The 119,954-nt window shown below is 40.6% G+C and overlaps 2 protein-coding genes and 1 non-coding gene across 8 annotated transcripts; 1 reads left to right on the top strand and 2 right to left on the bottom strand.

Moving 5' to 3' along the window:
- The first annotated feature begins 25,220 nt into the window (after window positions 1-25,220).
- On the top strand, window positions 25,221-34,669 carry LOC131234508 (uncharacterized). Of its 5 annotated transcripts, none has more exons than XM_058231444.1 (7): window positions 25,221-25,450; window positions 25,580-28,454; window positions 30,094-31,542; window positions 32,125-32,199; window positions 32,289-33,002; window positions 33,414-33,536; window positions 34,452-34,669. In XM_058231444.1, exons 1-6 carry the CDS (start codon window positions 25,316-25,318, stop codon window positions 33,485-33,487), a joined length of 5,322 nt encoding a protein of 1,773 aa, XP_058087427.1. In that variant the 5' UTR covers window positions 25,221-25,315; the 3' UTR covers window positions 33,488-33,536; window positions 34,452-34,669. The 5 variants fall into 5 exon arrangements, with proteins under 5 accessions (XP_058087427.1, XP_058087426.1, XP_058087428.1 ...); XM_058231443.1 differs by lacking the exon at window positions 34,452-34,669 and adding an exon at window positions 33,647-33,953; XM_058231445.1 differs by lacking the exon at window positions 34,452-34,669 and having other exon boundaries at window positions 25,592-28,454; window positions 33,414-33,637.
- A 4,141-nt stretch (window positions 34,670-38,810) lies between these two features.
- LOC131235709 (cellulose synthase A catalytic subunit 2 [UDP-forming]-like) lies at window positions 38,811-90,518 on the bottom strand. Of its 2 annotated transcripts, XM_058233017.1 has the most exons (14): window positions 89,779-90,517; window positions 88,795-88,990; window positions 88,326-88,567; window positions 88,126-88,228; window positions 87,453-87,633; window positions 71,242-71,508; window positions 70,561-70,906; window positions 69,705-69,842; window positions 59,061-59,186; window positions 58,730-58,942; window positions 58,373-58,640; window positions 56,972-57,171; window positions 56,501-56,851; window positions 38,811-39,466 (listed from the first exon to the last, which is right to left on the bottom strand). In XM_058233017.1, the coding sequence occupies exons 1-14, from the start codon at window positions 89,857-89,859 to the stop codon at window positions 38,879-38,881; spliced, it is 3,300 nt and encodes a 1,099-aa protein (XP_058089000.1). In that variant the 5' UTR covers window positions 89,860-90,517; the 3' UTR covers window positions 38,811-38,878. The 2 variants fall into 2 exon arrangements, with proteins under 2 accessions (XP_058089000.1, XP_058089001.1); XM_058233018.1 differs by lacking the exon at window positions 69,705-69,842 and having other exon boundaries at window positions 89,779-90,518.
- LOC131235826 (small nucleolar RNA R71) lies at window positions 75,578-75,684 on the bottom strand. The gene has a single exon (XR_009166346.1). It is a non-coding gene; the product is annotated as a small nucleolar RNA R71 (small nucleolar RNA).
- Window positions 90,519-119,954: the final 29,436 nt, after the last annotated feature.

Below are 119,954 nucleotides of genomic sequence, written 5' to 3'. Positions count from 1 at the left end.
TACTGGTTTACGGCCCTCATGTGCTCATATATATCTACTCGGTCCAAATGTTGGGGCGTCTCCTGGCCACGGAAGTTTATAAATTTTCACCCAAGGACATTTATGGGGTCCGTATGTTGGAACCAAATATTTTCGATGTCCCATTTGGCCATCCACGATATACATGTAGATACGGCCCTGATATCGCTAGCGCGTATAGTAATCATGTTACAAAATGCGTGATGCATGAGTCATACGATCTAGTCATACATCAATCCTATGCATACCGTGTGCTCATGTGGGACAACTCTGTATATTAGGGAGTCTCATAAACAACCTGCCATATGGCATATGCAATGGTCAACCACATCTCATAACAAACATGCAGATGATGCGTATGGGCATGTATCATGATAATATGTTGTCATGTGCTCATAATCGGTATCGACAACCGGCGCTGATAATCGGAATCGGCAATCGGCCTAACAAATGACCTAAAGGAAGGTCACAATGTGGACATTTAACCATTATCGCCCATCAATATGGACATTGAACCAACATTGCTCCCAAGGAGTGGCCCACATAGAGCTAAACGTATACTGGACCCATGGCCTCACACAAAGGCCTAATATACATCACCATGAGCCTCGCTTAAGGGCCTTATATAATCACAATGGGCCACATACAATCTCAATAGACCTTACACAAGGGTCTCATACATCAAGTGGGCCGGAAATATATCACATTGGACCACATTCATGGGCCTTGAATACATCACAATGGGCCGCACCACCTAAGCCTTGAATGCGTCACAATGGGTCATAACTCATGGGCCTCGAATACATCACAATGGGTTATAACCCATAGGCCTCAATACATCACAATAGGCCTCATCACATGGGCTTCAAATACACAGCATGTGGGCACTACACATGGGTCTCAAATACATCACACCAAGCCTTGCCGTATGGGCCATAAATACACAACAATGGGCCTCATCACATGGACTTCAAATACACAACAGGTGGGTACTACACATGGGTCTCAAATACATCACATCAGGCCTTGCCGTATGGGCCATAAATACAAAACAATGAGCCTTACCAAATGAGCCACAAATACACAACAGGTGGGCACTACATATGGACCTCAAATACATCACATGGGGCATAACCCATGAGCCTAATGCACATCATAATGGGCCTCACTAAATGGGCTACAAAAACATCACAACAGGCTGTATCACATGGGCCTTACACATCGCAATGGGTCGCGTCTTATGGGCCTAATACATATCACAATGGGCCGCACCACCTAGGCCTTACACATCAAGTGGGCCGCATTGCATGGGCCACACCAATGGGCCTTATATACATTAAATGGGCCGCATCAACGGGCCGCACCAATGGGCTCTATAAACATCAAGTGGGCCACATCAACGGGTCGCACCAATGGGCCTCATATACATCAAGTGGGCCGCATCAATGGGCCTCATATACATCAAATGGGCACATCAACAGGCCGCCCCAATGGGCCTCATATACATCAAGCGGGCTGCATCAACGAGCCTCACAATGGGCCTCATATACATCAAATGAGCCGCATCAACGGGCCGTACCAATGGGCCTCACCATCAACACCATTCATCTACTTTTAGAGCATTTCCAAATAAATCATATCGAAAGATCATTTGGACCATACCACAAATAACAGTGGTGATAGTGATTTCCATCGTTAAAATTATTGGGGCCCACCATAATAATTATTTTCCATCCGATCTATTCATAAGGTCACGAAGACCTGAATTAAGTGGAAAAACAAATTTCATACCGATCCCAAACTTCCGTGACTAAAATGGTTTCAATGGTAGACGTTCAATCCCTGCTGTTCTTGGCAGTGTGGTCCACTTGATAACTAAATTTGTCTTATTTTTAGTCTCAGGCTATAAGACGAGCTTGCCAATTGGATGGACGGTTTGGATGCAACACATGCATCAGCGGACCCCATAGAGATGGATGGCATAGATAAAGCACATACCTCATGGTGGGGTCCACATGTGTGGCCCACCAGACAAAATGGACAGACGGTTTGGATTTCACACGTCCAAGACAAAGGTCCCACCGTCCAGAGCACATGGACGATGAGGATACAGGTTACATACAGCAAGGTGGGTTCCCACGTGGGGCCCACCATCACATATATGTATTGTGTGTGTGTGTATATATATATAATATATTATATTATATCCTCCTTTTCTTTTTCTTTTTTACCAACGTCCAGCATTCAGGCCTGGACGAACGGCCTGGATGTAAAACACATATATTAAGGTGGTCCCCACCATCCAGACCATGGACGGTGTGGATATACATCACGTGTGGGTCTCACATGGATGAACAGTCTAGATTTCATGCACAAGGCTTGTGGGCCCCACTGTCGCTGACCAGCGTGGGTAAAACACATACATCAAACAGTCCCTCCACCGTCCAAGGCATGGACGGTGGAGACGTAAGGAACATACATCAGATGGGTCCCATTGTGGGCAGCAAGGTGGCTGCCACTAATGGACAGTTTGGATAGAGATGCATGCATCATGGTGGACCACAAACAAGAGAGAGAGAGAGAGAGAGAGAGAGAGAGAGAGAGAGAGAGAGAGACGGCATATTGGAGGGACCCCGCCATTATGGGCCCCTCTTGGATACAACACAAACATCAAAATGGGTCCCATCACAAGTGGGCCTTATATAAAAAATCAAGATCTTATACTACGATCACCCACCGTTGGATCTCCTCTTCCTTCTTCCGCCAATGCATGCTAGAGCTCCAATGGAACATGATTCAACGGTTGAGATTGATCATGGAGGGTTGGATTGGGTGGTAGGAAGGTAGGCCACACACAAAGCTCTCTCTCATGAAAGCTCTCTTGCTAGGACGGTTGCTTGGGAGAATGGATGGAGAAATGAGAGAGAGGGTTGTAAGAGATGGGTGTGATGGGTGAGGGATGGGTGAAAGGTGGTGGATGTACTTGATATATAAGAGATGTGTAAGAGGGACAGTTGATTTTGGGGATGTGTATTTTACTTGGGGATGGGTGTGAGTGATAGGATGTGTACTTGACGTTTGATGCGATAGATTCTCGGTGTTTTCCTCGAACCGAACGTGGGCGTACATCTCCTGGCCCAAGTATCTCCTCAGCGCGCGAGACGCGACAAGCGCGGTCACAAGGATACAAGTATCAGGTCGAGCCGACTATGGAATACGGGATACGACTCAGGGTCGCGCGCAACTGCTATTTACGTGTTGCGGGTTGCCAGAATTCGACCGAAAGGACCGCGGAAGCCTATGGAACTGTACGGTGTAGGATATGGGCCTTACAGTATGTATCCCTGATATTGAAATCTTATAACCCTTTGATACATGTACTTCAATAACTACATCGAATGTAGACCACTAGTTTGGTTTTTACTCTTCACTTTGTCTTCGTGGGTGACAATACCAGAGAGCAAATCTTTAAATTCTGGAGATCTATGGGCAACATACATCCATGGTGAGGCCCATCACATCAACGGTTTGGATTATCAACAAATGGCCTAACATGCGCCAAATTTAACTCATCAACAAACTGAATTTGATGCATGTGGACGAAAAAGAGAGATGAGGCGAAAGTGAGTTTGGCATACGTGGCTAAACAGTATCAACCATCCACCATACATGTGGCATGCACGTTCATCGATCAAAACCAGTTATATTGTGGGTTTCACTACAGGGGGATGGAGCATAAGTCCATAGGCTAAAAAATGACACTGATAGGAGATTTTTACTATCTGATAATGGCCACCGAATTTAGAACGCTAACCATCCTTTTAATCGCCACCCATCGGATGGTTAGGATCATCCAATCAGTGTCACTTACGGGATATTCTCAATCCAAAATGGGCCAGCAATCTTGTTTGGTATCTTATGATTCCTTCTAGAATCTTTCAAGAGCGAATTTCTTACTTCGGCCATGCATGATACGCAGGCATTAAAAAATTGCACACGTATCAAATGGGAGTGGATTATGCCAAAAATGAAGTAAATCTAATAATTAGGTGGACCATACCATAGGAAACAGAGACCGAAAAGTTGACTTATAGCTAGTTAAAGGCAAAATAGTAAACTTTTAGCCTTGGTTCCTATGCAATTGAGGCTAAAAAGTTGATTTATAGCTTCACTTTCCCAGTGACTGAGGCTAAAAACTGAACTTTTAACTTCCATTTCTTATTAACCGAGGCAAAATAGTGACTTTTAACCTTGGTTCGTATGTAACTAAGGCTAAAAGGTAGACTTTTGGCATCGGTTCATATGTAACCGAGGCTAAAAGGTAGACTTTTGGATTTGGTTCGTATGCAACTGAGGCTAAAAAGTGGACTTTTGGCCTCGGTTCCTATGCAACTGAGGTAAAAGGTGGATTTTCGCCTTGATTCCTATGCAACTGAGGCTAAAAGGTAGACTTTTCGCCTCGGTTCCTATGCAACTGAGGCTAAAAAGTAGACTTTTGGCATTGGTTCCTATGCAACTAAGGCTAAAAAGTAGACTTTGGCCTCGGTTTCTATGCAACTGAGGCTAAAAAGTAGATTTTTCGCCTCGGTTCCTATGCAATGGATGCTAAAAAGTAGACTTTTCGCCTCAGTTCCTATATAATTGAGGTTAAAAAGTAAAGTTTTCGCCTAGGTTCCTATGCAACTGAGACTAAAAAGTAGACTTTTAGCTCTGTTTCTATGCAACTAAGGCTAAGAGGTAGACTTTTGGCCTCGGTTTCTATGCAATTTAGGTTAAAAATTAGACTTTTGGCCTCTATTCCTATGCAACTGAGGCTAAAAAGTAGACTTTTCACCTTGGTTCCTATGCAACTGAAGCTAAAAATTAAACTTTTAGCCTCAGTTCCTTAGCAAGTGAGGCGAAAAATGAACTTTTAGACTCAGTTCCTTAACAACCAAGGCTAAAAAAGACATTTAGCCTCCATTTTTTCAACTGAGGCTAAAAAATTGTTGCTAAAGGCCTATTTTCTTATAGTGACATCTCAATGTATGGGATGTGCGTGATGTACTTAAGGTGATTTCTAAAGATGTTATTTTCTATATTTGTTTCTCTTTTGTTGCTCGCTTAGATCTGTTCATCTACTGCTATCTCTAATTAGTTGTTGGGCTGGACCTGATTAGTTGTTTGGCTGGAATTTGGGTTGAGGCTTAGCTTATGGGCCAGATTTCAACTTAAGTCCATATAGGGCAAACTATTCTCCAATGTTGATTTTAATATCTCCCCATGATCAAATTATCCAACTGCATAAAAGATATTTGGATTGTAGGCCATGTGAATATCAATAGTGTGGAGATAGTTCGAATCAAACAAGGCCCGCATCACTTAAGGCATAACTAGAGAGCTTAGACTGTCCCAATTTGACCTAGATGTGTTTAGCCAATACGTGTGAAAAATAATGGTCCTGCTGGCATTACCAGGCCCATACTCTCACACAAACACACAGACTCTTCCACATGCGTGCACACACCATAGCAACGTAAATGGAAAAAAAAAAAAAAAGAATGGAAAAAAAAACAAACATGTGCATGCAGCAGCGTTGCTGCTAGCAATAAAAAAGAAAAGAAAAGGATAAGGATGTGGGGCCACTGCAGGCCCCACCGTGATGTGTTTCATCCATGCCGTCTACTAATTCTATTGTATCATCTTAAGGTATGAGCTCAGGGATTGGGCAAATCCAAATCGCCAGTGGACCTCAAATAATTAATGGTGGTGATTGAACACCTAACATTGAAAACCTTTCAGGCCCACTAAAGTCTCTTTTGAGAGCCAATCCATTTCCAACACAAGAGTGTGTGTGTGTGTGTGGGAAATGGTTCTATGCGGTCAACCTCATGGGAACTTCCCATGAGGTCGAGCTGTGTGGGCTCATCGTGATGTGTATCGAACATCTATCCCATCAGTCAGATGCACCATTTCATGGTGAGCCTCAATCTTAAAAATCAAGTCAATCCATGACTTGTCTGGGCCACACCACATACAAAAGTTGAGAGGGATTATCCTCCCATTAAAACATTCATAATCATATGTTGCGCCCACCGAGATGTGGTTCACAAATCCAACCCATCCATTATGTGTGTCCAACTTGGATGAGGGGTCAGACCAAGTTTCAGATGCATCCAAATTTCAGGTGAGCCCCACCAAGTGATTTTATATGTTTTAGACATGTCTTCACATGATTTTAGATGGTATGGCCTACCTTAGTTCCTTATACGGCTGATTTTTAGCATATCCCATAATTTAAAGAGGACCCATCAAATGCACAGTGTTGATTTTAGACACACATCATGGTGGGGCCCACACAGGTCGACCTCATGGGAAGTTCCAAGATGGCATAGAACCATTGCATTGCCCACCCACGCCCCCCCCACACACACACCCTGAATTTTTGCTATTTTGAATTACAAAAAATCCTTTTAAAATTAAAAAGAAATTTAATAACTAGCCACGTCATCACTTATTGACCCTTGACACTCGAGATGAGTTTATACGCAGCTAGTACCAATAAAGAACCGTATAAATAAGATTGATCAACCGTAGAAAACCAATGAACCCAACCGATCACTAAAACATCAAGTTTATCCCCATGATTTGTTCACATAGGGCCCAAATCTAACCAACCTACTACTGATTAATCAAGACAATCGTAACTAAATTAAAAGATATACCCAAAGCTAAGTTAGATAAGGCCCGGATCTTGATTAATGGACCAAATCAACCCACTTACTCTTTTAGCCTAAAATCGACGGTTTAGAGTGATCATGACCAACTCTCCACTTTCACTAATTTCGAATAGGCCATACCGTGAACTTAGTTAATCCATACCTCAACAACTGCGCCCAAGAAATCCCCCTACCCAATTTATGACATAAATGCTCTGATTACCCGAACAAGCTCTAGACCGCTCGTTAGTGGGCCACTAGTTCTGAAATTGTAGAGTAATGTCCATCTCACTGGGCTTGTGGTCCGTCGTAGACGACAGACTCAGACAACGCCCAGAAATAGATGATTCACGCTGTCAAGTCAGCACTTGTAAAGTGCAACTTGCCCTAGCATTGGCCAAAAGTTTGAATTTTAAAACAAATGGCCCCACCACTTAGGACAATATATTAGGACATCTCAGCCGTCGGATTCCACCCAAATTTGCACCATAAGTTGAAGATATTTCCCAGCATACTAATAATTCAGTACTCGAGTTGATATTAAAAATAATCAACTCCACCATATTTTAAAAAGTGTTATAATCATTAGTATAACATACATCCAACAACATTCGAAATCCTGGCATAAGAATTTGAAATCTTAATCACAACATTTAGAGTCTCAACCACAATACCCGACTTTTCCACAACCATACAAAGTATCACGGTAATTAAAAGTGCCAGCAACCTTCACCATATTGTCATCATCATAACCATATCAAGGACAACCCTGACGACTTCGGCAACTACTTTAACTACATCAGCATGCACTACTATTAAGACCTAAAAGACTCGACGTCAGCAACAATAACATTAGAAATTTTTGCCGCCCTTGAAACATCGTCAGATAACTCAAGGATACGTCGTTACACCATAAGAAGAGAAGCAAGCTTCAATACCCAAGTATGCAAGTTGACACATGAAGAATAGCCTTCGCAAGAGAAAGTGCAAATGCAACACCATGCATCCATCCAATTTGAGTTTAGTTATACATGTAATAAATTTTAGGGAAATTTTTTTTGTTAAGGGGGGGTAGAATGTAACGACCCAATTTTTTTAAAGGTGGGTATTCCAAGTTCTATTGTTTTCTTCAGTGTGGCCGATTCGAACTTTGGATCAGCCTCATTTCTTTGCCCATGCCCTAACATGGGTGGACCAAAGTGATGGATGGTGTGGATTTGTCACACCATTCCTATGGGCCCACCCTAAAAAAAAAAAAAGAAAAAAAGAAAAGTGACGTGCTGGTGCACGATCAACTGAGAAATCCAACCCACCTTTCCACTAATCTCTCTCTCCTCCTTTCTCTCCTCCATTTGCCATAAGATGCCAACCACAAACTCTTTTTACAAGATGGATTCCAGAATATAAACTTTGAAAAATCTCATTGACGCCAATGCGAGAGATCTAAAGAGAAAGAAAGAAAGAAAGTGAGAGAAGAAATTGATTCGAGAAAGGGAGAGAGAATCATTAGCAAGTTAGTGACTCGTTGCTTCGAGGTGCCTGTCCACACCCCTTTGCTGATTTACCGCTAGAAGGAAGAATTAGAGGAGAAAGATCTAAAAAAGAGAAGAAGACACAAAAGAAGAAGAATGAAGAAGTTAAGTACTGAGTTGACTCAGTGAGTTGACCCGACGACCCGCTAATTCCACCATTTGAGCGGATTTTCAGGATTGATTTGAGCCGCATTTTCCATCCATCGGAAACTTTATCAATCGTGTCAAAAACCATCGTAGAGTCATATCTAGTTGCGTTGCGATTAGGTGTTGACTACTCCAAGCATAGCTATAGAGTCGGATCTACATCAGATTATCATCCTCCTATTACATTTTTTATTCACGACAAGTAGGTGATCTTCCCGAATGAAAAAACTACATTGGTATACATTTTGATTTCATTGATTATTTATTTCGTATTGCTGATTTGAGTTATTTGATTTTAGTTTTACGTAATGTAGAATACATTTATTTGATTTTTGATATGTGAAATAAATTCATTTGATTATTGTTAACTTTTTAAAAATATATTTAAATGATGGGTGCTCTGCCCTGAAAGGATTATCATGTTATTTTGTTATGGGTGCTCTTCCCTGAAAGGATTATCATGTTATTTTTTTTTTAGCAATTGTAGACATTCGACCCCTGCCCCGTGTTTCAGGATGTGTCGTATCTAAATATTTGATCATTGGCCCATGTCCCAGGATGAAAGTCATATTTTCTTTTATTTAAGATTAAGTGAATGTACACGTGGGTGCTCTGCCCGGACTTCCTAAAATGTTAGATGCACAGTGCCCTGCCCTGAGAGGTTTAAAACGGTCACGGTGCTCTGCCTTGGGTTAATCCCTAAAATGGATGCACAGGTGCTCTGCCTTGGTAAAGTCCAAGAATGAATCAGAAATTATTTTATTTTATTTTACTTTATTAGCAGAATTTTAGTGGTTATTATATATTGGAATGTTAATGTTCTATTATATTTGGGTTGTGAATGCGTAAATACAGATTTAATGTACACATTCGTGGGCCACGATCCCTAATAGGTATGAGACTATTCAGGATTTGGAGTCTATCATCTTGGAATCACTTTACACGTTAGGTATGGGACTAACATGAGTTGTGGCCTGTTAAGACTCAAATATTGCATAATTTTCCTCATTTATATCTTGGTTTCATGTACATGAATCAGCTTAATATTCTATTTTACTCATGTATGTGTTGTAAGGTGAATTTAAGAGCTTGAATTGAAAAGAGGTGCTAAAAAACATGAATTTAATGCTCGAAAATCACCAAGGCAATGGATGGATCTTAGGAGACCTAGATTGAAGAATTCACATGCCAAAGATCCAAGAAAACCAAGTAAAGAATGAAGAAAATTAAAGATTTGAAGTGAAGAATCCTGAAATCGTCTTGAAAAAGTGTATTCCAAAGCTCTAAGGTCTATTTTGGAAAACTGTGCAGCAGGATATCTATTTTAAACAAACTGTACAGCGATAAATCTATTTTGGGAAACTGCGTATATTTGAGGCGGTTTGTAGGGTTTTTCAACTTTGTACGAAAATTGGAGTTCCTTACTTATAAATAGAGCTTCTTAGGGCATTCCTAAGCATCATTGAAGGTATCTCAAAACAAGAATTAAGGTTTTTAAAGAGTTTTTAATTTTATTAGAGTTTTATAAGTTATTTTTTTAGATATTTTCTATTTGCATTTATTTCTTTCTTCTTATTTTTTCTTTCTTATTTTAATTATGCTTTTCTAAGTTCCTTCTAGCCCAAGCTATAAGGGAAGCACATGGGTTTAATAATTCTTTAAGATTATGATGATTGATTATTTTAATGATAAAAAGAACAGTGTATGCATGTTATCTATTATTTAGGTTTTGTTTTTTATCCTCTTGTAAAATTCATATGTTTCCATCATATGAGATCCACATTGATGGATAGGCTTACCCTATATCAATCAGATTTCCTATATAGGAGAGGTTCTCAACCTGTTATATTTCTTTAATTTTCATTATCTCATTGATATTGAATTCTTAAAATCACTGACGCTTGAGAATATATATCAATGGTGCAAATCCATGATTTTTTAATATTTTATATCACTTATTAAAATATTTAAACTGTTTTATTTTTCGATTAGGCTGACCATAGTGCTCAGATCCTAGTTTTGTTATCCAAGTCATCATGATTTTGGAACATTAACCTATGTGTGAAACTTTGAAGCTTGGGTGTTATTTTATTCAGTTGAATTACATCCATTCAAAAATCCCAAAATCGAATCATCGGTTTAGTTTTTATTACTTAGTTTGTTTTGCATTTGATTTTTTCCTTCTCACAATTCATCTCCCTCTGGGATCGACCCTGTATTCACGGGATACTACTTACGAACCTTTGCACTTTAAGGTAAGCAATCAAAGCCCTTAGTGCGAGGCCCCTACCGGCTTGCGATACTACGCACTATGAATCGACCTTTCATTATGTATTTATTGTTACATGCTGATGTAGAAGTTTTAATTTTGGGAATGATGTGACCTTATGAGCCTTCGTGCTCACACCCATATAGATTTTTGCAGGGTTTATGTATGAAGAACCAATTGAGCAAGATCAAAGACCTTTCCTTTTGTTTCTTTAAATATTAATTAAAATTCAATGCATTTTGTTATTATTTATTTTTGAATATTAATGTAAGTAAAATTTCAATGATTGATTAGTGGACATTATTTAATGACAATAAATGTAACACTCCATCTTTTTAAACAGTGGGTTCCACCATTACATATGGTGTGGCTCACATGAGCTTTGGATGATCCTCATTTTTGGGCACATGCCCTAACCTTGTCGGGCAAAACTGATGAACGGTGTAGATTTGTCACATCATTCCTGTGGGACTCGTTCACTAAAAAATAATAATAATAACAAACTGAACACCCTCTCCTCCACGACTCTCTCTCCTTCATTGTTCTCCGCGGTACAGTTGCGCACATGAACCCATTTGACCATGCATGCCATCATCATGGTGGGACCCACTCCTTGATCTAAACCGTCCAATGAATTCGAACCCTTGATTAACCTTAACTATTGAAATCTTTTGTCTAAAAACATTTTACATGGCTTACCTTGAAGCTTGATTTAAACTAACTTTTTAGCACTATGACCTGTGGAACCTGATTAATGGCCTGATTTCTCTCAGCCATTATGGTAGACTTTACATCACTACCCACTTCTCATGGTTACAACAACCGAAAGCAAAAATCCGCCTTGCGCATGAAGTCATGCTCTCACGTTCCTTCCTCTCTTAGACTCCTTCATATTCAAATCTCCTCTCTTATAATCGTGGAGATTCTCTTACGTAGCTGCACCTTCCAACTTCTGAATTAACCAACAAAATCAATCCGAAGATTCAATCTGTGGAGCCTACAAGCTTTATATGGCCCGTAAGAACCATCCACAGTTGTCAATGTTGCAAAATGCATCAATCCAGATTCTGACATGATCGTCTTCTTTATCTACACAGCCACCGTCTGATATATGTATACCAGCATTACGGTAAGTAAATCCTTCCATGAGGCCTATTAAAGATAGATTTGACCATTAATTAATATTCAGGATCTTAGTATGTATATTTACATCCTGAAATAGGTAAATTGTTTCCTAGATAATTAATTTCAGAGCAATATATAGTTGTAATATACGCCAACTCACCAAGTCAATTAGCTGGTAATTATTCATTTATTTTCATAAGTTTTTGTACAAATAAAAACCTTAATTATGAGAATTGTATTGGAACCATAGGTAAATCTTATCTGATCGGACCAATTCTAAAATACAAATCCAATTTTGTTTGTGATCATTACATTGAATCAGAATTGTAGCAGACTTTGTTATCCAGAGAATAATTCTACGAAAATTCATATCTATATCAGAGTGTTTTATCATCACAACAGGTAGGTGATCATTCCCTATTGAAAATTTCATAAGCAATTGCCTTATGTGATCTAGACATTGAGATATTATTTATTTGAATGAACCAATGCAAATATATATATATATATATATATATATATATATATATATATATATATTCCATTTAATATTATCTAGTGGTGATAATGGATATTAATTATGTGAACATAGACATTATATCTGTCATATTTCCTTGTAAGTCTGAGTTAAATGCATTTTATGTGAACTATTTCAATTAATGTAATATTTAATAATTCTTATGGGTGTTCTGCCCAGGGTCATTCCTGAAATGATTGGCACGACACGGGTACTCTGCTTGGGTTTATTCCCAAAAGGATTGGCCCGGGTGCTGTACCCGTGGGTGATTCCCTAAAAGGATCGGTACACATGGGTGCACTGCCTTGGGCTTTTATCCCTAAAAGGTTATACCGGTGCTTTGCCAAGTCATACCCTAAAAGGATCAACATCGGTGCTTTGTCGTGAGTCATCTCCTAAAAGGATCAGTACATATGAATGTTTTGTCCACTCCAAATCTTATTAATTTTAAAAAAGCTATGTTAAACAATTTATTCATTTCATATTCACAAGTGTCAAATTATTAATTGTGATTTTAAATCCAATATTCGCCTTATTTTAATTAATATGTCGAGGTTAAATTTGATAATATTTATGAGGCTTTCAACTTAGGATTGATGTGATCCTATTGATTTGTTAACTCATTATGTTTTAACCATTTCAGGTTATGAATATTTTGAAGATGCAAGATACTACTATTAGTAGTAGAGCATTTAATGTGGTTGGATGCACGTGGCATGTCATTCTACATAGGATTAATTTTTATTTTATTTTAGAACTATGAGTGTAGTAAAGTTTGACTTGATTTTCTTACTTCAAGTTAAGTGAAATAATTATGCATCAATGTAGTAATAGATTATGCAATTAATTATCCTAACATGTGTTTGCATTTTAAAATTGTGGACTATGGTGAGAGAAAATAAAATGCATATTTAATTGTCATACTTTAAATTTTTATTTTTATTTTTTTCATAGGTTACGGGTTTGGAATTTGGGTCCTGAACAGCCTATCTGGGTACCTGAATTTTTGGACATGACAAAGTAATTATCATGCCCCGAAATTCGGTACTCGAGTTGGCCGGGCCCGAACCCAAATTCCAGGACTGTGAGTTGTACTTAAGCAAAATATACATCGCAACTCACATTATTTTCATGCATTTCCAAGGCAATCAGAGCAACTAAAAATAATCAAAATAATTATCATTAAATAACATTCACAAATCAATCATTGAATATTTAGTTACATTGATATTAAAAAATAATTAATAACAACATACATTGATCTTTAATTAACTTCTAAATAAATAAGGGAAAAAGTCTTCAATCTTGCTCAACTGATTCTTCATATACAAACCCTACAAAGTAATCTATACGGGTGTGAGCGCGATAGCTCGTAGGGCTACATCCTTCCCAAAACTGAAAATTCTACTTTAACACAAATAAAACTCAATAATACAAATATGATTAATTACGAGTTTTGAATCGTCATTTTACATGACAACAATAATAATTTATCTTTTTCATAACAACAAAATAAGACAATGCAGTCATTTAAAATTCTTTTTGGTTCAATCCAAGGCAGAGTATCGTGTGTGTTGATCCTTTTAGGAAATGACCATTGACAGAGCACTGACGTTAATCCTTTTAGGGAATGACCGTCGGCAGAGCACCTGGTGAATAAACTTTTAGGATAAATACCCAGGGCAAAGCACCCATGTGTGTTGATCCTTTTAGGGAATCTCCCATGGCAGAGCACCCCGTGCCAATCCTTTCGGGAATAACCCTAGGCAAAGCACCCGTACTATGCCGATCCTTTCGGGAATGATCCTGGGCAGAGCACCTATAAAAATAACATGGTGATCCTTTTAGGGCAGAGCACTCATAAATTGAAATACATTCTTTATCATGTAATAATAAATAAATAATTGTAATTTAAGCACGCCACGATAATAAAATAAAGTCGATCAATTAATAACTCAAATAAATTATCTCTATAATATGTAACCAAGAAATAAAATAAAATAATATGCAACTAATGACAGTAATCAAATAAATTTAATACATAATAAATAATCAAATAAATTTATATGTTAAACTAAAATTTCCAAAAGGGAAGATCACCTACCTGGTGTGTTGAGTGGAGGTTGAATGACATAGTTTGGACGTGGCATAGTTTGGACGTTGTAGATTAGAGATGGATCCAATGGATAGTCGAGATTTCTCGATTTATAGGTTGGCTCGAAAACAGAAAGCCACCTCACGACGAGTCACTCGCCGCGATCTTGCTGAACCCAACTTGAATCATCTGCCTCGTCCTCGGTGGCATGCTCATGTTCTTCAACATCTGGATCTTCATATGCGTTATCAGTACTATCATCATTGATGGTGAGGTTCGCCACTTTTCGCTGGGGACGAGTATTTGATAGGTGGCCTGGTTGGCCAAAACGATAGACAGTAATCTCAACTCACACTACCATTGATCAAGATTATATAACTAATTTAAGGAATTTCAAAGAAGCATTAAACCTGATAATGCCCTAAGTAGACCATGGGACTGGTTTGTTGATTATTTTACTAATTTTTGCATGTGTGATGAGAACATGGATTCAGGCAGATAACTACCTAAGTACAGGCTGCTACAATCTTAGGTGTGTTGGTTTTGTGCAAACAAGTAATGAGATAGCTCTTGGCACCGTTGTAATACCTATTTCCATCTATGGTGGGAAGCAATTCTCCATATCCATTCACATATACAGTTGTTAAGGTCCAACCTGTGGACAACTTCCAACCTTTCATGTATATATGACATCCGACAAATCTAATAGGTTGGCCCAATCATAAGTCACCTTTTGAAAAATTCAGTTTTATCCCCAATTTTACCATTGGAGATGTTTGATTGTTGGGGTATTGATTTTATGAGCCCATTTTCATCTTCTTTTGGATTTCTTTATATATTGGTTAGTGTGGACTATGTTTCAAAGTGGATTGAGACAGTTTCGAGTAAGACCAATGACAATAAAGTGGTCATACGATTCCTCAAGGAAAATATTTTTTATAGATTTGGAACTCCAAAGGCTATCATTACTGATGACGGGTCTCACTTTTGCAATAGGACATTTGAAGCTTTGATGAAGAAATATGGCATCAAGTATAAAGTGAGCACCCCATACCACCGACAAATGAGTGGGCAAGCTGAGATTTCTAATCGGGAAATTAAACACATTTTAGAGAAAACTATAAGGCCAAATAGGAAGGATTGGTCCCTTAGACTATCCGACGCTTTATGGGCTTATAGGACTGCTTATAAGATCCTGATTGGAATGTCTCCATACAGATTGGTGTATGGGAAGGCTTGCCACTTGCCTGTGGAATTGGAACATAGAGTCTACTGGGCAATAAAAAAATTAAACTTTGACATGGACCAAGCAAGTGAACAAAGGAAATTAGAGTTGAATGAATTAGAGGAGTTGAGGGGAGACTCCTATGAAAATTCTAAAATTTACAAAGAGAGGATCAAACTTTTCATGACAAAAACATCATGAGGAGGAATTTTGAACCTCAGCAAAAAGTCCTATTGTACAATTCCCATCTACAGTTCTTTCCGGGAAAGTTATGATCAAGATGGACAGGGCCCTTCACTGTGAAGAATGTTTATATTCGTGGGGCTGTTGAAGTTGAGAATGCACATAATGGTAATGTGTACAATGTCAATGGTCAGAGATTGAAGCCTTATGTGAAAAACTTTCATTTGTGAGAGGAGTCCATCCCTTTTCATGAGCCAGAATATTCAGATTGATGCTCCTAGTCTGACGAAGCATTTATGTAGGATTTGTATCACATTTAATTTTTTTTAGTGTCACATAGCAAGTGAGTTCTTCATGGTAGGTACTATCCACTATTTCTTTTATTTTTATTGTTATCTACATTATATTATCATTACATTGAGAACAATGTAGATTTTAGGTTGGGGGGTATGGATAGTCATCCATGTAAGGTTTTTTTTTTTTTTTTTTTAAAGTTTATAGGGAAATTTTTTTTTCAACATTTTCAAAATAATATATATATATATATATATATATATATATATATATATATATATATATATATATATATATACAGGAATATGAACATGATATTATGCGAATTCTAAAGGCAAAGTTAATACTTAGTCCAGGTCAATAGTAGTCATAATTCCGATAACTGAAAATTATAGACTGAGTTCAATTATCTAATCACCAGTTTAAAGTGAGTTGTAATTTGATGTATTGAATTCACAATACACTCTAGCTAACTAAGTGAGGAATATGATATGTGAATTAGAATAACAAATTTTGATTCAAATAAAGCTGAATGAATTAGTACCATTGATACATGCTTAAAAGAGAGAATATTGAAGAAAAAAAAGTGATGGAAAAATAAAGTTTTATTATAGAGTGACCATAACAATCGTGTCAGTAATCCGAAGTAAGGATACCTAAGTATCCATTACTGTTACCCCCACTGTTTCCAGTCTTATGGCCCACCTAAATTCCAAATCAGCCTTACCTTTAGAATCATGTATTATTACGACCCGGCAAAGTAGCTAAACGGAATGAATTTCTCACAAACATCTCGTTGGACCCACATAGCTTCCGTTGCAGTAAGGGATCTAGAAGGCTTTCATAATGCAATCTATGCAGATTGAAACCTCCCCGATTTTTCCTCCTTGATGGATTCCCTTTAGGTTATGGGATATCCCAAAATTCAGCCGTATACGAAACTTAGGTGGGCCATATCATCTAAAACTATGTGAAGACGTGCCTAAAACATATAAAAGCATTGACGTCCGCGGAAGATAACTCCAGTAATGTTTTTTTTTTTTATAAATGTCGTGGCCCACCGTGTAGGTACATGATATGTTAGATCCACCGTCCATCCGTTAATCCATAATATTTTAGTGCATGGGCCCAAAAATGGGCTTGATCCCAAACTCAATAGACCACACAGTTGGGATTGAATGGCTACCGTTGAAAACTTCTTAGGAGTGGAACCACCTTGTATGTGTCCTTCCTGTCCAACATATAAGGAAAAAATAAATAAATAAAGAAAAAAATAATATATAATATTAAAAAATACTGCACTAGGGAGAGGAAGTTAGGGGTGTACATCAAGTCGAACCGAGTCGAGTTGGCCTCAGCTCGGCTCGGCTCGACTCGGCCACCAGGCACACCCAGCTCGAACTCGGCTTGGCTCGGTGACTGAGCCAACATCTCTAACTTGACTTGGCTCGGTTAGCAATCAGGCTAGTTCAAGCCAGGTTCGAGCTGAGTTGAGGCCAGAGTATATGATGGGCACACCTAAATCCTAATGAACAATCTAGATCTTGTACAAATAAAAAATAGATGGCCAGAAAACCCATAAAATTTTAAAACAAAGATAGAGTTGCGGCTTACCAGCGACCAGACAGGGCAGCGGCACTAGCACAGTCGAGCAGGGGGCACCGAACAGTCGAACAAGCGACTGAATAGGGACAGGAGAGCTCAGGGGTCGGGGCCTCGGACATGCTGAGAGAGGGTGAGGGAGAGAGGGAGAGGGGGAGAGCTCGGGTCAAGTGAGGTGAGCCGTGAGCGGTGCTGGACATGGGTTGATAGAGGAAGGAGACTAGAAGAGGGAGAGGGTTGAGACTTGAGAGAGGAGGGAGAGACTAGAGGGAGAGAAAGGAAGATTAGAAAGGACTAGGGTTTGTTCGGGTAAGGGGTGTCGGGCATAGGTTCGGGAAAGGAATAACTGAGTAAGGGAGGGAATATGGTTTATTTAAAAAGGGCTTATATATACCCTGCACCGAGTTGAGCCGATTCAAACCAAGTTGAGCCAAGTTCGAGCTGGATTCGATCCAAGTCGAGTTGAGCTGGGGCAAGCTCAAACTCGGCTCGAACTCATTTTCGAGTTCAAAAAAATGGACTCTTCCGAGTTGAGTTGAGTCGAGCGAGCTAACCGAGGTAGCTCGGTTCGTTACGCCTCTACAGGACGTCCAGCGAAGGACGCCTACTCCTGGCTGTGGCAAGAAGACTGTGGGACCCACCGTGGGTCATACGATGATGTATGCGTCTCATCCAAATCTTACATCCTATATTTCAGGTCATTTTAGTACACAGGCCCAAAATCGAGGTTCGATTTGAGGCCTAGGTGGGCCACACTAATAGAAACAGTGGTAATTGAATCTATACTGTTCAAACCTTCCCAGGGCCTAATGTAATACTGTTTGCCACTAAACTTGATTCTGGGCCCATCATGGCACCACCAGGATGTATGTGTTTCATCCAAACCGTCCATCTGTTACCCCAGAAAATTCTAGTGCATCAGCCCAAAAATGGTCCCAATCCAAAGCCCAATGGATCACATATTTGGGATTAAATACTTACCGTTAAAAACTTCCAAGGGCTCACAATGATGGTAGTTTGCCCCAATAAGACATTACAGGAAAAAAATAATAAAATATTAAACCACCATCCCGAGCTGTGGGGCCCACCATGAACACCCACTATGATGTACCTATTAATCCACACCGTTCATCAGTATTTCCAACTCATCTTAAACCATAGGTCCAAAAATGAGGCAAATTCGAAGTTTAGGTGGGCCACAGCACAAGTAACAGTAGAGATGAGGCTAGAACCGTTGAAACCTCACAGGGGCCACCATGGCATGGTCTGTGCACCTAATGCCCGTAATATCCAACCACACTGCTTTTATTTTATATTAGCTACTACAGACCTCTGGTGGGAATGAAATGCTGACCGTTGACACCTTCATGACCGTAGAGGCAGATACAAGTCTCAAATGGGCCACACCCAAGCGTGGACGGAATTATCCACCGTTGAAACCTTGCTAGGCTCCATAGCAATTAATGTATGTGTTTCACATGTGCCCACATGATGTACGTGTTAGATCCATGACGTCCAACCTATTTACCACCTCAATTTAGGTAGGCCATCCCTGAAAATCAAGCAAGTCCAAATGCCAGGTGGGCCACATTCTAGGAACCGTTGACATTAAATACCTACTATTGAAAACTTCCCAGTACCTATCATGATTTAATACACCGGATCCACACCGTGGATCATGTCCTCCAGCTCTCTGTATGCTACGATTTCCAAAATCAGGCAGATTCAAATCTCAATCAGACCACACGAACAAAAATAGAATGGCCACCATTGAAAATTCCTAGTGACTGTTGCGGAGCCTATCATGCTGCGTGTATAACCTCTGGCCATCTGGTGGTGGCTCACAGGGGTGCCCATGACAGATCTGCACCGTCCATCAGTTCTGTCAGCTCATATTACGTTAAGAACCCAAAATTGAAATAGATCCAAATCTCCTCACGGCAGAAAGCAGTTCGGAGTGATCGTCACCTTTAGAAAATATTCAAAGACCCACTGTAATATTTCCTTGCCATCCAAACCTCTCAGATCGTGGGGCCCACTATGGTACGTACCTTAATGTATATGTTGTATATCTACACCGTTCAACCCTTTCATCAACCAAGCAGTCCCGATCCTATGTGGACCTCAGCTCAACGTATGCCTTGTATATCTATACTATTCATCATTTAACCACCCTGATACATGTGAGTTACCTACTCCGTCCATTTATTGTAGACCCACCGTAATGTTTATGTGTGAAAGTGGGTCCCACCGCATTGTACGAATTATACCTATGTTGTCCACCACAACCTACCTTGACGTGGAAACGGATTGGCTACTCCCCCGCCACCAGATCCGTGGCTGGTGGTCGGTGCTCTGTGGGACCCACCATGATGTATGTGTTTCATCCATTCCGTTAGTCCATTTTTACAGATCATTTTATGGGTTGAACCCAAAAATGAGAGGGATATATATCTCAGATGGACCACACCACATGAAAACAATAGCGATTGGATATCCACCATTAAAATCCTCCTAAGGTCTACTATACTGTTTATTTGACATCCAATCTGTTGATTAGGTCATACAGGCCCAGATGAAGAGAAAAGGCAAAGATCAGCTTGATCCAAAACTTTTATGGCCCCCAAAATGCTTTTAATGGTCGACCCTCATTCAACACTTTTTCCTGTAATGTGGTCCACTTGAGATTTGGATATATCTCATTTTGGACTAATACCATAAAATGATGTGTAAAAATAGATGGACGGCCTGGATGAAACACATACATCATGGTGGGGACCACATGACACCGACCACCAGCTATTGGCTGGTGTCAGGGGGAGTAACCAATCCGTCTTCCCTTGATGTATGCCTTGTAAATCTAAGCCATTCATCTTAGGGCTTTCTGTAATGTATGAGTGTTACCCACGCCGTCCAAACAATTGCAGACCATCTGTGATGGTTATTTGCAATCCAACCTATTGGCGTCCCACTTTGGAGTGGCGCCCACTGGATTGTAGAAGTTTTATCAAATCCGTCTATCATGTAGGGACCATCTTAATGTATGTGTGCAATGTCCGTCCATTTTGTCGGCCCATAATAGGGGCTCAAGCCAAATAATGAGATAGATCCAAAGCTCATTGGGCTCATAACATGAAACATGTTCGGTTTAAGTTGGGCTTAAATTTACATGGGTGTTGGGCTGAATGTTGGGCCCACTTAATCTAAGACTCAGTTGATTTGTAAACTCCACCAATGAGCCCACTTAGGCATTAGACTAGCGGGCCTAATAGCTATAAGGCTCATCTAGAGTAAAACCTTGTGGGCCCAATAGTAGAAACATCAAAGCCGCTTATGGAATATCTACCGCTTATGGAATATCTATCTTGTGATGAATGATGTGTGATTGTGAATGAAAATAGTATATGTAATTGTGATAGTTATAGATGATGGTTATGGTTTAATAAAGGTATGTGACGTATGCCTTGATTAAGGTTGTTCTACTCTCTAGCTCGTTAATTTATTCATTTAAACATGTCAGTGTTGACTAGTGAATGATATTCAACGGCCGCCACTCTCAAGATGCAATTGCTTGCCAATTTCCAACCTCTGGAAAGCTCGGTTGGCAATATAGTGTTGGAGATTTCTCATTTATGCAATTGTTTATTTGACTGGACCCTAAACTGTTTGCATTGTTTACGGAGATCACAACTGTATGTATGGGATGTGGGTGATGTACATAAGGTGATTTCTAAAGATGTTATTTTCTTGTATTTGTTTCTCTTTGTTGATGGCTTAGATCTGTTCATCTACTGCCATCTCTGATTAGTTGTTGGGTTGGACTTGATTAATTGTTGGGCTGAATTTGGGTTGAAGCCCAGCTTATGGGCCAGATTTCAACTTAAGTCCATCTAGGGCAAACTAATCTCCATTGTTGATTTTTGCAGCGCCTATGATCCAATTGCCCAACTACGAGAAGACCTTTTGATTGCTGGATGTATGAATATCAATAGTGGAGATAGTTAGGCCCAGACGAGGCTTACATCACTTAGGGCATAACTAGAGAGCTTGGACTATTCCAATTTGACCTAGACACATTTGGCCAATATGCATGAAAAATAATGGTCCCACTGGCATCACCAGGCCCATACTCACACACACTCCTCCACATGCGCATGCACACCACAGCAACACAAATCTAAAAAATAATAATAATAATAATAATCGCATAAAAAAACAGCTATTGGCAATAAATAAAAAATAAAATAAAAAATAAAAAAGATAAAGATGCAGGGCCACAGCAAACCCCACCGTGATGTATGTGTTTCGTCCATGCCGTCCACCAATGATACATACCGTTGAAAACTTTCCAACACTAAAGTCTCTTTTGAGAGCCAGTCCGCTTCCAACACCATAGAATATATATATATATATATATATATATATATATATATATATATATAGAGAGAGAGAGAGAGAGAGAGAGAGAGAGAGAGAGAGAGAGAGAGAGAGAGAGAGAGAGAGAGATGAATGAGCACCCGTGTGCATCTTTGCACATGTATCATAGGCATAAAATCTAAATGGTCAACGTGATGCGCACCCTTTGAAACCTCGCAAGCCCAACTTTCAGCCCGATACAAAACTTTGGTGGGCTGTGGCAAAAGGAAACAATTTCCTCCCTTGGTTTGCATTTCTCTTTGCCATGGCCTACTAGAGTTTTGTATCGGGTTGAAAGTTAGGCCTATAAGGTTTTAAGGGATTCCGCATCACGTGGACTATTCAAATTTGTGCCCATGACACGCATGCAAAGGTGCGCACGGTGCTCACGTAAGAAGGTATAAAGGTGAGCACACGCACACACACACACACATATAGGGAAGATGTCTTCTTTAGACGTTTAGAGAAGAGACATTCAGTAATGCTGTTTTTTATTTTTTTTATTTTTTTTATTTTTTTTATTTTTAATAATGTTGTAGCCCACCATTGCAACTAGTCAGTTAGTTTGTTTCTATAGTTGGTTAGACCTTATAAAAATGTTGAGAGAGAGGATCCGAAGATTTTCAACCCTGAGGTGATTCAGTTAGTTTGTGACAAGAGATTCTTAGTAAGGAACCGTAATCACAGAGAGTAAAGGTGTTAAACATCCACTTTGCTCGTATTAATATATGGTCAGTACTTCAAAAAATCTTACCATTATTGAGGGTTAGGATTCAATTCTTGCATACAAATGATATATGATATGTATTGAATGTAATGCTTCTGATAAGTGTAAGCTAATTGGCAAGGTTTTTGAAGGGCAAGATCCGATTATATCAGTAAGTTGCAGAGCATACTTCTAAGTCGAATTGGTGCAAAGCTGTGTTGAATGAATGATACGAGTGTCGCAAGATGCAAATGCTTGGATTAGACAAACCTTGATTGTAAATCAAACAGTTGGATGAATGATAGTGTCGCAAGGGTTTGATTAAAATCTTGATTAATTGCTAAGGAGGTTACAATTGGACTGACTGAGCTTGACCTAAGTTGGACTCTTTCCTACAATTCTTTTCTCTCCTTGGTGAGGGATGAAGTAACTAAGGCTTAAGGAGGTGAGGAAGGCTTGAAATGGAAGTGGATGAGTGAGAGGGGGGTGAATTGAAATATATAGTGATGGGGGTATTTATAGCCCCCAACCTGATTTTTTTTTTTTTTTTTTGTAATTCTTGTAAAGCTTAAGAATAAAAACAGTTTAGATGATTGAGATTTGAGATTACCATGTAGCAAGATCTCATATGTTGGATTTAAGGGCATAAAGTGTAATTTTGGCCTAAAAGATGTATATTGAGGTAACTTAAAGACTTTTACACATGCATGAGATTTGCAAGGTAACCAGTTGTGTGTGTATGAATAAGAATAACCGGCTAAAGTCCAGCCTATGCCACATGGTGAACAACACCCTGGACGCCACTCATACTTTACCATAGCGTAAGCTTTGAGGGGGAGCTCTCCCACACATGTGAAGAGGCTTGGCTAGCCATGGTTGTTTTGTTCTCTTCCTTTGTATTCTAATTTAGGCTTTTGAAAGTAAACTTGGGTGGTTAAGTTTTGAGCCTAGTTGGAGAAGCTGAGTTGACTGAATAAGCTAACTAGGTGGGTTGACTCGATGGATTGACTCAATATGCTAATTGATTAGTTTTCGATTTTGGATTTCGGTTGAGCTTGTTTGATTGGATCAACTGAGTTTATAGTTAATTCATAGGATTCGGGCTTTTAGGGTGTGTTTGGGCAGTGAGATTAGAAGGGATTACGTGGGATGGGATTCATCTAGTCCTGTGCCAATTCCACTCCATGCTTGGGAAAAATGGAAAAGCTTGGAATTTGATAGATGGAATTGCATTGGTCCCATGCCAATTTCACTCAATGTTAGCAAGTTGTGTAGGTCCTACCATGATGTGTGGGCTATATCCACACTGTCCACCCATATTTTGAGATTATTTTAGAGCATGGGCTAAAAAATCAGGTAAATCTAAAGCTCAAGTGGGCCCCACCATAGAAAGCAATGTGGATTGAATACTTACCATTGAAAACTTCTTTGGGGACACATAAGTTTTGGATCTACCTCAATTTTTAAGCCCATGCTATAAAATGAGGTTACAAAACAAATGAATAATTTAGATATAATACGTGTATTATTCTCAGTAATTTCAGATGGTGGTGGGTATATCCATTCAATGTACCACCGCATTACCAACAAAGCATGATGTTAATCTTATCCCATGGCAACGGGGACAATTCCTGCCATTGGTAATAATTATGTTTTTTGAATCATATCCCACCTAATCCCTTCTAATCCCACCGCCCAAACACGCCCTTAGGGTTTAGAATTTAGTTGAGATTAGAGCTTGAATTGGTTTAAATCCTAGATTACGATTTATGGTACGGATAAGATTTGAATTAGGGTTTCATTCAATCGCAATTAGCTTATCAACATGAGATGGGGGTGTATACAAACACCTGTGAATTCGGTTCGAACCAACCTACATCCTACTTCAGCACATCGGCCCACAATCACGACAAAATTATCCTAATAATGGATTGGATCTAATATAAACATGCCACGTGTAAGACACGTGGCGCGTACGCTAGCTGTCCTGTACTCGCGTTCAAAGCTTTCCTAATCTTAGTTTCGAACCGCTCTACCGTAAACGCGCTACAGCACGTGGTTTAGCTTCGACAAACCGCTAGCCACGTGTATGGGACTTTTACAAGATCCACACGGACAACTGCAACGGCTGTGATCATTAGACCCAAACAAAAATCATCTTAATCTAAAAGAAAACATTTGGGATGGATTACCACCGTTTGATTTGTGTAGGGTCCACCGTCTTATTTATTTTCCATCTGATCCATCCATATGATGTGTTATAGTGGTCAAAACAAGATGTGGTGTAACTGATCAACGGCGTGGATTTAATGGAAGTTGAAAAAAGTTGTTTCCGAAAATTAGAAAAATGAACCATGGTAGCCCTAGGCTAGAAGGCGATGTACGCAAGCGTTTACTTTTTCTGATGGTTTTTGCAGTTTTCCCCCATTTCTTCAGAAGAGGGATGTCTGGTGTGTTGTGAAACTCTTTCTTTCTCTCTCTCAGAGTCATGGAAAAGGATTTTTCAGAGATGGATTTCCATAGCATGAAAAGGAAAGAGCTTCAATCACTCTGCAAGAAGCACAACCTCCCTTCAACTTCCACAAATCAGGCCATGGTTTTCGCACTTTCATCCCTTCTCAAGGTACCCTCTTTTTCTCGATTCTTTTCTCCTTTCTTGCCTCAATTGTCTTAGAATTTCTTTTGATTGTAGTTTCTTCCCAAAAATATATATGTATAGAGAGATATGGGTTTTCTTCTTTAAATTGAACAGATGGATGGGAAGGTCAAAACAGGAGGTTCATCTCGCTTGAAGCGTTCTCCCAAAGCTGCGGTGGCAATCCCTAATTATATTAAGCTTAAGAAAGTCAGATTTGAAGCTTCACCCAGAAACCGAATTGGTAGAAATTCTCCCAGGAGCAGAGATACGGCCAGAAGAGCATCAACAATCAAGCCTGCAGCTGAGGTAAATGATATGAAGAGTAAAGGTAGTGGAATTACCGATGAGATTGGGGCAGTTACGGTTCGGACTACAAGGTCTCGTGCTGGACAATCGTCAGAATCTGCGAGGGTAGCTATATCCCCTCTTGTTAAGAAGAAGACCTTAAAACGGGCGAAAGCTGAAATTGATGTGGTTGAGACTGTTAGGAATGTTGACGTGATAGTTACTGGAGATAGAGTTCCCGTCACCAGATCTCTGAGATCTAGGAAGGTTTTTGTTGTGGAAGAAAACCCCAAATCAAAAAATCCTGTGGGGCTTGATCAGAAGAGTCCGATTAAGACAAGGAAGAGGGCTGCCAGTGAAGATGGTTTTCCAAACAATTTGGTGCAAACGAGATCACGGAAACAGGGAAATGACAATCCTGTTCATGGTGAAAAAATCATGACTGAAACACGAGCTGGCAAAAAGGGTTCGATACAATCCAAGCAGAATGCTCCAGCACGCAATGAAATGGTTACGGAGAAGAGCCCTGAATTGAAAAGTTCAGGAGGGCGTGATGTTGATAGCCGTAAATATATTAAGAGTCCACGAAAGACAAGGAGCATGGTGGGTAGTGAAAGCTTGAAAAGGTCACGGGGGCTTGATGTCAGTGACCGTAAATATGATAAGAGCCCAAGAAAGACAAGGAGTACAGTAGTTATTGAAAGCTTGAAGAAGGATGAGGAGGTTGGTGGAGAAGTTGGTCCCCCGAAGAACTCAATACGGACAAGATCAAAGAAGCAGATAAGTTCACAGGGGCTTGATGTTAACGTCCAGGGATATTATAAGAGTCCGAGAAAGACGAGGGGTACATCTGTGAGTGAAAGCTTGAAGACTGATGGGGAGGTTGTCAGAGAAGTTGGTCCCTCAAAGAAATCAAGGTGGACAAGATCACTGAAGCGGGAAAATGATAACAAGACGGAGAGTGGGAAGGGCATTCTGGTCTCTGATGAAATTCACGGTCGACGTCGCAAAATGATCAGTACGCTAAAGGAAGCTGATGATAAGGTTGCGACAAGGTCGAAACGCAAAGCCCCGAAACTGGATGGAATGGTTGGAACAGTGGATAGGCCTTCGAAACGATCATCAAAGAAACGGGTTTTGGCTGAAGTAGCTCCAGTTTATGATGACAGAAATGGAATGCAAACTGGTGCTGCTGATGTTCCAAATAAAAAAATAAAGGTCTCCCATTCTGAAGAACCTCCAAGGAGGCAATCGGGACGCAATACTTCTAAACGAAAGATCTCTCCTCGTAGCAGCTCGAAGACTGGGATGGATGAAACTACTGGAATGAGTGGGCGCCGGAAGCGATCTAGAGATCCAGTTATGGAGGAATTGGCATCAGTTTATGAGGACAGAACTAGACTCAAGTCAGGATTTAAAGAATATTCGAGGAAATCAAGGCGAGGTACTGCCAGACATGCAGTTCGTGCACCCAATGATGACAAGAAGACAACTACTGATGAAATTGTAGGGAAGAAAATGACAAACAAGGTCCGAAGGAGAGGTGAATTTGGGAAGGCGGTGATCCATAAAGGTTCAAAGACATCCAAGACCCCCACTTCTAAAATCTCTTTGGGACGAAAGAGTAGGAAGGTTGCAGGTAAGCCGCCAGTTCCTGTATGTGAAAATGTTGCTGAAGTTGAAACAGAATTAGTTCCACCCGATGCTGAGCTATCGGCAGCAGAGCCAGTAGAATGCAATGTCAAAGCAGTTCCAAGCCTTTCAAGACAGACCCCCGACTTTGCGAAAGAGAAGACAAGAGCATCTGGGAGGAAATCTAGTAGAAAAGACCGATCTGGCCATGCTTATAAGGAAAGGAGGTCAGATGAGCCAAGCAGGGAGGTTGCGACTATACCATCTGATTTAACTAAAATTGATGAGCTCCCAGAGTGTAATGTGGTGGTTTCAATGTGTGAAAATCAGTTAGCTGATGATACAAATAAAGAAATGAAGGATGCTCTCGGTGACTTGCCTATTGCCAAAGAGATGGCAGATAAACAATTTGGAGGGGAACAAGTGTCTGAAGCTGGGAAATCGATATCACCCCATGTAACCCCGGTCATAACTCTGGGTGATGGGTTCGGTCATCATGAGAATGAAAATGAGATATTGTCTGAGGAGATATTGCAGGCTGTCAAGGATGATCTGGCTTCTGGATCTCACAAAAAAGGACAAAATTCATTTGGGCTAAAGAATATGGTATCAGTAGCAAATGAAATGGCTATTTCTAAGGTAATCGAAGTGACGGATGAAACTGCAGAAACTGCTAAAGGACTCGACTGTGGGGTTGCGGAAGTTGTAGTGGTAAAAGGAACTACTGAAGGTGTTCTAGTGTGCCATGAGGCATCCAGTAATCAAGGAGTTGATGTTGGGGCTGTAGCTGTAACGGTTTCAGATGTCACTGAAGCAGCAAGGGGAACCACTGGAACTGTTCCATTAGATCTGGTGCCAGTTGATGCTGTAGAAATCATAGATGTGAAGGTAAGCAAGTGTGATGTGGGCACAGAAGGATTTACACCAGCAAGAGATGCCAGCAATATCATACAAATCAATTGTGAAGGAATTCCTGAACCAGCAGAGACTCCAGAGGTTAATGAAATGGTGACAGCTGACAGGACTTCTTGTGCCAAAGGTCTCCCACCCATTCAAGCAATGGGATATAAGGGTAAGTGAAATATTTATTTTTGGGTTACTAACAACAATAGCTGCTGCAGTCTATTCCTAACACAATTGCTAATGACGTTTGCTCCCTGGTCAGCCCACCCAATAGTGAAAATCTCACTCAAGATATCAGAGCATGTATTGGCCAGTTTCAAAACTGATTTGTATTGTTATTCATCGGCCAAAATGCATTACATGCATTGCCTATATCGGTGTGAATTGTGACTGGCTTTGTCCTCTATTGGCAATGCATATGAAAGCTGCATTGTATCGGCCTTTCAAATATACCAATACTCGTTGTCTGGTAGATGTGTATTAGTGGATGTGTTGAACCATGGATTTGAGATCATGTTCATGCAAAGATGAATCAGAAATTGCTTTTTTGAACCATTGTTTCCACCGGTGTTCAAACTATCGGTATCACATTACGTATCGTATCCTTAGGATACAGATATGTATTGGTTATCGCACAGGATATATCGTTTGTATTGGGCAATTTATCACAGTTTTTGGAAAACATGGGGAAACATTGGGAAAATGGTTGAAATTTTCAATGAAACTTCAGGGATTGTTAAAAAAGACCTTAATCCACACTTTTAAATCATAACATCTCAAAAAAAAAGTGCATATAATAGATTTCTTTTGTATAGGGTCCTAAGCTATGCGTTGTCTGACTGAACTAATGCAACTATATTCAAATTGAATGCATAACATTTAGAGTGTATGTGATGATCATTTCATCTAACACTCTTAAATACTTTGAAATTAGTCTCAATTGACAGTTGGTTGACGGGAAATTTCGAAAAAAAAATAAAATTTTTTAATTAAAAATGATTTTTATTTTCCAAAAATTGACAAGGACTTAAAAAATCAGTAGATCAGCCCTCATACATGCTTGATTTCATGTTTGCAGGGCAGTAGCAATTTGGGAGAAATTGGGGAAATTTCAAAATTTCCCAAAAATTCCCAAATCGGACCACTTACACTCAAATTTTGAAATTACATTGTGTGATGATCATTTAATCAAATAATCCTAAATACTTCGAAATTAGTCTCAATTGATAGCTGGTTGAAGGAAATTTTCGAAAAAAAAGGTGGTGGACATGAAGAACCAATGGATATCAAAATCAAAGCTCCAACTCCATGATTTTAAATGCAAAACATGAAGAACCAATGGATTTATAACCATTTGACATTGATTTAACATAACTCAAACAAAAAAATGGATTGGAAATTAAAAATGCTCACTGGATCGAACACGTGGGATATATCGGCACTACCTGTGCATTTCGTATCACGCAGGTGGGATACAAGATATATCGTGGGATATATCGGCCGATATCATCTATATTTAAAACATTGGTTTCCACATCAACTTTTATGGAGATGAGATATTTGATGAGTGTTATTACTGCCATGTGGCCAGTCTGATTCTACAGTGAGCTTTCTAAATGAACTGTTTTGGATCATTTACTTGCTGGGGCAGCATGGCGAGCCTCCTCAACTTTTATCTTCCCACAATAGTTAATGCAGTCTTGAGTCTTGACTATTTACCAGAAAAACCAGTTTTTTTATTTTTATTTTTATTTTTTATTTTTATTTTTTTATAAATTTCTCGGATGTGTTGGTCTGTTGTTGAACAGATGAAGAGCCGTCATCAACTCAGCTGGTTGATTCAGAAGATTTTGATTTGACAAAGACCCTGACTGTTCCTAAAGAGGGTGGTGTTGAAAATCAGGAAGGTTCCAATCACAAGTATCCTGAACAATTTGTGGGGGCTGATGGATGTGCTGAAACAGTTACTCACAAGCATGTACTCGATGAAGACACAGAAATTTTTGAGAAAAACGGAGTCACTCAGACTCATTCAGAGCAAATTGACACGGAAGATGTTGACAGAAATGAAACCAAAAATAAAAACATTGAAGCTGCCTCAGAAGAACTTGAAGAGAGAGTTACTCACGAGCATGTACTCGATGAGGACAAAGAAATTTCTGAGAAAAACGGAGTCGCTCAGACTCATTCAGAACAAATTGACGTGGAAGATGTTGACAGAAATGAAGCCAAAAATAAAAATATTGAAGCTGCTTCAGAAAAACTTGAAGAGAGAGTTACACTTGAACTTGGTTTTGAGGACCACGATGAACGTTCTCATGGAAATGGAATCACTAAAACCATTTCAGAGGAGCATGATACCAATTGCTCTGAAGAAAGATTGGGTGCAAATGAAATCGGCAATGTTGCTTTACAAGAGTCCAAAGAAGCCGCTGAGACTTCTGTGAAAGATCCAGCAGACCAGGACTCTCAAGGTGTGGAGCCGAAGGGTAATAGTGAAGAAAATGCTGAGGATAGAAATATAGAGACTATCGAAAAGCCTGTTGGTCATGGAGATGGTGACGAACCTGTGGATGAGAAAGAAAATCCAGGGATGTTGGTGGATAAGTATCATAGTGAATTTGAGCAAGTTGTTGCTACCTGTATGGAATCTGGTGGGCCCTTAGAGTTGGGCGAAGCTGTTGAAATGGGTGTAGAAACCATTGACAATGAAGATGTTGGAGGGAATGATGTCTCAAACAAAAACATTGAAGATGCTTCAGAAAAACTTGAGGAAAGAGTTATGCTTGAACTTGGTTCTGAGGTTCATGATGAACTTTCTTATGCAAATGGAATTGCTAAAACCATTTCAGAGGAAGGTGATCCCATTGGCTCTGAAGAAAGATTGGATGCTGATGAAATCAGCAATGTTGTTTTAGAAGAGTCCAAGGTAGCTGCTGAAACTATTGTGAAAGATCCAGAAGCAGATTGTGAAGGAGTGGAGCTGAATGGTAGCAGTAAACAAAATGCCGAGGAGGAGAGCAACATGGAGACTATGGAAGAGGCTGTTGGTCATGGCGATGACATCAAACCCGTGGATGAGAAAGGAAATCCAGGGATCTTGATGGATAAGTATGAAAGTGAATTTGAACAATCTGTTGCTGCTGCTCAAATGGAATCTGAAGAGCCCTCGTTACAGCAAACTGTTGAAATGGGTATAGAAAGTGTTGCTTCTGGTCCAAGTGCTCCTTTGCCTATTGATGCACTGGACTCCAAAGGTGAATGATGAAAGTCACAGTATTTATTTGAAGAGAAATTATGGTTTCCTGCTCATCTGTGAACTTATAGTTTCTTGACGTGCTGGAATCTGTAGATATGGGATCCATGGTTCTGTGATCCAAGCCATTGATCTTATGGGCCAGAATGAAGGTTGGAATGCTCCAAAAATCTGCTACAATGGAATAACCCATCCCTTCAATATTTTGCCTCTCAATATGGGCTGGAATGAAGGTGGGAATGCTCCAAAAATCTCCTGGAATGGAGTATCCCTGCCCTTCAATATTTTGCCTTTCAATATGGGCTGGAACGAAGGTAGGAATGCTGTCTTTTTTCTCTTGACTTTCTACTAGTAACCACCCTATCAAATCCAATCTGTGAGATTTTTGGGTATTCCCTTGTCCATGGCAGGCCCACCAGATAAATGGTCTGGATCACTGAACCATGCGCCCCATATGTATGGCATCCTGTCGGTCAGCAAACTATGTATTTTTCTGATGAGCAAGACCCTATTAATTCCTCTTATTTGGATCTGATTTTCAACTCTTAAGCTATTTCCGGAACTAATAGTCAAGTATTTGCAGATTCCCCTCCAAGAAATGATAAAGATTTCGATTCCTCGATTGAACAGGTTACCTCGGCAGAAAGGCAGGAAGAAGGTGAGTAGCTGATTTCTTTTCTGCCATGGTTAAATTGCTTAGATCGCCTGGTGTGGGAAGCTTACACTTCACTCCCATTTAATGTGCAGGAATAAATCCGGAAGTAAATGTTGGCGTAGCAGCTGAAAAAATAGCCAGCATAGAGAGTAATCTCTTCTGTGGTCACAATGTAGACATGGACACAAGAAACTCTATGTATGAAACCATGATTGAGGCTGATGTTGGTGTGGATGCAAGCAACACAATCGGTGAAACTGCAAATGATTCTGAATTTGTGGGAGAAGAGTTTCATGTCAGCGGTGCTGCAGCAACGACTCTAGCGGTTGCACGGGAAAATGAAGTTGAGTCTCTCTTGGAAGAATATGGGGAAGCTTCATATTTGGTGAAAACCCTTGAAGGAGAGGCAGAAGCACCAGACAGGTATGTTTGGGAGGAGTTTGATGGCGAAGCTTGGGAAGAAATCTCTGAGGGGAGAGGATATGATGAATCCATTCAACAAGTGGCCAGTGGTGTTGGCTCTGAAGAAAATGTAGTGAAGCACATGGTGAAGTTCGATTACGAATGTAATACCAAGGAACTGATAGGGGTGGAAGAGGAGACTTATTTTGACCTACAGGTAGAGATTGATCAGAACCAAAATGCAAAGACCCTGGAAGAGAGATTAAATTCTGAAGTTTGTGAAGAAGCTGAGGCGAAAGAAACTGCTGATGCCAGGACAGAGAAATCTAATTGCCAGGAACGTGTGGAACAAGCGCCCGTGAAATCTGAGGAACCCTCAGCAGCGCGAGAAGTTAAAGAAACAGGTACAGTTATCTCATTTCGCCACCACTCATCCAACGGATGTTGATGCTTAGGAGTGTCAAGTTGATTGGCTAAAGTGTATGAAGTTCAATGCTGTTTCTTAAATATTAGGTCGTGTTTAGGAAAACCATTGTTGAAATCGCGTCTCGGCTCAGTTCTGGCAGCCCCACATTTATTTAGATTGGGTGCAATGTGGGAATTTTGGAAGTTGGATAGGGCGGTGTGCCAGTGACCTGTACTTTCAAACAAGTACCTAATTGCGATTGAGCTTGGCTCTTGTCAGATGAGAACAGACGGCATGTGGAATGGTAATTGGGAATACCAATAGACACCGTTGAGCATCTGAAAGGCCTAATCTCTGTCCTTTTTTGTTGATTTCATTTATTACTAGGCTGATTTTCTGTTTGTTGCAGCTTCTGGCATGAGTTTTGAGGAAGAGTCCACCTTTGAGGAGAAACTTTCATATGACAAGCATGAAGAAGGCTAGCATCATATCCACATTTGTAGCATACAATAACTCAAGACTGTAAACTCAGGTAGTGTTTTGAGAAATATGTGAATTACGTTTTCCGAGCAATTTCCATTGCACCATGTTCGAACTGAAATTTCTAAACACACCCTCAATAGTTTGCTTCTCTCCAATTAGTAAACAGACGAATGCAGTGCACGTGCACCCACGCTCAAAAGCAAGAACTGTGGTCAGGTGACTGAGGATGCATGGCACACATGCCAACACGACACACATACGTGGGATGAGTGTTTGCATGCATTGGCCCAAGATTTAGATTGACCTAGGTTACCTAGACCATGGGTCGCTCCCATACATAGTACGGGAACGGGTATGTTCCTCCGATGTGTGAACTGGTATATACAGTAGTGTTGTGTGCAAGTTGGTATTGTAACTTGTATATGAAATGATGAATATTCTTAATGTAGGTCATGCATGCATAATACATATATATACAATATATGTGTGTGTGTGTGTGTGGGCTCGTGCGTGTGCTGGTGCATAAATCAGAGAATAATTTTTGGATTGGTAAAAGCAGCATGGATTGCAAATGCAGGATTCATGAGGGGTTGGGTTTGGCAATTTAGGTAGACCACTCATAAGGTGGGCAACGCTGTTATGAGAAAATTGATGGTTAAAAAAAGAAGAAGAAGAGGTCAAAAGGGTATGGTATTCAAAATACATATTTTGTGTAAAACCTATGAGTGAATACAATGCGCCTTACCTAATGAATAGTGTGGAATGTACATGTATGCTGAGTGAGAATGCTTTCCTCCCTACCACTAGCGAAATTGAATAAGGTTTATGGCTCCAGCTCATAGCAAATGCTGATTTGGAAATACACATTTCCTGTCCATAGTCTGCTGATCCAAATTGCTTCATCGTGGATGGAAAGATTTGAAGCTGCTGATATTATTATTATTATTTTTAATTCTCTTTGTAGGTTATCATATTAAAGGGCGCGGATGATCCTATCTGAATAAGAATTTGAGGGTGCCTCCGCTTGGGACAGTGCCTGTGTTGGTTTGGGTCACTGCTACCAAACACCCTTCTTCATGTAAAGCAGCGTCCTCACAAAGAAGAAGGCTTTATACTGTTTTGTTGCCGCTAGAAATTGCAGTGAACTCATTTTCTAGAAAACAAGATTCTCCCATTGTGACACACTTGAATATGGGATCTCAAGCTGGTTTAGATCTTGCTTTCAAATGTGTGCACCATTAAAATGCATTTGAATTAGAAATAAGGTGGTATCCAAACAAGCCCTGATAGTTGGGAGAAAACCCAAGTTGGTGGAAAAATGACAACACTACCTAAAAAACAAAAACCCCACCTCAGCAAATGTTTATATTATTCCAGAAGATGAATCAAAAAGAGGAAACGGGCAGGTTCTGAGGTTCAGCTTCATCCCACGATGCTGCTTGCCTTTGCTTCGCCCACTGACAGCCTTACACAAAAAGGACTTGGATTTGCAAACATATTAGAATGCCTTCACTGGCCCCCACACAATGTATAATAAGGTTTTTAACGGTGGACATCCAATCTTAACTGGTCCCTGTCATGTGGCCCACCTTATGATCAATCAGCCTTTTTCTTTTTACTCTTTAAAAAAAAAAAAAAAAAAATTAGTGCAGGAAAGGAACAAGACACGGTAGACTGATTGGATGTATTGTACATGTTATGATTGGCTGGACGCAGCTTACGCATGTATTCACCAGAAGCGGATTGGTGGGTACGATCGCTGACGCTCCTCAGAGTTCCAATTCAAAGGAGATCAAAGTTACATGGGCCCCACAATTATGTATTTACTATATCCGTTCATCCATTTGGAGAGATCATTTTAGAGCATGAGCCCAAAAATGAATGATATCCAATCTCAACTGGACCACACCACAAATAGCAGTGGGGACAATGATTCTCACCGTTAAAACATTCTTAGGGCCTATAATAACTTTTATTTTCCATCCAATCCGTTCATCAGGTCACAAGGAGCTGGATGAAGGGGAAAAACAAATATCATATTGATCCAAAACTTCTGTGACCCCCAAGTGGGCTTCAATGGTAGACGTTCAATTCCTCACTGTTTTTTGCAGTGTGGTCCACTTGATTCTTGGATCTGTCTTATTTTTCGGCTCCAGACTTACGACGAGCTCGCCAAATGGATGGACGGTTTGGATATAACAATAACTCATGATGGGACCCATAGAACTTGGTGACGTCGACAGTGTGTGGTACACCCGCCATTCCGCTTCCGTATTCGCCAACGTGCTCTGCTATGCAAAGTGTCGTTTTAGTCTTTTCAGCTATAATATGAAAGGAGTGGGCAGATTCGAATCGCTGAAGCGGATAGCGTACCCACTAAACTCTGTGGGGCACACCACCGTAATGCGTCTTATAAAGCGGATTAGGTGAGACCCCGGACTCACCAAAGACGGTGCGGCCCTTACTGTTGGGCGCACCGTATTCTGTATCCATGCCGTCCATCCGTTTTTTCAGATCATTTTAGGACATTATCCAAAAAAATAAAGCAGATTCAACTATCAAGTGGACCATACCATACGAAACAGTGGTGATTGACCATTGATGGGTCACAAAAGTTTTGGATCAAGCTGATATTTATTTTTTCACTGTGACCCTATCAACAGATTGGATGGCGAATAAACACTACGTAAATATTAAGATTCTCCCTATGAAGTTTTTAATGGTTTGGCGTTCAATCACCACGGTTTCCTATGGTATGGTCCACCTGATTATTGGATCAACTTCATTTTTATTTTTTTGGATAATTCCCTAAAATGATATGGAAAAGTGGATGGATGGCATAGATACAGTATACATACATCAAGGTGGGCCTCACGGTAATGGCTGCACCTAGGGATGTACATCGAGCCGAACCGAGTCGAGCTGGCCTCAGCTCGACTTGGCTCGGCTACTAGCTGACCTCAGCTCGAACTCGGATCGGCTCGGTCCTCAAGCCTGATTGGCCAGCTTAGCTCAGCTCCGTCAGCAGCTCGGGCTTGCTCGGGCCGAGTTCGAGCCAAGATCGAGCCGAGTTTTTCTGTGCGGCATTTCCACAAACACCTGGTGAGCAACTTCAAAATCCCATTGTCCGTAAAACAGCAGCAATGGTTGTTCAGGTATTTTATCAAATACCTTTCAAGCAATATAAAAATCCAAAAAAAGAGGGTATTTGTTTCATATACATACCTTCCTTGCCATCAGCCACACTTCGTTGAGTCATTTCATCAAACACTTGGTGAGCAACATCAATATCAAAGTAACCGAGTCACCGAACTGGTTCGATTCGAGCTGGGTTCGATCTGAGTCGAGTCGAGCTAGGGCTAGCTCGAACTCATTTTTGAGCTAAAAAAATCAGCTCGACTCGGCTCGAACTCAACTTTGAACTGAGTTGAATCGAGCTTTTTCGAGTTGAGTCGAGCGAGCTAATCGAGCTAGCTCGGTTTGTGTACACCCCTAGCTGCACCTTCTTGGGTCTCACCTGTCTTATCCATGAGGTCCGTATATTTTTCCTGCTCATTTTAGTAGGGCTGAAAGTTGGGTGGGTTGAACCCAACCAACCCGTGACCGACCCGACATTGGGTTGGGCTTGGGCAGGATGTGTTGAGTCCGATCTCAGGCTTGGGTTATACAAACACCAACCCGATAAAACTTGGGTTAGGCTCGGGTTGAGGTCTTGGGTTGCTCGACCCAACCCGAACCCGATCAATATATAAGTTACTTGTAAATTATAATTGAGTGTGAATCGTATGTGTTGAAGACAGGAAATTCCAGTGCTGTCAGGTCTCATTGGTCCACATCATTTCTGATGACTCAAGCTAACAAGAAATGCTGGATTTCTCTCTCCCAAATAGATTGTGTGCTACACAACACGACTTTTAAATGAGTAGTTGTCCTATATTTTAGCTTGTTTGTTTAGAATAAATGAAGTTCTTTACTATAAATAACTATGTATATAATTAATAAAATCATTGATATAAAAAATAAGACGTGTATTAAAATATAATAAACTAATGCAATCATTAAAATATTAGCATGTATCCACCCGATCAACCCGACTGAACCCGCTTGGGTTGAGAATTCCCAACCCGAGGTTGGGTTGGGTTGGGTTAGGGTTGAGGTACAAGAACCTTGGGTTGGGCTAGGGTTGAGCACCAACCCGACCCAACCTGCCGGACTTTCAGCCCTACATTTTAGGGCATGAACTCAAATTGAAAGCATATCCAAACTTCAAGTGAACCACCACAGGAAACATTTTAGGGCATGAGCTCAAAATTGAAGCACATCGAAGCTTAAAGTGGACCACACCACAGGAAACGGTAGGAATTGAAAGCCTACTGTTGAACACTTGGGGGCCACAGAAGTTTGGATCTAGCAGATATTTGTGTTTTCCCATCCATGTCTGTATGACCTTTAAGAACAGATTGATGGAAAATAAACATCGCTGTGTGGGCCCCAGGAAGGTTTCAATGGTAGATGTCATTATCCCCATGTTTCCTGTGGTGGACTTGAGCTTTGGATATGCTTCAATGTTAAGATCATGCCCTAAAATGAGCTGGAAAACAATTTAAGAGCAAATTTTGCCATCCAAAGACCAACTTGTAAAATGTTTACCTCTCTCCATAAACCTTTTACAACTTGAGATTTTGCAAGCATCCAAAATGGCCCATTAGTGAACTTTACAACGTTAAAATCCAATCATTTCACTCAGAAAAAGAAGAGAGAGAGAGAGAGAGAGAGAGAGAGTAAATATAAGCAACAGCTGTGGAGATACACCTATATTTCATCCAAGCCCTTGTTGAGAAGGGAAGGGACCAGTATTAAGTCCAAAAAAAAAAAACAACCCATATTTTGCCATCCAAAACCAACTTATAAAATGTTTACCTCTCTATTTACCTTTTACAACTTGAGATTTTGCAGGCATCCAAAATGGCCCATTAGTGAACTTTACAATGTTAAAATCCAACCATTTCACTCAGAAAAAGAAGAGACCGAGAGAGAGAGAGAGAGAGAAACAGAACAAATAAATATAAGCAACAGTTGTGGAGATACACCTATATTTCATCCAAGCCCTTGTTGAGAAGGGAAGGGACCAGTATTATGTCCATAAAAAAAACCCATATCTATGCAATAAAAAAGAATTAAATAAAAACCTTTGTAAATCAAATATCAATGTGTCAGATTCCAGCCCTTTGTATCTACAGAAACCTGGCAACCCTTCATCCCTTTTGTCCTTTGTCATCATTCATTCTGTTCATGCGAAATACCTGACGCTCTGTGAATGGAATTTTCCGGCAGGCTCATCCCGACAAAACAACTCTCTCTCCACATAGAACCTGTATAGATCTCACCATCTTAATCACAATCCAATCCACAAACTTCCAATATAGGCCCATTTGATTTTGCTAGGAATGGGTTGATCCGCACCCACAAGAGCGAGAAGATGGATGCCAGAAGAATAGACCAGACCACGATAATGGTGGGTACTTTATCCTGTTTCCCCATCAATCCTTTAAGGAATGGATAGAGGTGAACGATGACCCAGAGGGCAAAGAATAGCTTTCCAAACAGTGGGCCCCATGACTCATACCCATTATTTATGGCATTTGAAACTCCTGCCACCACCCCAATGATGTTGATAATCAGCAATGTCAGTGGAGGAATCAACAGCGACGTCCACTTGAAGAGGTAAAGCTCGGCAAACCCTCCATCATCATCTCCTCCTTTGGATGTGACAGTGAAGTTGGTATTGACTCCCGCAAAAACCTTGAGAAGACCCTGGAAGAGAGCAAAGAGATGCGAGGAGACGCCACCAATCACCCAAAACTGCTCGTTTCTCCACCAGTCATCTATCCCAACACCTCCCCACTGCATCTCTAGAATACCAGTCGCAGCAATGGACATGAAGAGTGCCATGAAGATGATGCTCGCATAGTTGCTAATCTGTGCAAAAAGAGCAGCAGTTTCATAAGAGCTAGAGGTTAATGTGAATCTGCGGACACCATGTGTAAACTATTCTTATCAAAATTTCATTCAATGTTCACCATTTCACCCTCTTTTCTCAAATCAAAGTACACTTACTCAAGAAGAGAAAAGTATTCACTGCTCAATGCTAACATCTATGTTGGTTATAAAACATTTCATCTCCGCATACGTGCCACAGAAGTATGAAATCAGGATGTTCAATCTATTGTTCCCTAACATGGATAGGCCATTCACAAATGACACCAATGAGATGATCCTGACCATCTGTTCAAGGATTTTTGCCCACTCAGTGCTCGACCATTGGTTGGACTTTTCCCTGACCACCTATTTGTAATCCTCAAGGGTCCTCCAATAAGTGGCTAGGATCACTACTAGACAGGTGTGGTGTTTAGGGTACAAAATCCAAAACAGGACTCAACAGATCAAAAGTCTGGATCTCATACATACTGAATTCGTGATAACTAGCTTATATGATATTGATAGCATCAGATACTCCCTAGCTTAAGAAAACCCCCAAGATATTTCTGATCTTGCTGTCATCCCGAAACTCCTGAATTTAAAAGCCCACATGGGCATTGTTTGCTTTAATGGAATTTAAAGTAATCTTGGGACGAAGCAGAGGCAGAGTTCACTCTGACCTGCCTAGGAGAGCCTTCAAGCAACACCGGGATGCCTAAGGCTTCAGAAGAGTCTCCATGGGTTCAGAGAAATCTTGACCGGCTTGCCAATATATCAGGGGTCAGCGTAGTCGGTGAAGAAGAAAAATTCACGTCATCCTTGAGCAAATAGAAGAGAATAGCCAACAGGGAGTAAAACATCAGGAAAGAGTTTGAAAGAAACAGAAAGGGAAGAGGAACTTCAACATCCAGTATCCAACTTCAATTACAACAGCAGAGAATCATCCTGAAATTGTTCCAAGGTGATTAGTGTCATGGAATGTTTGCAGGATGGGAAGTGAAGCAAGAAGGCTCGCAATCAAAGATTTTTAGCACGCAGCAATTAAGTTGATGTTCTTACGCTTAGGAGACTAAGGAGGAATAATCTGGGCCAAGGTCAAAGGTGCTTAAGGGAATGCCCAATTTGGTTGGGATTACATCAAAACCATTGGCAGGTCTAGTGGAATCCTTGTTGGATGGAATTCAGTGTTTTGTTGAAGGTTGATTCATTAGCAGGAAGTCTGTCGCTGTTGATGTTGTTCAGATCAACACCACAGGGTATTTGTTGGTGTTTGAAGATAATGTATGGCCCAAACAATCCTAGCTAAAGACCAGAGTTCCGGGCAGACTCGGATATGATAGTATTCCACGGTGATGGGATGTTCTTCTTTTGGTGCATCGGAGGTGACTTCAACGTCATCGGATATACTCAAGAAAAAGAGGGCCTGTGCACCACGTCGAGTACAAGGGGTTTTGCCAAATTCATAGACGGATGAGAGCTGATAGATCTTTCCCCTGGTGGTGCCAACTTTACCTGGTCAAACAACCAGGACAATCCTTATAAGGGTAATTTGTACAGATTTTTTAATCAATGGTCACTAGAAAGATGATTTGCCAGAGGTGAACCAGAAAGCATTGCCAAAAACCAGCAAACTGATCTCTCTTCCTCAGTTTCCTAGGCCTTTCCACGTTGAAAATTAACACCCAGAATTCTCAATCTAATAAAAAGTCAGTAGGCAGAGCAGGGAAAAGGATTTTTTATTTTTTTTTGAAGACACAAGGTGTCCCCACCTCTTTTGAAGTGAGACTAATCCCTACGGATACACGCAATCACCCACAACAATGTGTATCGGGTGATGCCAAGGAGGGGAATTGAACCCACACCTATAGGGAGCAAACCGGTAAAAGGATTTTGTACAAAGCTTAAATTGCTTTAAGGCAAGCTGAGGACCTGGAACCAATGTTTTAAATATCGATGATTCCCAAGTGGGGGTGGCTAACAGTGAAGTGTGAACTGACAGTGTTGTGTACTAACAAGCTAACAGAAAAAAAATAAAAATAAAATAAAATATCGACGATATCGGCTGATATATCCCACAATATAACTTGTATCACACAGGTAGTGCCGATATAACCCAAATGTTCAATCCGGTGAGCATTTTCAATTTCCGATCCCTTTCTTTGTTGAAATTATGTTAAACTAGTGTCAAATGGTTACAAATCCATTGGTTCTTCATGTTTTCCATTTTTTTCAAAATTTTCCTTCAACCAACTGTCAATTGTGACTAATTTCGAAGTATTTAGGAGTATTTGTTGAAACGATCATCACATACACTCTAATTTCGAAATTTGGGTGTAGGTGGTCTGATTTGGGGAAAATTCAAAATTTTTCCCAATTTCTCCTGAATTGCTTGCAATGTTGCACTCCAAACATGAAATCAAGCATGTATGAGGGCTGATCTACTGATTTGTTAAGTCCTTGTCAATTTTTGAAAAATAAAAATCATTTTTAATTAAAAGAATTATTATTTTTTAAAAAATTTCCCTTCAACCATGAACTAGCTGTCAATTTTTGAAAGTTCCCTTCATCACATACACTCTAAATGTTATGCATTCAATTTGAATATAGTTGCATTAATTTAGTCAAACAACACATAGCTTAGGGCCGTATACAAAGGAAGCCTATTATGTGCACTTCTTTTTTGAAATGTTATGATTTAAAAGTGTATATTAAGGTCTTTTTTAACAATTCCTAAAGTTTCATTGAAAAATTTAACCATTTTCCCATGTTTCCCAAAAGGTGTGATAAATTACCCTATATAAACGATATATCATGTGCGATTAGAGTTGTACACGAACCGAGCCAAACCGAGTTTGACCCAAGTTTGGTTTGGCTTGTTTATATGACACCCCCTACTCGACCTTTACACGAGCCGAGCTTCGAGCCTATCCCTACTGTTTGAGCTTGGTTTGGTCCGGATTATACAAGCTTGAACTTGGCTTGGTTTGGTCCAAATATTCGAGCTGAGCTGAGCCAAACCAAGCGAAGTTAACTTTTTTTTAATATTATGTATATTGTTTGGTTTGGTTTGGTCCAAAGTTCAAGTGGACCAAGCCACAGGAACAGTGTGCATTCATGTATATGTATTACGTATTATCCACGTTGTCATGTATATGTATTATCCACCCCGTCCATCCGTTTTTACATATCATTTTATGACATGATCCCAAAATTGAATGATATCCAAAGCTCAAGTGGATCACACCACAGGAAACAGTGTGCATACAATCTGCGAGCTGAATCAAGCCAAATCAAATTGAGCTGAATCAAGCCGAGCCGATTTGGTACTGCCCTGGTTTGAGCTTGGTTTGTTTTTTAAAACAAGCTTGAATCTGAGGCTTGGTTTGGTTTGAACTTCTATTCGAACCAATCCTAGCCGAGCTTTCGAGCTGGCTTAGTTTGTGTCCAGCTCTACGTGTGATAACGGATACATATTTGTATTCCAAGGATGTGATACGTAACGCGATGCTGATATTTCGAACACTGCCTGGAACAAAGAAATATTTCGCAACATTAGATTATACAAGGAGCAGCTCAAACTGGAGATTGCTGAGACTAATGGATCAAAGGAAAGTTCTCCATCTTCTGAAGCTTATGCAAAACAAGAAGAGATGACAGATGCTTCCGAAGAAATTTCAAAAAAGGAAAAAAGGATATTGGAGACAAAAGTCTTGAGCTAAATGGATCAAGGTGACAAAAATGATCTGATTATTTCCACAGAAGTGATTTTTTTTTATAGGAGTGCGACAGGCCTGTGCTAGTGCAACCCATGGGCGACGCTTGAGGGTTGCAACAGAAAGTTACTGCGGTGGGCCCTCCCACACAAGAAATTAATTTAATATTGATGCAGGACATGGAAAATTAAATATGATATGCAAGATTTCAGGCTTAGATCCTACCAATTCAGAAACACACAGGCTAGGACTAGACTAATAAAAATTATATACCAAACGATGTCAAAGGGAAATAAAATCAACTACTCATGCATAAAAATCAATCCCTAATCCAAGGGATTCCCTAATTTCAATTCAAGGAACCCTAAGGTGATAAAAAGGGGCAAATCAATTAGGGATCATGTAATCTAGGGTTAGGATTCATGAAAAATGGCTATGAGAGGATAAAAACTTGAGCTAAAAGATGATCCCGCGTGTGGACATCAACAATGGCTTAGATGGACGTGCGTGTGATCCCGGCCGCACGTGTGTAGGGCCCACTATTCAGAAAAAGGCCACCTTGGCCCTGGTCGGCCAGGGATGGATTCCAAAACTCCCAAATCTCAGCTCGATCCGATGTACGGTTTGTGTGTGGTGCTCCGCCGAAACCTGCTGTAATGAAGAAATCTAATGCAACAAAAGGACAAATTCGAAGTACGGATGGTGGGGGAAGATGGAAAAAAAAAGATGATGGAAGATGGGGGTGAATTGGGATCGATGTGGCTTCGCACCACGGTAGTCCCTTCGAAAAGGGAGGGCTTCGCACCCACTTTTGAATCCTTCCACAACTCACGAAGAGAGCAGAACTCGCACTATGTGCGACACCTATTACTTGGCGATGAAGTAAACTAAAATTAAAACCAAACAAGGAAATATAAAGCATTCACGATGTTCTAAATAATAATAATAAGCAAAACCTAAAATATAAAACCAATCCGACGAGTGGGCCACGATCATGAGATCCCATGGTGGGCTTTCGTCGTCATCGAGTCAGATCGATGGTGGGGTCCTCCTACGTACGTACGTGCGTAGGGGGGGCGGCGTGAGTCCGCGTGATGTCCCCATCAAATATCATGTGACCCAATCGACCACGTATCAGATATTAAACTAAAAGGAACAGATAGTAAATGAAAATGCATGCAGAAGAGCCAATCATATTGCATCTATACTCGAAGGGATTAGGGAATTACTACCTAACAGATGAGAATAACATTTGCCAATCCATTGGTAACCACTTCCAGAACGTGTTCGCAGGAAGAGCTCCCAATCAGATCTTAGGTGGTTCGCATTTTGATTCTCTGTCTTCAGAGGCAGTGAGAGTTGAGGAAAGGTTCACAAAGGAAGAAATCAAGCAGGGCATTTTTGAGTAAAAAGGAGATCACACTCTAGGGCCAGATGGATTCTCACTGGCATTCTACCAATTCTGCTGGGACCTAATCCTTGGGATTATAGATGTGTGTGATGAATTCTATGACGGTGCTCCTATCAGTAGATAGATGAATTCTTTTTTATTGCTTTAATTCCAGAGGAGCAAATGGAAGAGACACATTAACCTAGTTGGCAACTTCTCATGAGGTCCTCGCTTTGAGAATTCACATGCTGTTGCCAGCAGTATTCATTTGTCATAAAATGGTAGATGAGTTCCATGAGAAGGGTTAAAAAGGCATTCTTCTAAAACTTGATAATGAAAGGTACATGACTGTAAATTGGAATTCTCTAGATTATCTACTTGGGTGGATGGGTTTTGGGAAAAGCCAGGCTGGATTAGGGTTTGCATTTCTTCAGCATGGTTTTCAATTCCAATTAATGGCACTCCTAAGGGATTTCTTTTCCTTTTCAAGTGGCACCGATGAATTTGGCATGAGAACCCTGTCCCTTTTTCATTCACTATTGTTGCTAAATCTCTAAGAAAAGTTATAGAGAAAAGCATCAGCTGCTGGCCTGACTTGGGGTATGAGAATTGATAGTGACGAGTTTCTGTAACTCATAACCAGTACATCAACGATACCTTTCTATTTGGGGATGGTTTTCATACAAAGGCTCAAAGTTACAAGGATATTTGCTGATGTTGCGAGGTGGTTTCACGCAATGTTTTAAATATCGTTGTCGCATAAAGTATCGCACCCTTGGGATATGGATAAACATCAGTTATCGCATGGGATATATCGGTTGTATTGCGTAATGTATTGTTGTTGTTGGGAAACATGAGAACATTGGGAAATTGATCAAATTTTTCAATGAAACTTCAGGGATTGTTGAAAAAGTGATGGGGACATTACACGCACACGCGCACTCACGCCGCCCCCCCTACGCACGTACCTACGTAGAAGGAGGACCCCACCATCGATCTGGCTCGATGACGACGTCCAGGGAGGGCCTCCTAGCTAGAAGTCAAGTTTTTGTTCAGAAAAGTGGCCCGATAGTCAAGAAAAGCCTACCATGGAATCTCATGATCGTGGCCCACTCGTCGGATTGGTTTTATATTTTAGGTTTTGCTTATTGTTATTATTTAGAACATCATGAACGCTCTAGATTTCCTTGTTTGATTTTTATTTTAGTTTACTTCATCACCAAGTAATAGGTGTCGCACATGGTGCGAGTTTTTGGGTATAGGGTTCTCCCTATAAATAGGCACGGTATAGGGTTTTTATTTTAGTTTACTTCATCATTGAAGTTAATAAAAAATTCCTGCTTTATTTTTCTGCTCTCTTCGTGAGTTGTGGAAGAATTCAAAAGTGGGTGCGAAGCCCTCCCTTTTCGAAGGGCCAACTACCGTGGTGCGAAGCCACATCGATCCCAATTCACCCCCATCTTCCATTACCTTTTTTTTCATCTTCCCCCACCATCCGTACTTTGAATTTGTCCTTTTGTTGCATTAAATTTCTTCATTACAGCAGGTTTCCAGATTTCGGCCCATAGGCGAGCTGAAACTTCGGCGGAGCACCACGCACAAACCGTTCACTGGATCGAGCTGAGATTTGGGAGTTTTGGAGTCCATCCCTGTCCGACCAGGGCCAAGGTGGCCTTTTTCTGAATAGTGGACCCCACACACGTGCGGCCAGGATCACACGCACGTCTGTCTGGGCCATTGTTGCTGTCCACACACGGCATCATCTTTTGAATAGTGGACCCCACACACGTGCGGCCAGGATCACACGCACGTCTGTCTGGGCCATTGTTGCTGTCCACACACGGCATCATCTTTTGGCTCAGGTTTTTATCCTCTTTTATCCTCTCATAGCCGTTTTTCATGAATCCTAACCCTAGATTACATGATCCCTAATTGATTTGCCCCTTTTTATCACCTTAGGGTTTTTTGAATTGAAATTAGGGAATCCCTTGGATTAGGGACTGATTTTTATGCATGAGTAGTTGATTTTATTTCCCATTGACATCGTTTGGTTTATAATTTTTATTCGTCCAGTCCTAGCCTGTGTTGGCTTGGACCCGCATAGATTCCCCTTTTTTTAATTGTATGTTTGGATTTTCATGTGGGACGTGGAATTTGTGTGATTGTTTCTGAATTAATAGGATCTAAGCCTGAAATCTTGCATATCATATTTAATTTTCCATGTCCTGCATCAAAAAGATATCAATACACACTTAGAAATCAAAACATTACCCAAAAAAAAGAAAAAAAAAGTACACATAATAGGGGTTTCCTTTGTATGGGGTCCTAATATGTGCTTTCCAACTGAATTGATGCAAGTATATTCAAAGTCTATTCATATAATTTATAAACATAAGAAGACATGCATGAGAACACAAGCAATACATTCAAAAGCAAAAGAAGAATCACTAGATCAGGTTACATACATGTCTAATTTTGTGTTTGGATACAAAGATCGCAATTGATTTGTGAGAAATTGAGAAATTTCTCAATTTACAACTTGACCCATCTCCCACAAATCTCGAAATCGAAGTTCCAAATCCATGATTTTTCATGGAAAACATGAAGAATCATGTATTTGTAACCATTTGATACTAGTTTAACATGATTTACAACAAAAATATGCATTGAAAATTGAAAATGCTCACTGGATCGAATAGGTGGGATGTATCAGCACTACATGTGCATTTTGTATCACACAGGTGGGAATGGGATACAACATATTCGTGGGATATATTGGCTGACATCGTCGATATTTAAAACACTGGTTTCAGGCGACTCTTGAGTATCTGTCTGGAAAGAAATAATTGGATTTTCAAGGGAAACGTGATCTGTGACCATTTTATCTAAGAAACTCTTTGGGCTGATAGTAGATTGGAGTAATGCCAATAAGAGGATGAAAGGAACCCCTTCATCTTTGCTGTGGTCGAACTAGGAAAACATGAGCATGTGCAATCGGATTAAAGAGAATATTAAAGAAAATGGTGCAGTCCCCATAAGGGTGCTACAAGTTGAACCTCGATGCTAGCTCATTCAGAAACCCATGTACAGCTGGAGTAGGAAGACTTGTTAGGAACCATCATGGTGATATTCTGGTAGTTCTTCAGCCTTGGGGAGTGTGCAACTGCAATTATGCAGAAGCAGCTGCTCTTCTCCAAGCATTAGACTGGTAGTCGATTGTAATCTTAACCAGATTAATATATATGGGGACTCCGGTAATGCAATCAGATGGCTTAAAACAGACAGCTGCCATGGAGTATTGCTAACTTAATCAAGGAGGCTATTGATATGTGCCTGTATAAACGTGTTGTTCTCTCATGTGCATTGTTCTGTCTGTTTTCTTTCTTTTTTTATGTTTTTCTTTAAAACTCCAATCTATTCATTAAAGAAAAAGGTAATGTTGGGACAATTCATAATCTTCTTCAGTATTTCGGGCACTATTCACAAATAAATTATGACTAATTGGTGACTAACCAAGTCTCCTGAAGCTTAATTAATTCCCAAAGGTCGAAGAAACAACAGAAATAAAAGATTTTTTGGCCAATGAGCCTTATTGGTAGTCTTCTTTTCTTCTCAGCCTTTCTCATAGCAATTTAGGAGCAGTGTTTAAATGGTAGATTGGAAAAAGTCATATGATCTATTGTCGATCTGACATCAACCTTTCCTCCCTAACTCTAGAACCACCCACAGCAGAGCCTCACATTGACACCATATTGCGTAGAGATTTGGTTAACTTGCCACTTTTGGGCTAGTGGGTGTGGAGGTTTTCTAAAGAGAAAGTTTGCCCTATGGAGATCCCTAGTTGCTGCAAAATATGATCTTTCCCGAATGGGATGGTGGACCAAACCCTCTTCTATCTAATCATCATCCTATATTTGGAAAGGCATAAATTGGGTGGTTGCTTCTGTCTCCCAAGGCTTGGAATTCTTGGTGGGCAATGGTAGAAGAGTGAGGCTTTGGTTGGACCCTTGGCTGGGGGAGCAGCATCTTATATTTGAGTTTCCAGACCTGGCCTCTGTTTGCACAGATGTCAACATCCCAGTGGCCCTGTGCTTCTCAGGGAGAGGCACAGAAGACCTTTGGTTACCTCCATTTGGGAGGAACCTGAGGGACAATGAGATTGTCAGCCTATCTTACTTGGGGCCCATTCGGATGCAACCAAATAAGTAACTTTCCCTGTTGATGGCAGTAGTTACTTATCTAGGGTAAGTAAGTTTGGTTAACAAATAATCATCAGTTACATATTTGCTGAAATTTGTTTTAGTATTTCAGTGATTTTATTTTATTTTATTTTTTTGCTTTTTTACTTTTTTTCCAGGAGAAACGAAGCACAGGATCCAAATCGATCCAAATCTAGAAACGAAGCACAGGATCCAAATCTACTACAAATGGTGATAGTTCACCACCATTCCAACATGGTGGTGACTCCAACTGCACACCTGGCACAGTTTGGCTGGGTGGGCCTTTAATCACCACTGCTCCCTGGCGTGGGGTCCACTGGAGCTTGTGGACGAAGCTGATACTTGTATTCCCTTCATCAAGGTCTGTGTGACCCGATCAACTGGTTAGATAGCAAATAAACGGTAGGGTGGGGCCCAGGAAGGTTTCAACGGTAGACATTCAGTCACCGCTGTTTCATGGGGGGTGGGGCCCACTTGAACTTTGAATCTGCTTCCTTTCTGTGGCCAGGCCACAACCAGGCCCGAGTGACCTTACGGTCAATTAGATGGCAAATAAACATCATGGTGGGCCCCCAAGGAAGATTTAACGGTGGGTGCTCCATCTATACTATTTCTTGTGGTGGATGTTCCATCAACACTGTTTCTTGGGGTGGGCCCACAGAGGTTTTGGATCAAGCTGATGGTTGTGTTGTCCCTTCTCCCAGGTTTGTGTGACCATAACAACAGGTGGGAGGGCACATCATCATCACTGTGGGCCCCACAAGGAGATTCAACGGTGGGAGTTAATCACCATAATTGCCTATGGTGGGGTCCATTTAAGCTTAGATCAAGCTGACATTTATGTCTTCCCTTCCTCCAGGTCTGAGTTTTTTTTTTTTTTTTTTTAAAGCATGGTGGGCACTAAAGAAGGGTTTCAATGGTGGACAGAAAACCACCATAGATCCTGTGGTGGGGCCCATCACGTTTTGGATCTGCCCCATCTGGGGACCTGCCCCCACATCCAGGTCCAGGTGACTGTATGGACAGGTTCGATGACAGACAGACATCACAGTGGACCCCACAAAAAGGGTTTCAACAGTGGAAAACCCAGCACCATTTTCTGTGGTATGATCCACCTGAAATTTGAAAGTCTTGATTTTGAGCCCGTAACCTGAAGTGAACTGGTACAAATGGCTGGATGGTGTGTGTAAAACCCATGCATCAAGGTGGGGCCCCCAATGTGAAAGAAAGTGGACCCAGGACGATTTCAACAGTAAGAGAACAATCACCATCATTTTCTATGGTGTGGGGCCCACAAAGCTTTTAGATCAAGCTGACATTTATGTTTTCACTTCAACCAGGCCTAAGTGACCTTAATCAACAGCTTTGTTAGCAAAAAAAAGCATCACGGTGGGCCCTAGGGAATGTTCAACGGTCGAAATTCATCCACCATTGATACATGAGATGGGGCCCACTTGAGCCTTGCAACAAGTTGATATTTGTGTTTTGGCTGTATCCAGACCCCACGTGGCCATACCCACAGGTTGGGTGTCAAAGAAACAGCATGGTGGGCCCCACAGAAAATCTAAGGATAGGGATCATACCTCACTGTTTTATGCGCTGCAGTCCACTTGAACTTTGGATCTGCCTCATATCTGCACCCATGCCCTGAAGTGGGCTACAAAGTTGGATGGACGGTGTGTTTCCAACATGAGCCATAGTGGGCCCAAGGAAGGTTTAAACGGCAGGTGCTCAATCACCATGGTTTTCAGTGGTGCGGCCCACTTTAAGCCTTGGGTCTACCATGCGGTCTGCCACGCCTTAGGGCCCAAGCCCTGAAATGCTTTGGAAAACATGGATGGACGGCTGTGATGAGACAAATAAATCAGGTGGGTCCCACCGCTGGATGGTCCACATCAAAGGTTGGCCTCACATGATGGAGAGTGGAAGTAATTCATAATCATCCGGTTAGGATCGATCTAAACCAGCCCATTCTGTATGTGATTCAGCATTCCAACTATTAAACAACTTATTAGAAACACAAGTCAGCCAATCAGAAATGTCACGAAATCCCCAGCTCTTCGAGGATGTCCTCAATGTCGAGGAACATGTACTAGGATGTATGTGCGACTCGTTCAGATCATGAGCTAGAACAAATGAGACGATTTTTCCATTATCAATGACCAGTACCAATGAATGTGATAAAATGGAAGGACTCCATTCACTATCTAAAAATAAAGATCTATCATATACCTCTATTGTGTATGGAATTTATGGTTTCCATTGGTGCAAATCCAATCACCTCGATTTAAGATGAAATGGAAGGGGACCAAGCATACTTGAATGATGGAGAGTGGATGTAAGGGGGGACCACGCATACTTGAGGGATAAATACCTATGATGTTGGAAACCAAACATACTTATCATCCAATAAGTAGATAAGTAAAAAACAAGATAAGTTCCTTAGAGGCATAAGTAGCTTATCTTAAGTAACTTACAATCCAAACGGGCCCTTACTGTCCCTCTAACAAGGAACCTATCTCTTCGGATGAGGACTCCTTGGTATGGAAGCCAAAAGCATTGGGTACCTTCTCAGTTCAATCCTTCTACAAGTTACTCTCCAAGCCGGAGATCCTAAATCATCCTAGTCCATCCAGATTCGTATGGTCGTATGGGGCTCCTCCAAAAATCACTATCAACAACCGTCGAAAGCAGGGAATGGTCCTTCCGAATATGTGTCTCTTATGCGAACAAGATGCAGAGACCATTGATCATCTCTTTCTCCACTGTTCTTTCTCGACAGTCATTTGGTCCAAGGTGCCATCTCTAGCTAATGTCTCATGGACCATGCCTACTTCCATCGGTGATTTTCTGTTCATCTAGCATGCAACGGACGGAGGGACGCTAGGCAGAAAGAGATGGAAATTGATCCTGCTTACAGCTTTCTGGGCTATTCGGGGAGAGAGAAACAATCGATGTTTTCACAATAGGAGTCTTTTGGCCACGGGCATGTTTAACAGAGTGATCCTTTTATTGCAGGCCTAAGCCCGCTGAGATGTGTTGTTTAGTGCATCTTAGAGCCTTTTTTGGGTTCTCATGTGGCTTGGGGGCTGTTGTTGTTGTATTCTATTTTTTATTTTCGTAGTTTAGGTTTCTTTTTTCTTTCTTTTTTCCTTTTCCTAATAAAATTGCACCTTTCGACAAAAAAGAAGAAGAAGCATGGTCCCAACTGCTACTAAATCCAAGCCCAACTAATACCGATGGGGCATCGGAGGAGCTACTCGGATGTACCAGAGACAAAGACGACTACCCACATCAGCGCAGCTATCTTTGTGGATGAGAGACGAGTTTCAGATGGGGTCCGCCGAGCCATTTTGAAGACCTTACATGCATTGGACGTGCATCAGACCCCACCTTGGAATGATGCATGTGGGCTGCTTAGGAGATCGTTTTAGTCATAGGATTGATATTCCGTGTCGATCCGACCGTTGGATCTTGTCGATCAGGCCATCGGGCCACCATATCTTTTAGATCTGGGCTCCCTGGACTCTGATCTTGCTCTCTTTATGTTTTTTGTTATTTTTAGGATTAATTTGATGGTTGAGATTAATAATAAATGTTTTAGTTTTCTTATTTTGGACGATGGGCTACTTCACTTAAGTGAATGACATAGTTGTAATTATGCTGAATTTTTAATTCCGAATTTTTAATAATAAAAGCACAAGGGGGTGAAGATCCAACCCTCATTGGATTTTGTGATTTTTTTTAAAAAAAAGAGAAAAGCTCTTGCTTTATTCTTTCATCTTCATGCGATTTGAAGATACTTCCATGCGATTTGGAAGGAAGATTGGTGTGGGGCTAATCTTCATTAACGGAGGTGCGAAGTCTCCATCCATCCCCACACCATCTTCTTTTTTCTCCCTCATCTAGGTATTTTCTTTAGGTTCTTCATTCTCTCTATCCTAGATCTTCGTCTTCTCCCAAACCCTACTTTCCCATACCCATCCACAATCCAAACCCTAACCGACCTAAACTCATCCTCCCACGCCACACGTGTGACCGTACGGCCACACATGTGAATCCCACCCGCCCCTTTTGGTTTCCTACTATCATTATATCAAAACCTCTTTCTTCCATTCCCGAAACCCTAACCTTAAACCTAAAATCCCTAACTTTCCTAGATTTTCCCCAATTTCTAAAAAAACCCTAATTCCAAAACTCTCAATTCCCATGAATCATAATTATTCAAATTTCAGATTTTCCCCTTCCTAACTCTAATCATAAAACCTACAAATCTATCCCTTGAGTGTAGAACGTGTCTATGCTAAATTGGAAGTTCTATCCTTCCATCGAGCTTAATTTTAATTGATTTATGTGATTTCTTAACATGCGGGCATGTGATTTAGGTTAAATCATATTTTATTTCATATTATTTACTCTTAATTACTTGGTGGATTATGCGATTTCTTAGCATGTAGCCATGTGATTTAGGTTAAATTAGATTTTATTTCCTATTATTTACTCTTAATTACTTGGTGGATTAACATCTTTTTTTAATTGAATTACTTTATGGACTCTTTCATAATCTCCATGTTGCAACTTGCATGTCAGCATTAAATCATGTGTCTTGCATCAAATACCCATGCCCCCAAATGGTAACAAGCAGCGATCATGGACAAACAGCTGCTTGACGTATCATAAAGTGCAAGGCAATTGTAAAATTGGAGTTCCCTCATATCATGTAAAAATAAAATAAAAAATTATCCTCAAGGTGTTAACTACCATCTTTGAAAGGTCATGTCACTCACTATTTTTCCTATTGGAGCTTTTGTGTTGGGACGGCAATTCCTGAAAGGGTGTTTATCCTAAATGAATGCATCTATTCAAGGAAAATGGGTGAGGAACAAGTGATTCTAAATTGATATGGGGAAGGCGTTGTTCTCTACTCTCAGTACTGTGATTCTAATGGGGTTTCATTTGATCATGATATAGAACAAGGGAATCCCCTTTCTCATTCTTATTTACAATAGTGGTGGAATGTTTATGCCAACTTTTCTCAAAAGGGAAGGAGTATATAGTCACATTTCGCATGATTTGCAAATCGCACTTGACTTTTGCAACTTGTTAATTGTAAATAATCAACTTATGTAATAGATTATTAGATAGAGCTTGATTGTGATCAACCTATGTAATAGTCTTTCTACTCTCATTGCCTATCCCTAGCCTAGATAATGGAGGGTTGCCTCAAGTTGGCAGACAGCATCAAACTTACGCATAACTTTCATCACTTGACTCTTGCAATGACTTGGAAGAGCAAATTAGAAACTCGTGTTGTGGCACAACTGCACATATGTGCTTTGAGGCGGTCTCTTTGGCTGAAAATTAATCCTAGAAAAAGCATTCTTATTAAGTATGATATGGAGGAGAGCCTGATAAATTCCTAGCCCAAACTTTGGTTGCAAGTGCAGTAGCAATCCTTTGTTGTATTTGGCCCATCCTTTTAGGGCTAAAGGAAACTCTCGCAATTTGAGACTTGGTTATTGAACTCTTGGAAAGAAAGCTTGTGAAGAGGAAGAGATGCTACCACACCTTTGAGGGTAGGATAACACTCGTCAAGGCTTTTCTCTCCAACTTTCTAGTTCATTCTATTTGTTTCAACAATCCCAATGGAGGTTGTGAAGAAGTCAGAGAAACTTCAACATGACTTCCTTTGTGAGGTCAGTACAACATTACCACTTAATCGAGTAGAAGGTTGGGATCAGAAATTACAAAACCACAAACTGCTCTCTCTTCAGTAGATGGTGGTGGGTGTTTGGCTAAGAGCCAAATGGCTCGTGGAGAAAGGTTGTTGCTAACTAGAATGGGAGACAAAATAGAGACTGGATCCCAATAATGTCAGTAGGGGTGAAGGCCTCGATGTATGTGAGTCCATTTGTTGTGTAGGAGATAATACCAAGTGGATGAGCAAATGTCCTAAAAAAAAGGGAAGGTACAGGTTAGGATTGGGGTAGAACAAATTTTTGGGAGGAGTTTGGGTGGGATCGGAGAGTTCTAAGTCAATGTTCCTGTCCTTCACTAGGTAGCATCTTGTACAAAAGTGCTAATTAAAGACTGTTATAAGTTCCTAGTGGGAGTTGGTTTGGACATAAGGTTGAGATGTGACCTCAAAGACAGGGAAATCAACCCTTTGGAATAGTTACTTAATGTCTTAAGGAGGTGTGTATGCGCGTGCGCATCTATGTATGTAGTAAGGGGATGTGAGGATCTGGTTGAGTAGTTCCCAAGGTTCTTCCTCTTCAAGTCCTCCATTAATGTGCTCAACTAGGTCCGGTGGAGAGACTAGCCCTTGCATCCATTTGGAGAAAAGTGGCCCCTTAGAGACTGGAGACGTTCTATTTGACAATAGTGGCTAACAAGGTCCTTAAGGTTTATAATTTGAAGAGCCGGACGCATTAGATGGCAAGTAGGTGCATTATGTGTAGAAAGGAGGACACCAGAGCCCATTTATTGTGTCATTACAGTGCAGTTTGAAGAATACATGAATATTTCTACTCCCTCTATTGGGTGAGTTCGGTTCCTTTTCTTCTTTTTTTTCTTTTTGGAATTTCTTTCTAAGAAACCTAATCCAAAAGTGTTAAGATGCACCAAATATCCACGCCAATCTGGCTGAGATTTTTGCTAGTTCGGGAAGTGGCCCCTTCTTTGGTGTTAAGTCCCATTCAAGATCCTTCAGCAGTTTGTAAGGAGAGAAATGGAAGGAAAATCATTAGGAGGAAGTGCCAATTAGTCATGTTATTGATAGAATCCAACTTCCAACCGTCCATCATGAACTGGGCCCTTTCAAGGAATATGTTCATCAGTGTATCTTCATTGAATTTCATCAGATATGGGTGCTGATCTTTAGTGAGGTGACAAGGGTTAAGTCTAAAGCTAAGGGAATTGCAGGACTTCTAGCAGTCCAGCAGGCATCAGAGGTTTGAACAAGGTGGAGAGTAAGGAAAGGTCTTAGGAGTTAGGATCTTCTCATCTTAGTTTTCCAGTAGTATAGCTAACCAAGGGACATGAAGGGAAAAAAATAAAATAGAATGGGTGTCTAAGGTTGATTCAAAACAGTGGAAGCTAATGTTATATTGAATAATAGCCAAAGCCACTCTTTAGAATTAAACATTTGATCCTTTGAAAGAATAAATAAATAAATAAACATTTGTAGATACACTTACTAAAGGAGCACTGAAATTGGTTCTTTGTATTGAAGATTCCTGGCCATGCATTTGATGTAGCCTTTTCTTTCTTTCTTTTTATTAATATAATTTGCTAAATAATAATAAAAAGACACTAATCGATTTTATAACTTCCAGAATTAGCCTGTAAAATGAGGACTAGTGGAAACCCCTCCCCAATATTAACAATAATAATGGAAAGTACAGTTCACAAAATATAACACGTTAAAATTGTATGGAGTGAAATCCCCAAGAAAATTTGCATAGAGGATAGCCGGGCTCCACAGCTCTTCATAAGCAAAACATTATGTATTTTTGCAGGGCGCTTGCAGAAAGGACAAGTTGCCTCTGACATGACTACATGGGCCATTGACTGTCCCCCAAGAAAATTTTCTCAAGGATTTTGGTCCAAATGAGGCCTAAAAGGAAAATCACCATGTCAATGAACATTTAGATTTTGACTTTCATGTCGCAGTATATAAATATTTCATGACACAAGTGAAGCTGCGTACCTCTGGGATGATAAACTTCCCAGTAAGAAGGCAGAATGCTGGCAAGGTACAGTATACAATCAGGGGAATGGATGTCCAAGGATACACCACTGAATTTATGTAGGAAAGACGTTCCAACCATTTCAAGCCACATCCATAGCCATACCAGATAGGGCAGTGTTTGCTCAAGAAAATCTCAACAGACCCAAGGGCCCAACGAAGGACCTGGTGAAGGCGGTCCGAGAGGTTGATGGGAGCAGATCCCTTAAATGCTGGCCTTTTGGGTATGCAGTACACAGACCGCCAGCCATGGCAATGCATTTTGAAGCCTGTCAGAATATCCTCTGTGACAGAGCCATATATCCAGCCGACCTGATTGAAGTCGAACATGACAAATTTAGAGGGCGGCAAACAGAAAGAAACTGCAAGTATATCCTATCAGATTAACGACATGCATAGCCAGGTGAAGGCACTAAAGCAATTGTCACTTACCTCCTTTCCCCATTCTGTTTTATTCTCATAACCACAGCTGATGACATGTATGCTTTCCTTCAAAAGTGAAGCAGAACTGGCCCCTGGAGTTACTACATTTTCTTGAAGTGTAGACGCTACAAATACTGGAGACTGCCCAAACTTTTTCACCAATTTTCTCTGGGACATCAGGGATGATTTCTCATTGTCTATTCCTGCAGCTGTAATATGGGTGTGCTTGTTAATAGATGGATAGAAATACACATGAGCGCACACAGAGTCCAGTGCGCATGTAGCACTGCAAGTACAGTTCTGGTTTCTCTCTCTCTCTCTCTCTCTCTCTCTCTCTCTCTCTCTCTCTCTCTCTCTCTCTCTCTCTCTCAATATGTTTATAGTGCTTTCAACTGCATTTGGAGACGTGGACAACCCAATCAATTTATCTGGACCTTTCATTAGGCGAGCCCACACTTCATTGGCCATCATGCATAAAATGCATCGATCTGATGACCCTCTTCATCTAAATGCACCCTTTCTTTTTATAGCCGTTGCTTTTTTAAAGTACAGGTCCGATGGTGAGGATCATCTGATTTAAGTGATTGATAATTGGACCTATTTTCTACAAAGATCATTACAATCCATTTTGTAGACTATTGACCAGAAGGCCAGAATCACAAGGTCAGAATGATGTTTGCTTAATGGCCAATGAAGTATTGGCTGAATTACTGCTAGAGAGAGAGAGAAGGCTATCCTATGTCGCATAGACACAGATCCAAGTGTTGGAATCCAATACTGACATGCAGTACTGATCGCCAGGCCCCGAAAGAGAAGTTTCATGCACTTGCAGCACACTTTAGTTTATTTAAAAAAAGAATTAATAAATAATAAAATAATGAAGAAGACAATAAACCTCTACCAAACATTTGAAAGTTTTAGACATATACTACCAAAGAGATGGAAGAGCAAAACAAACCTTAACAATTTTATCTTTTGTATAAGTGATTTCACTTTTCTTTCTTCCTTTCCTTTTTGGGAATGGCAGAGTCATTTTACTTTTCTACGAGTTATTACATAAAAAGAAACTTGTTTTACATTCTAAAGTGGTTTTACCTTTCAATGTATTTTTCTTCAATATGAGGAATGCAGTTAACATGTATATGGTAAGTCAATGACATTGTGTTTTAGGTGTCTAAACAATTGGGTTCAAGAAGTTCAACAGATTGAAGAATTTGGCATGTTGCCCAAGAATCCAAATTCATGTCAATGTCAGACTCTTCCAACACATGTCTCCTACATAGAAGAATCCAAGAAACATAGGCTGAATAAAATTCTATGTCAGTTGACTGGGCTTTCCACGTCCCAAATGAATCTCAGAGCACTAAAACTTGTGAATTTCACAGGACCCCAGTGCCACATGCAACTCACCCACAGATCCAATATTTTCCAGTGCATGTATCTGTGTGGATGCCTCTATGTGCTTCTTCTTCCTCTTATTCTGCTTTGGCTTCTCTTTCATGTTCTTCCTTCTGGATCCGCAACACAAGCAGCACCATTTCGGCCAACAATTACAGGTCTTCCTTGGGGGCTTCTCATTGGTAGGAGCATCATATCCATATAAAGCTTTCCTTCTGAAAACACACCCAGTTCCAACATAGATGGGTCCCTGGATTCCATCGAGTCCTTTCATGTTGATCTGTATTGGGGAAAGAAGCATATTAATGTTTTCAAACAAGAATAAAGCATACACTCAATCACCCAAAAACCTCCACAAGTATTACATACATCAAAAAATACAATATTGCGGTTTGAATATCTGTCATGTTGATCAATCCCATCAAATCTTTGGGGAAACTGCACATAGCAAATTTTCTTGCCTGACGTAGGATCCATCATGAAGCACATGGCTTCTCTTAGGGCTTTGCTGTTGTTTATATAATGATCGCAGTCAACATTCAGAAGGTAAGGAGAATTGGAGAGGATCGCTGAAACCCGCACCTTCAATCAGCCAAACAAGCAAGCAACATAAGGGATCAATGAAACCAGCTTCATAATCTCAGATTGCAATCCATATTAAAAGAAGTATCCAGTCTTCAGATCAAAATGTTAATCTCACCAGACCATTCATGGCACCAGCTTTTTTGTGGTGGTCGAAGCCCGGTCTTTTCTCACGAGAAACATACACCAGACGGGGTAACTCATTTCCTTCAATATCACGGACACCATTGCAGCCCAGGAAAACCTGCCAGGCCATGCAAATGAAGGGGATTAGGAAAGGCTACAAGAGAATGCTTCATTGCATAGAAACGTAAATGAAACCTAAAGACTACACCCCATAATAGTTACTGGTACTTCCAGAGATGGGCATCAAAATTGCAAGCAGATAGGCAATTGAAGTCTTTTGATTTGTTTTTCTTTTTTCTTTTCTTTTTTCGTACTTGTATATAAATTGCAAGACTATTGGAGTTTAGAGTAGCACCAATACACCCATGTCTGCAATTGTATGACCACAATGTGGGGAGGAGCATAGAGGGACCCAGGCATGAGATGGAGGAAGACATGGCTTAGGCATATGGAAGCAGATCCACAAGATAGGGGAACCACAAAGTCTTGGAGGCTAGACCCTCTGGGAGGGCATGAGGTTCAAAGTAAAAAAATGGGGGCAAGCTAGATTCTGGGAATATCTGGGTATGCAACAAAACTCTTGCATCTAAATTCCTCTCTGGGTGGCAGCTTCAAAAGAAGCAATAAGAAAGGAGTTCTATGATCAAGTGGGGGCCTATATCTCTTCTGGAACATCATTCTTAGAAGAATCAGTTGCCATGCTTAGAAGGAATCAGACTGAGGAGGAATGGAATCATTTGTTCTTATGGATCGCTGAATAGTATTTTTCCTGTGGGGTAAGGAATGAACAAGCACATAGCATACAAACATATCAGGCAATTAATCTAGTTTAACTTAATATAGGGGAAACGCATCCAGATCACTCACCTTGGTTCAATGGAGATGATTCCATAAAGCAATCTGTTTGATTTGAATTAGAATTTCCTAAAACAGAGAAATGAAATTATTGACGGATCCTAATAGTTCTTATAGTGGGGCCCACCTTTGATTGATCTAGATTCCGCAGCAGAGTCCACATAAAGTGTCATTTACTGTTGAATTAAATCCATTTTTAGACCCAACCCTTAACAATAGGGTTTTAATCATCATAAGTCGATGTGGGGCCCACTCGATCAATTAAAAGTGGTTGACAACAACAGCTTGGGACAGTCGTCTGTTGAAAGTACAGTGGAAGATCTTGTCAAAGATGCTTTCAATGGCATTATGTTGGGAAGCGTGGAAGGAAAGAAATAGGTGGATTTATGAAGACACGAAAGCTTCCTTATTGGAAATAGCTGACAGAACAAAAAACAGCATTGTTTGTTGGGTTCTCACATGGATAGTGTTTTGGGTGTTGTCTGCCTCAAAGTTAATTATGCTTGGTTGGCAATAATACAACCTCTCAGAAGGAAAGTGGTTCCCATGTGGCCGGATCCCCCCTCGTGATCAAGGAAGCTGAACTTTGATGGATCCTCTATTGGTAATCCAGGTACAAGCAGAATTTGGTGGTTTGTCAGAGGCAATAAGGGCTCGATCACTTTTCCATTCTCCAGCCCAGCTGGTGTTGGTGATGTAACTGGAGCCGAGGCATTGACCCTGAGAGAAGGGCTCTGTGTTTTTGCAAAGTTATCCAGTCAGGTCCTTGTCGAAAAGGACTCCAACGTTATCTCTTGGGCTCATACTAACTGAAATGAACCAGAGGATCTTTATTTTGTGTTTGAGGAGATCCTCCATATTGCATTGTGATCCTCCGAATGGCAATTCAATAGGGAGGTTCTCTCCTCCAGCATACATTTCACTGGTAGCAACTTGAAATCAAACATACGAGTTGTGATTGTATCATTGATCAATTGCTGCGGAGTATGTGTTCCTATTGCAAACACTTCTTGTTATGGTTGTTATTTTTTCCTTTTTCCTTTTTCCTTTTTCCTTTTTTCTTTTCTTTTCTTTTTTTTTTAAATTGAGAAACAGGCCAAAAGGCCCAAAAAGAATACAAACAAAAGCTACAAGCCTAAGAATGCGAGAGGCACGTAGGCCTCAATAGAATGGAAGCCTGAAACCCAATCAACAACAAAGGTCATAGCCTTACGAATGACAGCAAATTTGATTCCTCCTTGTTCTTCAAAAAACGACGATTGTGCTAGCCCCAGATGGCCCATAGAACAGCCATAAGTATAACAGCTAGCCGCCAAACGACCTTCCCTTCTTTCTGAAGCGCACATCCATGCCAAGAGGCCAAAAAGGCCAAGAATGAGGACAGCATAACCAAAACACATTAAGAGAAGAGAGAAAGCCATCCCAAATCTTTCTGGCAAAGCTGCAATGGAGGAAAAGATGATTCATAGATTCAGCATTCCGCATGCATAATAAGCATACATTAGGAAGCACCAAACTCCTTTTTCACAAGTTGTCCACCGTAAGAATCATGTTTCTTTCCATCAACCAAAAAAAAAAAGCAGCCACCTTTGTCGGAGCACCATATTTCCAAAAGTGATAATTATGGCTCAAGGACAATGAGGAGATAAACTTGAAAAAGGAACGGACCGAAAAACCATCCAAACGAGGACCTTTCCAGATCAGCACATCCTCCTCCCCCACATCAATCTCAATGCTATCAAGTCTCTCCAAGATGACTATAAGCGAATCAACTTCATCATCTGACAACTCTCTGCAACAAGGAGGCATCCACACTACCTCCTCTCCAATTTTAGAGAAGCACCTAGCCACCTATCCAAGGAGATACTCTTATCTGGATCCAACTAAGCCAAACTTGGAAACATATCCTTTAGCAACCCATCCCCTAACCATAAGTCCTCCCAAAACCGAATGTGAGAGCCGATCCCTACCTTGAAAGAAATGGCTTCTTTAAACTTTGGGACCACCATGTAAATGGCTTTCCAAATACCTGACGCTTTGTATCTAGAAGAGTCTTTAGGCCACCAACCTCCTGGGCCAGTTCCATACTTAGCAGATAAAACCTGTCTCCATAGTTTGTTATACTCCGTCGCAAACCGCCATAGCCGCTTGCCCAAAAGGGCATTGTTCATTGTCTCCAAGGCCCTCAACCCGGCTCCCCCTTCCGAACAAGGCTTGCAAACCTCTTCCCAATTGATCAAGTGAAATACACCCAGATCCAGAGCTCAAGTGGTAGACTGAGTGAAAAATACCTCGTTTCAACACTGAGGTCTTGGTATCAATTCCCTAGCGGGGGTGGCTAACAGTAAGTGTGAACTGACAATGGGTGTACTAACAAGCTAACAAAAAAAATGATCAAGTGAAAATTTTTAACATTGGCTTTCCCGCTTCAAAGGAAATCGCGTCTAAGTTTTTCAAGCTTATCCAACACTGACATGGGGCATTTGAAGATAGACATGAAGTAGATATTAGAGAAGGCCGCTTTGATCAAGACAAGGTGACCTCCCAAGGATAGTTAGCGACTTTTCCAGGCCAAAAGCTTTCTTTCTATTCTTTTGATCACCAAATCCCAAAGATATTTTGGAAGCTTTCCTATGCACAAAGGCAAACCAGTGGATGACGAGGAGAAGGATCCAATTCAGCACCCGCAAACATCCGCAAAACGCCTCACCTCCTCCTCCGATAAGTGGATAGCAAGCATTTCACATTTCAAGGAATTTACCTTCAAACTCGAGACTACTTCAAAACATTTGATAGTTTTCCTCTAATTATCAATTATCAATTCGTCCGCTTCACAAAATAATATGGTGTCACCTCCCAAAGATGTTTTGGAAGCTTTCCTATGCACAAAGGCAAACCAATGTATGACAAGGGGAAGGATCCAGTTCGGCACCCGAAAACATCCGCAAACCACCGCACCTCCTCCTCCAATAAGTGGATACCAAGCATTTCACATTTCAAGGAATTTATCCTCAAACTCGAGACTACTTCAAAACACTTGATAGTTTTCCTCTAATTATAAATCATCAATTCGTCCCCTTAACAAAATAGTATGGTGTCACCCGCAAACTGAAGATGGGTGACCGAAGGCCCAGATTCTGAAACCTTAAAGCCACGAAACAAACCCAATTCCTGACCTCTCAAGAGCATCCTCCCAGGTGCTTTAATGACGACTACAAACAGAAAAGGGGACAACAGATCACCCTGACGCAAACCCCTAAAGCACTTAAAATAGCCTTTTGGGGAACCATTAACCAGCACCAAGAAGGAAGCAGATGAAACACATTCCTGGATCCAAGATCTCCAAATCTGGCCACAACCAAACCTTCCCAACACAGTCTAAAAAACTCCAATCCACGCGATCATAAGCTTTCTCAAGATCTGGCTCACAAACAATTCCTGCCTTGCCCGCTCTATGTTTGGAGTTGATGCATTTGTGCACCACCAAAGCGCTATCCAAAATCTAACGCCCTTCCACAAACGCACTTTGATTCTCAGAGATAATGGAAGAAATCACGAAAGCACTTATTGGAACTTGGAGGCGAGGATTTTCACCACAATCTTATAAGCGCTATTGAGCAGACTAGTGGGCCTGAAGTCTTTTAATTTTTCAGCCCCTCGATCTTCAAGATAATAATTATGGACGTGGCCCCCATCTCTTTAGATAATCTACCCCTATCAAAAAATTCTTTCACAAAGACCAGAACATCCTTCTCAACAACGCTCCAAAAAACTTGACAGAAAGCCAACGGGAATCCATCAGGACCCGGAGCCTTATCTTGGCCTAAGGAATCCACAGCCAACACCACTTCCTCTTCAGACATTGGCTTTTCTATAGCACGAGCTTCAGAATTCGAGGAAAAATTAAAGTTATCGAGGAGAGGATGCTTACCATTGTCAGCAATTAGCAAGGATCTTAAGAAGTCAACAATGTGGTCAGAAATCTTGCCTTTTCCATTATCCAGCTATCGCTAACCATCAAGTTGCCTGTGTGATTGTATTGTGCTCTTGCACTCGCTATGTTGTGGAAGAATATGGCATATTGTCTCCATCTTGAAGCCAAATTGCACAAGACCTTCGTCTCCATTTAATCTCTTCTTCCTTGGATCTTTTAGCAAACTGAAGGGCCAAGTCTGATCTTCTCTTCTCCTCTTCTGACAGCAAACCTCCCTCCTCTTTCGAGTCTAGGATCTGAATTTCAAAGAGAATGCAATTAGATTCTTCCTCTCTACTTCTATAGGAGTCTTTCTTCCAAGAAATCAACTTTTTTTTTTCCAGCAAGCACAACATTTGGGTGAGGATAAAGCCTGCGTAGCCATCTACTTCAAAGGATGCCGACCAGTCCTTGATTAATTGGTGGAAGCCCTCCACTTCTAACCACGACAGCTCAACGGAACAAACAAGGACCTCAATTCCCTTCATCAGCATCAAGGAGAATCGGTCTATGATCAGACAAAGGCCTAGGCAGACCCACTTGCCTGGAGATAGGGAAATTTTCAATCTACTCTGTAGAGACCAGGAATATGTCTATACAAGACATGGCAAGATTATTTTCCCCATTCAACCAGGTGAACAACACACCTTCCAACAGCAAATCCACCATCTCATTTCGTAGTACCCAACTCGAAAAATCCCTCATGCTAGTAGTAACCTTATTATTTCTCAATCTTTTGAAAGAAAATCAAGTAACGTTAAAGTCCACACCCACACACCATGGGTAAGACCATTTCGCCTTGATCAAATCAAGCTCATCCCCAAAAAGAGGCCTTTGGGCAGCCACACATGCTGTAGACCAACGTAAAAACCCATATAAACCCAAATAAAACCATAAGCAATATCCTTGAGGAGCATTGAGACGAAATATATCCCTACCCACGAATCCAGCTTGCACCATCTTGACTTATTTCGAGCCACCATGATCCCTCCCACAGACCCATTAACGTCAAGAACCGCCCAATCTTTTTGGTTTTCTCCCCACACAGAGTTCAGACTTCTATCGTCGAAGGATTATAGCTTCATTTCCTGCAAAGCCAACACCTGAACCTTAGCCTTCCTAGAAACCTCCCGGATCTGTGATCTCTTGGGCTTATAGCCAAAACCCCAAACATTCCATGAAATAATCTTCATGGCGCAACCTTTTTGCCCCCTATCCCTCTCTTCGAAATAGTTACCCTTCTACATGAATCATAACTGATTGTACATCCCAAACTTTGTAGTTCCCTCCATCCCTTGGGAGATCCTAGGTTTAGCAATCGACTGAAGATGCATGGTCTCTTGCCCTTTTGCCCCTACGAATTGCATAAATTCCTTAATGTGATCATCAGATCCTTATAACCTTCCCACTCGACCCAAAGTGTCTTTCATACATTTTTTGTCCCGTGCTGATGGCTCCTTATCTCCAGGAACCTGATCTAAAGGTCGACAATGCCGCGGACAAAAAGTTGCCTCCACGTCAGACGAGGATGATTGAACAATCAGGACTCCAATGGGTTTAGACGACTATAAGAGAGTAACCTTTACGATTTCCTCATCTGCAGCAGGACCTTGATATCTGATAAACTCTCAAAAACAAGCAGTGAAGAAGAAACAAGACTTCGGCCTCGAGCTCCCTACAAACCATCCTCTGGCATGGAGGAGAGGGAGGAGAGATCCCCGATTTGATGTTCTTGACTTACCCCTTCTTGCATAGACATTGAAGGGATTTTGAAATCCGATTACACCAAATTGTTTTGATTAAGAGAAAGAGGCGCACAGGTGAAATTTGCAAAAGCTTGGGTGAGGTTGGGAGAAGCACGTGCCAGAGATGACACAATCACAGGCGAGTTAACTCCTTGAACACGTGGCACGATACCCCCCCTCCAATACATACCTCTTCATCTTTCTCTAACAACATCAACTCAAAATTTGGCTCCAAATCGCCCTCCAACCCAACCCTAGCTGACATGTCCACATCGGAGCCTAGCATTGCTAGTGAGTCCAACTCTAGATCGAGCATGAGGCCACCTGTCCATACCCAAGCCTCTAGCAAAACCGAGGTTGAAAGCTCAGCTTGCATGACTTCAATGCACTAAGGCATCGCCTTTCCAAGTGTCTCAATCTCCTCTTCGTTGATGTCGGCATCCCAGTCGGACAAATTATCACCCATACACGTGTCTTCGCCATAGCCTGCTAGAGAGATTGCTTCGTTTCAAGATTCTTGCTAGCCAGAAGCTGCCACATGGGAGGGAACAACACATCTCTGCTACAATCCCCGCTCACACGCTCAACACGTGAGCTCCCATCGGGCAAGGAGTCGTACATTTGGAATGTAGACAGAGCAGAAGCCTTCATCATCGCCGTCCACACTCCCCCTACACCACGTGGCCTCACCGATCGACCTTTACCCATCCCATAGCACTGCTCTCCAACAGTCTGTCAAACAACCATTTACTCTAAAAGCTTAAGCTGTCAGAGACTATTGACGAAGTGGAGGGACCTGATTTTCCTGACCCCCCGTGGGAGAATAATATATTAGCGAGGCATATTTGCTGCTCTTGAGATTCGAACATAGGACCTTCCGCTTTGATACCATGTCAAACAACCATTTACTCTAAAAGCTTAAGCGGTCAGAGTGTGGTGTATCAATGTATATCAAGGGACTTTATCACTTCAACACAGTCATCTGTCACGTAAACACTCGTTGATTTGGAATCTCATCGAAACACCAAAAATCTACTCCTTCCCCCTGACTCTCCCCAATGCTATGGCTTGCTTTCTCCCTGCTCTTCCATATGCCACCACATCTCAAGGAGTGCCCTGGAACCTCCTTTTCCATCGTTATTGAAATGGAAAGTTGCCCCACCTTGACTAACACTTAAAGACAGATTTGTGCCATTAATGTGTCTAAGTGATTGAGTTGCCCCTACACCTCTTTCTTTTTACGGTTAACCTCATTGCAAAGGGGCAGGCATGCAGAAGATTCTACAGGGCCCACCTTTATCTATGTGTGTGATCGACTTTATCCATCCACTTCGCGATTTCATTTTACATCATGAGCCCAAAAATGAGCCAGATTTGATGTGCAAGTGAACCCCACCACAGCAAACGCCGGTAGAATGCTTACCATTAAAACCGGGTTGGGGCCATAGAAATTTGGATCAAGCTGATTTGTCTTTCCTTCATCCATGTCTATGTGGCCTTATCAATAGGTTGAATAGCCTTGATAAACATTAGAGTGTGCCCTAGGAAGTTTCCGGCAATAGGTGTAACACATGCCAGGGCCATAGAAGTCCGAGTCAAGCTGATGTTGGAGGACAACTTGGTTGTGACCCCAGAACCAGCGATGTGGGTGCAACCCTGACAGTAGGGCCCACCTCAGTGTATGAAATGTATATCCACGTTGTCCATCCATTTTCCTAGCTTATTTTAGGGCACTGTCAAAAAAATGAAGCAAATACGAATTTCAGGTGGACCACACCACATGAAACAGAGGTTATTGACCATTAAAAACCTTTTTCGAGATGCAAAAGTTTTGGATCAAACTGATATTTCATTTTACCTATGATGCGATCCACGTCAGCTTTGGATCTGCCTTGTTTTTGAGCTCATATCCTAGTAGGATGATCTGAAAAAATGGATGGACAATGTGGATCTAAGAAATGCATCATCGTAGGGCCCACACAAATTTTACACGTCAAGAAATTCCATTGCTTGTTGTGTGGTGCAACACAAGAGAGAAGAAAACCTAAAGGGTTGATGTGTGGAACTTTCGTGGGCCCCATTATGATGTATTTGTCGGATCCACACCATCCATCCATTTTCTCATATCATTTTAGGGCATGAGACAAAAAACGAGACAGATCCAAGGCTCAAGTGGGCCACAATAGAGGAAACCATGGGAATTGGATGCATACCGTTGAAAATTTCTTGGGGCCATGGAAGGCTCTGATCAAGCTGATATTTGTGATTTCCCTTCGTCCAAGTCTGTGTGACCTTATGAAGAGGTTAGATGGCAAATAAATCTCATGGTAGACCCTAGGAAGGTTTCCATGGTAGTTGTTCAATCCATGCTTCTTTCTGAGGTGTGGTCCTCTTGAGCTTTAGATGTGCCTCATTTTCGAGCTCATGCTCTAGAATGATTTGGAAAAATTTATGGACAGTGTGGATCTAAGACAAATCATGGTGTCGCCCAGAGAAGTTCCACGCGTTAAAAGTTGTGTTGTGTAGTACACAATCCATTATGTAAATGGAAAATCAGTGTATTTTGTGAGCTGCTGTCAATGTTGTCAAATCGCATACGCCATAACTTTTTAAAAGGAAAAAATCGAAAAAAAAAAAAGTCGCCTAATTAGTACACATGATTGGATTGGGTTATTTTACTTATTTCATTGTAGTTTGAGTGTTTCATTAAGTTATATATTTAATTACTTATATTATATTTACATAAATTTTAACAAAACAATCAACGAGCTACACTAAGAGAAAATTAATTATTAAAAACTTCGAATGTAGTAATTTTATTGATAAATGCATAACTTGAAACTACTCACAACTTACAACTTACAACTTAATTTACAAAAAACAAGCATAACTTACAAAATATAGAAATAAACATACTTGAAATAGTTGTAAAGATATTAGAGTAAGAGAGAGAGGTGTAGGAGAGAGAGTGGGAGATTTAGAGATTTGGAGTAAAGAATAGTGAAAATCAAGGGGATATGAGTGCCTACTTATAGACAAAAGTGCACCAAAGTGAAAAAATAAATAAATAAATTGACTATATGGGATGGCATACTTGCCAGATCACATATGCCATAATGGCATATGCGATCTGATCCACAGAATGTGCATGTGCAATTGCATTTGACAACAATGGCTAGTGTCATCAGCAATGACACGGACCAATGAGAAGCGACGGCACAGAATTTTCCTATGCCTTCAACATAGACGATCCATACTCACGCACTAATATTGTATCTTCCCTTTGTGTCTCCGTGGCCTTATCAATAAATTGGATCGCCCTGATAAACATCAAGGTGGGCCCTACGAAGTTGCCAATGATGGGTGTCAATCTCCCCACTTTAGTTTGGTGCGGTCCACTTGCGGGCTGTGGATCTTTCTTACTAGAGGAAACAGAGAGAACAGGGGAGGGAAGAGATGCAGAATGAGAGAGGAAAGATGATCCGTTAGGGTTTTACCAGAGGAGAGGGCTTGATCGATCGAGAGAGAATGAAAGCAGTTTTGTCATTTTGAAAAATACAGTTCATAAGCCATATAACCCTAACGGTATATGACAGCAGGCGACTGGATGTCTAACAGTGCAAACCTCAAGAGTTTTGCTTTAAATATTTTGAATGCGTGTGTTTATTTAGGAATAGCCTAAAGGGTAGGGAGTTACATGGGAAAATCCCTGTAACTACCAACTAAATAAATAAAAGAATAAATCTCTTAATTGTAAATAAAATTTTGCACTAACTTAATCAACAATAAGACTGAAGACCAAAGCCTCAGATCATTAAAAATAGATATCTTGATTGCAAATGACCCATAGATCGCTCGATCTAGAATGGAAAACATGGGGTATTCCATGTTTTAGGTGACATTACGATCAACTTTATCCAAGACCTCTGGCATCAATAGAAATTATTGCATTGAAATGAATAGATGGGTTAGCAAAATATTTTTCAAATAGGAAAAATATAATGCAAGCTCAGACTCGGAAATGCAACCTTATATCTCCTGAGATATACAAAGATGTACTCACCTGGATCATTCCAGGATGGTCTCGGACATTGTTTCCAGGCCATGGAGTTCCATCCTGCATGGTCCAACCATCCTCAGGAACCTTTTGTGCCATGGCAACCAGGCCATTGATGTGAACCTTGAATTCTTCATATTCTCTCTGCAAAACATGGTTAACACAATCACTATCATATGACCTTCATCTCGATACAGATGCCAGATCATAACGAGGGTATAGTTCAGGATTGGCGGTTATGGTCAACAGATCAAGAAATCTTTTCTGGCCCTGCACTTACTTTCACAAAGAGAATACATGTCAACCTGGATTGTTCCACATCCAAGCCGTGGATAAGGTGGACCCACATTGCAGACAGCCTAACACAAACGATCAAGTCATTCCTATCATGGTGCAGCCCACCATTTCCTGTAAACATGGATGGTTTGAAGGAAACTTTCTAGCTGTCCACATTCCATGTATATATGTGGCCATCCTGATGAATGGACCATGCTACTTTTTCACCAGGTCATCTCAAGGTGAGGTCTACCTTATGCACGGCTAAGATGTCTGGGTCCCAAGTGCACATCAGGTTGGGATGTGTTCTGCCAATCAAGGTGCATCTGAAAAGGGTTAATGCAGAGTTAGCAAACCTCCAAAAGCAAAAAAAAGGAACTTTTTATCAGCTGTCTGGCAAACCTCAATATTAGGAGGCATTCATGATGGAGAAAAATAAAGCACAAATCTATGGATCGCATATCCAGTCTGTAAGATACTGGCCACATGACATTGGTAATGACTAATGACAAAACGGAGCATGGCAAACACAATTTTTTTTTATAAGCACAAAGACAACAATCAAACATGCAGGAAATCATCAAACCTTCATAGCACGTCGCTCTCTCACAAAAGCCGGATCAACTTTGTCTTTCAAATAGTCAATCTTTTGAGCAAAATACCATTCTGGAGCACGAGGCTCGATATTGAACTTTTTGCAGAAAGGAACCCATTTCCTCGCAAATTCAGATGTTTCAGAGAGCGCTTCAAAAGTGAGCATGGCAGCACCATCATCCGAGACATAGCATGCAACCTTATCGACAGGGTAGTCCACAGCAAGAATGGATAAAACAGTATTTGCAGTGATGAGCGGAGGTTCTTTCAGAGGATCGACCGTACTTACAAAGACATCAATATCAGCTAACTCAGAAGGTTTCCCTTCTTTTTCGTACCTGCAAAAAAAAATGTTGCCCACACAAGCTGTAAGGTGAAATGAATCTGGACCGTGCAACAGACTTAGGATATGAAGCTGCGTATGGAAGGCCCAATTTTTTCAAGTGAGCACCATTCTATCCAATCCAACTTTAAATAAATTTAAAGTCAGTCCTGAAACATTCCCATACTGATATGAAGAGGGGTAAAAGGGAACCAGATACATGGTTCCTGTTTTCCACACTTCCCCAAAAGCAGGATGGAATGCTCCCGTCAAACCGAAATATTGGTTTGGATGTTGATTTGGGAAACCATCAAAACGAGCCCTTCATGCATATTATGATATAGGGAATACCTCAGTGATAGTCGATCCAGGTATGTTTCTCGTTCTATGGGGTACCATTTTGGAAATTGATCCAAGATCCATGACACTGCAAACCATATTTCACAAATAACTGATGCCAACCATAATCCAAATGCATCCGGAACTGGGTGCAGGAGTCTATAATGGAAAAAGAAGCCAAGAATCACAAGGCGGAGTATAATTATCATCCTGTACGGATTGATCTTGCCAGAAGGAATGGGTAACTTCCTCGACAGTGGTTGCCTGCCTTCATCCATCCTGAAACATGAATTCATCAGATCAGAGCTTCTGGATTGTAAAGGAAGTATGGTATACAACCATGACTGACTAAAAGAGGAATCAGAATAACAAAAGCTACTGATGAAGAAAGATATAACACTTGGACACATCTTCATAATGACCTGCAAGTCAGGAGCTTGAGACGACTCAGTTTAGCACCAAGAACATAGCATGACTGTTGGAGGAAAATTGGCTGAAAACAAGTAACATATAAATGAAAATACGAAAATAATAATAGCAAACATACCATGTAATCATGATCCTTGGCTGCAATATTCTTGCTTAATTTTATTCTGCTACTAAAAGGGCAATAGTAGCTTGGATCAAATTGCGTGCAACGAACGCAACCAACTATTCCAAGTACTCTAATATTGCAACATCTGAAAGGTCAAACTGGTTATCGGCCAAGCTCAATCCGGAGAGGAATTTCCAGGCAACGGTTTGTGACAAGGCATTCCGTAAAGATAATGGTGGCTATAACAGTCACCACAGTTACTGTTGAGGGTCAAATATTGCATATTAGACCCCAATTATTACCTGATTTTACAAACATAATACTGTTTAACGTCCTATTTTAATCATGTTTGTATTGCAAGGTGAATTTAGGAACCTGGACCGAAAAAGGGTACTAAAAGCATGGATTTAACGCTCCGAAGTCACCAAGGCAAGGGATGGACCCCATGGGACCAAGATCGAGGAATTTACACGCCAAATATTTGAGAAAATCAAGTAATTGAAGTCCAAGCGGCCTGAAAGTCATCCTGAATGCAAGATCACAGGGTTCCCACCATCCGTTTGGCTCGAAACTTTATATCTGCCCTAAGGACCCTAAATTAACCGTACACGTCAAATTTCGGCCATTGGATCTTTGTGAAAGTGGCCCAACGAATAGATCAGCCCACAATTAACTAATCTGGGGCTCACCTGATGTCTGGATATGCTTCAATTTTGGTCTCGATCCCTTAAATGAGGTGGCAAAACAGATGGACAAAGCAAATTTCTCACAAGCACCACAATGGGACCCACCTGGAGGGTGTGCGTGTGCATAGCACACGTGAGCTCGCTACACACAAAACCAGTGAAACCGGTCAACAGGCCCCTGACCTGACCGAATTTAGAATTTCCAAATTCCTGCCCGCGTAACAGCGAACAGGGGCTGCGGATGAATGCAGATGGCCCACCATTTCAAATCCATTGTCCAATCTGGACCGTCCATTCAAAGCTCAAGGACCCTCTAACCAAGGCCTAGAGGAGGAAATTGGAAGAAGACAGCGAGAACGGCATCCCTGTGATCGAACGGAAGAAGACAGCGAGAACGGCATCCCTATGATCGAACGCAAGACGGACGACAGAAACAAAGATCAGGTGGGCCACATCAAAAGATGGCCAAAACCCGTCCATCCTACCTAAATTCCACCACGAAGCTGATGGGCGGTGTGGATTTCTCAAACAACGAGTGTGGACCCCACGGGTTACGCACAGTGAATTTCCACTGCGAACACAAAAACAGGGGTTGCGGACGGATTGCAGTGGGCCATCAAGATCAATTCAAACGAATGATTCGGACCGTCCAATGGATTCGTGTGATGAAACTGATCAAATCCATGACAATTATGTGGACCCATGCACATGTACGAACTCACAGCAGCAAAGGATGCGGAACCAGGTCTATTCGCAGCCGATGCATGACAAGATGATGTGGTCCACCATCTCTGATCGGACGGTCAATCTGGGCCATTCAGACGGAGCCCAAGGTGGAGCCGATCACCACCAAGAAGCCAGATCAAATCTTCTTTGATCATGGGGTTCTTCCACAGCTGTCAAGCGCAACCGGTTTCGCGTTTTTGCTGCGAAAGGAGTTTCCAAAACTCCGTGCTTCCGCTTTCCCTGCTATGCACGCCACTGCGAAAGGGAGTGCGTAACTCCTCTAGCATGCACCGACTCCAAGCTCCCAGCCACTGCTCCTTACCCTCTATATAAAGGAGACGAGAGAGAGAGAGAGAGAGAGAGAGAGAGAGAGAGAGAGAGAGAGCATCATCATCCGTGGAGCAGAAACAGACGAGAAAGAGAGAAAGAAGAGGAGCGGACGACCGGCCCCAGGAGTTCTTCTATCTTCCTTAATCCTTTTCTCTTTTCTTTGATGCTTTCCTTTAGGATTTTCTAGTTAATCATGTCTATGATTAGCTAAACCTCTTAGCTAGGGCTAAGAGGTGAAGCTTGTAGTATGATGGGAGACTTTTCTTTATGCCTTTTGATTCATGTTTAAGTTGAATTGTTTTTTACTCTAATTTGATTATAAGAAATACTTTCAGTTTTTAATGGTTTGTTGTAACTTAAATTACAATGGATCTGCGATAGCTTAGAGTATGTTCTTTGCTTTATTATGATTATGAAATTAGGAACCCTATTATTTACCATCGCCCCTTGGACATGGTTGGATGACGGAACCCTTCCTAATGTTCATAACTCTCTCAGATGGATGTGGATTGGTTAGATTCTGTTGTTTGCTTTGTCTCATGGGCATGGCCTTGTGATGGAATCAAGTCTAATTCTCATACCTCTCATCTCTTGAAAACTAGATCAAAGGAAGTTCAGAACTTCATATTTGATTTTTAATGTTATATCCTCTATCTGGATGAAGATAGGACTCTGATTCCAGTTGTGTTTATGAATCAAGCATAGATCTCCCTGATCTCTACAGGTGGATCCTTGGAAACCCTAGTTTCCCACATTTGAATTTCACAAGTTTTAATTTCATATTTCACCATTATTCTCTTATATTTTTCTGATTTAGATTACATCTTCACCTAGTTCTAGTTCAAGTTACTTTCAGATTACGTACAAGATTCAGTCCCTGTGGATTCGACCTCGGTCTTACCGAGATTATTACTACATCACAACCCTATACTTGGGGTGTGAACAAGTTTTTGGCGCTATTGCCAGGGACTGACAGTTACGTTTTTCTGGGATTAGCTAGTTTTAGAATTAGGTTAAGATTATGGTTTTTCTAGATTTAGGTTTTTCTATTTGATTTCTAGAAACTAACCTAATTTTCCTGTTTTGTAGGACCCTGATATAGGCCTTCTAAATTGGTAATCTCTTTCTAATTTTTCTTCCTTTCTATTTCGATATTAGGATTTGTTTTATAGAAACTTTCTAATTCTAGGTTTTCTTTTATTTTTAGAAACTTTCTTGTTTTCTAGTATAGGTTTAAAACTTTCCTAATTTGTTTTAGAATTTTTCTATTCCCTTTTAGGAATTTTTCCCTTTTTAGAAATTAGTTTACTTTCTATTTTAAGATCTCTTGCTATTTCTAGACTTTCTATCTTTAGAAACTAACTTGGTTTGTTTTATTTTGCAGGTTTTTAACTTAGGAACTTCTAATTTGGTAACTTCTTTCCAACTCTTTTCTCTTTCTTTCAAGATTTATATTTTCGTTCTTTCTTTTAGGTTTAGGTTTAGAATTTGAATTGAGGGCTGCGAGTGTTTCATGCCCAAGTGGGTCCGTGACAACACTCAACGTCTCTTGACTGAAGGAGGATTGGTTGAGGGGTTGACTATCCATCGCAGGACTAGACACCGCTCGAGATCTCCAGAGTTAATTGAAGTAATGGCTGCAAACCAACCTCTTCTACCCCAACCTAAGGTGGAGGACATCCAGGATGAGAATGAGGTGCATCAAGCACCCCCGCCTCGTACTTTACGAGATTATTTACAACCGGCAGGCGTGAGTATGCCCTCATGCATGGTTTTTCCAGAGAACACGGGACACATGCATATCAAGCCAGGGGTGATTCAACTTCTTCCTAAATTTCATGGGCTTGAGTCAGAAAATCCATATTTACACCTGAAAGAGTTTGATTAGATCATAGCCACTTTATATTTTCCAAACGTATCTGAAGACATAGGTAGGCTGAAACTCTTTCCCTTTTCTTTGAAAGAGAAAGCTAAGACATGGTTGCATTCACCACGTCCTGGATCTATTGGCACATGGAATGATATGCAAAGGGAGTTCATAAAGAAATTTTTTCCACATCATAAAACGAACATCCTTAGAAAATCAATCATGAACTTCGCCCAAAAGGAGGATGAAACATTCTTCCAATGTTGGGAAAGGTTCAAGGATCTTGTCAATTCATGCCCACAACACGGTTTTGAAACGTGGCGCATTACACTTTTTTATGATGGACTGACATCTTCCATGCACCAATTGGTTGAGACGATGTGCAATAGGGAATTCATAAATAAAAATGTCGATGATGTGTGGGATTACTTGGATAGACTTGCTGAAAACGCATAATCATGAGACACATATCCAAAATCAAGCACCATGTCTAGGCTGACTCAATCTAAGGAGAGGGGTGGAGTGTATCTCCTGAAAGAGGACGATGATATCAATTCTAAAGTGACTAATCTCATAAGGAAATTCGAGGCCATGGAATTAAAGAAGGATAAGGTTAATGAAATTGTTTGCGGTATTTGTGATCGCAACATTCACACAACTAAAAATTGTCCAACAATACCTACCTTTCGAGGGTTGCTGAATGAGGAATCCAATGCCGTGAACAATTATCGAAGACCTTTCAATGGACCTACCTCCAATACATACAATCCTAGTTGGAGAAATCATCCAAACCTCAGTTGGAAGAATGGACAAACGGCTACCCCTCAAGGTTTCTTCAATCAAATTCCAAATCAAGTGAAACCTCAAGAGGATCCGGTTCAAAAACATATTCGAGAACAAGAGCTATTTAATCAAAATTCAGCACAAACTGTTGAAGTGATAAAGTCCCTTGATATACATTGATACACCACACTCTGACAACTTAAGCTTTTGGAGTGAATGGTTGTTTGACATGGTATCAGAGCAGAAGGTCCTATGTTCGAATCTCGAGAGCAACAAATATGCCTCGCTAATATATTATTCTCCCACGAGGGGTCAGGAAAATTAGGTCCGGCCCAGGGACTGCCCGACCTATTTATGGTGTGTGTCCCTCCACCTTCGTCAATATGTTCCCGTGCGAAGTTCTCACCTCGCACGTGCGGGGGGTGTTGAAGTGATAAAGTCCCTTGATATACATTAATACACCACACTCTGACAGCTTAAGCTTTTAGAGTAAATGGTTGTTTGACATGGTATCAAAGCGGAAGGTCCTATGTTCGAATCTCGAAAGCAGCAAATATGCCTCGCTAATATATTATTCTCCAACAGGGAGTCAGGAAAATCAGGTCCGGCCCAGGGACCAGGAAATTAAGCCAGGCCTATTTATGGTGTGAGTGTCCCTCCACCTTCGTCAATTTGTTCCCGTGCGGAGTTTCCACCTCGCACGTGCGGGGGGTGTTGAAGTGATAAAGTCCCTTGATATACATTGATACACCACACTCTGACAGCTTAAGCTTTTAGAGTAAATGGTTGTTTGACACAAACGTTCCATGATATCAAATCAGCATTAGGAACGCTTGCGTCGTCTATTCAAAGGATAGAGTCACAATTAACGATTGGAGGAAAGGGGATGCTCCCTGCTCAACCTCTCCCCAATCCCAAACCGCAATATGAAATAAGTGACCTCAACTCTTCAGATCAGATGGAGCAAGCTAAATCTATCACCACTCTTAGGAGTGGGAAGATCATTGACAAAACCATTCCGGTTAGGGCTGAAAAGCCTAAGGAACCGGAAGAGGACAAAGATGATGGATCTAGCCATGCTCCACAAGAATTAGAACCGGAACCTCAAAGGAAGTCAGTTGCTCCATTTCTCCAACGGTTGGTTGCACCAAAACCTCTCTCTAACTCTCAAGATATACTAGAGGTGTTGAAACAAGTGAAAGTCAACATTCCTCTACTTGATGCCGTGAAACAAATACCTTCATATGCCAAATTCCTGAAAGACTTGTACACGACCAAAAGACGACAAAATATTCAAAAGAAAATCTTCTTGACTGAGAAAGTGAGTGTCATCCTAAAGCAAGATGTGCTGCAGAAATTCAAAGATCCCGGTAACCCAACCATATCATGTGTAATTGGGAACTATCGAATTGAGCACACACTTCTTGACTTAGGAGCGAGCGTTTGATTCCCTACTCGGTATACAAGAAGTTAGAATTGAGTGAATTAAGACCCACCTTAACCACATTACAATTTTCTGATCGCTCTGTTCGTGTACTGAGAGGGATAATTGAGGATGTGTCGGTCCAGGTTGACAGATTCTACTACCCTGTAGATTTTATCATCCTTGATATCAAACCCATCAGTAACATGAGCACTCAGATTCTCGTCATTCTTGGTCGCACATTTCTTGCCACTTCAAATGCAATTATCAATTGTAGGAATGGTGTCATGAGTATGTCTTTCAGGAATATGACATTGGAGTTAAACATCTTTTTCAACACGGGTAAACGGTTTAGGATGATAACGATTTCCACGACATTAACATAATTGACTCTTTCGTAAAAGATAGGACACCTTTGACCTTTGACCTTATCCTCTGACCCTCTAGAGACGTGTCTAGCCCACTCCCATGATTTCGATGATGACATGATTAGGGAGATGGTTGTCATGCTTGATACTGCACCGGAACTTGAAGTTAACCGGTGGAGGCCACAATTTGAAGAGTTGCCCCAAACCGAAGAAGTGCCTCTGCCGTCTAACCTCAAGGCACCGAAGCTTGACCTAAAACCTTTGCCCTCTGATTTGAAATATGTCTATTTAGGTCAAGATGAGACATACCCGATGGTGATTTCTTCCCACCTGGAGAAAGAATAAGAGAGTGTGCTCATATCTACTCTCATTGAGCATAAGGAAGCCCTTAGATGGACGATTGCGGACCTCAAGGGAATTGACCCTTCGATTTGTACTCACCGCATTTATCTCGAAAATAATGCGAAGACCTCTCGGCAATCACAACGTAGACTAAATCCAAACATGAAAGAAGTGGTTAAGGCCGAGGTTCTTAAACTATTGGATGCGGGTATCATATACCCTATATCTGATAGTCAGTGGGTGAGTCCAACTCAGGTGGTTCTTAAAAAGTCCGGAATCACCATTATAGCCAATGCTAATAATGAACTCGTGCTAACTAGAGTTACTACTGGTTGGAGAATGTGCATTGACCACAGGAAGTTAATACCATCACGAGGAAGGACCACTTTCCTTTGCCCTTCATTGATCAAATCTTGGAAAGGCTAGCTGGTCATTCCTATTACTGTTTCCTTGACGGGTATTCGGGCTACAATCAGATAGAGATAGCCCCTGAAGATCAGGAAAAGACTACGTTTACATGTCCCTATGGAACCTTTGCTTACCGAATGATGTCATTCGGATTTTGTAATGCCCCTACTACCTTTCAGCGATGTATGATGGGTATCTTTTCTGATATGGTGGGGCAATATCTAGAGGTCTGCATGGACGATTTCTCTGTCTTCGGTCCATCTTTCAGCGAGTGCTTAGAGAGTCTTAAATGTGTGCTGAAAATATGTGAAGAAAATAACTTGGTACTTAATTGGGAGAAGTGTCATTTCATGGATTGTAAGGAAATTGTCCTTGGACATATCATCTCGTCCAAAGGAATCGAGGTAAATAAGGCTAAAATTGATCTGATCTCTAACCTACCTCCACCCAAGAACATACGAGACATGCGATCCTTTTTAGGACACGCCGGTTTTTATAAACGATTCATAAAGGACTTTAGTCTCATCTCTCGTCCTCTATGTAATCTACTTCAAAAGGATGCACCATACGAGTGGACTGAGCCATGCCAGGAAGCTTTCACTAAGCTTAAAGGCATGTTGACCACTGCACCTATCATCCAGCCACCCAACCGGAGCCTTCCTTTTGAACTTATGTGCAACGCGTCTGATTATGCTCTTGGGGCGGTTTTAGGCCAGAGAAAAGAAAAGAAGCCCTACGTTATTCATTACGCAAGTAAAACTCTAAATCCTACCCAAGTGAACTACTCGACTACGGAAAAGGAACTCTTAGCAGAAGTGTTCGCTTTGGACAAATTTAGGTCCTACTTGATCGAATCCAAGATCATCATTTACACAGATCATGCGGTGCTCAAGTATCTTCTTGCTAAGAATGATGCTAAGCCCCGCCTGATAAGATGGATCTTTCTACTCCAAGAATTTGATTTAGAAATAAAGGATAAAAAGAGAGTAGAGAACGTAGTGGCTGACCATCTTTCCCGCCTTAATCCCTCTGATTCCCTTGAAACAGCAACATATCAATGACATGTTCCCTGACGAACAATTGATCAGAGTCTCCCATTTACCTTGGTTCGCTGACATTGCTAATTATTTTGCCACAGGTTTTATACCGACACATTGGACTGTGCAGGATAAGAAGAAATTGTTCACCGAGATGCGAAACTTTTTCTGGGACATTCCATATTTGTTTAAATATTGCCCAGACCAAATCTTAAGGAGATGTGTGCCAGACGATGAGCATCAGAGTGTCATCTCCTTTTATCACTCACAGGCCTGTGGTGGTCACTTTTCTGTTAAAAAGACCACGACCAAAATTCTGCAGTGTGACTTTTACGAGCCCACTATGTTTAGGGACAACGCTGGCTCGTTGCGTAAACTTCAGTTGAATAAACTTGAAGAAATTCGGAACGATACGTACGAGAACTCGAGAATTTACAAGGACAGGATGAAGGCGTTTCATGACCAACATATTCATCAAAAATCATTCATGCTAGGTCAGAAAGTCCTTTTATATGATTCTCGGTTACATCTCTTTCTGGGTAAGCTCTGATCTCGTTGGACCGGCCCTTTCACCAATGTTTATCCTCATGGGGCTATCGAGATTCGGAATCCAAACAATGGCAATGAGTTTAAAGTAAATGGACATCGATTAAAGCCATTAGTTGAGAAATTTGATTCAGAGAACATGTCCATGCCTCTGAATGATCCTGTTTACCAGAATTGATTTCCTAGTCTGATGGAGGTATAGGTAGGTTTATTGCTTTCATAGGACTAGGGTAGTTTGCTTTTTGTCGTTCTAGGTTAGTCGGCTTTATGCCGTTAGGTTAGTTTGCTTTCCCGTGTTTTAGGATAGTTTGCTTTCGTTGGATTAACACTTATGCCGAGCCGCCTTCACACTAAAATCTCTTTGGGAAAAAAAAGCCGCATAACTTCGTCATCAGGTACTATCTTTCCATCACTTCTCATTTACTTTCATTGTCTCATGTGCATTGCATGCTTATATCTTTTACATTGAGGACAATGTAGATTTTAGGTTGGGGATGGGAGACTACGTTACCTAATCAGTATTTTCTTGGTCTTGAGCAAAACTTGTGAAAATTTTTAAAATTTTTGTGAATTCTAAGTAAATTTTGACGACCATCTTTGATTTAGACATACAAGATATGTAATGTTGGATTCAGTTATCTATTAGATTTCACAGTTAAGTCGAATTGTTAATCCATGATTAGAAGTTTTAAACATTGATTGAGTCATGATTTCACATGTCACACCTAGCTTACACATTAAGGCTTCAATTCGATATTGAATTGTTAACCTGATAGTCACTAGACATGGAAAGAGCCAACCTGGGGAATTTGTCCATCATGTTCAAAGAAAAAAAATAATACCTAGTTAAAAAACAGTTGTCTTTGGAAATGGTTGGGCGAATGATCTTCACCATGGGTTTGCTCCCTATAGGTGAGGGTTCGATTCCCCTCCTTGGCTTTACCTTTAAAAGGTTGACATAGTGTGAAGGCCATCAATGAAAAAATTAAAAGCTAGAAGAATGAAAAGTTGAACTGTAAGGCAAGGTTTGGTTTAGGTTATGGTTATCCTGAATGCTCTTGTGATTATCAATGTTATCATGAAAATAAAAAAATTAAGCCTTTGGTTGTGATAAGTTTAGGTTTCACTATACACCCGTGGAACTCAATGTTTAGAATTTTTCTAATCGATGGATTGATACTTTGAACTTGACTATGAAGTTTACCGTGTGCTTGAGTCCAGGAGAAAGTAATGCCCAACATTCATGAATCTTAAAATTCTATTAACTGGATTGTTGTTCAAAAATCACTTGGGTTTATAGAAATTGTCTCGTAATTCTTAAATTATTTTTCAGATACTTTGCTCGGGACTAGCAAAATGTTGGTTGGGGATTGTGTTGAGGGTCAAATATTGCATATTAGACCCCAATTATCATCTGATTTTACGAACATAATACTGTTTAACGTCTTATTTTAATCGTGTTTATATTGCAAGGTGAATTTAGGAGCCTGGACCGAAAAAGGGTACTAAAAGCATGGATTTAACGCTCCGAAGTCACCAAGGTAAGGGACGGACACCAGGGGACCGAGATCGAGGAATTTACACGCCGAATATTCAAGTAATTGAAGTCCAAGCGGCCTGAAGGTCATCCTGAATGCAAGATCACAGGGTTCCCAGCATCCGTTTAGCTCAAAACTTTATATCTGGCCTGAGGACCCTAAATTAACCGTACACGTCAAATTTCAGCCATTGGATCTTTGTGAAAGTGGCCCAACAGACAGATCAGCCCACAATTCATTGATCTGGGGCCCACCTGATGTCTAGATATGCTTCACTTTTAGTCTCAATCCCTTAAATGAGGTGGCAAAACGGATGGACGGAGCAGATTTCTCATAAGAATCACAATGGGACCCACCTGGAGGGTGTGCGTGTGCATAGCACACGTGCACTCGTTGCGCACAGAACCAGTGAAACCGGTCAACAGGCTGCTGACCTGACCGAATTTGGAATTTCCAAATTCCTGCCCGCGTAACAGCGAACAGGGGCTGCGGACAGATGCAGATGGCCCACCATTTCAAATCCATTGTCCAATCTGGACCGTCCCTTCGAAGCTCAAGAACCCTCTAACCAAGGCATTGAGAAGGAAATTGGCAGAGGACAGCGAGAACGGCATCCCTGTGATCGAACGCAAGACGGACGACGGAAACAAAGATCAGGTGGGCCACATCAAAAGATAGCCAAAACACGTCCATCCTACCTAAATTCCACCACGAAGCTAATGGACGGCGCAGATTTCTCAAACAACAGGGAGTGTGGGCCCCACAGGTTACGCACAGTGAATTTCCGCTGTGAAGACAAAAACAGGGGCTGCGGATGGATTGCAATGGGCCATCAAGATCAATTCAAACGAATGATCCAAACCTGTGATGAAACTGATTAACCCATGACAATTATGTGGAGTTGTGGACCCATGCACATGTACGAACTCACAGCAGCAAAGGATGCGGAACCGGGTCTGTTCGCAGCCAACGCATGAAAGATGATGTGGTCCAACATCTTTGATCGGATGGTCGATCTGGACCATTCAGACGAAGCCCAAGGTGGAGCCAATCACCACCAAGAAGCCAGATCAAATCTTCTTTGATCATGGGGTTCTTCCACAACCGTCGAGCGTAACCGGTTTCGCGTTTTTGCTGCGAAAGGAGTTTCCAAAACTCTGTGCTTCCGCATTTCCTGCTATGCACGCCACTGCGAAAGGGAGTGCATAACTCCTCTGGCATGCACCGACTCCAAGTTCCCAACCACCACCCCTTACCCTCTATATAAAGGAGACGAGAGAGAGAGAGAGAGAGAGAGAGAGAGAGAGAGAGAGAGAGAGAGAAGGGCATCATCATCCGTGGAGAAGAGACGGACGAGAAAGAGAGAGAAAGAGGAGCGGACGGCCGGCCCCAAGAGTTCTTCTATCTTCCTTAATCCTTTTCTCTTTTCTTTGATGCTTTCCTTTAGGATTTTCTAGTTAATCATGTCTATGATTAGCTAAACCTCTTAACTAGAGCTAAGAGGTGAAGCTTGTAGTATGATGAGAGACTTTTCTTTATGCCTTTTTATTCATGTTTAAGTTGAACTGATGTTGATTCTAGTTAGATTATAAGAAATACTTTCAGTTTTTAATGGTTTGTTATGACTTAAATTACAATGGATTTGTGATAGCTTAGAGTATGTTCTTTGCTTTATTATGATTATGAAATTAGGAACCCTATTGTTTACCATCGCCCCTTAGACATGGTTGGATGACGGAACCCTTCCTAATGTTCATAACTCTCTCAGATGGATGTGGATTGGGTAGATTCTGTTGTTTGCTTTGTCTCATGGGCATAGCCTTGTGATGGAATCAAGTCTAATTCTCATACCTCTTATCTCTTGAAAATTAGATCAAAGGAAGTTCAGATTTGATTTTTAATGTTATATCCTCTATCTGGATGAAGATAGGACTCTAATTCCAGCTGTGTTTATGAATCAAGCATAGATTTCCCTGATCTCTACAAGTGGATCCTTGGAAACCCTAGTTTCCCACCTTTGAATTTCACAAGTTTTAATTTAATATTTCACCATTATTCTCTTATATTTTTCTGATTTAGATTACATCTTCGCCTAGTTCTAGTTCAAGTTACTTTCAGATTACGTACAAGGTTCAGTCCCTGTGGATTCGACCTCAGTCTTATCGAGATTATTACTACATCACAACCCTATACTTGGGGTGTGAACGGTTACCATCATGATATGGACCATAACAGCTGTCAAGGCCACTTTTTTCTTTTCCTTTCTTTTTTGTTTTTTTTTATGAAGCCTGTTTTGGCTTGTAACGGACCATTACGGGGCCATGACAGCCATTAAAGGCCATTTTTTCCCATAACACGTAATGGTTACCATCTTTACCAGTACAAACAGCTATTACGGAGATTACATAACCATTTTTAATACCTTTGCTGAGATGAATGCCCAAATGTGGGCAAGTTTGGCTAAACAGAAACCACATCAAAAAAGCCAATTATTTGGCATATGAAACAAGAGTGAGATCTATAAATTTGCATAGACACGCACATAAAATTTTTAATAATCCTAGAAATTTCCATTTCATTCACCAAGTCAGTCAGGGTTGCTGATTCCATTGTGTTCAATATAGCTAAGGGGCACTTCGCCACTCCTTATTCTCAGGGGTATCCATTCCCCTCCCTTGATTTAATGCAGTTTCAGTTATGTTCCTCCAAAAAAAGGCAGAGAGTGAGAGAGGATGACAAATTTTCCCATTATAAGCCATTCCAATGCATTCAGTTTCTTTGCCATCTTATTCTCATACATATAAAAGGAAAACACAGAGAGAGAGAGAACAAAAAAACAACAAGAAAGAAGAAAGATATAAAGAGACAAAACACATCTGTGTATAAACTAAAGATATTTGTACCCCTCTCCACATCACCTTTAGCACACATGCAACATGGCAAATGTGTCCAGCATCTGAGAGGTGCATAAGGCAGCCCCCAGCATGAAGATGACAATAGGCAAAAATCAGTCAGGCCACGAGGTGTGAGTATGTTGAATATGGACTTCTGGCAATTTTATTTAAACCATGCAAACTTTTCATACATTTGTAGCCCACTAAATGACCAGATCAGCCTCAATTTTGCGCATTATCAATCTACACATCATAGGCCACATAATGCTCAGTTCAGATGTCCCACAAACTTGGCAGATTGCCATGTGTGCTGAGTGGAAAGGTGCATGTGAAGAAGCTGTGTGGAGCTAATGAACCTGTTAATTACATCATATATTATTTTTTATTAGATAGAGTCAGATGGGCTAGACCAGCTAGCTCCAAAAATGAATTAATTAATCATTTCTTAAAACAATGACACCAATAGAAGCAAACCCAAAACAGTAATTCAACCTACAGTTAAGAAAACAAGTTATTTACCAATCAATCAACTAGATATCAATCGGAAGCATTGTCCCATCCCCATACAACATAAAATCTAACTATCAACTCAAATACAAATATATTTATATATAAGAGTAACAGCTCATACGTGAATTTAAACCCCCAACTCCACACGCCCCCCACCCCCCGGGACAATGTGGATAAAACATATACATCATATCAGGCCCCACACAGCCCCTGACAAGACCGTCCTTCTCCGGCTTTCGGGCGCGGCTTCAATGGATCCCCGGATCCGGACAATGATTGCCTATTGACGTTGACAGTAGCGAGGTGGCTAGTGGACAGTGCTATGTGGGCTCCCCCATGATGCATGCGTTTTATTAACGCCGTCCATCTATTTTTCCATATCATTTTATGGCATGAGCCCAAAAATGAGACATCCAATTCTCAAATGGACCACACCACAAGAAAACAGTGGTGATTGAATGCCCACCATTAAAAACTTCCTAGGGCCCATTGTAATGTTTATTTCGCATCCAACCTGTTGATTAGGTCACACAGACCTAGATGAAGGGAATACACAAATATCAGCTTGATTAGAGCCTTTTGTGGCCCCAGAAAGTTTTCAATGGTAAGCGCCCAATTCCCATTGTTTCCTGTAGTGTGGCCCACTTGAGCCTTAGATCTACCTCATTTTTGGTCTTGTGCCCTAAAATGATATGGAAAAATGGATGGACGATGTGGATCTGATACATACATCATGATGGGATCCACAAAAGTTCCACACGTTAAAAGTTGTGGTGTAGCACACAACCATCCGGGAGACAAAAATTGGGGAAATTTTGTGAGTTGTCAAATCGAGCAGGGATTGTGTACTACCTCCACCAGGACATAACTAGAGACGGACAGTCCTACCAGTGGCTCTATGGAGCCCACCATGAGCCAAAAGAGGAGGCACATTGAATGCTCATCTAGACCACACCACAGGAAACAATGGGGATCAAATGCCAACCGCTGAAAACCTCTTGGGGGCCACAAAAGTTTTGGATCAAGCTGATATTTATGTTTTCCCTTCATCCAGGTCTATGTGATCTTATGAACAGGTTAGATGGCAAATAAACATCACGGTGGGCCCTAGGAAGGTTTCAACGGTGTGGGTCATTATCACCACCGCTTCTTGTGGTGTGGTCCACTCAAACCTTTGATTTGCCTTCTCTTTTGGCTCATGCACTAAAATGATCTTCTAAAATGGATGGATGGCTTAAATAAAACACATATATAATGGTGGGCCCACAGAGCCCCTGGTAGGACCCATTGTCTCTAGCTAGTTCCTAGTTGGGGTAGTACCCAATCCATGCGCACTACAAAGTACTCTAGAATTAAGCAGAGACAGAGGTGTGTTGACGTAGCATAGTTCTGGCCCCACCGAGATGTATGTGTTATATTGACACCGTCCATCCATCTTGCGAGATCATTTTATGGAATGAGAAAAAAAAATTGAGGTAGATTTAAAGAGGGAATGGACCACAGCACAAAAGTAGTGGAGATTGAACACCTACCATTGAAAACTTCCGGTGGTCCATAGAAGTATTGGATGATGCTGATATTTGTGCTTTCCCTTCATCCACATCTATGTGACCTTATGAATAGATCGGATGGCAAATAAACATCCTGGTGGGCCCTAGGAAGGTTTCAACAGTGGGCGCCATTGTCTCACTACTTTTTGTGGCGTGGTCTAGGTAAGCTTTAAATCTTCTTCATTTTTGGGGCATTCCCTAAAATGATATTGCAAAATGGACGGACGGTGTAGATATAACACACATATTAAAGGATTTACATTCACGTGTATCTATCCACAGTGAGTACTTTACATGCATACCCACGGTCAGAGTTGGATTTGCTATAGTGGTATTGGTGGGCGTTCAATGACCACCATTTCCTGTGGTGTGGTCTACCAAAGATTTTCATTTAATAAAAATAATAAACACTTTATAATGTAAAACATCTCCAAACAGGAGACGGGCAAATGCGTCAAATTAACAAATTTTAAACATTTCAGACGTTTGTTAACAAACAGGTTGTTTCAAATTCGGTACTTAATTTTCAGACTTCAGCACTACTTTCAAACATTTACCAAACAAGTTTTCAGACTTCAGATTCAGATTTCATATTCAGGCTTCAGACTTCAGATTTAACAAACGGGCCCTAAAACCCAAAAAGATTTCCAAACAGCAGAAAACAGACCAAAGAAACTTACATAGGCAAATCGGGATCATCCGGTCCAACTCCATTAGAGTTTCCACCATTTCCACTTTGAAGCTTAATCATCTGCAGCTCATTCTGTCTTTTCTTCCACTTCTCGGTTCGATCCTTCCATGCAACACTTCCAAAACCATAAACTGCTAGATCTTTCTTAGGATCCATCGGTCTGGGTTGCACTAAAAACAACAATAATGTAGAACATAGAGAATATTTAGAAAAAGATAAAAGAAAAAAGTCATAATTCCTACTATAATGGCCATCGTAACTGGAACGATCAACCGACATGGTGCTCTATAATGAAACATGCATATTAAACAACGGCCACTATTTTCAAGCTAATAAATGCCATTGTCTCAATAATGGCTTTCATACAAAAGGAATAACAGAAATGATTTACAAAGGACCACCTTTTAAACAGCATTGCATATAATATATTAAATCACTTTCGGGAAAAATGAGCCACTATTTTCTCATGGACCAGGCATGTTCTGTTTTTTCCCATTTTCCCGTTTTCTGTTTCATAACAGCTGTTACATATGGTAATGTTCAGTCGGCTGTTATTAGGTTATAATAACAGTTTAAGTTAAACCCTGAAAGTTAGCAAACAACCATCAAAAAACAGATGACCAAACTAGGGAAAAGAAAATTCAAAGATCCATTTTACTTACAAGAAACAGAGGAATCAGGGAAGGGTATTGGATGAATCCGTTTTCCACGTCCCAAAAATGGCGGAATGATAAGAGCACGATGATCAGAAGAAATCCCACAATCCTACATCAGAAGAGTTTGGAAACATCACCAAACTGCAAATCAAAGGTTATAAAATAGTAAGTACATCTCATGCCTCTCGCATAATTGATCAATTCACCTCCTGGCCATAGGTTAGGAGTCGAATATCGGGATCAAGAGAAGAATTTTGATCCGGCAGCTGAGAAGCGGCGAATACTGAATCATCACTTTGAAGTCCACGGCCAACACAAAGCTCTCCATTAAACATTGCCTCTCTGGTATGCAGCGCATCTCTTCTTCCATCATATACCCCGAAATCAAACTCATGCTCCAAGTCATCTACATCATCCTCTTCTTCATCACCCTCAACTCTAGGACTACCTGATAATGCCCAATATTTTCATATTTTCACCACTTTAATTTTCCCAGAAACAATTTATGGGTATCGGAAGAAATGCAACACTGAAAAGGTAGTGTTTGTGTGTGTGTTTGTGTGGTGGGTATGCGCTCTTTCCTTGTTTCTTTCTTTTCCTTGTTTCTTTCTTTTTCTTTTTTTTTCTTTTTTTTCTTTTTTTTTTTCCCTTTAAGGAAAGGTTTAAAAAACGAACCTTTGTGGCGCTTGTATCTGGTTTGACATTGAGGGCAAGCCTGATTTCCCTCTCTCCTCTCATATTCATAACAAGGTCTGCATACAGGGAAAGCACATTCATTGCAGGCAACAAAGAGCTCTCTGTTCACTGTTATCTCAACCTCATCCCCACAAATCTGGCAAGTCTGCCCACTTAAATCCAGCAATGGCTTTGGCTGCAAATTAAAAATAATAACAATAATAATAATCCCATCAAAATCCACATGAGGAAATGTTTTTTTTTTTGCAAAAGAAGAAGAAGAAGAAGAAGTCAAAAGGCAACAGAACAATTGCAGAAGTGGGTATTTGGACACATATCACGAAAACAATACCAATAACGATAATTAGAGGATTGCATGCATAGCCTGGATAAAAATCCCATCAACTCCCACATCAAAAAAATTAACATTCTGAAATTTTAAAAAAAATAAAATAAAATAAAAAATCTAGAAAACCACCAGAAGATTGGAATAGCAGAGTGTGCATTTCAACCCATATTACAGAAACAATAATTACACAGTTGCATTCACCAATCCCACCTCCAAAATCAAAGGGAAAAAGAAATATTTAAAAAAAAAAAAAAAAGAAGCCAAAATCCATACATTAGCCGAAAAAAACAACCATAAAATCGAAAACAAAAGTAGAAAATCTGATAAGATTTTCTCTCAGAGCTTCAAAATAAAAATAAAACCACGATCATATAAACCTCCAAAATCATCAAAGCAAAACCAAAAAAAAAAAACCACATTTCCAATCCAAACCCAGATTGAAAAAACGCATCTTTTTGTCATCAGAGAAACAGATCAACCCAAAAAAAAAAAAACCCACAAATTTCTTAAAAACTGGATTTAAAAGAATAAAAAAACAGAGAGAAAGAGAGAAGAAATGCAGATATGGGGGTTGCAAAAATCAAGAAAGAAAAAGGGAAGAAAGGAAAAGAAGAGATTTTGGGGAGGATTCTTACTCGACCGATCTCATCCGCATTGATGACAACAAACTCCTTCCTGTTGTGAGAACCTGCAACAAGACGCCCTCCTGTATCCATCAACAACCTCTCTCTCTCTCTCTCTCTCTCTCTCTCTCTCTCTCTCTCAAAAGCCCATTCCCTCTCCCCTTCCGCCTTCTCTTTATCTCTCAACAGAAAAAAATGAAAAATTACAAAGAAGTATTCGTGACGCTCTCTCTCTCTCGTTGAGATTCCTTAAGAAGCGTTTTGTGTAATGTGGTGGCGAATGTCGATGGAGAGAGGAATTGAATGACACGAGTAGAGGGAGCAGACGAAGAAAAAACAAAACGAGTCTGCTTTCAGCTCTCCACTCTCCACTCTTTCCAGTCTCCAGAGAGAGAGAGAGAGAGAGAGAGAGAGAGAATAAAAAAGGGTTGAAAATTCAACGCGTCAGGAGAGCCCGGCACAGATACAGAGAAAGGGATGAATGGGATCTTCTTACACGCGGTTTAATTTTAGAGTTGTGGTTTTTGTGTTTGAATGTGGGGCCCAGCAGGAAGGTGGGGCCAGCGGGAAGTGGTTCTTGCCCGCGGGACCGAGCCGCGTCCTGGGCCCCGCCGCTTCTCACTGCCCCTTTTCAAACTCTTTTTTCTTTTTCCTTGCGAAGAGAGTAAAAGATAGGGCGAAAGAGTAAATCAGTGAGCGTCTCTTTTTCTCTATGTCGTTTTCTTTCTTGATTTGGGCATCTCCCTGCGCGCGTTCTTCCTCTTAACTGTCATTCTCTTCTCTCTCCATGACTATACCCTTCCTCTCTCTCTCTCTCTCTCTCTCTCTCTCACGCTCTCTCTCTCTCTTTCCATCTCTTCATGACTATGTGCGTTGAATCCCAACCCTTGCATATGATGTCAGAACACACTCACAGGGTACACGTGGCGAGATGATAGCGTGTACGCGGGAGTAACCATTTATAGGACGTCGACTCGTCACAAACAGATATCAAAATGGAGCGCCCTCCCGTCGTATATGAAGGGGCAACGTAATGTATTCACACCAACTAACACATCCATGAGACGCGCCTACATGACTCTCGCAGACACGTTCTGTTCCCCTTATCTAAAGGGTTCGTTTGGATGCCTTAAAAAATCGTATGGTAAAGGAATTAGAGGTAATCTAATTATAATGAGTCGTTTGGCACCATGGATTTACTAAGATTTGAGGTGTTTCGAGGGGATTTCAAATCCCGTGGTTATTTAACACCCTTAAGAAATTGAGGTTTCGAATCCCTTAAAATAAGGGATTTCAAATACAAAGTGAGATCTTAGATTATATATAAAATTCTTCTGGGAGTTGCATGTGTAATATGTATGTCACCAGACTGTTATTCTGTTGGGCACATGGCCCACTAATGATGTCCCAAAACAATTAGATTATCAATTGCATCACTATAATTAGTTTAATATGATGAACAGCACCATCCAAATATTATCCATGTAAGTCAATGATTAAAAATCGTTGGTTAGTCACTTGTACATGATTTTGTGCTCGTGGCCTATCTAAGACTTAAAATTTCATCATTTTTTGGCAAAGCATATATTTCAACGGACTCATTGCAACCATTGTGTTAAACATTACATACATTCACTAATTAGAGATATTAAAGTTGATTTAGTAATTAAATTCAAGCCCTTATAGATATACCATGCATAGCTACTTTTGGATTAAAGTTGATTGCTAATTCAGGGTGCTAAACACGATAAGATTTCAAATCTAGAGGGTTTCAAATCCAAGTGGTTCTAGATCCACCTCCCAAATGGGCCCTAAAGGTTATTTGGAAGTATGTATTTGCTTGTAAAAGTTTTGTAGACGGTAAATATATTAAAGCTAAAAAGGCATTATACATGTTACAACACAATCATTAATATATAGCCATGATATGTGAAGCCTACGGTAATATATATGGTACATTTAATCTATCTATCATGTACTTCCCTTGATGCTCTCATATGGCCCTAAAAAACAACCCCTCCATCATCGAATGGACCACATGAGGGAAGGATGGGAAGCCCACCATTAAAAACTCTTAGAGTGCATTTGGGGCCCAGTATGATGGGTGGCAGACATTCGGTCCATTTAGTGTGTGCATGCTTTAATGCCCTCCTAGGGCCTAAAAAAGTCAAGTCTTTCTTATATGATTTTTGCAGATTTTGAAAGGTTCAACGCCCAAGCTCTGCCCAAGCTCTGCCCAAGCTCTCTAGTATGAATACTTACTTTATTCATTGCAAACACTTTACCGGCTAGCCAAACATACAATCTATTTACCTGTAAACAGATTATCACTTAAAAGCCAAACAAAATACATGTAAATCGATTACACTTGAAACTCTTTTTGAGTGTAATGTGTTTACAACTAAAAAAATTATAGGCATCCAAACGACACGTTGGGAGGGAACCCTTCAATGCCACAATACATACATAAAATACATAAGTTGTAAAATAGCCTCTCTTTTTTAACTTTTTCCTTTCTTTCTTTTTTATTTTTCCTCCTAGGGCCTATTTGGAAGCGTGGTTGGAACCCCTGTATTTAGAACCGCCTGGATTTGAAATCCTCTTATTGTGTTTGGCACCCAAGATTCATAATCAACTTTTATCCAAAAGTAGCTATGCATGATATATTTACAGGGGTTTGAATTTAATCATTAAATCAACTTTAATATATCTAATTAGCGAACATATATAATGTTTGACACCATGGTGTGAGTTGATAGTTAGCACATCCCACACGCACATATACACTATCATATATAAACTAGTTAGTTGAATGACATATCGTTTGCAGTCCATGTGATTGGACCCTGTATTGGCTTGGAAGCCTTGGAATTAATTGTCTTAATTTTAATTGTAAATTAGTTTAAGTAAGCTATTGTATGTTTAATTAACAAAAAAATTATTTGGGCCTAATCACTCCCCCTCAAGGACAACCTTCATTCTATAGCTCTCGCAAGCTTCTGCGCGTAGCCCGTGGGCCCATCGCATGCAATTTCATCAGCTACTTACCTACCCCACTTTCAGTGGACGCACTCTCCTCAAGTGTACCAGAGTTCACTATCTCGATATTTTAAATTAGGTCCACCTTTAACCTTTACAATGGTTTCTCCTAGGCTAACCATTAACCTACGCGTACACTTGGGTGTCGGAGGGGCATGTTTCCACCCGTGTCAGTGGCTCTTGTGGAGACTTAATTGGTTTTCTATCAACTAACTAACAACTACTAGTTATCATAATCCAATACCCTATATATACTCTTGTTGAAGGCTTCCTACGAAGGCTAACACGTATGCACTTATGTCCAGTGAATTCGACCCTACATAAGAGCCTAAGTCCTATAAGGAGAAAATGGCCTTCCTTGCGATTTTCTCCTCATCTTCTATTCCCTTTATCATTTCCCTTATGGGGAAGAAGAGGGTGGCCCTCGACGAGGTAGAGCCGAGCCGCTAGAGAAGAAAAAAGAAAGATTTCGACCCGTGAGCTTTGTCGGCACCATCTGCTCAACTCAGGGCGGAATTAGGGAGATTCTAAAAGCGAAGGGTTGTATTCGAGGCCGTCATGGACGACAACCTATTTAGCGAGCATGAGTTACTCGATCGCCTTTTGTACAATGGGTGGGCACATATCTTCAAAGGGAACTATCACGCCAACACGGAGCCTAGCAAGGGCATTTTACACCCGAATTCGGAACCCCAAACTTAATCCCTTGGTGCTCGACATTAGTTACAGCGAGTGAGTGGTTCACATTGATGTGGAGGTCATATATCACCTTTTTGTTTCTCTAGGTTGAGGGACATCGGCTACCTGCCCCCTCAGCACATTAATCGCTAGCCACAACAAGCAATTCCATCTCCCCCTCAGCGAGCAATGGAACTCGCATAATAATTCAATCACCCTCATGCACACCAGAATAGGCCACCCCAACGCCCTTTGCAAATGCTCAACCTTGCGTAATAGGCGCGAGTTCATGCAATGGCAACAGAAGGCGTCAATGTTGTCGTTGCCATGCCATCAACGTTAGAGGTTAGGCCCACATACGAGGCACCCCCATATTCCTTTTAGTTGACTCTGAGTCCACAACATCCCTAATATCATGTGCTACAATCAAGCATTTGAAGTTGAACACCACCCAAATATTGGGGGTAAGGGTCATCGCAGCTGCTAGGACCTTCTCGAAGGCCACTGAACTCTGTCACAACTGCCCTATAGACTTGGGAGGTAGGGAGGTGTACATTGACTTGATCGTGAAAAAAAAACCTTCCATCATGTCGTCATCCTCAGCATGAACTGGTTGACTATAGTGAAGGCAGAAATTGACTGTGAAGGTTGGTCGGTGACAATCCACGAAGTCGAGGGCACCTCCTTCACATTCTCAGGTCAGCTACCCACACCAAATTCATTGTTATGCTTCTCTGCAAGAGGGGTATGATGGTCCCTCATTAACAAACACGCATATGGTCCGAGACTTCATAGTCGTGTTCAAGGCTATACCTAGGCTCCCTCCCCAACGGGAGATTGACTTCACCATCGACCTAGCGTCGAGTGTCACACCTATCTCCCTACCGACTTACCGCATGCCCCTGTGTGGAATGGAGGAGTTGAGAACACAAATTGATGACTTATTGGAGTCTAGTTTCATTCAGTCGAGTGTCTCGCCATGGGAAGCTCCAGTGTTGTTCGTGAGAAAGAAAGATAATTCACTGCGGATATGCATTGATTACCGCAAGCTAAACCATGTCACGATGAAGAACAAATACCCTTTGCCTAGGATTGACAATCTATTTGACCAATTGAATGGTACCCAATATTTTTTAAAAATATACTTGCAGTCGTATCACCAATTACGAGTCAGGAAGGAAGATGTGCAGAAAACAACCTTCAGAGTTAGGTTTGGACACTACGAATTCATGGTCATGCCATTTGGGCTCACAAGTGCTCCGACAGTGTTCATAGACCTTATGAACATGGTCTTCAAGCCTTACTTGTATAAATTCGTCATTATATTCATCGACGACATCCTAGTTTACTCAAAGAGTAGGGAGGATCACGAAGAACACTTACGAAAAGTCTTACATACACTCAGGTAAAATCAATTTTTTGCACAATTCTGAAAATTTGATTTTTGGAAAGAATAAGTCAAATTTTTGGGGCATGTGGTCTTAAAGGAAGGTATAGCCGTAGACCTCGCCAAGGTGGCGGTAGTCCAAGATTGGAAGCATTCAAGTTCAGTTACAAAAATAAAAAGCTTCATTGGACTCGCAGGCTATTACCGCCGGTTCATCAAATATTTTTCAAAGATAGCCCGGCCGTTGTCCCAACTCACTTAAAAGGACACCAAATTCACCTAAAACGAGAAAGCAAAGGTAGCTTTTCAAGAGATGAAGGACAAGCTGAAGTCTGCACTTGTACTTGTTCTGCCCGAGCAAGGAGTCAAGTACATTATATATACCGATGCATCCCAGGTTGGCTTGGGGTGTGTACTCATGTAGAGGGATCGAGTGATCGCCTATGCCTCCCAGCAACTAAGGAAGCATGAAGAAAATTACCCCACTCACAACTTAGAGCTGGTGGTAGTTATTTTTGCCCTAAAACTATGGAGGCACTACCTCTATGACAAAGAATTTGAACTTTTATGTGATCACAAGAACCTCAAATACATCTTCACCTAAAGGGATTTAAACATTAGTCAGCACTGCTAGATGGAGACGTTAAAGGACTTCAAGTTCGAGATATCCTATCACCCAGGCAAGGCCAACCTAGTGGCTGACACCTTGAGTTGTAAGAAGGCCCTAGAGTTTGCGACCCTGTTAATGGTGGAGGAGTGGAATATGGTGGAGTTCGTGGGGGACTTTGAGTTGAAACTAAAGATGGATGAGTTGTATGAGACCATAACCCACATCCACATTCAACCACTATTTGATAGTCGGATTATCAAGGCCCAAGGAGAGGACGAATTGCTGAAGAAGATGAAGTAAAAGGCAGAAAGTGATGAGGGATCTAATTAGAGGGTCAGTTCTGACGGATGTTTACGATACTAGGGCCGTCTATGTATCCCAGATCTCCATGAACTGAGGAGAGAAGTCATCGATGTCACTCACAATTCTAAGTTGGCTATGCACCCCAGGAGCACCAAGATGTACCAGGATCTAAGACGAGTCTATTGGTGGGACAACATGAAAGGTCAGATAGAAGACTACGTGTCTAAATGCCTCACTTGCTAGCAGGTTAAGGTTGAACATCACCGATTGCCAGGCCTTTTGCAGCCCTTGTTGTTGGCAGAGTGGAAATGGAATTTGATATCCATGGATTTCATTTTCGATTTGCCTAAGACAAGGAAAGGACACGACTCTATATGGGTAATTGTGGATCGGTTGATGAAGTCGGCTCACTTTCTTTCAATTTGGGCTTCTAACTCCGTCGATGACCCAGCCAAATTGTATATCAAGGAGATAGTGCGACTCCATGACGTCCCTTTAGAAATTGTGTCAAACTAATACATGCGATTCACATCGATCTTCTATACGCAGATATAAGAGGCAATGGGGGTGAAGTTGAAGTTCAACACCGCCTTCCATCCACAGACGGAGCGGGTAAATCAGGTGTTGGAGGACATGTTACCAGCATACATGCTTGACTTCGAAGATAGTTGGGATGATTACCTCCCATATGCCAAGTTTGCCTACAACGATAGCTTCCAAGCTAGTATCGACATGGCACCTTACAAGGCATTATATGGGCGCCTATGCCGAGCCCCGCATGCTGGGCAGAAGTTGGCAAGAAAAGCTTAGTAGGGCCAGACCCAGTGTGAGCAACCATCGAAAATGTTGAAGTTTTCTGGCGCTGCCTCTTGGCAGCCCAAAGCAGACAAAAGAGCTATGCGGATACAAGGCCGAGGGACTTAGAGTTCGAGGCTAAAGACCACGTGTTCCTTAAGGTCTCACCGATGAAAGAAGTACTACATTTCAGTAAGAAAGGGAAGCTTGCTCCGCGATTCATTGAGTCATTTTAAATACTAGACCGTGTGTGCCCCATAGCATATCACCTCGCCCTACCCACGCCACTCGCAGAGGTGCACAACGTGTTCCACCTTTCAATATTGAAAGTACGTCCCCAATCCTATGCACGTCATCAAGTGGGAACACGTGGAATTTAAGGAAGACGCTACTTGCGTCATCTGGTCCACACGCATCCTGGACAGAAGAGAGCATGTGCTCGCAATAAAGTCATCTTGCTAGTGAAAGTATCATGGACCACCTGAGCCAAAATGACGCTTGATCCTAGGGCATCCACCATCAGAGCCGTCCCAGGACCGTGTCAGGCAGGCTACAAAGGGTAAGCATACGAAGCCCCATAAATTAAGGGTGGGTAGGGTCAAATGACCAATTTCACGAATCGTGAAAGGATGACGTCGCAAACATAGCTAAACCTAAGTCAGATAAGAACCCAAAGCGAACCTCGGAGGTTGACTCTCCCAAGAATCACCCAGACAGACCAAAATAGATCTAGATCACCCGTCGTAGTTCCGTTAAACCCGAAACTATAGGAAATTGTCCACCTCATTAGGCTTGAGGCCCATCGCGGGTGGCAAACCAAGAAAATACCTAAAACCGCTCAACTTGGGTTGGAAGCCAAAGCGCTTAAAACGCGCGAATTTGCTAGGCTGAAACCTGAAGCTTAAGTGAAATAGGCCCTGCTCTTTCATGAAGTTGCAACTCTCCGACCATCAAATTACAACCAGACTCGAGCTACGAGTTAATATTTCCTCACTCGCATTCGAATAATCACACCCCTGATCTATCACCAACGACCGTCCATTGTAAATGACCTCCCCATAGTTGATCAAAGCATCCGATCTCCGCCCGATTATGACAAATCATATATCCCATGGTGGGACACCTACCCCTTGGTGCGGATGGGCCAACGGGCCCCCGAAGGGACCACGTAGGCCGAAAACAACTCACTAAGGGCAAGTTCAATAGAAAAGAAGACCTCAGGGCCATTTGCGCACATACCCGAGATATAAGTAGCTCAGATTTTCACTCCCTTACTCCCATACGAAAATTTAATTGTAACGGGGAGAGGGAGTGAGGAGAGGAGGAGAAAAGGGATACTGGGGGAGCTGATTTGGGAGATTTTCTCGCCACCACTAGCCGCAACCTAGCTCACGACCACACCGCACCATAGGAAAATAGCCTAGCGACAAGAAGAGTAATATCGAACCCATCCTATGATTTTGGCTTTAGAGGTTGATTGCATGCGCCCCTGCAAGCTAACCTTGCTAAAGCAGGGCACCAGCACGCTGATCCATGAGACCCTAACCCTAGTAGCGGGATCAAAAAATTGTCGTTCGATTGATTGCCCTTCATAAATTGTAAATTTTGCGTAATGTAACCTGAACATCTAATTGCATGCTATAATAAGTCAAAATTACCGAAATTTCATGTTCATGCTTCGTATTATTGCCCTACATGTGCACTTAATTTTGCCTTATCACACGTGAATTGCGATGATTTGGGTAGCACACCTGCATGTTCGATAAAATGCCCAAATCAAGTAGAACCTCCCTGATTTACTGTTATGGATTCCTTCATATTCTTGCAACAAGTAATGTATGAAGTATACTGTTTAATCAGGGCTAATTGGTTAATCGGGTTGGCCGACAAACTATAAAACTTGCAAGGCCAGCCCTATTTGGGTCAGCTGCTCTGGGCTAGTCCGATTGAACCAGGCCAAACGCTGACAACCGACAGTAGTTGGACTACACGGGATGCTTGCATCCAGTATCAGTTGTGTCAAAGTTCGCTCGATTCTGCCAAACTAGTCTACTAATTGACCAACCATATGTGTCCACCATGTATGATCACGTCTGCTTGAATCTGAAGCACCTTGCACCCTAGATATGCTCATTCATAACCGTTAGTGATACGATCCTCAAGCCTCGGAAGCCGGGCATGGTGGTATGAGACACTATATCCGCGTTGTCAGCCTACACTGGGGTGACTAGCCTCCCCATAGTGACCGCAGGTAAATCTTGTTCCCAATCTTGCCTATTGTATGAGTTCAGCTGGGAGTAGAGCTATACATGAGCCAAGCTAGCTCGAAAAGCTCGCTCGGCTCGGCTCGATCTACCTCGACTTGACTCGGCTCGAATGACGACTTAAGGCGAGCCAAGCTTCAAATGACCCACTCGTTTTGAAAACAAGCCGAGTTCGATCATAATGGATCTTTACTCGACTCGAACTCGGCTCGACTCGAATATATATTATATTATATTATATATATATATAATATTGTATTTAAAAATAATAAATTAAATATTATATATATATTATTAATTGAATATTTAATTTGAGAGTTAGGTCGGTGTGGGTTTGGTCAATTGAGTCGGGTGGCTAGGTTGAGTCAGGTGTCGATTGGGTCAGGTTGCTGGGTTGAGTCGGGTGCGAGTTGGGTCGGTTTGAGAGCAGGCTCGACTCGACTTGAGGTAAGCTCGCCTCGAGGTCGACTCAAATTTTTTGGAAAACAAGCCAAGCTCCAATGGTAAGCTCAAGGCTAAGCTCGAGCTTGAGCTCGAACTTGAGGAGAGAACGAACGAGTCAAGCCAAGCTTGGCCCACCTCGACTCGACTCGGCTCGATGTACAACCCTAGCTAAGAGTGACGAACGCAGATGAATCAAGGATCACATGTATGATACCACTACGGCCGCCATGGGCCTAGTGATCGGGTTAGGGCCATTGATTAAGTAGAGGTGTTTTAGCTTCTCCAGTCTTTCTGGATGAGCAGACTTGATTAAATACTTAGCTAACATTATCACTTATCGCATTGCATTAGTATAGGTTGTGGCGACTTAGGCATTGTGGTCGCATGATGAAGGAGTTTTGACATTTGCGAATGAGGCGTCAGAGTCACTATGAGGAAGTGTTGGATTGTAATGACATGCATCATCTCATAACAACATGCACGTGCATTAATAAGAGTATTTAGGAATTGAATGTTTAAGTTGTTTTATCATTAACTATGTTTGTGGAATTAATAACATGTGTAACTTAATGTTAATGGACCACTGAGTTGATCACTCACTCCCACTATGGGACGGTATTTTAAAACACCCAACAGACCCGATTATAGATGCAGGTACCATGGAGTCCGATGCACTGGAGGAGGCATCCGTGGACTTAGAGGAGGAGCTCTCATACTTCTAGCTATTGGGCAGACTACTATAGGTTGCTTGAGGGGCGGCGATGAGATTTTGAGGCCGATAACTTCTATATTTTGGAACCGTATGTATTTTGTTAGGATACATTCTTGTACACTAGACATATATATCTTCTTCTTAGTCGTATTTTGAGTTAAAGTTGCATTTATTTCAGTGTATGTTGCAAGATCCATTTTAAATTCCTTAAATGCTCGCATGCAAAGTAAAATCAACCATAAAACTCGCTTTCGAAAAACATAAGTGACACTCGAAATATCGGGAGTCAAGATTCAAGGCATTACATTCTTTCTCTAATATAAGAATTTAATCACATCCAATCACAATTCAACATAAACATCCTAAAAACTTTCATTAAAAATTAATTAAATATCAATTATTTATAAAAAGGTTCATCCCTTAGCCTTAGCTAAAAAATTAGCTAAGTATGACTAACATCTGAAAACAAAAACAAGAAAACAAACTAGAACTAAAGGATTGGAGAACAATGACAGTTCTGTAGAAGCTCTATCGCCTCTTAGTATCTCTCCCAAGCCCTAATTCTAATTAAAATAACCTAAAATATCTATTTAAATTAGAAAATTCCACATCAACTTCAAATTTAAGCACTTTTGTTATGCTTCGGTCACGCCATACAAAGCCTTCAGTCTCACCCAAGTCACATTGAAGCCAGCCGAAGGGTCTTCCTGTCACGCCCCAAACTCGAAAATCGGATTCACAGGAATCCCGATCGCCGAATCCGGTGTCGACAGCCTCTGTAGTACCCCATCCTCGGCTCCAGCGTCCATACGCCAGATTCCGATCCTGGGATCCTACAAGGAGGATTTTTTTTTGTTTAACTCGTAATAAGTATAACCATAAGATTACCCAATTCACAAAGGCAACATCATCATCACATATCCACTAATATAATCAGTTGAGTACAATGCTGGAAGGAAATACATAAATAAAAACTAAGCTCCAGAAGATCGCTGCACGCTCCAAGCTCAACACTGCTGCAACCTAACATCACCTACACGCATCTATCGTGCATAAGTTTATAGAAAGCTTAGAGGGTGGTGTAAGTGTGTGTACAAGGTAAGTGTCAAGTATTCAACATATTGACATCATCATATAAGACCAGAAATACCGGTAATCCATAAATCATACAATATCGGAATAAACAGAAATATTGATAAGATCATGAATTATCAGAGTAAGCAGGAATATTGACAAGATCATATGATAACAGAGTGAGCGAAAATACAGACAAGTCCATGAGTCAATCAAAGTCAGAATACGCAATATAGAACTACTATGCAAATGAGGAATCATAGATAGCCAAATATCAGATGCAGAGGATGCAATACAATATACATTCCTGATGAGTAACACAAATAGCGACAGTCGTACCTAAACCATATAAATGCAGAGACACAATAGCCCAAAATGTCGTATGTCGCGAATGTTATGCAATACGCGGTGCGAATGGAATGACCAAACTGGAGTGTGAAGTTGGGATGATAGTACGTAGTATCGTAGGCTATGGGGTCCATCACAAGGGACTTCTATCCAAATTAGTCCTATACCTAAATTTAGATAGTCAGTCTCAATGTGGTAAACTCCTGATCTCAGGTTAGTCGCGCGCCCCAACCGAAATCCTAGCCATTACGAAGGCATACGTAACAAATAGTTGCGTACCACCAACCTGAGTGGATAGTGAATGAATGAATGCATGAATGAGTATGCAACTCCTACTCACTAAATCCACATATCAGTACAGTTCATCTCTAGGATCATCACCGGGGTTTAGTACACTCCAAATGGCACTGCCGCTCCCCCAGCCGCACAGTCCAAGTGAGCGTAAGAAACCTCACTATCCGCCTAGCCAATAGTCTGTCAATACCTATCCGGCACGTCGATAGCGGACCCATTCACGAGCTGGTCAAACTCATCCTAGTATTGCCCCCTACCCTCGGGCGGGTAAGGCCACACCCCCTCCTAACCGACCTCGACACAATGGGAGACACGGCCTCCTGATATTCGGTACTCGGGCGCTCATATATCCACTCGGTCTCGACGTTGGGGCGTCTCCTGGCCACGGAGGTTTAGGAATTTTCACCCAGGGACATATATGGCACCCGTATGCTAGAACCAAACATTTCCGGTGTCCCATTTGGCCATCCACGATATGCCTGTGGAGGCTACGGCCCTGATGTCGTTAGGGCATACAATAATCATAATGCGAGATGCATAAGTCATACAATCCAGTCATGCATCAATCCTTCGCATACCTCATGCTCATGTGAAATAACCTTCGCCTATCAGGGAGTCTCATAACAACATGCTCAATGACGTATGCAATGATCAACCACATCTCATAACAAACATGCAGATGATGCGTATGGGCATGTATCATGATGCTATGCTGTCACATACTCATAATCGGTATCAACAACCGGCATCGACAATCAACCTCGACAATGTGGACATTTAACCAACATTGTCCCCAAGGAATGACCCACATAGAGCCAAGCATATAATGGGCCCAACGCCTCACATAACAGCCTAATATACAACACAATGGGCCTTACTCAAGGGCCATATATACACCTGCTCATGAGCCTCAATACATGACATTTGGGCCCTACACATGGGTCTCGAATACATCAAATGGGCCATGCATCATAGGCCTAATACATATCACAATGGGCCTTGCCCATAGGCTACAAATTCATCATAATGGGCTTTGCCCATGGGCCTCAAATACATCACAACGGGCTTCGACAAATCGGAATCGACCTCGATACTCGGCCTCGACAATCGGAGTCGGCCAATACAAACGGCATCGACAAATCGGAATCGGCCTATACAATTGGCTTCGACAATCAGAATAGGCCTCGACAAATCGAAATCGGCCTCGGTACTTAGACACGGTAATCGGAACCGATCGATAATTGGAATCAGCAAATCAGCCACGTCAATCAGCAATCGGTCAAGACAATCGAAATCGATCGATAATCAGAATCGACAAATCGGTCACGTCAATCGGAATCGGCAATCAACCATGACAATCGGAATCTATCGATAATCATCGGTCACGACAATCGAAATTGATCGACAATCAGAAACGGCAAATCGGTCACGACAATCGGAATCGGCAATCGGTCACGACGATCGGAATCGATCAATAATCAGAATTGGCAAATCGGTCACGACAATCGGAATCGGCAATTGGTCACGACAATTAGAATCGATCGATAATCAGAATCGGCAAATCGATCACGTCAATCGGAATCGGCAATCAGCCACGACAATCGGGATCGATCGATAATCAGAATCGGCAAATCGGTCACGACAATTGGAATCAATCGACAATCAGAATAGACAAATCGGTTATGATAATCGGAATCGATCAATAATCAGAATCGGTAAATCGGTCTCGACAATTGGAATCAGCAATCGGTCACGACAATCGGAATCGATCAATAATCAGAATCGACAAATTGGTCACAACAATCGGAATCGACAATTGGTCACGACAATCGGAATCGGCAATGGCAATCGGAATCGGCCTCGACCCCGATAATAAAAATCGATAATCGGCAATCGGAATCAGCCTCGACCTCGATAATCAAAATCGGTAATCGGCAATCGGAATCGGTGAGAATAGGCCTAACAAGGCCTAAGGGGAGGTCACAATGTGGACGTTCAACCATCATTGCCCATCAATGTGGCCATTTAACCAACATTTCTCCCAAGGAGTGGCCCACATAAGGCTAAACGTATAGTGGGCTGAAAAGGCCTAGCTATATGTCCTAGAGGGGGGGTGAATAGGACAATGCCAAATAAAACTTATAACACCGGAATTCAAAAGAATATGATAGCCAAAATAAATCACAATACAAGAAAGTAAAATAACCTCAAAATTCAGATCTTGAGAGGTTGATACAAATGTTGTTCTAAGGATAACCTTACACCAAAAACCAGAGTTTATGGTAGGACAACCTTATTTCCAGAAAGATCTTTGTATCAAATCTCAAACCGAAGAGGAATACAGAAATAAATACAAACTGAATTAAAATAAATTGTAATCACAAATGTATTGTTCTAGGGACAGCCATACACCATAAAAATGGCAGGGCAACCTCGCTAGAACAACTTTTAAAGGAAATAGAATATCAAGCTGATAAAGGAATAGCAGAAAATAAATTCTAAACTATTACAGAATTCTCATAATGCTTGAATTAAATGATTACAACATTCACCACCATACATACATCCCACAAAAGAATAATTAAAGATCAGAAGTATAAATCATTCAACCACAACACAAGGGATTATAGCGGTTCGCCTGTGTGTTCACCAACTATTAAACAACAGCCACACAGAATGCTACTCCACTCCTAATATCCTCACACAGGGGATATTAGCGTTCACTAACAAAATAGGTTTTCCCAGGTTCACCCAAAACCTTTACAATTGTGTCTTTGTCTGTAGGCTTACACAATTAATAAAACCCTACTTCTGAGTTTTCCTGGCTCTCCTCAGATAACCAATACAACAAGATTTTTCTGGCAAATCTTGAAAGAAACCAAAACAGAAAGGAATTTACAATTAAATGTAGAATACCTGATTATCTCCTTCGTTGTAGCAGCCCGGTAGAACCAAATCAGAGTAGATGATTGAATGTCCAAGTTCAATGTCCAGTACTCAATTACAATGGTTCTAATTCTGATAGATTGTAAATTAAACCAAATAGGGCTTGCCTTAATTGATTTTGATTCCAAAGAAAGGGAATAACAATTCCTCTTATCAAATTAGATTGGAATAGCATAAACAAAATCAATTAAATAAAGCTAAGGAAAGAGAATATTAAATAAGCACACTTAGCTTAGATGGAGCACATAATTATCTCTCAGAAGTTCGACGAAGATTGGCTTGAATGGATTAATTAATTCGATGATTTCTTCTGAGATTAGGTGAGCAGATCGCGTCTTCGACTGGTCTAGGGAGCTCTTCGACTAGTCGAAATCATAACAGATATTTGAAAGATCCGGCGGGATAAGCTCTGATCGTTCTACGACTGGTCGAAGGTCTCCTTCGACTGGTCGTAGGTCACCTTCGACTGGTAGAAGGTCTCCTTCGACTGGTCGAAGAACCTGAAAAACATCGCTGGATTTTCAGTCGAAGATTTTTCGACTGGTCGAAGATGCAGTCAACACTGTTCCTTCGACTGGTCGACCAGATTCCTGGACTAGTCGAAGTCTAACAGATTTTATCCAAAATTTATAACAAACTCACGACTGATCGAGGAATTTCTTAGACTGGTCGAAGCAACTCTAGGACTAGTCGAAGAAGGCCTAGGACTAGTCGAAGAACAGACCAAACTTATGTAAAATAAACATTCGATTTATGTATCCAAAGTGACCTACTTCTAAGGTCAACCTAAGGTCAGTCAAACCTCAACCATGAAGTAAGGACATTGAAACATTAGGAACTAGTGACCTTGAAGTATGAGCCTTGAAGTCTTGATGTAGATCGATCTTGAAATCTTAATGTAGCTCAATCTTGAAAGTGTCTTGAGTTCTTTACAAACTGCCTTGTACTCTTCTTGAAGTCTTGCAGCTTGAGTCTTGTCTTGTGAGTAGTTCTTGCATTCAAGATTGATCCTTGTACTTGTGAGCTTTGCTTGTTTATAAACGTTGATCTTTGAGAGAGCTTCACTTATGCAAGTTATATATAACAGTGATTTTGGCACCACAAATTTGACAACAGACAGGGATATAAACTATAGCACTTACAATCTCCCCCTTTGTCAAATTAGTGACAAAACACATAACCAAGATAAACATAAAGTAAAACAACTGCAAATCAATATTCAATATTCAACATTCAACATTCAACCAGTTTCATTCAACTAGTTCAAACATACTCCCCCTGAGTAACATAACCAATGTTACTCCTCTCACAATCACATCGTTAAGAACAAACCATTCTTCCCCTTTTTGTCACAATATGACAAAGGAGACAACAATAAAGGATAACTAAATAAAGGGATATATGAGAGTAAACATGAGGAGTTATGAGAGTATAGCAAAACAGTGATAGACATACTCAACATAGCTTCACATAGAATAAATATCCAGCATAAAACATAGATTGTATCCAAATCAAAATCAGTCAACCAAGTGCTAAGTTATAAAGTTATTACAGACCAGAATTCCCATATAAACTAGTCAGAACTAGAACCAGATGACGGAGCAGGAATAGAGGGATCAAGTTGGTGCATGCCTTTGTTCAATCGCCTAAGATATTTGCGCATGTACTTGAATTGTAAATCACGAGCAACAGAAATGTTTTCCATCTTTACATTTATATTCTCAACTTTACCCTCTAATGCACTCAGACGTGCATCAACATCAGATGGTTCAAAATCTGGATCATTTGTTGAGTCAAAATCCAGTTCCTCAAAAATGTCATCCATATTAATGTCATCACCAGCTTCTTCATGACCACCACCACCTTGTTAAGGAAGTAGATCCAACTTCATCTTATTGATATTAGTATTGTTGAAGATCAGATGATGGATAGGTGCTTCATCAACCGGCATATCGACTAACATATGTGTAGCCAATACAGTCATTAAATAGGCAAAAGGAATGTCACTATGACCAGGATGAAGTCTAAACTGAAGAATGAAATGACAGATTAAGGATGGTAAACAAATTTGAGTACCATTGGAAATAGCATGGATAACATGAACCACAAACGAAGTCAAGTCAGATTTATTACCCGAACGAGGATACAGATTAGACACAAAGATTTTGTGGAGAATTCTGTACTTGGGTAACAAATACCTTACGGGAAGCGCATTCCCTTTTTGAGTCCATTGAACATCCATGTTGCACAAATCTCTAGTGAGCATGCGTTTTTCAGACATTGAGGGTTTATCAGTTAAGTTATGGATAGGAATACCCTCATCATTCACAGGAATGTCCATAAGGGCTAAAATTAAATGACAATCAATGTCAAAAGGCCCTTCTCTAGTAGATATTTTAAAAGATAAATTATCCTGTGAGAAAGCACTAATACATGTAAACATGGATTGGGCAATGGACCGGTATGCAGGCCCACCCCAATGTAATAAGTTAACCCAACCTACAGCTTCAAGCATAAGAAGGATGTCAAAAGGTGCAATATGATTAACATCAATAGGATGTTCAACAATAACATTACGTAATCTAATGTCCCTAACATATGATGGATCATTATTGGGAACAAGAAGATGACGCTTAGAGATAACGGTCGATCTGGAGGAAGAAGAAGGACCACGGGAAGTAGTTTTTCTACCTCTAGAAGCCATTTGCAACAAGGATATCAAGGAATTAAGAAGTTGCAAAGGATTGAGAAGTGGGTTTACATAAAACAGATTTTTCAAAATCCAAACCCCAAATCTCAATGAAATTCAAAATAGAAAGCTTAAAGCTTGAAAAGAAAACAATTTAGACACAAATCTGCAAGAAAAAAGTGATTTGGAACACTAACTTTGAAGAATATGAAAGATGGGTTCGACAAGTCGAAGCACGGCTCCTTAGAGAAGAAAACTGAAATGAGGAAGAAAGCAAAAATCCCCAAATTTAAGTGAATCCCGAGTTCTACGACTGGTCGTGGATATCTACGACCGGTCGTAGGACGACTGGTCGAGTATACTCAGGACTGGTCGAAGAAAGCCCAAAAATTCATATTTCTTGCAAATTATACAAAAATTAGAATTCAATCTAGCAAATATACATTATAATACAAGTAGGCATAAATAATCATTTTAAAATGCACATGCCAAGATCAAATTTCATCTTTTTGAACCACTTTTATCGAGAGGTTTTGTGAAAATGTTAGCACGTTGATCTTCAGTAGGAATATATTCTAGAGATATAACTTTTTCTTCTATTAATTTCCTTATATAATGAAATCTAATGTCAATGTGCTTAGTACGAGAATGCTGAATAGGATTTTTTGAAATATTTATTGCACTGGAATTATCACAATGTAATAACATAGAATCCTGTTTAATTCCATAATCACTTAGCATTCGTTGCATCCAAACAAGTTGGGGTACATGCATTACCAAATGCGATGTATTCTTCAATTGTTGAAAGTGATATAGAATTTTGTTTCTTACTAAACCAGAAACTAAACAATTTCCAATGTAAAAACAACCACCACGGTTGATTTTCTATCATCTAGATTACCAATCCAGTACCCAACTAATTGGACACTAGTCTCATGAGGATACCAGAGACCGAGATTTACTGATTTGCGACATATCTAATAATTCGCTTGACAGCAATCAAGTGAGATTCTTTTGGATCAGATTGATATCTTGCGCAAATACCAACACTTAGAGAAATATCAGGTCTACTAGCAGTTAAATATAACAAACTACCAATCATACTCTAATAAAGTTTTGAGTCAACATTTTTACCATTAGAGTCTTTTGAGAGTTTCAGGGTAGTACTCATAGGAGTATCGAAATTCTTGCCATTCTCAAATCCAAATCTCTTGATAAGATTCAAAGCATACTTATATTGAGAAATGAATATTCCTTCAGGTTGTTGCTTTATTTGCAATCCAAGGAAATAAGTCAATTCCCCAACTATGCTCATTTCGAACTATGATTTCATCAAATCTGCAAACTCAGTAGTCAAGTCAGTACAAGTTGATCCATAAATGATATCATCAACATAAATCTGCACCATTAAGATATGATCATTATGTTTTTTAACAAACAGAGTTTTATCAACAGATCCCATTTGAAAATTATGACTTAAAAGAAATTTCGTTAGTTTCTCATACCATGCCCTAGGTGCTTGTTTTAATCCATAAAGTGCCTTTTAAAGCCGATATACATAATTAGTATTTTTGGAATCTTCAAAACCCATTGACTGTTCAACATCGACTTCTTCATGTAAATCGCCATTTAGAAAAGCACTTTTCACATCCATCTGATAGATCTTTATCTTTCTAAAACATGTAATGGATATAAATAGTCTGATAGATTCAAGACGTGCTACTGGTGCAAAAGTTTCATCGAAATCAATCCCTTCAATTTGAGTATAACCTTGTACCACTAGTCTAGTCTTGTTTCTAATTATATTTCCACACTCGTCAGACTTATTTTTGAAAATCCATTTTGTTCCAATGATGTGTTTATCTTTAGGTCTTGGTACGAGATACCAAACATCATTTCTTACGAATTGGTTGAGTTCTTCTTGCATCGCAACAATCCAGTTCTCATCAGCAAGAGCTTCTTTTACGTTAGATGGTTCTATTTGGGATGTAAAACATACATAATTACATATATCCTCAAGTTGTCTACGGGTGCGAACACCGGTGAGAGGGTTTCCAAGAATTTGTGTGGTTGAATGATCTTTAACAGTCCTCAACTCAGAATCAGTCTGATTCGATGAAGTATCAGGTTTATCAATGATTAGTACTTCATCATTATCTGAATTAGAAATTGGCGTGTTTAAATGATCATCAATGACAACATTAATGGATTCTTGAATCACACTAGTCATTTTTATCATAACCCTAAAAGCTCGACTGTTTAAGGAATATCCTAGAAAAATACCTTCATCACTCTTCGTATCGAATTTTTTCAAATTTTCACGATCACGTAAAATATAGCACGTACTGCCAAAAACTCGAAAGTATTTAACAGTAGGCTTTTTATTGAACCACAATTCATAAGCCGTTTTATTATTATCTTTGCTAGTGTAGACTCGGTTAATAATATAGCAAGCTGTGTTGATTGCTTCAGCCCAAAGATTTTTAGAGAGCTTCATGCTATTCAACATGACATTAGCCATTTCTTGAAGCACCATATTCTTTCTTTCTACAATTCCATTTTGTTGTAGAGTTTTGGGAGTAGAGAATTCATGTAATATTCCTTGGTCAGTACAGAACTTCACAAAATTGCTATTCTCAAATTCAGATCCATGATCACTACGAATTTTACTGATTTGAGAAGATTTTTCAGTTTGAATCATTTTGAAAACTTTTCTTACTTCTTCAAGGGTTTCAGATTTATCCCTTAAGAAGACTACCCAAGTGAATCTGGTAAAGTCATCAACTATTACCAGGATATACTTTTTCCCACCACGACTTTCTGTTCTGGTAGGTCCTATCAGATCCATGTAGAGAAGTTTGAGTGGTCTTGATGTGGTATTTGAATTCACCTTTTTGTGTGAGTTCTTTGTTTGTTTGCCTATCTGGCACTCACCACATATTTTATCTAATTTCTGAAGTTTGGGTAAACCTCTTATAAGTTCTCGTTTGCTCAATCTATATAAATTTCGATAATGTACATGTCCAAGACATTTGTGCCATAAATCAGTCTCGTCTGTATGGACCATGTAACATGTTTAAGTAGATGAGCTGGATTCGCTAATAATATAGCAATTTTCAGATGTTCTATGTCCAGTTAATATTACAGAACCCTTATTATTTAGTATCTCACAGCTTTGATTAGAAAACCGAACATTATGGTTATTATCACATATTTGAGATATACTAAGCAAGTTATGTTTTAAGCCTTCAACATATAAAATATTTTTAAACACAGGAAGATTAAAAAGTTGAACCGTACCTTAGCCTATAATCTTGCAGTTGCTACCATCACCAAATATGACTGAACCATCAGTCATATCTTTCAGATCCGTGAATAAAGCTTTGTCACTTGTCATATGCCTGGAGCATCCACCGTCTAGGTACCACTTTGATTGACTTGTTGCTTTGAAAGCAGTGTGAGCAACTAAGCAGGTAACTTTAGGAACCCATTTCATAACTGTTTTGGGTTTAGTAACATAGTTGGTCTTCTTTTGTGTATATTTGTAGGAATGACCTATAGAGTTAGATTTTAAGAGCTCCTTGAGTAAATCAACTATCTTTTCAGCTAGTGGATTTCGTTTCTGATTAAAGTTGACATGACTGCTTCTAGGTTTTTGAAAAGTTTTTGAATTTCTAGAAAAATCTTGATAAGTATTTTTCCTTTTGAGTTTGAGGACTCTCCTTTAACAAACATAGGAAGAGTATACTTTTGTTTAGGAGGTAGATTTTTATCATATCCCAACCCGGATCGATCGCCACATTTTCTTGATCCGGATAAAAGTTTCTCTAACTTTGGATCACCTTGGGCATATTTCCATGTGTCCTTTAGACTCAGAAGAGAAGATATTTCAGTTTTAAGTTTCTCAATTTCAGATTTTAAATCAATAATTAGGGAGTTTTTGAATTCCAAATCGTATTTTGATTTTTCAAAACAATCTGAAATTTGTGATTTTTCTAAGACAAGTGATTCAAAACAATTTTTGAGTTTAGAAAACTTTTCTTTTTGAAGTTTAAGTTTGACAGCAATTTTACAACTTTCCTTATATAGGGCATTGTAAGCGTCTTGAAGATCATCTTCATTTTTACATTCACTACTCAGATTTTCTTCACTTGTTGAGTCATTATCTGAAAATGTGAATTTGGCTAGAGTCATAAGAGCTTTAACCTCATTGCCCGACTCAGTTTCAGAATCTTCTGATTCAGAAGAACCTTCAGAATCAGATGATTCATCCCATGTAGCCAACATACCCTTCTTCTTGGGTTTGTCCCTTTTAGGACATCTATTTGCTAAGTGCCCATATTCTTGACAGTTGTAACATTGACTATCTTTCAAAAAATTTTGAGATTTGGGTCTAAACTTCTTTTTATCATTTGATTTTTGAAAATCAACCCTTTTCTTGCTTTTGAAAATCTTGTAAAATTTCTTAGCTAAAAGAGTCATATCATCTTCTGAATCAGAATTTTCTTCTGAATTACATTTAGAAGATTTTAGTGCGATAGATTTACCTTTAGGAGCTTTAAAGTTTAACTCGTAGGTTTGTAGAGAACCAACTAGTTCTTCTACCCTCATATTATCCGTACCACGAAGTTCCTGGATCGCGGTTACTTTAGAATTGAACCGTTCAGAAAGTGAGCGTAATATTTTTGCACACACTTTACTTTCTGAGATTTTATCGCCAAGACCCCACATTGAGTTTACAATGTCATTCAATCTAGTGTAAAAGTCCATAAACATTTCATTTTCCTCCATATGAATATCTTCAAATCTGGTTGTGAGGAGTTGGACTTTAGATTTTTTGACAATTGTAGTACCCTCGTGTGTCATTTCTAATAAGCTTGCTTTACAGTATCACAGGAAATGATTCTTTTGAACTCATCCGGTGATAGTACGCAAGTAATTGTATTTAGTACTTTATCATTTGCATTACTCTCACTTTTCTGAAGAGTGGTCAATTGGTAATATGGTGTGACTTTCATAGATTTTGAACCATCAACCTCAGTAACTTTCGTGATAGGAGGATTCCATTCAGTCACTGTGGCTTGCCACACATTTTCATCCATTGATTTGAGGAAGATCCTCATTCTGGCTTTCCAATAGGCATAGTTGGAGCCATCAAAGGGTGGAGGCCTTGTGACTGAAAGGCTATCAAAATTTGACATCTTAAATAGCTTAAATCGTTAGCTCAGGAATTAAATCCAAGAATAAAAAAGAGCTATTAGGCTCTGATACCACTTGAAAAGGCCTAGCTATATGTCCTAGAGGGGGGGTGAATAGGACAATGCCAAATAAAACTTATAACTGCGGAATTCAAAAGAATATGATAGCCAAAATAAATCACAATACAAGAAAGTAAAATAACCTCAAAATTCAGATCTTGAGAGGTTGATACAAATGTTGTTCTAAGGACAACCTTACACCAAAAACTAGAGTTTATGGTAGGACAACCTTATTTCTAGAAAGATCTTTGTATCAAATCTCAAACCGAAGAGGAATACAGAAATAAATACAAACTGAATTAAAATAAATTGTAATCACAAATGTATTGTTCTAGGGACAGCCATACACCATAAAAATGGCAGGGCAACCTTGCTGGAACAACTTTTAAAGGAAATTGAATATCAAGCTGATAAAGGAATAGCAGAAAATAAATTCTAAACTATTACAAAATTCTCACAATGCTTGAATTAAATGATTACAACATTCACCACCATACATACATCCCACAAAAGAATAATTAAAGATCAGAAGTATAAATCATTCAACCACAACACAAGGGATTATAGTGGTTCGCCTGTGTGTTCACCAACTGTTAAACAACAGCCACACAGAATGCTACTCCACTCCTAATATCCTCACATAGGGGATATTAGCGTTCACTAACAAAATAGGTTTTCCCAGGTTCACCCAAAACCTTTACAATTGTGTCTTTGTCTGTGGGCTTACACAATTAAAAAAACCCCACTTCTGAGTTTTCCTGGCTCTCCTCAGATAACCAATACAACAAGATTTTTCTGGCAAATCTTGAAAGAAACCAAAAACAGAAAGAAATTTACAATTAAATGTAAAATACCTGATTATCTCCTTCGTTGTAGCAGCCCGGTAGAACCAAATCAGAGTAGATGATTGAATGTCCAAGTTCAATGTCCAGTACTCAATTACAATGGTTTTAATTCTAATAGATTTTAAATTAAACCAAATAGGGCTTGCCTTAATTGATTTTGATTCCAAAGAAAGGGAATAACAATTCCTCTTATCAAATTAGATTGGAATAGCAGAAACAAAATCAATTAAATAAAGCTAAGGAAAGAGAATATTAAATAAGCACACTTAGCTTAGATGGAGCACAGAATTATCTCTCAGAAGTTCGATGAAGATTGGCTTGAATGGATTAATTAATTTGATGATTTCTTCTGAGATTCGTGCACTATTTATAGGTGAGCAGATCGCGTCTTTGACTGGTCTAGGGAGCTCTTCGACTAGTCGAAGCAATAACAGTTATTTGAAAGATCCGGTAGGATAAGCTCTGACCGTTCTACGACTGGTCGAAGGTCTCCTTCGACTGGTCGTAGGTCACCTTCGACTGGTTGAAGGTCTCCTTCGACTGGTCGAAGAACCTGAAAAACATCGCTGGATTTTCAGTCGAAGATTTTTTGACCGGTCGAAGATGCAGTCGACACTGTTCCTTCGACTGGTCGAACAGATTCCTGGACTAGTCGAAGTCTAACAGATTTTATCCGAAATTTGTAACAAACTCACGACTGATCGAGGAATTTCTTAGACTGGTCGAAGCAACTCTAGGACTAGTCAAAGAAGGCCTAGGACTAGTCGAAGAACAGACCAAACTTATATAAAATAAACATTCGATTTATGTATCCAAAGTGGCTTACTTCTAAGGTCAACCTAAGGTCAGTCAAACCTCAACCATGAAGTAAGGACATTGAAACATTAGGAACTAGTGACCTTAAAGTATGAGCCTTGAAGTCTTGATGTAGATCGATCTTGAAATCTTGATGTAGCTCAATCTTGAAAGTGTCTTGAGTTCTTTACAAACTGCCTTGTACTCTTCTTGAAGTCTTGCCGCTTGAGGCTTGTCTTGTGAGTAGTTCTTGCATTCAAGATTGATCCTTGTACTTGTGAGCTTTGCTTGTTTATAAACGTTGATCCTTGAGAGAGCTTCACTTATGCAAGTTATATATAACAGTGATTTTATCACCACAAATTTGACAATAGACAGGGATATAAACTATAGCACTTACATGGGCCCACGGTCTCACACAAGGGCCTAACGTACATCATGATGGCTGAATACACAGGCTTAATATACATCACCATGGGCCTTGAATACATCACGTGGGCCACAACCATGAGCCGGAAATATATCTTAATGGGCCTTATCACATGGGCCGAAAATATATCACAATAGGCCACATTACATCAAGCGGGCCGCACCAATGGGCCTCACCAAACGGGCCACAAATACATAACAATGGGCCTCAGCATATGGGCCATAAATACAACAAGTGGGCCGCATCAATAAAACACATACATCATGGTGGGCCCACTGTCCCATGCTGGACAGTGTGGCAGATACATCGCCAAGGTGGGGCCCCACGTCTAGGGATGGATGATGTGGATATAATAAATACATCAAGGTGTGACCCATGTCAAAATGGATGGACAGAGTAGATACAACACGTACATTATGTGGGGACCACATGAATGGACGGTGTGAATATACAACATATATATCACGGTGGGTCCCACCATGACGTGGGTGAGAGCTTGGATTACATTTAAAATCATTTCAATAGTGGCAGGTGCATCATATATATTACTGTACACTATCATTCCATGGAGCACATGGCCCACTAATGATGGTCAGCACTGTCCAAACATTGTCCGGGTAAATCAGTACCGTCCAAACATTATCCATGTAAATTGGCGCCATCCAAACATTATCTATGTAAATCAGCACCATCCACACATTGGACAGCACTATCCAAACATTGTCCAGTACCATGGTGTGGATGAAATAAATACATCATGGTGGTGTCCACGTGGTGGCCTGCCAGTGATTTGAATCTGCCTAGTTTTGGTCTCAAACCTTAAAATGAGCTTGTCAAATGGTTGGATGGTTCAGATATAACATTTACCTCGAGATGGGACCCCATGGACTTACTGACATCATCACAGCAAGTGGGTCCCACCGTATTGGACGGTATAGATGAAGCACCTACATCGTGAGGGACCCACAGAACTTACTGGCGTTACCACAGCAGCTTATAACTGTGTGTGGTTAACCAGCCAATCTACTCCACTCATTAGTCCCACGTGGGTCCCACCACATATATAATATATCATATATTATTATAATAATCTTATTATTTATATATTATATATATATATATATTTTTGAAGGACGTCCAGCGTCCAGACCTGGACGCTGGCGTGTACAGAATACATACATTGAATGGGATCCACCGTCCTGGACGTAATGACGGAGTGGATATGGAATAAATGCATCATGGTGGGTCCCACCCACACGTGTCACACGTGTGGGGTGGGCCCACACGTGCCAAATGGCTGGACGGGGTGGATATAATTCATACCTCGTGATGGGCCTACTGAACTGACATCTTACTGCAGCTGTAGCTGCTGATGGACGGTTGGATCTCACTCACTAACAAGTGGGGGTCCACGGCTGGACAGAGTGGGTATAGAATAAATACTTCAAGGCGGATCTCCACCGTCCATGCAGTGGACAGTGTGAATAATACACAATCAAGGTGGCTGCCACCGTCTAGTACATCTGGACGGTGCAGATCAGATACATGAATCAGGTGGGGCCACGTCCAGACACTGGAAGGTCTGAATACATCACATACATGGGCCCCACGTCCATGAAATGGACTACCTGGATATACATCACCGTGGGTCCAGCACCGTCCACGAGCTCTTGGACGGTGTGGATACACCACACATATATAAACATATATATATATATATATATATATTGAGGTGGGTCCACACGTGTGGAACCCACCAGCTTTGTATCTAGCTGATATTTGTACTTCCACTCCATCCAGACGTCCCGGACGTCCAGAGGACACACGGTCTGGATGGAAAGTGCCATCAAGGTGGGCCCACAGCCGACTAGAGAGGGATGGCGTGGATACAACGCACGCATCAAGTGGGTCCCGCGTGATGGCCCACCGTGGGTTAGACCAAACTGATATTTATATATTTTTCCTTCACCCAGGATCTACCCAAAAATGGGCAGCAATAAGGTGGGCCTCACGATCGAATGGCATGGATAAAACGTACATCATAGTGGGTCCACGATCAGTGTGGATCTAGTGGGCCACATGCTTCACAAGAGAGAGAGAGAGATAAGAAAAGGGAGAGAAATCGGAAGAAGTGGGAGGAGCTCCGCCACTATGAGTTCCTCCATGATACAATGCATAAATCAAGATAGGTCCCGCCATATGTGGGCCCTCAAATCACAAAAAAATCAAATCATAAAAACACCCACCGTTGCAAATCTTCTAGCCTTTTTGGTATCCCCGAGCTCCAAAGGATGTGATTCAACGGTCGAGATTATCTTTGGAGGGTGAGGATGGGAGGTGAGGTGGGCCACACAAGCATCTCCATGGAAGTCATGGACGTTGGGTGCTCTCATGGTGCTTGGGAGAGAAATGAGAGAGAGAGAGAGAGGATGTAAGAAAGAGAGGGATGGGTGAGTGATGGGTGTACTTGAAAAGGGATGAGTGGAGAGAGGGAAAGTTGACTTTGGGTTGCTTTTTGGGTAATGTGACATGTACTTGATTGATTTGACATATTATAGAGATTCTCTCGGTATTGAAACGCGCTGCATTTTTCTCGAACTGAACGCAGGCCCACATCTCCTGTACCGGGTATCGCCTTGGCGCGTAATATGCTGCGTCGGAACTGCGGCGAAGGCGCGGTCGCAAATGTATAAGTTTCGAGTCGATCCGATTCTAATATACAGGACACGACTCACGATCGCGCACAAACGCCGATAACAAACCGCGGGTCTCCAGAATTCGACCGGGAGGACTGCGGAGGCTTACAGAATGGTACGGTTAGGATACGGGTCTTACACTTCCGGTCGTAGTTGAATTTATTCATAATATGTCTGAACTCTTACTCTCTTTTAAGTCGCACCAAACATACCTTCGGTGGCATCGAACATCACTTTAATCGCACTTAACAATCAAGCTGAATTTACTCTGAAAATCACTGTTTGTTGTTGGACTGTCTTCGACACTTTCAGTAGGACCAAACACACCTTAAGAGGGACCGAATAGTTTGTTATTTCTGTTATTTAACTGTGTGATTTTTCATCTTCAATAGTTGGTTTTGGTTGCATTCACCACTATAGTACTTGATTTCTTTAGGTCTTTAACACTTCAAATCTTTATTCCCTTCATCTAATTTTTATATTCTTCATTATAACCTCCTTTGAGCTTTAATTCATCACTATTAAACATGATTTCATCCTTAGTTTTTGAATTACCTCGCATGCATAGAACAATCCTTAGTATATCGATTTAATCATTTAAATGCATGAAAACTAATGCAACTAAGAGGATAAATATATAATATTCAGACTTGATCACACCCCAACCAACATTTTGCTAGTCCCGAGTAAAACATGCAAAAGATTTTGAATCCAATAACAAATTCTTATAATAATCAATCACGTAATCTAATTCTTAAAACCAATCCAATACAAAGAAAACCAAATTCACTAATATTGAGCATAAACTCCACCTAAGCTCTAACACTTTAATAAATATCCAAACTGTATTCAGAGCAATAATCAAACAATTGAATAGATCCTAATGTTGACTTTTATGAACACACCATGTAATCTAGACTTATCACAACTACAGGTTTAATTCTCCCAGTTCCATGTTCACATTGATAATTAAATGAATGATCATGTCTACTAAGGCCTAATTCAAAACTTGCCTACAGTTCAACACTTCTCTCTTCCAGCTTTTAGTTTTTCCATCGACGGCATTCACATTATTCTCTTTTTCTTCTTCTTTTTTTCTTTGTCCATACATTTTTTTATATGGCCTTTTCATGGACAATTTTAAATAGGTAGCCCTTTCCAACAACTATTTTTTTAGTTAGGTATTACTTTTTTCTTTTTTTCAATTCATTGAACATAATGGATAAATTTCCCAGGCTTCGTTCCTAACAATCTCAATAATCATGAAGTCAATAATTCAATATTTAACAAACTTTAATGTGTGAGCTAGATATGACATATTACATTCATGACTCAATCGATATTCAAAATTTTCAATTAAAAATTGTTAAACTGAATTCAACATTGAAATCCATTAAGTAACTAGCATATAGGCTTAAAAAAATCCTCAACACTAAGTATCTTATCTTTCTAAATCTTCGATTATCTTCTAAAAACAACCGATAAATACCTGAGATTACAGAGTTGAGGGGGAGACTAATAAGTTGATTGAGTTTGAACGAATGGATAAACAACCCAACCCTAACCCTAAAAGCCTAAACCCTTAACTCAACCCATTCAACCTAGTCAGCCTAACTTTGAACCCTATGAACCCCAATCCTAAACCCAAAATTCAGCCCATTCAACCCAGTTAGCCTAACCCTGAACCCTAGGAACCTAAAACCCTAGAGCCTTGAGTTAACTCAGCGAGTCAACCCACCATGTCAACTCACTGAGTCAACCCACACAGTCAGCCTACCCAACCCCATAATCCAATCAACTCACCTAGTTAAGCCCAAAACCAAGCCTGAATCCAAACTCAAAAGTAAGCTTAATTAAAGAAATGGTCGAAACCTTAAAGCAACAACCTTCACAGCAGAGCATTCACACGCTTGAAAAATGTTGTCTGTCAAAGTAGGGAGTCCAAGTGGGGACCAGCGGCAGCCCACGTGGCACTCCCCCTCTCTAGGGCAACATCCCTTAAGCATGTGGAACTCTCCTTTTATAAGCCCCAAGTGTGTGGTTGAAGTGTATTTACTCCGATGCCCATCTCCTTACCCAAAATTACCACTTTACCACCTCATCCAACCCATGAGATGATGTCACGTGGCAATCTCCAATCCCAGCCATTCAACCACATTTTCCCCTATGATCACTAGAAATTACTAAAAAATTGGGTTGGAAGGCTATAAATAGTCTCCTCCCATTCTCATTTCAAGGATCTTTTTCATTTCGAGACACCCACTACACCCAGAAGCATTAGGCTTTCAAGGAAGCATCCCTCCACCAAGGAGAGTGAGAGAGAGCCCAGTCTTAGTCTAGTTTAGCCTAGCCAAAGTTCAAACCTCCTGAGCCACTCAATATAGTCTTGTGACATTACCGTTCATCTAATCATTAAAGCCTATATCAATTTCATCAAATCAGCTCATTAGTATCGTGCAATACTCATTTCCCTCTCAACCCCCATGCTCCTCATATATATCAACATCATAGTGCATTTCATCATTTTCTCACATCTGACTGGTGGGCGTATGCTCCGAGGTTTGTTGATATAATCAGATCT

The sequence above is a fragment of the Magnolia sinica genome, chromosome 19 (assembly GCF_029962835.1).
Source record: "Magnolia sinica isolate HGM2019 chromosome 19, MsV1, whole genome shotgun sequence".
NCBI lineage: Eukaryota > Viridiplantae > Streptophyta > Magnoliopsida > Magnoliales > Magnoliaceae > Magnolia > Magnolia sinica.
This window is presented reverse-complemented; position numbering and strand designations above follow the sequence as displayed.

Bases quoted from the DNA above. Each gene is read 5' to 3' on its own strand.
- LOC131234508 (XM_058231444.1), top strand. From the start codon at position 25,316: ATGGAAAAGGATTTTTCAGAGATGGATTTCCATAGCATGAAAAGGAAA. The intron at 31,543-32,124 runs GTGAATGATGAA...AAGTATTTGCAG, and splicing joins TGATGCACTGGACTCCAAAG to ATTCCCCTCCAAGAAATGAT. The intron at 33,003-33,413 runs GTACAGTTATCT...TGTTTGTTGCAG, and splicing joins GCGAGAAGTTAAAGAAACAG to CTTCTGGCATGAGTTTTGAG.
- LOC131235709 (XM_058233017.1), bottom strand. From the start codon at position 89,859: ATGGATACAGGAGGGCGTCTTGTTGCAGGTTCTCACAACAGGAAGGAG. The intron at 87,634-88,125 runs GTAAGTAAAATG...TGTTGTTTTTAG, and splicing joins CCCTGATTCCTCTGTTTCTT to TGCAACCCAGACCGATGGAT. The intron at 70,907-71,241 runs GTATTCCCTATA...TTTTTTTTGCAG, and splicing joins CTGGATCGACTATCACTGAG to GTACGAAAAAGAAGGGAAAC.